This window comes from Echeneis naucrates, chromosome 9, assembly GCF_900963305.1.
Source record: "Echeneis naucrates chromosome 9, fEcheNa1.1, whole genome shotgun sequence".
In the NCBI taxonomy this organism is placed as follows: domain Eukaryota; kingdom Metazoa; phylum Chordata; class Actinopteri; order Carangiformes; family Echeneidae; genus Echeneis; species Echeneis naucrates.
In genome coordinates this window covers 12173048-12290450 of record NC_042519.1, presented here as the reverse complement: position 1 = coordinate 12290450, position 117403 = coordinate 12173048, and the positions used below count along the sequence as shown (strand labels likewise).

Genomic DNA, 117403 nt, shown 5'->3' with positions numbered 1-117403 from the left:
TGTGTTAGTATTAAAGGAGAGCGTAGTCCTGATAATCGTACAATGTGCTACATGTTGACCATAATGATAGTCCTGCTTTTCAAAGTGATCATTCATCAAGATGTGAATTCATGCAAAACTTCATATCAGGTCTGGAAGGACCTCAAACTTAAGTCCCTGACAACTTTTTCTCAATAGCTGACTAACAGATGATGAAGAGATATCACATATTGTCAGAACTAAACCAGTTACTGCTTTAATTTGATAGCATCACCCTGAATCAAATCAAACTAGAATTTTTGTGTCACAGGAGATTTCTACATGACTTACTACTTATGTCAACACCCAATAATCACACAGGAAAAAGAGAAACGATTTACTTCCTCAAGTTGCACTGGACCTGCTTACACCCTACTAGATTATGCAATATTGGACTGTATACTTACTATGGGACTTGACATATGTAGGTATATGCAATGTATGTATGTGTATATGTATGATTCTTTCTTGGTTGAATTTATGCTGGTAATCTTGTTTTTGATGTGTTTGTACATTTAATTTATTGAAAACATATAAATATAATTCATTAAAAACAAGAATTTGTTACATACTTTTCTGTAATATGTGGAAACATGCAGTACCAGTCAAAAGTGTGTCCAAACTTTTGGTGGGTACTGTATATCTCTTAGATATAAAATACTGCCATTCACTTAAAGTCATCACTGAGGGTTTTATTTTGAAGACCATCTGGAAGTCATATTGATTATGTCTGACTTGACTTTGGTCTGAGGCTGTAACGGCCATTTGGCTCGTCGCACTGACAGTGCACTAACACAGCTTCCATTTAGGCCACAGTACCCCTGCCTTCACCACAACATCTCTTAGAGATGTGGGCATAGTCTACTGCAGTGCAAACAGGGCTACACTGGATTCTGGCAAATGTGAAATTGAAGAAAAACCAAAAGCTATGTGGACAATAATACTATCAGAAGTGCGGGCATGCATGCACACACAGTAGTTTTCACTTTTACCACCATGCTAATCTTGATCCCACTTATAATACTGCTTTGCTTTCACTATGTAGAGTAGGTATTTCCAAAGTATATAAAGCAAAGCGGGTGATTCTCCGGTTGTCACACAATCCCAGGTCCCACAAAGGTTCATAGTTGGGTGTTGGAATAATAAAAAGAAAAGGCTGGTTCCCCCATCCGTTGTAGGTGTGTCTTGTGAAAGAAAGAATTTTATTGTTTTGGTTTATATTGCGGTTGCATGAAGCAGCTCCTAAATGAAAATCTGTCTGATTATCATAAACAAGCTGCTGCATGGCAACCTCAGCGCCAAGTCCAAGATAGAAACACTGCTCAGGAGTACAGTACACAAACTGTACAGAGAGGAATGTGTTTTAACCCAGAGGCTCCTAATGGGACACTAGGTGACACATAAACCCTGACCAAATATTAAATGCCTTGACAATTTCAAACTTTCAAACAATTTCAACTAAAATTTCATTTTAGTTCAGAATTGACCACCTTCATGTTTGTGTGTGTCAGTGAGAAGGAAGAAGGAAAGAGAAAGTGTACCTCCACCAACGGATGTACTCTGCTTTCCCTCCCTCGGTCATCTTGCCTATTAAGGAAAGTGCTTCCTGTCGCGCGCGCACACACACACACACACAGAGGGACATTGCAGTGCACTTTGATTCTGCTTTTGATCACATTGCGGCAGAAAAAATCGTCCACAGAGAAGGTGCTGTCCGTGGTCCTGAACTCCTGCTTTTCATTCACCACACTGGTTTGCTCCCCCCCCCCTCTCTTTTTTTTCCATTGGTGGACGTCGATGCTGTGTGTGGGTGTGTTTACTTCTGTGTGTTGAGTCGTACACGGGTGGGGGTGAAGCGGGGATGGGGGTGTCCGTACCGCAGGGAGCGCGGTAGAATCACCGAGCGCGCCTCCGTCGGATCTACTCTGCCTGCCGTCACACCCACCGCTCGGTGTCGCGGGTCCGCTCCGTGGAGAGGGGGAGGTCCGACGGCTCACACGCAGCGGCAGACAGTGCTGCAGTGCGAGCGCAGTGGGGACACTCGGAAGCGGAGAGAAAAACACACACACACACACACACACAGACACAGACAGAGGCACAGGCGCGCACACACACACATATCAGCAGCCTTATTGCCGAGACTTGGGTCTATGGAGAGATCTGCAGCGGCACCGTAACGATGCAGGCCGACATGGAGGCGTATTTGCGGAGGCTCCAGGGAAGACTCGGGGTGAGTTAAGAGCCTTCTGCGTCGATCACACCAGGTTGCGGGTATAATGAATGAAAGGCTGCTACTGATCTGCCACAGGCTGCGTTCCTGTTGCTGGATAAAAAAAGGCGCATGGCATAAAGCCTCTCACGTCCCTTCGGTTCCCCAAGCACCTGTAGATCGACAATAATGACAGTGTAGGGGCCGGGAAGGCGTGCTTTTGTGTCCGGATAATAAACTCGTTGTGTTTTCGGGAACATCAGTGTGTGAATTTGAATGAGGAGCTGATTTCTAAAAAGGGAGAGGCCTGACATCAACAAGTTTAGCCAGAGGCTATCCTTCCCTGTTATCTGGCTGCTCTGCAGATAAGTGACTCATAATCTCCATGCGATCCAGAGCCGAATATCTGTCCTCACATTAAAAAAGAGATATCATGAAAATAATACACTGTAATTTTCACAGGCCAAATGACTGAGCAGCACCCGTGCCAGAGTATTTTGTATCTTTGGGCCACACATACTTGTATGTTGTTCCAGATTTGTGAATATACTGTTGTTGTTTTGTTTTTTTTTCCAGTCTGTTTGGACACATTTAGCCTGCCAGGAGTGCAACAGTTGCACAGATGTTCCCAGTAGGGAGCCTTTCATGCATCATGCACATACCTTAAGGCCATGGGGCCCCTAAATCTGCTCTTTATGCATGTGCTTGTTTAAATGGCATTGTTGTATCATCAGTCGGCCATAGTGCCTTTCAAAGGCTTAAGGAGCTGTGAACATGGATATTTTTCCGCCCATCCAAAGAGTATTTGTGATGACTCAGTTCCCAGTTGCACTTCATTGCAATGGTACTGGTATGCTGGCTGCATCTTGTTTTTCATTTAGTTTCCTTGCCAGTGCCAGACCACGGCTGCCTCTTTGTAGCAGTAGCCACCAAAGAGTTTCTTATAGTTATGATTCTGCACTTTTTCCTAACTGAATTAACTTGCTCATGTTTTTTATAGATTACGAAAATGGTGGGAACTCATAAACACAATCAGCGTGCAGCCACACACATGAACATATCCTCTGCTCTACAATCATACAAACTGATAAGTTATAATAAAATATGTTTTTAAAGTTATAACCTTTTCTAACAACCAATCATGAACTTAAAACATTTTAATTAAAATGGATGTGAGAAAAAACAATAAAAGCTTGTATCCTCATTTCTTAGGATACAAGCTTTTATTTGTTTTTATTCTCTTGGTTAATTATATTTTCAACGATACTACCACATTCAGTGGAATCACAGTGCCTTATCAGTACAACACAAACATGCCAATGATCAGCCCGAGTGGAATAACTTCTACCACACTTCACATAAACGCACAGAAACCTGAGGAAAAGGAACGCTCAAAGAAGCAAATCTGCAGATCAGAGCACTGTTAGCTGATGGGTATCGTGGAGGTCGTAGATAAAGTCTAACACATCATGATTGTCAACTATTTACCTCTTAAGCATCCACAAAGGCATGCAGACACTTTATCTCACTTTTCCAGCTCTCCCATATAAACTTTGATGACTTGCTCTTTTTCTGGCCACCCTCTACAGTCTGTCAACCCCTCATCCCCACCCTTTTGCTCCTTTTTTTTTTTTTTTGCCTTTCTCTCTCTCTACCACTCTCTGGATGGCTACCATCCAAAGCACCCATACTTCTAATTGGTCTGGCTCTGACTGCTTCCTGATCCTGTCTTTCTTTCTCACTCAGTTTTTCTCTACCTTCATAGCTCCCGATCCCTCACTCACTCATCATTTGGCATGGAGCTGAACAACGTGCTGAGTGGACTTCCTGCATCCGTACTTCTAAATCTACACACTACTACACAGATAGGTCATTTACACAGACGCTCACACACAAAATATGTTTTTAGGTCTACTTTGTGTTTCGCATCTTGCTTTGAACTAAGATTAAGTAATTGCAAAATCTAAGGCCATTTTTAAACTTGTGTCAGGGTGCTAGCGGTCATTACTTTTCCTCCCAGCCAAACTTTACAACATTGCCTAATTGTTGAGACATAATTTCTTTCTTGATGAAAAAAGGGTCTGGACTGGCTTCATTTTCAAGGTTTTGTGGGCTGTCATAATCTTAATAGAAAGGTTGGCTTGAAAGATGCAATAACTTAAGTGTTTATTAGCATGACTGAACCAAACGTTTTAAAAAGGAAGCTTGTTTGCCTCAGTAGGGTCTTCCAAAGAATACCTATCCCAGCTGTCCCATTTAGTTATAGGTTTGGTGTAATTACCATTGTTTGTGTTTCTTCAAAGTAGTTCATGTTAAATTCTCTTTTTTAGCTCATGAAGTTTTCTCTCAGCCCAGCTTCTTTCTGTGTGAATTTTTTTATCATCTTCCTTATGTAGAAATTCAGACTCTCAGAGTTCTGATTTTGCCTGTGAGATAGGCTGATTCAAAGTGTTTTTTTCCCCATCTTATACACTTAGGGAATAACCTCCCAGGGGAGTAATTACTGTAAGCTTGTAAATCTCTTCATTTTTTTCTGTAGCCTTTCAGGAAGTTACAGGTATTGAAAGAGGATTCATAAAATACTTCACACATGGAGATGAGATGGGGCTCAAAGGCAGGGTACTCAGCTCAAAAGATATCAGATGACCAATATGTGCTCTCACACACATACACTCACCCACCAGTGTTCTCCCTTTGCAGGAGAACAGATACTAAGTGGCATTTTCTCCTGCTAATGCATCACTTCCTTTTTTCTAGCCGTCTTGTATTGATTTATTCCCCCTCTCTCCATCCTTTGAAGGAACTGATTGCAGACCTCCCTGCTCACTCCCTCATATCTAGTCTCTTCATCCTTTTTTCTCTCATTGCACTATCACATTTTTTCACCTGTCTTCCTTCTTTTTGCCTGTTCCCCTCTCCCCAGGTTTTCAGCATGCCCGACTAATTATTCTGCTGTCCATATGCCATGCTATCTTGCCCCCTTTTTCATGAGAATCTAACTCATTGCCCTCCTTCCTCCTCACTCACCACATTTCACTTTTTCATCTTCAACTTAACCGTCAGCCTCCAGGATCTCTCCTCACTTCTCTCCCTATCCTACTTTTTCTTCCCCGTTTCATTCATCCATCCATCTGATCCAACATATGCAAGCAAGACATAACTCCATTTTGCTTCATTATTACAAATGATTAATCTCACCTTGGCATGGAGCTCACTTAGATAAACAGTCTCTCTTTGGTATTTGACAACAAATGCAGTAAAGCTTTAAAAGGCAGGATAAACAAATGAAATAAAATTGAAAGTCGTCCAGTCTACACTGGTCAGATGACCGTGGTTTAAATTATTCTGATATTTGCACTAATACTAACCATGATAGCTTTTTGATTTCCATTTTTCATGTAACAGTAACATTGCTTGAACATGAGCATAGCTTTGGTTGCTACTGGCACTGATTGTTGCACTGCCAGTCTTTGGCGCCTCTTTAATGCAGCTCCTGTTTTCCTCACAATAATAATTTGCTTTCACTGGCAAAAAGAAAACATTATTTTCAAGTATATTCCAGTATATCCTGTGTTATCTATAGAAAAGTTCAGGAAAATTTGGAGGTGAAAATAATGAACTTCTGACCTTATGTTTGCCACTCTGGGCTACCAGAAAGAATGTAGCCAGGAAACGTGAACAGTTAAGGCCTGTCATTGTTTCCGTATTTTTTTCTTCCTCCCCCACTGCTCCATCCTTGCCTTCTTCTTCCAAACCCATTAAGATCAGCCACAGATTAACATGAAATTCATTGTATCCACATTTTGGTTCTTGATTAACAGTGCAGGCTGCGGGGCAGGTTTGTACTAGTGGTGAGTCAGCTTATCTTTTAAAGATAAAACAAATAGACACAGAAGCTCACACAGACCAGGCTGAGGATGAATTTTTTGAGTTTGTTTCAAATTCCCCTAAATTACTTCTGTTTCCATCATAATATCCTGAATTTCTTGAACATTTTTTAGTTGCGTTGTTGAATCTCTCAGAGACAAAGGGTGGCTGTCCAGAGTCCAATACCTGTATTTAAAGACCAGTGCTGGAATCGGGCTATAAAATTCAGAAACTGTTTTGTAGAATGCCCGCCTCATTAAACTCTCAGCCAAAAGTCTCAGTCAACAAATGAAGGAGGAAATTTAATTTTCTGCCTTTTTTCCCTCATAGATCAATGTTTAACCTCAGTAATGGAGTTGTCATTAATGTCCACTTAGCATAAATGGTTAGTGTTTATCTGCATTGTTTAGTAGATTTAATGGAAGTCATAATTTTTCTAATAAAGATATATTACTCTGAGTTAACAGTGAAAATGTTCCTCTTACTAATGCTACACTTTTACGACTGATTGTGCTTACAGCACATTAGAAATAGAATATTCTTCTTGCAGCTGCACAAATATAAACAGGAACTAGAAAAAGAGATCGCATTTCTCCTGTGCAAGCTTCTCTTCAATGGGTCCCAGTAAAATTCTGAATAAAATTTTAAATCTTCTCCTAACGTGCAAAGCTCTGAATGCTCAAGCTCCATCGTATCTCATAGAGCTCAGAGTTCCTTATTGTCCCAGTAGATCACTTTGTTCTCTGGATGTAGGTTTACTTGTGGTTCCTAGAGTATCCAAGAGTAAATCAGGAGGCAGATCTTTCAATTCTTCTATGCAACCAACTCCCAGTATCAGTCCAGGAGTCAGACTCTCGCAGCTTAAAACCTGCTTTTCTGACAAGCCTATGGTTAAAAATGTTTTAACCATGTAATGTTTAATTATTTGTTTTCTTTAGTTGTGCTGCGATAGGGCTAGACTGCTTGGGGTTGCACTAAGCACCTCTCGCTCTCTTTCTCTCCCTCTGTGTCTCTGTGGCTCTCTCTCTCCCTCCCTGTCTCCCTCCCTCTGTATCTCTGTGGCTCTCTCTCTCCCTCCCTGTCTCCCTCCCTCTGTATCTCTGTGGCTCCCTCTCTCCCTCCCCATTTTCCTCAATCTGTCTCTCTGGCTCTCTCTCTCTCCACCATGCAAGTACATTGAGACGTTACATGTGTCTGAATTTGTTTCTTTCTGTAGTCTGTGTTTTGTCTTTCCTGTCCCCGTCCTACAGGTGCTGAATAATCTGCTCCATGTTCCTGCTCAGTACCTGCTGCTGCAGTAGTTACCTTTAGTTATCATTACACACTGATACTCACTTCCCGTTGTAACCTCTTCTTCTCACCTACTGCTAATATTTACTAGCGCACATTTAGAACTTCCAGGTTTCTGTCACTGTATGATTTCTGCATTTTGTTCGTATTTTCCATGGCCTCTTCTCTTTTCCTGTTCTTGTTCTCTCTCCATCCCTCTATTGACTCCCCCCCCCCCCCCCCCCCCCCGTCTATTTCACACTCCAACTGTGTCTCTCTCCTCTCTCTGCCCCTTCACCCCCTCATCTCTCCCTCTTTCAACCAACCAGTGGGGACAGATGGCTGTCCTCCCTGAGCCCGGTTCTGCCCGCACTTGCTCTTTGAGGGATGTGTTGGGTCCCTTTAACAACTCCATAAAGACTTTAGACCTGCTCTATGTATAAAGTGGCTTGATGTAACATTGTTATGATTTGGTGCTATTTAAATAAATTTGGTTTGATTTAATTTCTTCCAAGCATGAACGCAGGAATGACCCAGCAGCACCGTGACTGCTCTATGAATGTATAGCAGTGGTATACATCCTTTTTAAGTCAAAGATCCCTGATCTTGGCCTTGGTGAAAGCCAAGAGCTACCTATAGAACTGCTAATTGAAAAAGACAGCTAACACTGTATTTCCTTTTATTTGCCTGTATTTGAATTACACGCACTTTGGTGCAACAATTGAAACTGATGCAGCCACGAAAAGACTGTAATAAATCTACTTATCAATAATAATAAGTTGTTCGTACATACAGTCAAAGACACGGAAAGTTTTTAACAATGATCCAAAGCACTTTTCTAATGTTTCACTGTTATCGCCCCACCCGGTGTACATGCAGGGTTTGTGCATGTATATATATCTGAAGTGAACTCAGCCATTTTGAAGTAACTTTTAAAAACTAAATACTGTATTCATGTATGCCACACATACACTCTTTCACTGAGGTAAATAAAAAGCCCTCTTCCCATTCCGGGTGGAAATTATCTGCCTCCGCCATGCTAGCTAGCTAGCTAGCTAGCTCCTTCGCTTATCTGGATGGAGAGAGCCGCTTGCAAGACGGACCATTAATAACGCGGGCACTGGCTATCTGTGTGTTTCTTAAGATGTTTTACTATTCATTTGGAGTGCTACAGGGAAGGACTCAAAGATCGAGAAAGAAGAAGAAATCGAGTGTCACTGAATCGCGTGTTCCCAAGATCGTTTGTCGGCCTTACCGACCTTGTCTGTGTGTTTCCAGGCGGACGCATCCGAAGAGCCAATCCATGTTGTTCTAGGTGGACCCGAGCCGGATGTCGACACTGTGGCCGCCACACTGTGCTTAGCCCTACACCTCAGCCAGGTAACGTGATCTGCTTACAGCCAAACCACTGCGAAAACCAAAAGTTTTGACCGTGTTTAAAGGTGATGTCGAGCACCTTACACACACACACACACACACACACACACACACACACGCACGCACGCACGCACGCACGCACGCACGCACACACATTTACACGCTGATTATTTCGTCCTGAGGTTGTGTTGGAAGCAGAAAAAAAAAATGGAAAAAATGGAAAAGATGTGAGCAACTCTGACGAAGCCAAATTGTGATTGCTAAATAATCTGGGTCACGGTCTGATTTAAGTTTAAGATTTGGCCCTTATAAAATAATTGTCTGATCTCAGTTGTCACTAAAAAAGCTTGTACCAAGTTCCAAACCCAAACTATATAACAAAATAAAACAAAAAACATTATGAAATCTGTTTTTTTTACATTTGTTTCTCACCCTACAAAAACCAGAATTAGTTTTTTCCATCTGTGAGAAGCCCCTCTCCTTTGGTCATTGCACAGGAGAAGATGGCCAAATGGAAGCAGACTCAAACATGCACCTATATTGTCTATATTGAGTGTTTATTTGGTGATCAATTCTGTAGTTGAATAAGAAGATTTTTGAATACTCGAATAATCTTTCAATTATGAAGAATCAAAAGGCTTTTTTTGTTCTTGTTTATACCGGCGCCTCTCACAGTGGGGCGGTGCAGCATCTGCTCCAGGTGATACTGTACAAACACAACTGCAGACCACTGCGGAGGTCTCTGCACAGCTCCTCCACAAAAACCAAACCAAACCGAGGTGCAGCAAAAACTCTGTCACGCCACAGATCTATGGCAACTATCCGCCACCATTTTGGAGCCAAACTCCAGGCAGGAGGCGGGAATCTGTCCAAAGAGCAACTATCACCAGCTCCCTTAGTCAGCATTTAGGGTTGCCAGATTGGGCGGTTTTGCGGTCTACTTTGTGGGCAAAATGGGTTTGGGTGGGTGAATAAAAATTGGAGTGGTTTCGGATCAGTTCAGCGGGCAAATACTGCGACGCTGATTTACAGTTAGCAGAGTGGGCGAGTCCAGTAACCCTGGCAATGATCTTAAGAAAGGACCAGAACTGCGCATAGCAACGTACATTACGTGCCACATGGCCACTGGTGCTGTTGACGAATTATCTCATGGTCTCGCTGGCAAAACACCGCTGCCAGGCACAAAGACACCATGCACCAGGTGAAAACCCCCACCTTCCATCAACACACCAACATGGCTACTAGGCTGTGTGCTGTTTTTGCGCCTGGCAGCGGTGCTTTGCCAGAATATAGTACAGGTCACAGAATTAATTAGGAAAATTCTTGAGTACAAAATGCTTTTCCTCACTCATCTAACTGGAGAATACGGTGACTGACTCCATTTCATTTGGGACAGGAGTATCACTTTAAAGCTTGTTAATGATTTCAATGTGTTTAAATGAGAAACAAGACAAAGCAATTTCGGGCAGCTTTTTGTGCATTCTTGTGGTTTTTGATGAGATTTTGGGCTGGAAAACTTTGCTGGCATCTGGCAACACTGTCAACAGTCAGTCAGATGGGAGACCAGCCACGTCGATTCATATAAGAATCGCAATTCTCATTTACTACAATTCAGAATCGATTCAAAATGTCCCAAAATTAATTAAAAAAAAAAAAAAAAAAAAAAATTCTGCCTCAATTTTGTATAAGGGACATCCTGATGTCACCACAGAGCCGGTTCTGGAAAATACACATGCGTGGTAAACACCAAAACAAGGAGGAAACTGCAATAATGGAGGAAAGAGATTCAGTTGGCCCCGTTCTCGCTGAAGGCAAACATTTGGACTCATTTTGGTTTTTACCTAGAACCCTATAAAATCAGTTTTATTTTTTCCCAAATTCCATATAAATTTTTCCCATATTCTTTTTTTCCCTTCCCAGTTCCGCTGTTAGCATTTTACACAAATTTAACCCTGAGAGAGTGTTTTATGTAATGAAATATAGACAATTTCTTCAGTTATAGCTGAAACCTTTCATGCTTCCACACATTTAAGCAAAAACATAATAATAAAAAAATTAAACATACGTTTCACAACTGTGGTGGAAATATATACCACTGTAAACTTTTCCACCAAAAACTGACATCTCCATTGAAGCATGTGATAGTCAGCCTCTTTGTGTTGAGCTTTGTGAGTGACTCTCGTTTCACTTAGCACTTAATTACCCCTCAGAGAATTTTCCTGACAGATACGTTCCTTTTTATTCTGAAAAAAAGACCGGGATCCGGTCTCTGTGGGGGGATCCAGTCTCTTGTCTCATCTAGTCTGGTCTGGTCTAGTCTCTAGTCTGTGGAGGGGGGTCTGGTGTCTCATCTAGTCAGGTGTGATCTGGTCTAGTCTCTACTCTCTGCAGGGGTCCAGTCTCTGATCTGGTCTGGTCTGATCTAGTCTCTCAGGGGTCCGGTCTATGGAGGGGGGATCCGATCTCTCGTTTAGTCTGGTATGATCTGAACTTGTCTCTACTCTGTGCAGGGGTCTGTCCCTATTCTGGAGGGTTCTTGTCCTGGGGGGTCCATCTCTGGTCTCGATTGGTCTGGTCCTGTAGCTACAGCTACTTGCTGTAGCCCAGTTCATTACTTGTCACCAATTAACAAATTAACCTGGACATGTTCAGGTGCCCACAGCGGGAATTGAACTGCGCCCACTCCGCTCAAGTCACCACATTCATTCATCAGTTGGGGGGCATTATTAGTGACCCCTGCGGAGCATTTTCCTGACAGATACATGCCTTTTTATTCCGGAAAAAAAAAACAAAGAAACTTCTATGTAAAATTTCGGCCAGTTGTTATTCAATGTTCATAATGAATTCTGTTTTTAATGTCTAATTATGTGATTCCGTGATTGCAGACTTTATAGGTTCCTATTTAACGAATGCCCGGGAAGACCGAGCTTGACATCATTAGCTCTTTACTTTGATTTATTGCTACTTCTCTGACTTTAAATTCAAAGAATTCACATTTTTCAGTTGAGTTCAGTTCTATATCACTAAGTATGCCTTTTAAAAGAAAAAGGTAGACTTTCTTTAAACTTTTTTCCTTCAAACAAATTGTTGTTTGATTATCCAATAACCTCTCGTGCTTGAATTTCATTTAATGGTATAATTATATCACAGATAAAGTTTGTTTTTGACGACCCCCTTATGTGGTGAGGTGCTTTTGTTTGAAATGCCCATCCGTGGTGGAAACTACACAAAAAAACAGTGAGAAGTGAGCAACTAGTTTTATGGAAAACCACAAAAAAGTTCCTGTCATTCATTGTAGGCCCAGGTGTGGCACAATATCCTATAGGAAACATATAAACCCCAGTAGGTTTAAAATTTTCCCTATATTTCCGCTATAAAAATGTACTGATACATCCAGATGTTTCACCTCTTCTGTTCACAGTATTATTATTCTTGTTATTACACTTTGCAACTGGTGTCACGTACTTTGTGTGTTTGTGCACTCCAGAAGGAAACAGCAGGTGGAGTGTGTCTGCCACTGTTGTGCAGAAGGAGATGTGCTGCAGTGTTGCCTGAGGATACAGCGAGGTATCTGCAGAGGGTGAAAATCTGTGAGAGCTTGCTGCTGTGGAGGGAGGAAGTGGATCTCGTGAAGCTTCATCACACCAGAAAACTCTCACTCACACTGCTTAGAGATGGACTTCTGGAAAGGTAAACACACTCGCATATGTAAATCATGTCAACACACGCACACGCCAGATCAAGTTTGTTAAGAGTTGGAGCAAGTCTTTAGCTGCTTTACGGATGAGACACCAGGGAAGTTATTAAAATCTTACCTGGAAGTGAGTTTAGAGAATTTTGGATGTTTTACATTTCACTGGACCAACACAGGTGAATGTGTGGGCAGGTTATGTTAAAACATATGTGCATGCAAATTGGGAATGTATCCAGACGCAGTGGGTTCCGGCTGAAGAGACTGTGTTTGTTGATGCAAACAATGAGGTTGAGTGTTTTGGGTATGTGTTTCAGGCCTACATGTGTTCATCCCTCATGACCCAAAGGGGAGTTGTATTTATGCAAATTCCTCACAATCATCACTCCTTCCCCTGTAGCCATCCATATCTTCTTATCCCCCCTGTCTTTTCACCCTCCCAGCTCTGAGTACCACGCTTTGGAGTCCAGCATCCAGCGAGTAGTCCATCACGGCGGGCAGCAGGATGCAGGGGATGATGGGGCATCGTCCGCAGTGACGACAGTCACCAGGGAGATTCTTCAAGAGGCAGCAGAGCACATCAGAGCAACGCTGGGGGAGATTCTTGGAGGTGAGGGAAGCACAGGCGCCCCCCCAGGGGGAGTAATGGGGCGATGAAGGAGGACACACACAAATCCCTTGACATGACTCGCTTAACACCCACCAGGAGAGATGGGGAAAGAGAGAGATAAAGGCGAGTGAATGTGAGCAAGGCAGAGTGTAGAAAGACACACAGAGTCCCATAATGTGGTCCTTTTTCAATTGGAGTTGGTTTAGTCTGTTGAGTTGTTCCTGTTTTTTCAGGTGAAGTAGTTTAATTTTCCACGGAAATAAGAAATTCATTAAAAAATGAATCAGTAAGCACTTTAAAGGGAGAGAAGGAAAGCCAACAGCCTGCCGAACAAGTGCTCTAGATGTCAACGTTAAGCTGCTGGGCAAAAGCTGAGCGGAAGATGCGACTGCTTACATTTCAATGACGCGCTGATGCTTCTCACTGTGATATACAGACAGACAGCCAGAGAACAGCCTGATAGAGAAGCAGTGAATTAATGTGGATGAAGTTAAAGAGGGAAATTGGGTGCAGACTGACAGAAGTGAAGATGATTAGAAAAAGAGAAAGATGTACTTTGAGGCCCATTGACTCCTACAGAGGTTAATAATTAGACCATAATATTGTGAAATCTTTCTCCTGTCCCAAGAAAATGATTGCCAAATGAGATAAAAAACACTTTTTATGGGTTTTTAAACTTATCTGAAGCAAAGATAAAGCCTTCACAATACTCTGTACCATGTACTCTGTTGTAAAATGATGGCTCTCATTCAGAGACTTTGCTGTCACTTCCCCATCAAATGTTCCTTCAGAATAGATTTATTTTATATCTAAGTATTATACAGTTTGTTTACTGTAAACTATTTCCTTTTTCTTTTGGGGAAAATAATAATTGAAATAAATGCTTGAAATGTTGAAGTAGGTAAAAACATCAAACACATTCCTTCTCTTCTTCCTTTGACCGATTTAATGATTTGCTTTCCACTGTGGTGCCTTGTTATCGTGCTGTATATAAACTATTTGAAGTATAGCCTTTGCTTCACAAAGAGATTGCAGTTTCTGTGTTTTGCCTGGTTCCTGTTGGAGACGTCTTGGTCAATAATTGTGTAATAACATATGGCAGAATTTGTTTCTGTTCAGCTCAATTTACATTGTTAGATCTGTGAAACAGTTTGGAGTGGTCATAAATGTAGAGGTCACATTTCATTGTAAAACTTAGATAAAGCAGGGACTCGAGAATGTGCATATAAAATGTAATGTAGGAATACACTTACAATACAATACAAGTGATCCTTGCCTTCTACCAGAAGTTCAGGCTTCTCAACTTGTCATTGACAGTCAAGAGGTTATCAGCAACACCGTTAAAACTGTCATGTTGCGTTTATGAAATATTTGAACTTACACTGCATTCACTTTGTTTGTGTGTTTATATTTTCAGAGGCTTTGCGGCTGCAAAGTGGAGCACTGTGGATAAAACATGGCCATCGGTCAGCAAAACTGGAGGAGCTCATAAGAACCTTGGAGCAATGGACAGACAGCACTGCAGGTGATGAGGCAAAGTTATGGCATGTGCATGTCCAGCAGGTGGGCTTTCTATTGATCACAGAGAGTTTGTACTAGGGAGAGAGAGAGACAGGATAAGCTGTGAAATAAAACTTTTGTGTCCTCTCTTGAAAGTTGATGATATTTTTCAATTTAGTCAGTGTTGGTGATGCTCTGAATTGTGATGTAAAGTTAAGTTGTTGTTTGTTTTTTTCTGATATTTTGAGTTGTGATCGCTGTAGCCTGAATGCCTATCACTAGTGTGATAACAAACTGGGTGGGGAATGTGTTTCTCCGATAGGCTTCACCCACATAGTCCCATTCATATAAATTCTGCTGCTGAATGACAGTTAACTGACATTTAAGATTGCCTGAATGACAACTAATACTTTTAAATGAAGACATGACTTTGTTTAATTTATCTATCCATCTGTACTGTACAGATTTGAATCAGTTGGAATTACCTAATTACTTTTAAGTGTAATATGGTAGATTGTGAAAGGTAGGGCATTCACATTTGTGTTTCTTCTTATCTGTTGTGTATATATATATATATACACACACACATACATACACATATATTTTTTATTATTATTTTTTTTGTGTGTGTTTTACATAACTGCTAGTCTGTTTGTGTATTTTGCCTGGATGTAGACTTGGAGCAGCTGCTTACAATGACGCTGAGGGAGTTTTCAGATGGAGAGATGACCATAGCACTGACTTCAGTGACCACCGATAAGGAGGTATGTTTGTATCATTAAAAACCAAATTCCTTTTATTTTCTGTGAAGTCGGGGAAAACAGTATTACAGGAACATGTTTGTTTGTTTGTTTGTTTTAATAAGAAAAGACCTCTCTCTTGTTTAAACAGTCTTGTTTAATTAAGTCTAAATTGGGCCCATGCTGTGTGGGACCAGAAACCCAACAACGATCAAGTTCATTTATCCGAAACTCAGCGGCTGAATCAGGTTGAATGAACTGAAAGAGCTTCAGGTTTAAAGAATACTTTGTGTAAATCAAATCTAAATACAGTTTTGACAAATTTTTGTATAGAAAATTATGTCAATGTATGTGTTTGTCAGCACATTTTATCTTCACATCACACGTGCAGGATTCAAAGAAATAATGGCCATTTCATACACTTACTACCTCAATTAAAGTTCGTGGGTCCGATGTTTCTTTTAATGTATCATGGGTGTGACATTGATGTGTAATTCCATGTGCTTGTTGTTCTAAAAAGAAGTGCATGACAACTTGTATATGCTTATGAGAGAAAACAAAAACTTTGATAACTAAAGAAAACTGTGCTTCTCTTTAAAAAGTTACTTATGATGGCTTTCATGTTTTGGGTACATCACACCTTCGCTCTATCATTTGGTGGTGGTGTTCTTATGCAAGTGTAGGAGCCCCTCTGATGTTGTGATGTTCTGCATTTGGATGAGATGTAGATTGAGGCCTGAGAGTCTCACACATAAACAGGAATCACCTTCCTCCCCACTGATATCCTAAAAATTCAACACACGCACTCAAACATACACAAATGTTATCGCACATTTGTGTTCGCTATCTATCACAGTTTTTTCTTCTTCACATTTGCAATCACACTCACACTCTTTCTCACACACACACACACACACACACACACAGGGTGCTTTAAGCCTTAAAGCCTACCCCTAGCTTTTCTCCCTGCTGCAACTTCTAATGTGTTCACCCCCACACCCCCCCTCAAAAAAATCATTCATTATTTCTTTTATATCTCCTTCTCACTTCCAAAGCCCATTTTTCTCAGCGGCTGCCTAGCGTGCAGTATTAGGCTATGTGTAAAATAAATGATGTCTGTAGCCGTAGGGGTATGGCTCTGCCTCCCCCAGAAAACTACCTAACGTCCAAGGAACATTAAACACCCAGATCCTCGTTTAGCGAATAAATAACCATTCATTTGAATGGCTTTGTCTGTGTGCACACACTGGACTTTCTGTGCATATTTTACCAGCACTGTGCCTACATGCTGCGTGTCAGGAGCGAGAGAGAGAGAGAGAGAGGGGGCCCATTAGAGACTTAATATAGAATAAATGGCCAGGGGCCTGTGTGTTGCCAGAGGACCCTCCAACTCCGCAGCATCATGGTGGGTTACTAATGACCTGAGATCAGGCTCCAAAATGAACTCCTCATATGCATGTCATTTGCAGTGTGTATATATTTATATATTATTTTTTAATTGTGTTTGAAAAGAGAGTAAAACGGAATCAGAGTGTCATTTATTGAGGGGGCTTAAGGAAGTTCTTTCCAGAAAACTAAATAAATTAGATTCAATTAGTCTTTAATGGTTTATGTGTTTGTCAAAGTGTGGGTTTTTTGTCTGTGTGTGTGTGTGTCTGTGTGTATATATGTTTGATAGCAGTTATGGGAAACAGAGTTAGATTGTGAGGTAAAACAAATCTGGCCCCAACTGCCTTGTTAGCGGAAGAAAAAGCTACTGTGTGTGCGGTATAATGATATGGACACATCGTATGTAGACTGACTAATGCACTTTTGTATACTGTACAAACACACATTAGTCAGTCTGTATGCTCTCCTATTATGCAAGAGAATAGTGCATCTGAAGCTGTGAAAACAAAAATGTCTCAGCTCCTCAAACAATAATTTCCTGTTAGTCTACAGTGACACAAAGCACTTCTCGAAAATTACCACAAAAAAGTTTTCCATGATGTTTGGCATGAGTAACAGTATGAGTAACAAGATTTTCTGAGTCTATGTGAAGCAACCAGATGGTTTAAAAGAAGGCTTCTATGCTAGCAAGCTATTTTCTTTATTCTAGCAAAATTTGTCCGATAATCAATATCCGAAGTTGCTGAATCTCAGTGAGAGAGAATCTTTTATTTCTACATTCAAAACACAAGCTATTTATTATCATTTGTTTTCTTTTCTGAATAATTGAAGTCTGTGCTGAAACTTTTATTGCCCTCACAAAGAGCTTCACTTTCTGTTACAGTCATTTAGTGACTAATCAAAGTAATAATATGAGCAATTATTTGAAAGACGTCCTATTAGTTGGAGGAGTCCTCCACCAAGCGTGCGTGTTCTGTATAGAGGGGGAACTTTATGAAAGAATAAAGGCAAATACGTCTTCCTTCCTTCCTTCTGTCAGTCTATATTGTTATTATTCTTAATACGTGGTAGGAAAGTAGTTGTATCTTGGTATGAGATTGCTGATACGTTTGCTATTTGTCATCTTAGATCTCTTTAGACCACTTCTAAAGCATTTCGAGTAGAATAAAAAAGTACTTGGTACATTTTTAAATATCAAACTACCAATAGACATATCATTTTTGGCAGTAGTGATATGTATTGATTTCACCACGGCTGTTTTAGTTTAGTATCTCGGTTTAGAAAAGTATTCAGCTCATACTTCCCATTATGTTGTTTTCATGTGGTCAAGCTAACTGGCATTACATTTTTTTATAAGTGACTGGTACCACAGGAGCAAAGGGGGATTGCCTGCCTTAGAGGTGCGGAGTCATTGAACAGCATCACCTGTTATGAGCCTTTTCCTAATGATCTGAAAGTTTTTGTGTCACGCAAAACATCATGATGCTCAAATTCACAAACACACAAACAATAATAAAAACACATTATCCTCATTTTCATACCAATGAGCGTGTGTGTTTCATGGTTGAGTAATTAGTGCTGGCAGATGAAGCTTTGGTCGGATGAAGAGTTGTCATGCTGTGGGGTTGATGAACTGTGGGAAGGACAGGAGCCTGCAGCCACACACACACACACACAGCCATCAATATGTGAATAATGTGTGTGACTCCCTTGTTAATATGGACTTCTATTAAACAATGTTTTAATCATCTTTCCTCTATTGTCTTCCACTCTTGAGACAGTAAAGAGAGCCACAGTGGAAAAGCATTTTGGTTTACCTGAAATGAACCCTAACCCTTTTTATGTTGGTGACGATGATTGTCTCTAATGTGTTGTTTATTCACAGTCCTCTGGCCCTTCTGTTTGTTTATGCAGGGCCAGTGTTGCCCTACGCCACTTGCACAAATAATTATGCTCACTAATGAAGGGGCCCGCAGCCACAGCACTTGCTAAATGCCTTTCTGATGAGAGGCACTAGGAGACAGCAGGTGCAGGGTGGGCCTCCCAGGGACTAAGATTGAAGACCAGGAAGCCACGCTGCCCAATCCATCCATCCCTCCATGTTTCCCTTCCTCTCTGACTTCCTGTCTTTCTTTCATGCACTGCAGCGATCTTCTTTGTGAAGGTATTCAGATTGTGGTTGCCAACTCAATTCAGAAGTGGATTAAAATGTTGCACTTCTGGAAAAAACAAAACAAAAAAATCTATAAAGGATTTACTCTTATCAGTGTGGGTGTTGTTGCAGCTCTATAGTATACAAACAAATAAGCAGAGTGGAACAATCCTTTTTGCACTCCATATGAAATACTTTGCAATAAATTTGTTTGGCTGCAACACCCATAATAGCATTTGTAGCATAAACACCAATGTAAGATTTAAATAAGTTTGGCAAACCGCTGCACAGGAAACGCATCATACTGTGTTTTTACTAACTTTCCATCATCTCCTCTCCCACCTGAAACACTCATTCTCTTCTTTCCCTTACCCCATTTCAGTCCTCCCCCAGTGGCTTCCTCGGGCTTTGAGGGCAAACAAATAAACAAAACAAAACATGTATACACTCAGTGCTTGGCCCCCAAATCCCGAGTGAATGAACTGATCGAACGAAGCATGTGGAGAAGGCCCATATGAGAGAGACGGAAACGCATTTGAGCTTCTTCCTCTGCAAACTTTTACACACACACACACACACACACCCCTTCCTCCTCCACTGGTCCTCCTTATGCAAAGGAACTTCATGAGCAAGTATGTGCGGGTGCGTGTGAGTGCGAACAATCGGGTACGGCTGTTCCGCGAGTGCGTGCATGCGCGAGCGCGGTAAACGGTACACACGCCGCACTGCCTGCGAACATTTGCGTGCGTGTGTTTGAGCAGGGTGGTGTCAGCTCGTTCCTTGCCACCCCATTTGCTGTAGCTGCACCGCTGTGATCACAGACAGATGTATAAATCAAAGCTCGCTTGATGGATTCATCAGGGTGGCGAAACGATCGCCTGAGAAGAACTCGCAACTCTCTTAGCGTTCAGTGTTCTGACGGAAAGGGTATGCAAAGAGCCTAAATGGATGAACGCTTGATTAATTCTTTGCCGGAGATGTTGGCGACAGCAGGAAATGTGTTTTTGCTTTGACTGTGTTTGCACGGGAATTTACGCACGCGGGGCATGAGTTATGAGGCCCGAGCTTTGCACCTAAGGCTATTGTACATAATGATGGCAGGTTGGGAGAACTGCAAGCAGCCGCTAAAGACTTGCTACCTGTGGAGCAGAGACAGGGTGGGTGGGTGAGCCGGTGAGGGCTGAAGCTGCAAGGGGCAACACAAGCAAATGCAAAGTGTGACAGACACAGAGGCACACAGGTGATGCAAGGGCAGGGTGCATCAAAAACAAAACTGAATATGAATTATTCAAAAAAAAAAAAGTGAGACTGAAGGGGAAGTGACTCAAACTTCTTCTTCTTCGAAAGCAACCTTTCAGTTTTCTATGCGATACCTCCATCTTACCAAAAACCCAACAAATGAGGTGCAGGTTAGGGTGTCCAGGTCCTTAGGTTCTTGGAGAAGGTTAGAAAGTGTTTTTTGTTTTTTTTTTTATAGCTAACATGTTGGTAATTTATAAGAGAAGGCAATCTGTGTATCTGGGGGTGGCAGAAAGAGGGAGGGAGCGGGGGCAATATGAGTAGTAATTTACTCAGTTAAAAGCCAAATGGCAGCCAGACTGTCGCCCTGCATGTTATCACAGAGATTTGCTCTTTTTCTGACTACATTTCCCTGCTCGCGTGTGTGTGTCCACGCACACCCATATACGAACACAGCTGGGTGGCAGCTTTAGAGTACCAGCATCATTTGAGCATTTCTGTTTATACTGTACTGTAAATCACAAAGACTTGATTGTGATAACAGAACTCGTGTATGTACTCGTGCATATTTGCTGTGCACACTAACGTCATGGTGGATTTATGTGTGTATCTTTATGGGTGAAAGTTACATGTGCCTCCACTTGTGCGTTTGTACTTAAGTGAGTGAATATGTGTGTTTTAACGAATCTTGGGAGGCTTCATTGCACTCATCAGGATATCAGTGTTGAAAAATGGCAGTGTCAGTGAAGTGACTGTATGGGCGTGTGTGTGTGTGAAGATTGATGGCCCTGTGGATGACAGCAGCCATATTGTGGAGAGGGAAAAGGATGGTAGGAGGGAGGATGTGGGGGGGGCTGCGCAGGGGGAGGGGTATTGTAACCCCCTCATCCACACAGGTTAATATTGACACAGCCTGGGCGGATACAGTGCCTGAAGTGCTCATCAATCATATTCAGTGGACCCACGCAAAAACACACATTCACAAGCAGGCTCAAGCAGAGACAAGGACCACACAGCTCATAAAAAAAAGGGGAACTGGTCGAGCCAAGTACATCATTGGACTATGTGAAGTATAGAGAAATCTGTTTTCATGAATGGCAGGCACACACATCAAACTTCCTCTGTTAGTTTTACTTCAACTACTTCTTTTGTTTGAAAGTTTGTCTTAAATAAGCACAACAACAATTTTAAGAACTTTACAAAACAAACAGTTGTACAACAAATTTAGATTAATCAAGCAAATATGTTTTCAAAATTGTCACGTTGCAGACTTTATGTGCAGCCCTGCATTGCAAATTATGGCTGCAATAACATTAACGTTAATCATTTCAGAGAAAAAGAAAAAAAAAAACAAGTTCCCTTGACAAACAAAACAATTAATTAATGCAACTTTCCATCCATCAATCATAGTGTGTGTCACTGAATTACCATAATCTGTGCATGGTGGCTGTTTTAAGAGCAAACAGTTAATTTCCAAACAATAAATCACAAAGTGTCTCTCTACCCCTCTGTGCACTTTGACAGCTTCGTCTCTCATTGCTACAGATGAAGGCTTACTTCAGTCCCCCCTCCCAAAAAAGAAAAAAATCATATGTACAATAAAAGGCAGGGGGGTAACAAAGTTTCCCACACAGCTGTAAGCAAAATAATCATTTTAGGATATTATGATATAATGTAATAGGCTCATTGTTTTCTTTAGCATTTTTTTATTCATTAATAACACAAGTTCAAAAAAAGTTGAAACTTTTCAATATCTGACAGCATGCTGTACACATCCGATGTTGATTTGTCCCAGTTTCTCTTTCTCTCCCTCAGGACTGGCATGGTAACGTGGATGGGCTAAAGGCATTCAGTCACCGTCACGGCCTTGACGGTCTGGTGGTTCTCTTGTCAATCAGTGACACAGTTCATCATCCCCGCCAGCAAGTTCTTGTCTATTCAAACAACACAGACATCTTAAGTAAGGTAATCAGCGTCAAGGCTACTACCAGCCATCTATTCTACGGATGGCACACAGTTGGAGAGCTGTTGGTTTAGCGGTTTAGAGTTTGTGCCATGTGATCGCAGTGTTGTTGGTTCAAATCCCTCTCTCCCTGTTTCCTATTAGCCTCTCTGCTAATTCAAAGGGTTGTCATTAATCGTTTGCAAATGTGTTTGATTCACTGTATTACCAAGAGTAGCAAGAACTTCACAGGAGGTTTCCTGAATGATGTGGTAGGTTAAATGGGATAAAGCCCGTAATTATCCTGCTCAGGCGATGATGGCCGTAAGCCCAAATTCTTGCTTTTGTCATTTCAGAAATATCATTTTATATAGATAAAAGTAGGATGCTAAGATGAAGTGGCTGTTTTTTCAGATCTGCTATGAGTTGGAAGAGTCTTCCAGCTGGTCTCTTTCTGGAGAACTGGACGCAAAAGCAAATTTCCAGGTTTACCACATCCCATTAAACACTCCCTCATCTTCTGGTACCCCATCTCTGCTGGAAGAAGAAATCCAGGGCCTCCTTAAGGACTTTGTGGACCGACGGACCTCTGTTTTAGCCTGCCACCCTAGCAGTCGGACCTCTTCTACTGAGGGAGTAGCAGGCAGTGTGGAGTTCTCCCAGGGATCATCTGGTATCAATGACATGGATGGTTCTGACATAGAGAGGGCAGAGGGAGGCAATGGAGATGTGGCAGCAATAGGAAGGTACTAAAGACATTTCTGAGTTTTTTCATAGAATGAGTGTTGTCATATAAAGATAATATATGTTAAATATATATGCATAATTTTGGGTGCTGAAAAAAATTCTATGAAAATGTTCTTTTATCTCTGCAAATAGGGTGATGGCAGATGGTGAAGAAGACACAGGAGGGGTAGGAGTCAATGCTGGCGGGGAGTTAGTGAGCCCTGACAGCGGCATGACCACCATTCGCAGCAGCCGATCCTCCAAGGAGAGTTCAGTGTTCCTGAGTGATGACAGTCCAATTGGTGAAGTTACAGCAGGAGTAGGTCCAGTAGCTGGACCAGGAGGGCTCTTCCTTAGAAACCCCTCTCCTCTGGGCTTGTTATCCCTCTCCTCTCCTGTCCCACCTGAGAGGAGGAAGCAACGCTCCAGCAGAAATAGGAGTGATAACTTTGACCTGTTCAGTTTTGACCCACTACATAGTAGTGACCATTCCTTGCACACAGGAGAACGGGCAAATTCTGAAGGAAGAGGAGATGAGGGTGGAAGAAGGAGCTCCAACTTATCAGAGCTTGAAGAACTGAGCTTACTGGATTTCTCTGCTCCAGATTCAATGGATGGGTTTGGAAGAAGAGATTCTTCAGCTCACCACCATGGTCAAACCCATGGATGTGAAAGTGTTGACACTGTAGTTCCTCCAACCCCAGTCAACAGCCTGGTAGGTAGCCGCCCACCAAGCAGTTGCGGGGTCAGGTTCTTCCCAGAAGATGTAGCTGAAAGAATCAGTGGCCTACAGCACAAGGCCAGTGTGTCTTCATCCTTGTCAGAGACCTGGGATGAACTTGGTTTTGACACCCAAGGAGCAATGTCTTCAAGTGACAGTAATCTTTGGAGTAGAACCAAAGAATCTGAGAGCCCACAAAATATTGTAGAGGATCTTGCAAGCAAACAGTTAGGCAGTGATATGACAGAAAAAGAAAGCTGGGAGATTTCTAAGTCAGTAAGTACCCGGAAGAGAGGAAAGAACCTTGAACCTCAGCTTAGTCTGGTCACTGAGCAGACTGAATCATATGGAGACTGGGTCCCAGATGCTGTATTGAAGGATCAGTGGAACCCTGTCACTTTGGCTGATCTTCAATTGGCACCACCCAAGGAAGTAACTGGAAAAGGCAAAGCTGGTTTAATCGGAGTGACAGAAAAAACACAGGGTTTTTTAAGAAAGAAAGGAGTTCTAAACCCTTTAACACCAGACACATCAAAAGAAGAGGAGGAAGGGGCCCAAGGAAAAAAAGGAGTGCAACAGGTGGAGCTCCTTGACTTCTGGACGTATTCTGCTCAAAAGGGATTTCTCAATAAATCAAAATCTGAAAGCGGAACCACCACATCTTACCCCGAATCGCTAGATATGTGGAATATGACAATCCGAGATGACAGTCTATCACCACTAACAACCCCTGATAATTTGTCTGAAAACTCAGGTTCTTTCTGTGGGGTGAACCCAAATGTAGGTGCCACATCTGTGGAGAGTCCATTAGGCTACACTGACGGGGGAATGGAGATGTGGAACACCACCATACAGGAAGACAGCTCTTCCACTGTAACAAGCCCAGAAGGGCCTGAAAATGTAAAGGACTTCAGTCAACCGGGATCACTGGATGCTGGTGATTCTCTGGGGACATATGTAATGAACCAAACAGCAGAAGAACATTGTATAGAGGAGGAGAGAGATGTGACCGCAGTAAGTAGCCACACACCTGAGGTTAGTTGGATGGGGACTGAACACAATGTGAAGATAGTCATAGAGGCTCCAGAAGGTAGATTACCAGAAGAAACATGGGAGGGTGATATGCAGACTGTTCATAGACAACAGTCTGGTGTAGAGAACTTGAAATCTGAACATTCAGAAGATGAGCTATCCCAGTACCAAGGCGCTAATATGTGTGACTTACCTGTACCTGGCATGGTCACCTCCACCTCTGAATATGACAATGTAGGAGTTGGTGGGTGGAGCGTGCCATCTTCCCCTGAGACCCATGCCAGCCCTGTGGTGGACATGATACAGCTGGAGGAGCAGTCTAGCCCTTTTATAACTATGACCAAACCCATTCAGATGAATCAGGGGCACGATAAGTACCAATTGGATACTTCTTTGCCAGTCAATCAGTCAGCCAATCAGGTGTTCCTCTTTGAAGGAACTACTGAGTTGGGTCAGATGACCAGGAGCAGTGGAAGTTCACCAGACAGCAAGTATGACAACAAAAGCCCAGATGTATCAGAAGAGGCTGACTGGACAGAACATCCCAGTGAATATTCTCCATTTGTTATGGTGGGCTGTTCCTCTGTCATTCAGCAAAGTTTAGAAAATGATCTCTCAAGTCCAGCAGAAGCTACTGAGACTCAAATCCAGACTGACCAATCATTATCCCAAAGCCATGTGAACTGGGAAAGATTGGAATCAGGTATATTATCACATGATAGTCCAAACAAAATGGCCTGCAATGAAGACAGGACTGCCACTGAAACCCAGCAGGAGGGTAAGAAAGAGAGCAATGGAAATACAGAGGGAAAAATAACTGAAACAATGCCCCTGGGCTCCAGCTCTGGGGGTGTGAGAGACACACTGAAATGCAGCCCTGACGGTCTACAACCACAGAGTCGAGATGAACTCAGGTCCAATTCTGATGGAGATTCATCTTCGGGCCTTGAAATGGAATACATAGTAGTGTCTGGAACAGTAAAGGAAGCTGAGAGAGAGAGACATGGTAGGCAATCAAAAGAAAAAAGAAAGTCCATGGAAACATTTAGCACGCTTTTCTATGCTGCCTCGGTGCTTCAAAGCCAGGCCCAAGCTGCACATGGGGGACACCAGGAGAATACAGAAAAAAGTTGGCAAAGTCCTATCAAGGAGGATTCCAACTGTCAGTTTAGAGTAGATGATGAGCAAAGTCAAGCTTCTTTAATCTCTCATTATCAGACAAACCTAGATAATGCCCCTGAGTGTCAGATGATGCAAGAAATCACCAGTCCAAACCAATCAAAAAACACTTCGGAAGCTTTTCATCAGTCAGTAGAAGAAGAAAACCATGATGATAAATCAACTGTTGGTACCAGAAGTGTTTCTCCATCACTAAGATATCCATCCGATCACTTCCTGAAAACCAGACAGGAAATATATGTCCATTCGCAGATCTCAATGGAAGATTCAGATGAGGGTGGGCAGTCACCGTCTGCACCTCCACCATGCCCTGCTTCTTTGGGTGACATTCAGGACTGGGGAGATCAGTTAGTCAGACAGGACACACCTCAAACTACATCGGATATACAATCCCCTGTGCTGACCAACAGTTCAGTCTCCCACACCTGCTCTTCAGCTGGCACCCCTATTAGCGATTTGGGTGTTTCTACTGACAGAGCACTTGGATTACCATTTTCTGGAGATTTAATGGAAGAGCAGAGCGAAAACGAAGAGCAGGAGGAAGAAGCTCATACAAAACACACTGCCCCAACAAAATGGACCACAGAAATACAAAGCGAAAGGGAAGGAAGACAAAAGCTAGAGTCTTCTGATCTGCTAAGTAATGTGGAGCAAAGTGTTCAACAACCGCCACATCATGAGCAGCATTACTTTGATGGACATCTAATAAGGACAGTTGATCATGATAAATGGTCATCTGACCAACCAATTGGAAACCACAACGCTTCTCAAGACAGCTATTCTTTTGTTTTAAGGTAAGATATGCCCCTCAAATTATATTCTTAATCTTGAGCTTTCTTTGTCACATTTACTTCATCAAAAATAGACTACAGATACAGAAACTCAAAATGCTAATTGATTAGCTTTTTGTAGAATGAGACAGTATGATGTTATCAGACTACTTATCTTGGTTGTGTTACCTACAGTTGTAAACTCTTTGTAATGTAGGCTACATCTAGTTTTTAGTAAATCTTACCATGCAGGAAATTTTATATTGGATTCATTAATATTTTAATTGAGATCCCCCTGTTTTATAATCCAGGTTAGATTAGGATAGTATGGCACAGCTAATTGTTAGGGCTAAGCATTTATTTGTGATGGTTAATGTCAATGTTAGTAGTAGTGTTAGGATAAGGCCAAGTGAATGCCTCGTATCAATGAGTGGTCTATAAGTAATAAACAAACACTGCTTGTGTATGTAAGTCTCTTTCCTGTGATCAGCAGCCTGCTATCATCTGCTGCTCTGTTTCAGAGTGTGTGTGTGCTTATAAATCTGTTTATGCCTCATTAAATATGTATTACCTGCCTCATTACAGCTGGAGCCCCACCACAGCTAATGGGAACAGATCCCCTAGCTCTCTTACAAGGTGTTGGGTGTGTGTGCATGGATGCAGGCCCATGTGTGAGTGTGTGTCTAGGTAATGCCCAGTGCATCAGATTATAAAAGTTTGTCCGTGCAGCTTCAACGTTACCTGAACAAAGAGAATGTAGTATACTTATGTTTGTTGTTTGCCCTTGTGTAATTACTTTAATATACTGGCTACTCCTACGACAGATAATCTACTACCGCAGACAAACATTACAAAGTATGTTTTTTGTGAATGAATCGTTTCTATTGAGTTGTAAAGCAGTATCTTATTTAAAGGACCCTTTTAGGCTTTCTTATACCTAAACAGACTTGTTGTTTCCATTACTCAGAGTTATTTGGTTTGGATCCTTCAAGCCTAACAAGTGTGATTAATAAATGTCCTTATTCAGTTATAACAGATACATTTTCAGCTTTTGAAAGTTGCTTTGTCCAGGTCTTCCTTGGTAACAGTCTTCTCTGCCTTTACCAGCAAATTGTGGGTATAGTGGGTGTTTCAAAGGGTTTGGATGTTTATTCTGATTTAAGCTTAACCAAAGTTCTGTGATGCAAAAAAATGTATAGCTCAGGTACAGATGTATACAGTTTGCTTTATTCTACCCTCAAGTATTACTGAACTTCTTGTGCTCTTGGCTCTGACCCCTGATCCCTTGTTCTTTGGAAACAGACATGATGATGAGACATCCCAGATACCATCATTGCCAATGAATGAGGATAACGCATATCAGTGGACAGAGATGGAGAATGTAACTCAGGGTCAAACTCAGTATGGCTACAACTACCACCACATCGACCAAAGGACTGAACACCAGAGCACGCACTTGGCCTGCATAGACACAAAATCCAACAGCCAAGTAAACACCGCAGATGTCTATGCTGAGTTTACTACCAATGCCACAGCCACTCAGTCCAGGTCCGACCAGGCTGACAGCTACTATGACGCCGGCGTTCATGCTGAGTGTGGCTTTCGTGATCCAGATTCCAAGTTGCAGTACATTGCAGACTATGGAGAGGACTCCAACCTCGTGTGTGCAGCTGAACCTCAGTACTCTCAATATCAAGCTGAAGCTCAGTCTAACCATGAAATAGAACATGCACATTACCAGTGTGATGGACAGCCATGCTACCAATCAGACATCCACACTGAGAGGGAAGATCATGCGCGTTATGTTCCTGAGGGATATGTTCACTTTCTCCTCTCCAGGTGAACAAACTCAGCTCTGTCTTTGAGTCATTTCAAAGGGTTCAGCCCTTTTTCTTAGCTCTGATACATCTAATGTCAGCCAAAGGGCAATTTGCATGCTTGCATCAGGAAAGCTATTTTATATTGGAAAGGTTTCTTTTAATTGGTCTTTCTAAACAGTTTAATTGGACCTCATTAGCAGTTTCAGCATTGTACTGGCTTTTTTCCACTTTGTAATTCCCTCTTTGGGACAGACAACTCTTCTGTCTTTTTCTTTGTGTGAGTACACACATATGCACAATCAATTTCCATAATGAAATAGTCATGATTTGATTGTGAACAGACTGGTTGGTGGTCTTGTGGGATAAAGCATGGCCAGGGAAAAGTATGTCTGCAGACGTGTTTTTTTTTTTTTTATGAAAGCTTGTACACGCATATGTACTGGTTTCTCTACTGGCTTTCTTTATTGTTAACCGGCATTATGCTAATCAGAGTCTTTTAGAGGGGCTTTGGTTGGGGGGAGGTAGCAACACTGCTCAGTATTGTTTCCTCAGCCTACACATGCAGCCTGGGAATGAGGCAGTGAGTTGCTTTCTGTCTATCTGCTCTGTCACTTCTGGAATCTTTCATGTTTGGAGTCAAATGAAATGATTTTGAGTTTTTGTCCATGTCATGGGAAAAGTTAGATTCTTCTCTGTAGATGATAATCTTTGGCTTATTTGGCCCCATACTATGTGTAGCTGTGCCTATGGTGGCTGTAGTGCTGGCAATGGTTATTTATGTAGTGGCTCATTATTGTCTTTCTGTGCCTCTGAGCAGACAGTCCCAACAGAGAAATGGCACAACAGGAATGATGATAACAATGGTCCCCAGTGAGGAAGCAGACAAGGAAGTGGATAAACCAGGTAAATAAAACAAAAGGAACTGAACTTATAATTTTCTTGTAACTTGAAAATTATGTGATATTTTAAGATGAATTTCAAGATTTCCGTTTTAATGTGTAAAAGGCATGTTTTTAGCAGTTTTTCTTATCAAAGGCTCTCTACTCTCTTACTATAAACTCATGTTTATATATATATAGAATATATACGCCAACTTTTTTTTAATGAATTAACTTCTGTCATCATCTTTTTTTTTTTCTTTTTCGTTCCTTGGATCAGTTAGCCTCCATAGACAAATATAAGAATAAGACATAAATGCAGCCTAATCTTTGGCAACGGCATTAAGACATTTTAGATCAGCAACCGATGCCTACAAAAAGAAGAAAGAAAAAAAAGTAGCCATCTCTCGCTGCAGATTTATCCGGCGGCTCCAATCAGAGAAAGAAGTTGGTGGCTCCGCCGCTGAATGTGTCCCTGGAGCGCGGTGAGGGGTCTCTGCTCTCGGACACCGAGGACGAGGCGCTGGACACCGGAGACGACCTGGATGTGAACATTGATGGCCTGGACACATCCGATGAGGCCGACTCTCTGGACTTTAACAAACACGGTGAGGCGAATACCTGCAGCTGTAATCTAAACGTTCCCAGGAGGTGACACACACCGTGTCATGCATATGTGATATGAAAGTGTCCACCTGCAACGTCAGTGTGGAGCGCTAAAGTCCTCCATTATTTTCTTATCACACTGTTAAGAGTGGACTTTGATTAGCGCGCATGACTCACGAGATCGGCACTCCAGCTGATCTCCGGCTGCCTTATCGGAAACGGGAGAGAAAGGTGTGTCAACCGAGTCGGTTCCACCCAACTTCCTGTTCGCCTTTACGCCGATTTACTGCTGATTCGTGCGTAGGTGCTATGTTACCGTGCGTACTTAAGGAAGAAACAAAAATAGAAACACAGCTGGGTGATACACACCAGGTAATAATATGACCAAGTATGATGTAGAATGAGCCGCTCCTTATGGAGAAATAATCCAGGTAGGGTGAGTATTATACATCGTGGCCATGTCTGTACGTGTTCCAGTTAAGAATATGGCCACGATGTATAATCCTCATCCCACCTGCCAGAGTTTGGATGTCTTCTGTGGACATCACTGACAACACGGTCCAACTCCTCATCTCAGAATACAGGTCTGTCTGCCTGCACACTTACACACAAAACATTAACGAGTAATGTCCCGGTCCTTGTGTGTTGTTGTGTCTGAAGCGGTGGAGTACTTCTTCTAAATTTGCGGTCAATATCTTTGTGCGGAAATAAAGCCAACATGTTAAATAAATTCCTCTGCCCCCCATGTCACTTTCTCTGTTACCTGACTGCAGCTACAGCCCTCTCCTCTCTGTCTCTTCTTTCTGATGGAGCTGCCAAACTCAGCTGTTTCTGTCAAAGACAATGTTTTGTGTCGGGCTTTAATACAAGCTAGGCTAATGGACGTTAGCATTAGAGCTGTCCAGTTAGCTTACGTTACAAGCTAACGGCCCTGTTTCTTACCTTTACGTTTCTCGTACATAAGTAAGAAGCTTATGTAGCTCAAATATTACATAATCTTTCACTAAAGTAGTTGTGTATTTTTACATTTCCCTTTTTCCCCCTTCCATAAAGAAATCATCTCAGTGGGTGATTCCTTCGCTGTTTTACTGGTCTAGTCTGTGGACGTGTCTGGTCTCCGTCCGTTCCTGGAGGGGTGCCGTCTCTGCATCAGCCCAGTCCATTAACCAAGTAACTCCGTGGACATGTTCAGGTGCCCACACCGGGAATTGAACCGCGACCTGTACATTACATTACATACATTTACACTTACACATACAGATATTTACATCCCTTAACCCCGGGGTTACATTACATCATACATTCACATACCCTACCCTAGCTGGGAATCGAACACTTCCCGCCTTCCCACCATTTCACCTTGACATTTACGGCACCTGATCTAACCTTGGCTGGGCTGGGATTGGCTCCAGCACCTCACGTGACATCTTCTTAAGAGTCTTGTATTGTAGCATATTGTTGTGTATATGCTACAGTTTAACTGGTTGATCATCACAATGACAATATGTAGACCTATGACCTACATAGGCTTTCAGGAAAAAATGTTTTAAGTGTTCAGTGAATGGATCATTGACTTAAAAATTGTAAAAATCATGCACTTACTTGGAACTAACCCAGGGCATAAACGTTGTAGGTCAAAAATAATGTCATCAATTCGTCAGTCCAGCATGCTAACCAGTTAGCTAGCAGTCCATTTTGAAGCGACTAACTAGTTTAAGTGATCCGGCAGTGAGGTTTACTTAACGTAGGCTACTATCGCACAGCTATGCTAGCTGGCATCCATTTACACAAAGATTGACAATGAATGGCCGAATAAATGCATTCTCGATTAATTTTTTTCTATAATAAATAACATACCAGTCACCTACGCATTGACTTGTTCCATCTCGCTTTCCGTACACCCAGCTGTGTTTCTATTTGTGTTTCTTCTTTAAATATGCACGATAACTTAGCAACTACGCAAGACTCAGCAGTAAATCAGTGTAAAGGGGAACAAGAACTTGGGGGGAACCGAATGGGTTAACACACCGGTGCCCTTTCTGCATATACTTCGCGCATGAGTGTTGCCAGATACCATGGCATTTCCTTGGGGAAATCTTCTGTTCCTGCCTGTGTGTGTGTTGCTCTCCTGTTGGTACATGTTGTTTTCTGCACTGTGGTGTTCAGGTTAAAATGGTACTCTTGATTGATATATTTATTTATTTAAACGCTTTTTTGTTTTTTCAGAATGGCATTGCTTCACCTCTGGTTTTGCTGCTGTTTATCAATCAACAAATGAACTGTGAACTAGGTTATTTTGAACTAATAACTGGAGCTTCACTTTAAAATGTGTGAATTGAACTTTGAGCTTTAGATCTGCACTTTCCTAACACTACATATTTGGGTCTGGATTTGTCAGTAGCTCTTCCAACTGCCAAGAAATAAAAAACTAAATGCTAAGTTTAATTCTGCCTTTTAAAATTTGAACTTGTGTCAACACAGGAGATTCAGAAGAGTCTGCCCCGGCTGCAGGTGCACCTGAAAGTGACACTAAAACAGGATACAAATCACCTGATGAAGGCAGGCTGTGGCGGGGCGTGGTGATTGGAGAGCAGGAGCATCGCATTGATATGAAGTGCATTGAGCCATACAAAAGAGTAATTTCTCACGGAGGTACACAAACAGCACCATGCAGTATCATGTTCCTGAATACATCTGTTTTGAATATCCTCCTCTCATTCTCACCCACTCTCTCTATGTGTATGTGTCAACCTAAGACTATGTCTTCTATTTCTATCAAGGAAAAGTTATTTCGCCATAATTATCGTTATAATTTTATCGCCATAGTTTCGCTTTATATCTGCCAGTGCCTTCCCTTAAGTTTCAAAATGTTTTATTAATGCAACTATATTCCAAGTAATTCTGATCATTGCTGTACAAAGGCTGCCAGGATCTACCTTTGTCTTTCAAAATTCATATTTGGCTGGTGGAATTTGAAGAGCCTGCATGTCCACAATAGCAGTAAGAACACTATTGAAGGGGGAAGAGGTATGCCAGAGCAGTTCTCATCTAAACAAGCATTTGAATAACTGAATGTTGGCAAAAATCCATTCCAGCTAAATGTTACAACCAACATGAATAAGACATTCAGTGTTTTATACCAAAAGTGGTGATATTTGGCTCAGTAGATTCTGTTCAGTGTGTTGTTGTGACTTCATGCGTTGCATGCTGTGGACTGGTACTAGCCTTATATTGGTGGGTTAAACTTTCAATGAGATAAATAAGAAATATTGAAAAAAAAGTATTTAAATACATTTTCATACTGGGAGCTCAGGTTGTCACATATGTGCTGCAAGTGGGAGCTGCTGACAGTGTCCTTGTGTTTTATGCTCTCAGGTTACTATGCTGAACAGAACGCCATCATCGTGTTTGCAGCATGTTTCCTACCGGACAGTGACTGCGACAATTACAATTATGTGATGGAAAACCTTTTTCTGTGAGTCGTGGTTCACTACCATACCATATGGGTATGAAAACAAAGTATTTGAACTATCTGACGTTACAACTGTATGTGATTGTTAAACATCTCATCCCAAAACCAGCTGCATCAACAGTTTCCACTCTTCCAAATAGGCTTTCCACAATACCTAGAGCCTAAAAACTATGAAGATGCATTAGTATGAAACAATTTGTCTGTAATTTTCGTTGCGAGGCAACAGGTGTAATAGTAACAGGTTCCTGTTACATGTGTTTGCAGGTATGTCATAAGTACCTTGGAACTTATGGTTGCAGAAGATTATATGATTGTTTATCTAAATGGTGCCACACCTCGCAGGAGGATGCCTGGTTTCAACTGGATGAAAAAGTGTTACCAAATGATAGACAGAAGGTAATATTTACAGAAACACATGCATGTAAAATAACGTGCCTTAGTCTTCTACCACAGTGAACTCACTGACCAATACTTCCACAATCACATGCTGCACATGATTAAATAACACATAGATATGTTGTTCTTGTTTTGTTTTTTTTCTAAATCTTCTTTTATCTCTCCTCTTGGCCCACAGACTGAAGAAAAACCTTAAGATGTTCATCATTGCCCATCCATCCTGGTTCATAAGGACCTTGCTGGGAATCACCAGACCTTTTATAAGGTCTCACTGTTGTACAATTTAGACATTTACCACAGGATATACATCACTACACCAACAATGCACACACTTCACTCTTTATCCCAACAGCTATATCTGTAATACAGTCCAGTTTTTGAAATAAAAAGAAGAACATTATTGCATTTCATTTCACTTTGTCCATCCAAGGGCCTACTTGTTGCAAGTTAAAATGAGGCTCTGATTATTTCTATTTAGACTGATTACACTGGAAAGCCATGAGCAAACTTAAACCATCACAATATTTGAATGAGTTCATCTGCTGGTGAAACAAACCTTTGTGATTTTTGTATTCACCTGAACCCTACAGCTCCAAGTTCAGCAGTAAGATCAAGTATGTAAATACTCTGCAGGAGCTTGGAGAAATCATCCCAATGGACTATGTGCACATTCCACCCAGCATCATCAAGTGAGTCAACATGTATCATTATTTAATGCATGAATCGGCACCTCAATTTTGGTAGCCAAACAAGGTTGTAACACTATCTGCTCTGTGATATTTTCCCCTTATGCAAACAGTTAATTGTATTTACTGTTTTTCATGTATTAATTGAAATACTTGGTTACATAGAGTAAAATATAAACCATCTTCCAAGAATGAACACAATTTATCCGGTCATCATACTTTTTTTTAGCAGGCCAACTCAAGAACTACAGACTAACCTATTCTATAGAAAAAGGAAACAAACACAGTTCCAGTTTTTATTTGAAGCGCTAAAATTAGGCATGCTTATCCGTCTCTGCCCAAAGGTTTGACGAGGAGAGGTCTATGCACAGATTTGCATGCATCAGGTAAATCACCTAACCTGCCTGTACTTATCAGTTGGATATGTGAAAGCCCCCCTGTAAAATCCTTTAAAGCTGCTGTGAATTTCCTCATTCTGGGACTAACCTGACTGACCTCTGGCTGTTTCCTTCTACACCATAAAGCAAACCCAGTATTGACTTTCTAATTTATTCATGTATGTGGTTGGCTTTCCATGTAAAGTGGTTCGTTTTACTTCCCTGTGACAGCAACAGCACCTTTGTTTGCATAGCACCGTAGTTACAACCCGGGCCTCAGGAGAAAGGGAAGTAACACAAAGAACCCAGCTGTTAGTGGGTATGATGTTGTTTATTGTGATTCAAATGGGAAACTGGACAAACAAAAATAAACCAAGGAATGGGCCAATGGGTGCTGCTTTAAATCAAAAACAGAATATAACCAAAAGAGGACTCTACCGTACCATTTGGACTAGTTTCAACATAAAAGGAAAATAAAGACTGGCTAAAACTAGCTACAAACCAAAATACACAAAAACAGCACCCCTAAACCTAAAGTGCAGAATAAGCCCAATGGCTACAATGGAGACAAATAACAGAACAGATAGTCAATATCTAAACTAGATCTGGCCTCTACTTCCAAGGTTCAATCAAATATAAATCTTTGCACCATCCACACCAGCTATTTCAAGGTCTTCTAAATAGTTTTTTTAAGAACCGCAAATGCCACAACCAAAGGGGCAAGCTGTCACACATTCAGCCCGCGTCCAGGTGGTGATGAAGGTGGAGCCATCTGAGCAGGCAACTTTGCAACTGAAAAACATTCTCACACACACAAATGGGCAGAGCGGTGTCTAACAATCATTAAATACAGGGTTTAAACTTGTTTAAAATTGATTCCTCAGCTCCAAATCCAAAACTGAAAAAGGAACAACCCCGTGCCAGAGAGCCCAGAAAGATAAACCACGCCATAGCCCACAGGCATAGCTCTTAGTGTTTGCCACAAATAACAGTGAGATTAATATATATATATATATATGTAAAAACTTTTATATTTGTTTGTTTTTTTGTTTTTTTTTTTTTACTATCTTGTCCTTCAATTCATCTCACTGTGGCAAACACTAAGAGCTATGCGTCTAACACAGCAGGCCTGTGGGCTATGGGCTCATTTCACCCTTCAGGGGGAAATGAAAGCAACAACTGACCAGCCAAGATGAACCTCAAAATGTCGACATCCACCCCTGCTGCTGTCCATACTACCCTGTAACAGTGTCAGTCGTATCGCAGTATTTTGCATTTTCTAAAGCTATGCAGTGTGGGAGAGAAAACACTTTAGAGTGAAGACTCACATGAAGTCTGGTCCTTTAGTAGAAATAGTGGAATTAAACAAATTAAAGTGATTTTATCTTAAGTTTAATCCAGGAGCCATATCTCACATATGTATGTCTTGCCTTGCTTGAACATGCTTAGCTATGAATACTCCCAGCATCCATACCCAATGTTAAGCTGCTTTTGTGTAGGAGTAACATTTTAACTCAGGTTACAGTGTTAATTGTTACACCCTGTTACTCAGTGCAACTTTGCCTCTTTTTTTCTTGAACTCTGCCTTTTCTGAGAACTGATGCTTGTTTTCCTTCCTGTCATTTAAATACCAGTGGCACTATGGAAGTACTCTCTTAAATGCATGTACACTGACATTATGGTCACATTTATTAATAGGTTGATACCTTCTTTAATAATTTTTCTTTATTCTCAAACCAATTGCAAAGCCAGACTGGATACAGATTTGCAGAACACAGCAGCTAAGTAAGTAGTACACTTTTGACACAAAGGTAGAAACAACTTTTTTTATGTTGAGTCAATATTAGTTTAACTTTAACCTGCCCAACCTTATCTTATCTGGTTACTACGCTGTTTCTAAACCTGAAACCAGCTTCTTTAGTGACGTACAGCTAATGCAAGATATGGATACATCAATGCTGTTTCACTGTGTATTATAAATTACAACCCTGAAAGTGCATCACTTCACTTAAAATATTTTTAATTTTACTTAGATCAGAGATGACACCCAATGCTGAATAACAGTAACTCTGGTAAGAAGTAAATCGGTTAGTTTTGCATTGTATTATCAATAGATGATTAGGGTAGATTGTGCCACAGAAAACGTTCCCAACGAATTAGGAGCAGGAAAGCAGGAAAGGTAACCACTGAACAGTTGCTGATTCTGCAGTATTACAGTGAACGGGGAAAAAAGTGTAATACAGTACAGAGTTGTTATAGGTAGAATGTCAAAAGGTATTTATCATGTCCCATCTCAGTTAGTCATATAAATACATCCATGTGGAATTGTCATTTGAGTATTGCAAACAGATTCATTGGCATGGTAGCATGGTTCTTGTTTTTTGGGTTGTGCCAAATCCTTTGGTTTAAACATTTGGTTCTAATGTCGCAATGACAGAAGTGTAATACAATTGTCTCCCTGTCATCCTCTCTCTTACTCAGAGCTGACAAGAAGGGGAACTCGGCTGTTTGAAGATTACGAGCTGCCTCACTCCTGCCACAGCATATCTGAAAATGGAAGCCTGCAAATCCTGCAAATAAAAAATCAGAAAGGATTGTGTCGCTGTACAAAGTTGCTTGTTCCGTTCAGTTAGAGTAGCCTGAGGGTGGTAACTCACTGAGAATGCCAACAGTACAATGCTGCTCTACCAGTTGCAACTTGATTGTGTTCCCATTTGATAGCTTTAGTTTTCTTTGATTTTATTTTTGAACAAGGATTCCTATTTTTTCCTCTTTGGAGGAATTACTAACAAGCTTAATTCATCTTAGCTATGAGTTGCTAGCTTTAACTTTTGTGATACGTAATGTATTCAGATTCTCTGAAGCCACAGTAAAGCCTTACATACAAACACATTTTATAACTGCCCAACTGTTCATAAATATATTTCCTTGACTGCAGCTTTGCCAACAGACTCTTACATTAAGACATACTCGATCTAGACTCCGGTGTTAGATAGAGAAAGTTTACAAAATTGTGATCCACATGTGAAAGAAATATTTCACAGCTGAACATACAGCACTTAGCTGAACTGGTTTTTGAATCAGTCACAGCAGTGGAGGTGCCTGTTGTCATACACACCTTATGTCTCCATCTCACCCAGAGTATCATTCACTCTTGAAAAAGGCTACAAGTAGGCAATTCTACTAACGTTGTAAATGATACTGCAAATACTTGAGATGTAGCAAAGTAGCACCTATCAGTAGCTGCAGTAATGTGTTGCATGCTGTGAGTTGCAACTATTTCAGATTTTTCTGGTCGGATTATTCACCCAAAGTGATCAGTTGTGTACCAATGTTATTTTAGTTTTTCCGATTGCTGCACGTGCTTTATTCAGAGAGAAAACTGCTGGGGGGGAATGAGGAATTACACTATGTTCACTGATGTTAGATAGGTACAGTACAAAGACTACCCATTTCATTTGTCTCATTTTAATATATTTACATACATTTGTTTGTTGCAGTATTGTTCAGTATGTAAAGTGTTTTACATCATTAAATATGTGTTCCTCGTCACCATCGTTTTGCAGAAAAAATGCACACCACAGTGTACACGCACTGTAATAAAGTCACACAACCAATGAAAGGAGCATATTGTTGGATCTATATCAATCTGCACTGTCACAACCAGTTGTTTTGTATGGAATTTTATTTTTTTTTATTTTTTTATTTTTTATTTAGTTTTTCTAACCACACTAGAAATATAAATTATTTAAAATAAGATATCGCTGCAGATCATTTTATTATCTATCTGTTAACTAATTTCTTTTCTGCAGATAATTTCCTCCTTCATTTCCAACCCTCTGAAATGTCTAGAGCAACCCTGCCAGCACCTTTTGTCGCAGATACTTTTCCAAGCAGTACACAGCAATGGGATCTGTGTCTGTGTCAAACTTGTTGGCAAAGAGGTGATGCTGCTGAAGCATCCAGTTTAAGTCTCCGGCACCATATACACATATGGACCTGACGTGTTGTCCTTGACACTTGGGGTACACGGCATCCTGAATCCCCTCCGAGCCCTCATGCCATTCCCATTTCACCAGCCGAGCAATAGCATTCATGTCTGACATGTCAAATTTGGTGTTGGGCCAACTTGAGCCAGGAACTCCTGGAATTCGCTGAATGGTTGCCCAGAGAAATTCATCAGGACTGTAGGTGTCTTTGGCCCAATCAATCAGCGCCAGTACTCGCTTGTCCTCCAGTACGCTGCGGATGTAGCCCCGAGAAACCACCATGTAGGCATTTCCTGACAAAATGGGCAGGTTGAAAGGAGGTGGGTCCTTTGCCTTCCCTGTCCCCTGGGACAGATAAAATACTTAGGTTATGTTAATTATGGTCTGAATTTTGAAAATTTGAAGTTATTTTTTAAATAATTTGTGAGTAAAAATTCTAAAGAAATACCTGAATTCTTCCATCAACTATCTTGTGAGAATTTGTCACTCGCCATTTCTTTGCATCAGGCATTTTTTCTGATTCTAAACTGTTCATTCCTTTCAATGAGCGCAGCACTCTCACAATTTCCAAGTTTGTTTTCAGAGGAAAATCTTGGCCACAAAGGTTGAGGAAATATTTCCATTTTGTGCTCGCATTGTAGAGGTCAGCCATACAGTTCAGGTCAGCCTGGACGCGTGGCCAGGCAGCATAGACCACACTCACAGGATGGCTGGCCATGAAGACATTTGGGAAACAGGAAGTAATGGCCATGATAGAAGAGAAGACTGTGGGCTCAGACTTTTTGTCCACATGGACACAATAAATGTTGTGAGGTGCATAGATAGCCCGGAGCAGTCGCTCAAAATTCTGTACCTAGAGTATGGAAAAACAAATAATCCTCTTGTTTGTACCTTCTACACGATTATCATGTATCTGAAATTATATTCAGGCTTCAGAATTTGCTTACCTTATGATGCACAACTATAGAGTAAGCTAGAGGGAAGTCCTCCTCCTCTTGACTTAACGGGATGGTTAAGTATTTTCTTTTAAACCTGAATTCACTGTAAATACATAATACTAAGTAAATAACACTGGAAATTGATATAATTTAAATTCAAACATGGTGAGGTGACAGTTTGGGTTAAATGTCATGTGGTCGTGCAAGTTAGTTAAGCGTAGTCGGGGTATTACCTGCCCTCAATTTGGATCAACATACTTCCCGAGCTACGTGCTGCTGTGTGACAGGCCAGCAGGACAAACCTGCTCACCGAAAACAATCCTACAGCTGTTTAAATGCGCTCTTCATTTCAAATTGTTCGAGCACCCAGGATAGAGTCTAGACTTATCCGTCTGATCCAAACCTTCAGCACGCACAACCCCATGACACCTAACTGAACACAAAGTGAACTATCACTTTGTGTTCAGTTCAGTTCAGTTAGTCAAATAAAAGTTACTCGAATGTGTAGTACAAAGTAACATACCTGCAGTCCATGGTTGCATTAATGTAATATTCATCAGGGATGTGAATACTTTTGCGGAAGTCTCTAGTGACACTCAGTAATTTGGCTTGCTCCAATGCCTCCCTTTCTCCCTGCAGGATTGCTGAACAGTTGCACACTGTCTCTGGGATGCTGTCTGAATCTGTGTACGCCAACCAGCTGTAGCTGATAATATAGGTGGGGTCCCATTTTTCCTTTTGGAAACTAAGTAGGGAAAGCATCCCTAGTGATCCCAGTGCAAGACTGAGCTTCAGCAAGGATCTCCAGCTCCTTTTCAGGAAACCCATTATTTGACAGGAGGATCTTGACTATAAAAATTGTCCTGTTCACCTGCACTTTTCTTTAGTATTTCTCTGAAACAGGCAGTGATTTACGCCTGCTAATAAATGTAACCTGATGTGTCAGAATTTATGAAGGTGTGTGAATCATTGCTATATTCATGCACTTTCTATGGCATAATGGTTAACAGTGCATATATAAGGGCCTTTTGTTCCAGATCCAGGCAGGTTTTTTTATTGCTCCTGGAAAACAACAAAATAACAAAGGAGGTAAAATAAATTTATTTGAGATTAACTTTCAACCCTGAAAGTCAAATTTCATATTTCCTTATAAATAATGTTTGACGAAAGATGGTGATGAAAGTTTGGATGCAAATACATTTTTATATGGTTATTTTTCAAAGTTAAAGTGATCTATTCTTTTCTAAGAATGTCATCAGAGGGAGAGAACTGTATTTTTGGCGTGATGTGGAGACTGGCACAATGTTGGCATATATCGTTTACAGAAAGATTTTTGCTTGTATGCTACATAAAATAATAACATTTTCCATTAAATATCAGAATATTGTCCCTACCATACCACGAGGCGTGAACGGATCACTCAGTACAGAAAAAATACTATCACTGTGCCTTATGCAGCCTTATGTTACTTAACTTTCTGTGAAGCCATCTTAAAATCCGTCAAGATCCGTCATACTATGCAAACAGTGAGCCAAGGACAATCGACAGTGAATAGAATGCTAAAACATTTGCCACACCTTTAAAAAATATGTTCACTGGGGAATCATGGATTTGTTTACCTTTAAGATTTTCTGAGCCAAAAAGACAGCCCAAACATGATGTGCCAGTTTATGATTGAGAAAAAAGTGCAAATTAAAATTGGAATACTTAAAATATTCCCTACCCCACATGATATTACCCCCAATTCCCATAAACTAAAGTCACAAAAGAGATTGAGTAGAATTCAGATGTTATTTTTCTGTATTCTATCGCCTACCAGAAACATATCCATCCGTTTGACTAATAAAAAGGCAGGAGTTAAACCAACAGGTAAGTCACCACTGTAACCAGTGGGATCATATTTATTCTTATTCTGATTTTATATATGAACAACGAACGAAGCTCCTGAGATGTATGTGCATTTTACACACTGCACTGCTTGAACATGATTTACAGATCACACATACATTTACCTAAGTACAATCATGAAATACATATTTTTTAAGAATCTGCACTTTACACGAGTGTTGTTTTTCTGGAAGCGCGCTGTTTTTCAGCTGCACTAAAAATGCAAACATACTTTTATAATAGTGGCTCCAAGAAAAATTTTTATCTGAAAGATTTTAGCCTTCATTAATAAACATTTCTTTCTCGACTGAATTATTCACAGAACAAAATCAATCCCAGTTACCTCCTTCCCCCTCTGTCAGTCAGGTGGGGATTTGAAAACATGAAATCTGTGAATTATTTTGGTTAATCCACAGTCAATAAGTTCTGTCAATACACCTTAGGGCAATACAATAATTAGTAGAAATACTTACTTTTGAATATCTGAGCTTTGACCAAAGTCACCTGTTTGGTTTTTTTTCCACCTTTGTACATGTAGAAAATAAAATTCCTCTTATTTTAATCAAACATGACTCTGTAATTTGCAGGATGAAATAAAAGCCTTCCAATAACTGTAACATTATTTAAGTATAAACTGTGTCATTTACAGATTTCTTTTTCACCTAAACAGAAAAATAAAATTCCTACCTGCGAATTTACAAGGAGCAGACCAAGCTCAAGTCTTTTAGCCTGGTTTCTTTGTCTGTATGTATCCTTTTTGCCGTCTGTGCCTGCTGGGAGTGCTTTTCCTGGAATATCAAGCAGTGATACATTAGGCAAGATTTCCTGTAAGACTGCTTCAAAGTAAAGTCATTGAGCAATCATAAAGAAATTTCAAGGGCTTCATATCACATCTGCACATGTGGACATTTGGAACTTGCTCTGAAGTATCATGATACTGTGTTCATTAAATGTATTTGTATCAAATGAAATGAAATGTATTTATATATATATATATCAAGTCACTGTACACATAGAGCAACATTTGTATATGCAAATGTAGACAGGAGGAAAAAATAATCCTGACAGGAGTGTTACAAATTTTATTCTTTTTATTCTTTTATTCTGAATAGCCTTACAAAAAAGTAATAGCAATTAAAATAATAAGTAAAAGAAATATAGATTTGCATATTCCTATGAACCATACATTTATTAAGAGCTGTATTTAATGTTGTACATTTACTTGAATACTATACACAAGTATATCCAAGAATACGTAGTGTGTAATTTCTTTTGTTTTTCTACAAATAATTCAGTGCATTCATTTGGATCCAAATTTAGATTACAATAAATTTAATTTAAATGAAATATTTAAACAACAGTATTTTCACTGTGAGGGAAGTAATGGAGCTGTATATTTTATTCCTCTCTCTGCATACTTGAAAATAGGACAGATCTGAAGCCCTCAATCTGAATTGAATTGGATTGAAAGTGAATTTTCAAGCGGCAGATCAGATTCACATCGCCTTCTTTTCACTTGATCTCTTTCTCTGCATCAAGAGTTGATGCAGAGAAAGAGATTATATAAGACAAAATTCTCTTTCTATTTTATTGGTTTTACCTGGGATTGATTTTCATTCGAACCTTTATTTATTTACTTCTCAATCTGACCTCATTTTTATCTAATTGTCTCTTCTGCCGCGCTTCTGACGCCTCCTGCGGTATGGTTTGGTCCTTTTGGAAAGGAAGGTGTCACCCTCTTGTGGTTTGAGTCAAACACAAGCCGATACCCGCCACCCTTGCAGAGAAACCGTCAGACAACCAACCATCTATTCATCCATTCATCCGAAAAGACAAACGTACACAAACAACCATCCATTAAGAGACACACAGAACTCAGTGCATGGGTATGGGCGACATGTGTTTGGCATGTGTATGTGTATTTACGCTATATCGATTTATTTTTAATGGATAATTTGGATTATTAAGTTTCGACAAAAAAAGTTTATATATCTATCTATACACACACACACACACACATATATATATATATATATATATATATAAAGCTGCGTTATTATTCTGGAAACTTCTTTTTCTCGATTACACGTTTGTATTTAATTTAATTTCTATATAATTTGTACAAAATAGAAAATTATACTATTATGATATTGAATCTATAAAAGCTTTTTATCTGAAAGATTTTAGCTTTAACTGAAATTTTTGTGCGGAGTCTGCATGCTCTCTCCGTGCCTGTGTGGCTTTCCTCCCACCGTCCAAAGACATCATGTCACATCATTGACATCATTGGTGACTCTTAAATTCTCTCTCACCTGTCGATGATACCGGTCAGGTAGGTAAACTGAAGGGGGTCCATGAGTGTCCTGACCACAGGCCTGATTTCAATCAGAACAGGTGTCTGCAGGGACTTCACATTGTGCGATGGCATCGCTGCAGGGCTGTATTCCTGGGAGTCACTGGGGCACTGGATGATGGATGAATGGCAGCTAAAGTGGATGCTACCTACAGTTTCTTAGGTAAAGTTATGTCACCCTCTGGTGGTTAGTGTCAAACATCAATGGCTGCTGCCAACAAACCACTAAAATAACGGATGACGGGCTAAAAAAAGACAATATGTAGACTGATAAAGAATTCACCCATTTAATTAAAAAATAAATGTAATGAAATAATATTGTGTGGGGCAATAGGTAGGCTATATAGTAAGTGTAACTTTCCTGACCTAAAATTCAGTCAATCATGAGTTGGCACACGAGCTATTCTAATCTATCCAATTTATTAGCCACCGCTGATCTGACCACAGTGAGGTCACAAATTGCACATTGCATTTTCACCCTCTGCATAGCTTTATTTATATCTCAAAATTACAATATTTCTGGCAGCTGTATATGTTGTACAGTGTAGATTTTTTTATTTTTGAATTCCTACATTTAATTAATTTTGTACTTTGTTTTTGCTCTTCTTTTTTTTAAAGCTTTTGTAGTAGTTGTTTTTCTTCTTCTTCTATATTCTCCACTTTATTTACTTTTTTTGTTTTATGTTAAGGACAAAGGACAAAAGAGCAGGACGTAATTTCTATTCTTCTGTGCATCTTCTATGTACAGAGGAATTGACAATAAAGTTGACTTTTAAACTACGCGCCACCCTTCCTTTTGTCCGTGCGGAAATGCGTCATTCTTTATTCGCTGTATTCCCTACAGCCCCTGAAGGCGATATTTGACTGCCGCTGTGTTAACCAATTCGGTTCCCCCCAACTCCCTGTTCCCCTTTACGCTGATTTACTGCTGAGTCGTGCGTAGCTGCTAAATTACGGTACGTATTTAAAGAAGAAACGCAAATAGAAACACAGCTGGGTGTACGGAAAGCGAGATGGAACAAGCCAATGTGTAGGTTACTGGTATGCTATTTTTTATACAACAAAATAAATTGAGAATGCATTTGTTCGGCCATTCTTTGTCAATCTTTGTGTAAATGGATGCCAGCTAGCATATCTGTGCGATAGTAGCCTACGTTAAGTAAACCTCACTGCCGGATCACTTACACTAGTTAGTCGTTTCGAAATGGACTGCTAGCTAACTGGTTAGCATGCTGGACTGACGAATTGATGACATTATTTTTGACCTACAACGTTACTATTGCTTACCATTCATTTGGAAACGGACAAAGCGCCTGTGAATGACATATTTCTGCTCCTCAGAAACACCCACCGGATAGTGTCCATATTTTTCATAATTCACGAACTGTTGAACACAAGTTTGTCCCTTTTACCACAATGAACATACACTCACATGACAGACGCTCATCCTGGCCGCCCTTTGGGAAACTGGGTTGGAATTAGATTATGTCCTGGGTCAGTTCCGAGTAAGTGCATGATTTATACGAAAGTCAATGATCCATTCACTGAACACTTAAAATATTTTTTCCTGAAAGCCTATGTAGGTCATAGGTCTACATATTGTCATTGTGATGATCAACCAGTTAAACTGTAGCATATACACAACAAAAATTCAGCAACGAAGCATGGTATTTATTTGTTCATAAAAAATTATAAACAAATCAACAGGCGTGAACTCAGAGCTAAAAAATCGCAAATTTGCAATTATAGCTTTTCCATTAAAAACATTGACTGGCAATACCGAATGAAATAACAGATGATCAAACCAACAGGGAAATCTCGTTTTCGCTGCAATCTCACGCAAATTGTCAATCATTTTGTACCACTTCGCTTTCCGTAAAACCAGTTGTTCCGGGTTGGTCCTGTGGGCGGCATCAGTTAACACGGCTTACGGTCCTTGTGTGTTGTTGTGTCTGAAGCGGTGGAGTACTTCTTCTAAATTTGCGGTCAATAAAGCCAACATGTTAAATAAATTCCTCTGCCCCCCATGTCACTTTCTCCGTAACCTGACTGCAGCTACAGCCCTCTCCTCTCTGTCTCTTCCTTTCTGATGGAGCTACCAAACTCAGCTGTTTCTGTCAAAGATAACCATTTGTGTTTTAATACAAGCTAGGCTAATGGAGGTTAGCATTAGAGCTGTCCAGTTAGCTTACGTTACAAGCTAACGGCCCTGTCTCTTACCTTGACGTTTCTCGTCTTTTTAAAAAATATTTGTATAGAAAATTTCTTCACCCTTTATTTTCTTATTCTTCTTTCTTTTCCTTTCCTTTCCGGGGGGGGCTCGGTGTGGGGAGGGTTACAATTAGGAAGAAAACAAGTAAGAAGCAGCTTATGTAACTCAAATGTTACATATTATATATGTATATATTATAATAATATTACAAATATTAAACAAATCATCTCAGCAGGTGATTCGTTGACTGTTTTACTGGTCTAGTCTGTGGACGCGTCCTGTCTCTGGTCTGGTCTCGGTCAGTTCCTGGAGGGGAGCCGTCACCGGCCTAGGTCCTGGGGGGGCGCCATATCTGCATTAGCATATCTCCATTTCTCGCAACCAATTAACTCCGTAGACACGTTCATTGCAGTTATATTACATACATACATCATGTACATCACTTAACCCCGTTACATTGCATCATATATTCACATACCCTACCCTAGTTGTTGTATACATTTGCGCCATTTCACCATCTCACATTTACGTCACCTGACCTATCTGTGATGACGTGCTCACCCAGAGTGGGCTGGGATTGGCTCCAGCACCCCACGTGACCCGGAAACGACTAACTCGTGTAGGTGATCGGCAGTGCGGTTTACTTAACAGCTAGCTGGCATCCATTTACACAAAGATTGACAATGAATGGCCCAACAAATGCATTCTCAATTTATTTTGTTATATAATAAATAGCATACCAGTAACCTAAAACATTGGCTTGTTCCATTTCGCTTTCCGTACACCCAGCTGTGTTTCTATTTGCGTTTCTTCCTTAAGTACGCACGGTAACTTAGCAACTACGCACGACTCAGCAGTAAATCGGCGTAAAGGGGAACAGGAACTTGGGGGAATCGGTTAACACACCGGCCGGCCTTCGTCACGCGGTCGATGACGTCAGCTGTGGCGTTTAGGACGCAGAGCAGAAACACATGTAACATCAGTGACTGTCGGCGACAACCAGCCTCCATTCACACCGTCACACCGAGACTTTGGACCCAGAAGACCCCGCGTCCAGAGTCCCCAAGTCCTGAACCACCAACCGATCCGGTCTGGATCTTTCCAGGGACGGGCTGCGTTTGAAGCTAATAGTCTTTTAGCCTAGCTAGCGCAGTCGGTTGAATTGTTACAAACGCAGTTTAAGTGATTCAAATTGAACTTTATTCAACTCGGACAAACTGCTCACACGACCGAAGCTCCGGATCAAAAACCAGGACGGACTTTGAGCTGCTTCAGTTCAGCCAGCTGTCACAAAGGTGCTAGCCGACGACACAGCGCTGCTCCCTTGGGTCGAGGTCACTCTGTCGGACGGCTGATCGTTACCGAAAAACTATGAGAAGTCTCCCTTTTTTCTGCCGGGGAGAGGTGATCAGAGGCTTCGGGAGAGGCAGCAAAGAGCTGGGGATCCCCACGGGTGAGCTCTCTCTCAGCCATTAATCTGTGTATATATCTATATGTCTATAGATATATAGAGGGTCTATCCAGCCTGACCTGATGTGAACAGGTACCTGTTCCCCGGTTGTACCCATCGGTTGGTTGTACCCCTTCTCATCAGGTCAGGAAGGGTAGAGCCGGTTAGTTTAATTCATCAGTTTCCGTTTTTACGCAACACAATGAACGTCACGGTTTTTGAGGAAGTTGTGTAATTGAACTTGACAGAGAAAGCGTTGATGTTTACAGATGATGTACGCAGATCTGCCCTCGGCACGACCGAAGCATGAACCTCCTGTTCTGATAAATAAGATCATAGTGGGTCGGGCATTAAGACATTTGGTGTTTGGGAGGTGGACGCTCAGCACAAGTGCCTGAAATTAGCAGTCCTTCATTAATCAGACTAGTTCTGACTGACACATAATTTACAACCGCTCTAGTTATCCATGTTAAACAGGTACAGATCAGCTGATTTACCCTACCTAAAGGTGAGCAGATGATTGAGAGTATGATTAAGAGTAAATCCAAACTTTTTTCGCCAAAAGTGTCAGTTTTTCAGAATGATTTGATTTTTCAGATGATTTTTCTAACCATGCATGGCTTCAGACAGTGAAGATGTTTTCCTTGTGAAGGGTGAGAACTTGGAGAAAGTTAATTTTTCACAATCCGTCATATGCTGATCATTTTCTTTCCATCGTCCTGTCTCTGTCCCATCCCCAGCCAACTTCCCTGACTCTGTGGTGGAAAATCTGCCTTCAGATATCAACACAGGAATCTACTATGGCTGGGCCTGCGTAGGTAATGGGGATGTCCACAAGATGGTGATGAGCATTGGCTGGAACCCTTACTACAAAAATACCAAGAAGTCCATGGTAAGGAGAAGAAATGTGCCACTGACTTCAATCTACTTGGTCATTAATTAAAAATAAATGCAGTGGTAAATCCATTTAAGAGAGTGGTATTGGACTGCTGCCATATTAATTGTTTATCTCAATTGATACTATATTTCACTGAAAAGAAAATGTTTCTGGATTCCCTATAATATGGTTTCTCAGTTTTCAAGAATAATAAGCAGGAAAAGAAGAGAAGAACATTGAGGTGGCATTGAGGATGACATTTGTTTAATTAGTTTAAAAAAAAAACTGTAAATATATAGATTTAGTTTTTTCTTCTAGGAGACCCATGTGATTCACAGTTTCAACGAGGACTTTTATGGGGAGATCCTCAGTGTTGTAATGGTCGGCTACATCCGACCAGAGAGGAGCTACACCTCACTTGGTATGACACTTCTCTCTCTCTCTTTCACACCCACCATTTGATCTCATTAAATTTCCTCCTTGTCCTGTTTCCTTTTTTCCTAAAACCTTTATATTCTTGATTCTAATTCTTCCACGTCCTCCCCTCTGTCTGAACAGAAGCCCTCATTGCTGCCATCAACAATGATATTGAGGAGGCCAAGGTCAAGCTGGAGCTGCCAGAGCATCTCAAACTGAGAGACAGTAACTTCTTCACCAGATTTTCTTCAGACCTGCCCTCCACCACAGCATCTTCGTCACAGACTATTATGAATGGTCACTGACAGCTGGCTGTGACTGCTTCATTTCAAGCAGACACATACACTATTCTGCATACACAAAGGTTTGCGTATTTGTACTCATTAAAATGCGCAGCTTCAATTTGAGATCTCTCAGCTGTCACCATGGCTGCCGATTGACATAAGCATAAAAATGCATCCTTTTTTTCTGTCAGCGTTACTGTCTTTAAAGAGTTTTTTTTTTTTGTTTGTATATTTTTTACTTTTACTTCTTCTATTGGTTCAGCTGCAGTCTGCTGTATGCAGCTCCTGAATATCACTGCTCCTGCTGTATGTTTTGTTAAGAGGAGAAGGTGATTACATTTACATATAGATCTCAGGATGAGGGTAACCAGAAAACACACCTTAAAACAGCTTTGTGTGAATATTAGAAATGGCACTAATGTAAACCATAAACTCAGCTCTGTGAGCGCTGTCTAGCCAGCTTTGTAAATATATCATCTCCACAATCCTTTTTCTGTTGGGATTTGTTTCTCCGTCAGATGGTTAGCGTGACAGTGTGGGCATTATTATCTGTAACAAAAACATGAGTTACACTGTTAGTTGACCATATGCAACAATGTGACTAAATGCAGGCATCAGGGTGAAAAACCTGGAATTAAATAATGAAATCTAAATATACTAATAAGTATCCCCTCTTTGTTCTTTTATTTTCTCTGGGAGAAAGTGTATTTCCAGTATGACCCTGTCTCGTTCTATTTGTCACTGCCCTGAAAATGAATGACTATTACATTGAACCAGATTCTGGATTTGGGCTTTGGGCATAAAGAAAAATCGAAATGCTTGTTAACTGGAATCACTGTATAAGAAGCAGGAGCTATTAAATTAATGAAATGCGTACAAAATGTTTTAGCAGTCCTTTTGTCCAGTAGTCTCCATGGGTTTGTTACAGATAGTAACCATACTGGGTGAGATAAAATGAACAGGAATGCTCTGTTATTTATAGATTTAGACTATACTAATGTGACAGAATAATTATGCAGAAGTCTGAACCGAAAGATCTACAAATGCTTACAATTCTTCATATCTATATAGGCATATAAAAATCACATTTATTTATTTGATTGGAAATATTAGGAATATATTATAAGGAATATATACGTTTTCACAAAAACTACTCCAAACATTTGACTGTTATTTGGATCCCTGTAAATAATTGTTTATTAATAATTACTAGTATGAGTCCAGCTTTGTTTTTGATTCAGTATTTTATTATTTAGTTTATTATAATTGGTATTTAGGAGTGGGAGATAAGAAATGAATGTCGACATTAATCATGCAACAGCTGCCGTGACCTTGTGTCAGTGTAGCTGTTGTACCAGACCCTCCTCCGCACTCAGTCTGATCATCTTGTACGTTTGATTTTTGAATCACTTTACTGTCGTCAAAAAGAACCTGTAACCTGTAAGCAATGTTTCACTGCATTATGCTGACTGATTCCCAGCTACATGAAGTTTTGTTGAAATTGTATTCTATACAGTATAAGTCATGATGTTCATCAGCTAAAGTACTTAGTCTAAAGAAATCTCACTCTATCTATGAGTTACACCGTGTTACATTGTCAGACTGATGAATGATTAATCTGTATGTAGGAAACTTTCAGGGTCAAATGTTTTCCAGGCTGTTGCAAGTACTTCTAGTTTACACACAGACCAGGGTTACTACATGTAGAGTCAGATATTCAAGAGTTATGTTTTTGTTCTTGTAATTTATATAATTTAATCAAATAAATAATATGATTACAATAAATTTCATGGTTCATACCTCACGTATAAGGTAATGGAAATGCAATTTATGTTCAAAAAGCATAATTTGTTATTGTCCTGTATCGGCTTCTGAAACTGCACGCAGATACAAATGTTACTATCAGATTAAAACAAAAAATGTATATGTTAATATCACAGTTAAAATTCTATTATTTACTCCTTAAAACAATTTTGTCATCAAATACTAACACAACAAATACAAATACACTAATACTAAAAATGAATAAAATCTCTCAGAGGGCTGAATTACTGACTCTTTTTTTTTTTTTTTTGCAATATAATATTAGTATGGAAATCGTGTTTACAGACATCAAGCCAATGTCTACCCAGCACGTGTGAAGGAAGGACACAGGCAGATGTATATTTGTTCAGTATAGCCTAAGATAAGAGACTGGACTGAACCAGTTCTGCCGGGGTTTCATTGTAAAGGTTAGTTTCAGAGGAGGAGGAGTGTCCTCATAGTCTGAGAGAATATTGATTATTAAATTGACCTGTGGATCACAAACAAGTTCAATTCAGAACAAATATGTCAAAAAACATTTCCAATTTGTCTACATTACTTATTAGTAGTCACAACAGCACGTCTGCAGATTAGTTCTTAACACATTAACAAATAGATCAGAATCCAATTTAACTGTGAAACAATGAGCTGGACGACAGATTCCAGAGAAAAATACCAAATAAACCAGCTCTTCACACTTGCTGCTATTATCTCTGTGAGAAGATACAAGCCAGTGAAGTCAAAACATTAAGGTGAACTAGAAGAAGATATTGTAAGGAAAGCGTCACTTCTCCCCCAGACTTCTGGCCTGTTGTCAGTGGGCATGAATTCTAACTACTACGCTTTTATCACTGCTTAAGACTGTCTTCAAGAAACATCATCAGATCCTGCACACTATGCATTTATTTTGAAAACATATAAAAACAAAATGTGTGCAACTCCCCCTGACGTTTGTGACTTAATTAATCCAGCTGTTCTTATCGTATATCTGTCACACAAACCCCATAAAAAATAAAAAATACAAACAAAAAAATGATGTAGAGAGAAAAAAATAGATTAATTTACTAAACCACCAGAATCTGTACAGGAATGTTATTAATTGCATATGTCCAATATATGTATGTATATATGTATAAGTCCAAATCAGTTTTTGGGAGCTTCTTCTGAGGCTCAGTGCTTTACAAACATCGGCATGTCATAATAATAATAATGAAAATATTGTGATGAAACCCTGGCAGGTGAGGGGGCTGGGCTGCTTTATATCATGATGAAATACAATCCTGACAAAAAAGAGGATATAATATTGTAAATATAAGAAACAGCCAGCACAAACATGATCAGAAATGTCAAACTACAGTCCCTGATCTGATCCTCCAGCCATTGTGTTTTAGACAAACAAAACCAAATCCCACATTCAGTATATATTCTTAAGGACGACGCTTCGTATTCACCTGTATGAGTAGCTCTCATCATCGTACTCTAACTCAATGTCATCCTCATCCAAGAGTCCATACTTAAACTTGTGATACATTGTCCCATCTTGTCCCATGATGATGACAACATCATCATCTTCATCTTCATCATCCTCTCCTCCAATGATCCGGTCACTGTACTCACTATATGAGGAGGTGTTGGGCTGTGAAGCGATGCTGCCATTGGTTTCCACTTTCTCGTAGCCCCCAGCTTTGATTTGAGGTGTGATGGCAAGGGTTTTAGGTCGGGCACTGAGGAAAACGAACACGCCTCCGCCCACAAAGAGAACAAGTAGAACGCAAGTAGTGACGAAGAGTCTGGCGGTGCGGCCTTGAGCCTCCAAATCCTTAGCTTCTCCCAACACAAAGTTTACACCCATGATGCATTCATCTGAGCAGATACAGCACAATTAGATCGGACCAACGCCATCTGTATACTGGGTTTGTTCCTGATTAATGTGCCTTTCACAGGATGCCACTTTGAATGAAACACGGTCTTGTCTGTGAGGACTGCAGGGTAAACGTCTCGGATACTTCCCAGTAAAAGGATTATTCTAAATCACTGAAAACTTTGTTTGGCAGGAGGAAAAAACTCATGTATACACAACAGGAACACTGTTAAGTAGCTCAATTCCGGACAGCCATTCTAAATGTCAGATGCCCTGAAGACTGTGCCTGATGAATCACACGCACGAACACTGATATTTAACTGAATTTACCTTCAGATGCATTGCAGTCACAGCACTCCCAGGGTATGGGCTTATTGCGGTGTGCCTCAATTCCACAGCAGCTCAGGCAGCGGCCATCATCGGACAGGATCCGGGTGGCCGGACACACGGTACAGTTCCACTGGCCGGGACCTCGGCAGTCCACGCAGGATGAGTCACATGGCCGGCAGTTTGGTTCATCACTCTTGGACTCAGAGGCCTGCAGCAACACAAGTGCCTCAACAGTACACAAGTGTCTTACACATGTACCTCAACATGACCGTAATGAACAGCAGCTGCAGCTTTGATTTGTTCTGGGCATGACATGTTTCTTTGTTTGTTTTTATTGTAAATGATGTAACACAGTGTCTGCGTGTCTGCATGTTACCTGTGAAGCAGCGTAGAAGCCGACATGACACTTAGATTCACAGAAACCGTTCATAAAAATGAAGCCTTCATAACAGGACCGACACAGCAGAGCGCCATTACCTGGAGGAGGAGACACAGAGACAGGAAGTGGCTGAGCCAACCAGTCAAATTTCATTACGCATCCTGTCTGTGTGAAGTGTGTGTTTGTGTTTATGAATTCGACAACAGTGAAATGAAAACTCTTTTCCAACAAAATTGAGTGACTTCATCCTGAAGTCTAACTGAACGTGTTTGATCCAAATGTAAAAGATTTCCTTTCCTGGCGACAGACAGATCACCGGCATATCAAAAGACAGCAGAATTATGTCTGCATGCGAAAGGCAAAAATGTACAAATAACATATTTTATTGGTGACACATCTGTGACTTGAGTTCAGCTCAGTTTGTATAGACCTCTGCAAAGTCATTTTGTTTTTTTCCCCCTTATCTCCTGTCAGCTTTCAACTGTACTCACTAATAAACATGTTAAACAAAAAAAACCTCCCAAAGAATGGACAAAAACAACAAACATAAAGAACAGCTAAATGAACAGAAGCCAAGATGCCATTACCACTGCATGTCTTGCACGTTGGATGACACATGTGACAGCTCTTGGACCAAGTGTCCTCATAGTAGTTTGGAGGACAACTCTGCAGACATTGTCCTCTTTGTCTCAAATACACATAGCCTCCCCGACAGCTCAGACAGTTTCTGTTGCCCTGGCCTGCACAGCGTCTGCAGGACGGGTCACAGTGCTCACAAACCATGGTGGCAGTGTTGCCGAAGTGACTGAAAAGAAGAGGGGGCATTGGTTTGGTCTATGGTGATGAAAAAAGGCAAGAACGATATATTTCTAAAAAAGTGTCTGTCTTCTCACCTCTCTGGACAGGTTTCCACACAGCTCTTGCCCTGTTTGAAGAATCCCGGCTGGCAGGTGAGGCACTGAACGCTGTGAGGGCCAACACACGACTGACAGCTGAAGTGACACTGCTCGCACACACGCTCATCCTTGCCTTCAGGATAGTAGCCCAAAGGACACTCCCGAACACACGTGCTGTCTGATGAACAGAGATAAAGTAAAAAAGCACACAAATAACGTGACATAAGAAGCACTGCATATGATAAAGCTTAGTCTGAAATATGTTCTATGAACTGTGGTTTGGTTTGATTATTTACTCAGCAGGAGAAGTGGCTCTTTGCAGCTGAGGCAGTCGTCTTTGGCCGGCCCAGAACACTGATCACAGAGTCTTTGACACTGTTGGCACTCCCCATTCTGGTCCACGTATGAGTGCAGAGAGCAGCGATTGATCCACTCACATTGTCCGTTTGCATTTCTACGCCTGCTGGGTTCACAGCTGATACAGGATGAAGGCTCTGGGCCCGAGCAGGTCAAACAGGACCTGGAACAATCTGGGAACATAAGAAGCGTTCGCACAGCCAAGTAGAACGGTGGGAAAAGTTGAAGATCAATCCTGTAATGGTTCCAACTTTTTATAGTAGTTCCACATCACTTCAGGTTTCCAACTCACTTACCTTTACATTCTTTGTTTGTCTTATCGTAGTAAGTTCGGACGGGACACTCAGCAAGACACTCGCCATTATGAAGGATAGCTTTGTGGCTGTGACAGCCTTCACAGTCATCAAAGTCGGGTCCATCACATGAGGCGCAATCGGCATGGCAACGCACACACTCCTGTTGCAACTCATTAGCAAAGTAGCCGTCAGGACAGTCATCCACACATTTATCCTGATGGAGGAAGTAGGAAGCGGCACACTCTGGGAGAGAGATACATGAACAGTAAAGCAAGATAAGAAAGGAAACACACTATTGTGTGTGTGCATCTTTTGCAGAAGAGCACATTTTGAAAGCAGGGAAATCTAGGTCAGTTAGAAAAAAAAACAAAGCTTTTCTAATTATTGCTATACTCTATGAAGCATAATTTTAAAATATAAAATTTTTATCAATTGACTTTAAAAATTAATTTGTATGAATATTTAAAGTCTTTTTTTATTAATAGTTTTTTTCTTGCTCTGGCTGTGACACTCTCATGATGAGTGAAATGAATGAATAAAAACTGGGGTTTCTCTTGGTCGGCACTAATTTCCTATTTCTCCTTTTATCCTCTTTTCACATTGACAGCAACATTAAGTTTAACACAAAAATTGTAAATTGTAAATCATGCAACGTCTAACAGTGCTCCACAGAGAGCTCTCACTTTCACAGAGGCCGTCCTGGTTGCATTTGCTGCAGTACGCTGGACATTGGCGGCATTCTGTCTCTGAGGTATGGTAACCGTCTGGACAGTGTGACCTGCAGGAGTGCTCCATCAGGAAGTAATGACTCTGACAGCTCAGACAGTGGGAGGCGTTTCCCTGGCAGGATGCACACTCTGAAAAACACGGCTGGCATTTGCCACCTTCAGGAAACCCTCTGGAAAAGAGGCAGCGAGAGGAGAGAACAAAGTGAATCCGATATGTTATGAAGATGTGTGGTCATGTGCCAGAAAAGAGGAAAGATGACCGCACCTCTGACACTCCACCACACACACTCCATCCTGCAGGTAAAGCCCCCTGCTACAGCTGTGGCACGTCTGGGCGTCCAGGCACAAGATACAGCCTTTGGAACAGTCGTCACACTGGCTCGATGACTTGTTGGCAAACGTACCAAATGGACAATGAGACACGCACGTCTGTTGAGCAGTCAAAAATCGACCTGAAGATGAACAGATACATCAAACCGCTGATTACAGAAACGGCTGAAGGACTCTAAGGTTATCAGAAGGAAATAGCACTTTGGATTAGATTCCTCGCACTGTGTAAACCAGCGAGGACCAGTTCTAACATTTCACAGTTTCAGAGCCTTTCAGGAGTAATTCTACTGCCGCACACAGACAGAATTTGTTCACCTGAGTGGCAGCTCGTGCAACCCTCCTTTCCTGCCACAGAGCAGGTTCTACAGGTGGAGTGGCACAGCTCACATTCACTATTACCTGACAGCAGAGAGAAAACAGAAAGGGGTGAGTGATATAAAAGAGCGGATTAAATTATCAAACAAACTCCAAGGAAGTAAGATGTGATGAAATACAATGTATTTCTGAGTAACTAACAATAGAAAAACATATCTCGCTGCAAACACACTTCACACTTCACAGGCAGACTTCCGCAGCACTACTGCTGCTTCATGATGTGTTAGCATTGTGCTAAAATGAGCATTTTTCATACTGTTTCTGAAGTGTTTTTCAGGGCAGAGAGTCATTTTTCTTCCCTCCAAACACTTCCCATGGTCCAGAAAGAATCCATCCTCACAAGAATCGCAATCATCATATTGTGGACCTCCGCAGGTACGACAGGCTCGGTTACATGGCTCACATTCCCGGCTCTCCTCATCCACAAAGAAACCTTCTTTACAGTGATCCACGCACTCTCCATCTGGACAGCATAACATCAAATATAACAGAAATGATTTGCCATCGTAGATGGAGGCTTGTGAGCATGAGGGGTGAAAATATTGTGTGCAGGCATTCAAAAATATGAGGGTAAGATGGAAGAATGTCCCACAGCACGGCCCAGTCCAGTGTGATGAAGGAATCAGGATTTACCAAAGACAAAGAATCCATCTTGACACCAATAGCACTGGGACTTGTCACAGATTCCACAATGTTTGTCTTCACACGGCGCACACACCATGGTGTCGTCTGAACTATAGGTCCGATCCGGACAGGACTGATGACAGTCTGAGCCCATCCTGCCAGACAAACAGAGGGATGGATAGTGTCAATATTTGGACCAGTGACTGAGAGGATGCCACTCAGGGAAACAGTCTCAACTGAGGAAACTTACTGGTAGAAACCGTCTTCACATTTGAGGCAGATGGTTTCGTGGTCCTGCTCTCCTGGATGCTCTGTAGGACAGAACAGGAGGCGAAAGAAATCTTGAGGTTGTAGCTTTCATGCTTTTTGTGAGCTACATACACATGATAATGGAACTGTTAGCAGAAGAGTTTATGCATGTTTAAAATCACATTTTACAGCATAACACTGTGTGCTCCCAAAGGCAGTAGATTTCAACTAACAGTTACTTTGAACACCAGCAGGAGGCACTCTGGCAACACACAACAACTGCGTCCAGGTCAGTGTGGGTCTGAATGGAGCCTTCAGATTACGCATATGAGTGTGACCAGCCAGGTAACAAACAAATCCAACAACACACCACCATCAAACAGATGGCAAAGTCAAAGACTCTGAGGAAGTTATTTCTGGCTGTTAGTTTGACTCATCTTAAAGACGTCAGAGGCCAGATGCTGCTGATGTTGTGGTGTCCTGTGTTGGTGTTGTGTATGCATGTGTGTGTTTGCGCTGCAGGTGTGATTTTGCTGAGTGAGCAAAAAACTAACAATGAGTGACACATTCTATGAAACCTAATTTATACCATATTTTCTGTTTACTTTTTTTTCTTCATAGATATTTTTTGTTGTTGGAAGCTGCAGAATATATGCATTGTATTAATAAGCAATTCAGATGTGTGTGAGAGAAAATTGTTGTAAACAGAGAAAAAGTCTTGTTTTTGATTTTTTGGCTAATTATTTCCTGCTGTCCATCCAACTGGTGACTGAGGAAGAGCCACGCTGTCATCCCCTGGTCCAACCATGTCAAAAGAGGACAGAGGGAGCAAGGAGAGAGAGGGGGTCAGACAGGAAGCAGAAAAAGAGGGAAAGAGAGGGAGAGAGAGAGGCGAAGAGGGAGGGAGGGGTGGTTGTAGCGGAGACACAGAGAGGAAAATAACTTCTAAAAAAGCCCCTTCTGCAGACTTTCCCCTGGGACATACATCCTCTCCAAAAAAGCCTCCATCGACCCCCACAACCCCATTCCTCCCTCCATCTCCTTCCAGCACCCACAACTTAACACTGCACTGGTTTGCACTTCAATGCTGTCGACAAGCCACTACCTGTGAAAGCAATTACTCATACAGAGCGAGACTGGGAGAAAGGGGAGGTGGGAGGGACAGAGGTATAGAACAAGACAGAGGGAGTGAGGAGCCGGAAATCATGCCCTGAGGCTGTGTCTATGTGAGGAGAGAAAATAGCGCCCGCATAAATATTAACTGTGAAAGAAGGGTGGGGGGGGGTTTCAACAGAATTTAAACTGGCATATGTATCCTGAAGTATGCACTTGTGGAATGTGCAAGCACACACACATTTACAGCCTACATGCACTCACAAGCTACAGATTACATATCAGACATGTGCATGTGTATGAAATCACGTAAAAGTATGATTAGCACTTAGCACTACAAAAAATACATCTGATATCTGGAAAAGAGTGAGTATGGATACATTTTTGCTATCAGATCAAACAATCACTTTAGGGAGAGACGGCTATATAGTGCATTTATCAAGATGGGTTTAGGAGCTGGATTGTAGAGCATAAAAACAGCTGAGCACTGAGGATAAGAGGAGCTTTAATGTGCCAAGAGTGTCTGAGCAGAAGGAGTCCAGGTCCACAGTGAAGGAGCTGTAGGATTACTGCTCTGCTGAAGCCTTGGATGGTTAATGAAAAGTTATCGTGGACAGAGATGGTAAAAAGAAAAAGACATTTAACAACCCTCTTCAATGAAACCAAAGCCAGAACTGGTGGCGTTCACAGAAAACCTTAAGGGAGATCTGAGATGTGACAGCAGCAGAGTCCAGTAATGGGACAGAGGAAGCCATGTGTCGAAGAGGGCATACATAATGAAGTTTTTCAGCTCAGCTAAAACTTCACTTCTGGTGATTTCATCAGTCTGAAAGAGCTACACAGGACATGTGTCAGCACCATCTCCAGGACCAAGACCAAAACATGATTCATACAAATATGAAATATTTTCAAACCCTGGTTCGTGAGGATAGTTTGAAATGTACAAACTTCCATTTAATGATTAATTGGCGCAGTTACAGGAAAGATGATTTTAAAAGAGAAAGAAGTAATTGAAAGGAGAAGACAGGACGATGCTGCTGTGTCTTATCACATACAGGCTGGTGAGCAAAGTGATCGAGCTCACACAAACATGCAAATACAGACAGACACACAGGCGCACTGTTAAATTCAGTCTTAAAGGTATAGTTTACCCAAAATGGAAATAAAATTCAAGACCTCAGAGGGATTGTTTGGCTCTCTCTTGAGTAACTTGTGTGTTTGTCATTTCCCTGTTAGTATTTTCATACACCTTATAAAAGATGACAGAATTTCGCTGTAAACTCTACTTATGTAAATCCTGATTCTGATTTAAGATCTACACCAAAAACAACCTCACAATGTTCTCATATTACTGTAAGTGTCTACAAAAGGCTTTTAATGGTGTTTGAAATGCATGACACACAATGTAAGCATGCAAACAAACATATCAGATGCCACTCGCAGACACCACATGCTATTTAAGCTTCGCTTTTGCCCGAAGTGTTGCGTCAAAGCGACAGTTGCCTGACTTGTTTAGGTTGGAGAATCGTGATCAGTGAGACCTAGCGGCTAACAGGGAGGCTGTGGTGAGAGTGAGAGTGAAGAAAGATATTCCACCCAGAATGCGTAATCACATAATAACAGCCCGTCTCCACCTCAGACGGGTTCAGTACAATAACATCTTACCATGGTGCCGGTAATCATCTCTGAGAGAGGGAAGTGCTTTTGTCTTTATGTGACTTGTACTGACAAGGTGAGCTGGAAGAGCACACGGAGTGAGTTTTAGACAGGACTTTTTTCACAGTTCTGATGAAAAAAAGTAACAAATACTGCTTAAAATGTCACTGAGAAGTTTGGAGGTTGGCAGCAGACATATAGTTACTGACAGAACTAACCCAGGAGAGGAACACCTCATCTGTAACCCTGCGAATTATGTCTGAGTCTGCCATCTCTGAAATTTCAGGCATTTTTTTCTGTGCAGAAGATCATAAACCTTCCTTCAGCAAAAGACAGAAGGATATTCTGAACGAAGTATCCACGGGTTACTTCTTCAAGATGTCCTAATTACTTAACAAACATGAAGATTATTGGAGAAAACATTGCAGTTGCATTTTAATAACTTTCATTTGTCTTCTACTGCTTATCCGTTTCCTGGTCACGGGCGGTGTTGGAGCCAATCCCAGCTCACACTGGGTGAGGGCAGGGTACTGGCTGGACTGGTCACCAGTCCATCAAAGGGCCAACAACCACTCACACTCAGACCTACAGACAATTTAGAGTCACCAGTTAACCCAAACATGATGTCTTTGGATGGTGGGAGGATCTACGAACTCACGAAGGCACAGGGAGAACATGCCAACTCCGCAGAGAAAGGCCCCAGGCCTGGGAACCGAACCCACGACCTTCTTATTGTGGGGCACTAACCACTGTGGCGCGTTGCTGCCTAGCAGATTGGATCCAGAGGCACCGCGCAGTGGTGGAATTCCAACCCATGCCTATAAAGAGACTGGAGCCTTAAGCCAGCGCCCTGGACCGCTCGGCCACACTACTAAACACACTTTCACTCAGTGGAACATGCTGACAGGAATCATGTGTCAGCTTCCCAAGAATCTGACTGTATATCTAAAACAATAAGCTATTGTGACAACAGTAAATGCCGCACCATGTATGTTTTACTTGTAGTATTAAGTGCCACAGAGCTTCAGTATATAGATGCTGCTGAAGCTATAATTGGCCTGCTTTTATTGTTGTAATCTGATCAGTGAGGGAGGTGAAAGAGGCAGGAGGAGAGAAAGAAAGAAAAGAGAAATAGATGTCCACTCACTGGGTTTGCACTGCTTGCATCCCTCATCACAGTGGAGACAGTCCTCGTGCTCTGCATCTGTCACAGGAAGTCTTAGTGTTAGAATTAAATGAACCAATTGAAAGTCATACAGAAACAAGACCTGCCTACCACATATGATAAAGATTTCATCTCATCCTCCCACACCGCAGTTTATATCCTCACATGCAAACTCTCTCATTCTATTCCTTACCTCTGTCTCACATTCAGCGTTGTGAAGGTGTAACTCCCCACCTCCACATCTCTCCATCCGATCTCAGCAAACATCTCAAGCCGAATATTCAAGCTTTTTTTCCCCTCAATTCCACTTTGATAAAGTCAAGCGTGTTTCTCGTTCATGTTCTCTCTGACGATAAACATTTATTTAGCAAATGTTCCTTTGTTGAGTTTAAGATCATTATCATGCAGTTGTGGATAGATGAAGCCAATTCATGCTCTGTATTTGCCAGTTTTTATGATGTTTTTGTATTCCTGTTTCCATGACTTTGCTTAAAATGCCATGTTTTGTATTCTTCATATAGCCTACAGATTAGCTGCAGATATATAGATTAGTCCGCATTGTCATTTCTTGAACTTTCAAAAAAGCAACTTGACAATCTTGCGGTTATCTCAGAAGCTTAAAATTCTTTTTTCACACCTGACATAGAAATCTAAATGCTTTAGGTACTGTGGTGTACAAACTAGAAGAAGCTGGTCCAAAGAACAGTTTACAACTCTTCGGTCTTTTGGCTGAGAGCCTTGTGTGTGGGTGTATTCCACTTCTAATATTTCAAATTTTTGCTTTAAATTGAGGTCAGTGTGCAACATGTATGTTCCCAAAGGTGACAATTCAGACTGGCTATGTTAGTCTGCTGCCACGAGTATAAAATCCTCCACAAAACAACGATTCTTTCAGAATTTCAGAAAAGGTCATATTATTTCTGTTTATGGATTTTCTATGGCAGAATAGTGTCCCTTCCCCTGAGAATATGCAGCTTCTCTGGAATCAACAGAGCTTTCCTTTGTGATATCAATGAAAAGAGCAAAGTCCAGCATACACACGTCCCCATCTCTCACCTGTGCTGCACTCCAGTGGGACACACTGGCCATTTCTCAGCTTATGTCCCCTGTTGCAGCGGAGACAGAGATTTGCTGCTGTACAGATAACACACTGTGCAGGACAGGGTTCGCACTGTCTGTCTGAGTGGAAAAACCCTTCCGGACACACATCCCGACACTGACCCTGGAACAGGTACCTGACCACACCAAGCGAGTCTGGAAGAGAGATGTTAAACAGCGTAGTTGGTTTGTCATTACATGGGGTTGTTGACTGGACACAAAACAATGATACTGCACACTCAGACTGACGGACTGACTCACTCACTCACTCACTGAGTGCACATTTCCAGCTTTGGTCAGGTTCTGGCTCAAACAGGCTCTAATACAGAGAGATTACAGCCTTCAGACTGGGCAATTTAGCACACTCACTAGATTTAGAGTTGTTTTTTTTTTTTTTTTTTAACCAGCCTGGGTAATAAACCCAACACATGGCTGGAGTGCACATGGATACCAAATGCTTAGGGCGGCATCTCTCGTTATAAGTGCAGCGTACGGAGTCTCTCTGGTTCCTTTGCTGCTCAGGAAATGAAGGGAGCCGGAGAAGAGTGCTTCCAATATATTCCAATATATACTCTCTAAACTTCAGTGCAGCCATAGACTACTTCATCACCATTACAAAAGGAGACTGAAGAATAAATAAACATAAAACATCCGGAGCAGAGAGCACAGGGAAGTGGGAGGAGAGAGAGGAGTCGTTGCTAGCTGGTCTGACAGAAAATAGCAACTAGAAAAAGGAAAATACAGTTTTGGCACCAAGAGTAAGAGAGTCTGTCTCATCAAACAGGGCTTTTAATTTGAAATGATTAGAGGAAGTTTGAGCATGTAAGAGTTTGTTTTGTTTTGTTTTGTGTGGAATTCGTTATGACTGATTAAACATATTACACAAAGGGAGTTAGAAATAAAGACCTGCCTTTATATGCTTCAGCTGAGGTGAAGGAAGGATAAATTAATGTGGATCCCAGACAAAAGCTGCATTGTATGAGATAAAACAAGATCTTTCAGTTTACAAGTAAATTCAGATGAAATCATAACAGTTGTTTTTGGTTTAGGTCTTTCGGGGAATTTTTTTCTCAATGCTGCAGTTACAAAATCTGGATTTGGCCAAAGACAGTCGAGCCATGCACTCAGTTCTAACATTATTTAGTTTGACTCAACTTGAACTTTGAGGTGGAGCTTGAATATGTTTTTTTCTGTTTGAAAGTCGATATTTGACAGTTTGAAATTCCTCATCGAAGAGGACATCAGAATAAAATGTTCAATACTTTTCATTTTGCACTATTTTATATTCTGCATTATTGTTTCACAGTGGTTACATTTACCAGTTAGGTATTCAGCTGCTTAAAAGCTCCAGCTCCTCACAGCCTCTTTACTTTCACAGATAACAAATCTTAGTGTCTGTGACTCCATGCACATCTGGACATGTGCGTATTAGTATTGTGAAATGGACACTTTCATAAGCTTTATTAACATTCGTCTCATCCTTTGTTCCCTGTTGTGCTCCTATCTACTTTTTTTTTTTTTTAACACCGATCTTCCCAAACTAGAAATGGCAAAGTCAGTATCAAGAACTGTCTGTTCAGTATGTACCAATATGCAAGTGTGTGTGTGTGTGTGACCAAGATAAGAGGTTGTTTTGAGAGATAAATGACAGAGGCAGAGACAGATGGAGGGTCTCTTCATGTTATTATTGTTATGTCTCATTGAGCCTCAGACAGACCTGCAATTAAATGGAACCACATTTGCAAACACAGTCTGACAAACTTGCGGGCTAATTGAGTGTGTGTGTGTGTGTGATGGGGAAATATGGTGTTAATCTTCTCCTTGGCTGTCTGGTGTGTAGTGTGTGTAGGTGGGTGTGTGTGTAACACAATCTCCCCAGTGTAAATACATTGGTTCTGACAGCCATAATACTGGCTGTGACACAGTGATAAACACAGTTATTACTCCCACCTTCACACTGATATTTCTTCAGCTGTGAGCCTCTAATGACATCGGGGTTCTATCATAACGACTGTTTTTACGCTGAAGAAAAAGTGTCCGGTTTCTTTTTCATGGACTTTGGATTGGCTGTGGATCCTAAGATCATAAAGCCTGCCCCAGTGGATTTTCTTCTTTCTCAATCACAAAATCCAGACACATTTTTTTCTTTAACTGAGGTAAAACCTGAGAGATTTGTGCTGATTTATACTTAAGGGTCCCTCAAACAGATGAATGATTTCCCCTTCTAGTGCATGTATCAGCAGACCATGGATGAATAACAGGTTTAGTGACTTTAAGAGTATTGTTTAGTGGAGTCTGAGCCTTAGCTTTATTCAAGGGATGTTACGAAAAAACATGATTTCACTTACTTTCCAGGCGCAGCTATAGAGAAGGGCTTCCAAGTGTATCTAAGTCAATCTACCTTATAGCTGCCTGTGTAAGTCCGACGGCTCAGAGCATTCAGGGTTTATATGGTGGAGAAAAGAGGTGATTGTTCAAACATGTTAGAGTCAAGAATGTTTTCACTCCTGCTGCTTTTCCTCTCAGTGAAAGTGACATAATGCGAATGATTTGGCTTGGTTATCTTTGTCTGAGTGTGCTGCCATAAGATTTTTCAAAGCCTAACCCAGGTTTGTGTACCTCTGTCACAGCTGGTGCAGTTGTCTGGTCCCCCATCAGTACACTGGTGGCAGGTGTAGTGGCAAGGACGGCACTGCCTCCCTGCTGTGTAGCTTCCTGTCTGGCATCGAATGACACAGCTTCCATCATCAAATAAACTGCAAAGCAGGTAAACAACCTTAGTCCTTAGTCTACTTATTAATAACATGCTATTGCCCCTTTAAAAAGAAAGCCATACAAAACGAATGTAAATTATCATTATTAATAATAAGCAAGACATCTCCGGAGATGCTTTTTAAAATGTAAATTCAGAGCTTCTGCTTAGTTTCTGTGTCTGAGCAGAAAGACTGACCTTGGCTCAGGACAGCTGGTGCAGTCTTCTCTTTCTGGACCTGTGCACTGCATGCAGGTCACATCACACAGGTGGCAGTTTCCATGTGTGCTCAGGTACTCTCCTGCAGACAGAGAGCAGGAGTGAGCAACACGACCTCACACCTGCTGCCTTACTTCTCTCTTAAAGTATTTCTCCTCTGTGGCTCTCTCCTCTGTTCACCATTTTTGCTTTGTGAGTGTTACCTACTTTTGTCTTTGCCATTGTGTCGTGAGTTGATATGATGTTCCTTTTACACCAATTATAACAACCTGCTGTTGCTGTTTCTTTCCAGTGAAGATCCAGCTCATTATCTTCTGATTTCTGACATCCCCACTCACAATAGCAATGCCTTCTTTTTTCTTTTTTTGGCGGGGGGTTCTCTTGTCTGTCCAGTTTTAATATTATGCTAAAATAGTATTGATAGGTTTAAAAACATGTTTGATAGGCATGCTTTCTACTTTCTAAGTGCTTTTACAAAAAACAGGGATATGAGAGTTTCATTTGGCTCCCTGGAAGCTTGAAGACATTGACATTGTATTCACAACAGACCTTTTAAACAGTGATTATAACTTTCACCTGCACAAAGCAAAGCTTACCATAAAAATTCAGTTACAAAATACATTTTTGGTCCCTTTGTGTGCACTGTTTGTCTGTTCTCTCCAGGTTTATGTGCCATCCTGCCAGTTATCCATAAATCCTTAAATTGCCTGGTTCACGCCTGGTGACTCAGTAAGTGACTGGAGCATTTTCAATCTCACATTAAATATATGTTGAGCTTTTTAGGAGTCCTTGAAGTATGTCTTAAGTATTAAATCCTTTCATTAAAACTTAGTACAAGGAGATTGGCATACCTTGGATAGGAGAATGTGGGGAAAGGTGGTGGATGAAAATACTTTAAAAGGAACATTGTTAAAGTGAATCCTTTTAATGGCCTGTATTAGTGACCAGGTGACGGAAACATCAGCAGATCTGTGGCTTAGTTACACGAAAAAGTGCTCTGTGATAATTTCAAGAAGTCATTGCCTAATTTTTCACTTTGAGATGAAATGCCTTCCTGCGACCTCATGGTCACATCCCCCACTGTTGAAAATGCTGACAATGTGCGTAGGTTTTGGCGGGTTGGAAAGTTTTTGTCACATACAGTCTGGAAAATCTCAACACCTGGCAATGTAGTTGTTGAGTTACTGGCAAAAACCAAAACTTTATCATACTCCAGGTAGATTTATGATTGTCATCAGACACTTGAATCCTTACAAAAACTCTTGTAATAGATAATTTTTTTTTCCACTAATTATATCTATCTTTCCACTTATCTGAGTCGGTGTTAGATAAACTTTGTTCACATTCACTCGGGACACTCATAGAATGTATGGAGGCTATTGTCTCCAGCCTTACTATAGGGCTGAGAACAAAATCCTTCAGCTTTGCACTTGGCACCGCTGAAAAGAGCCATAACAAAGGAGGCCTAAACATTGTCTCCTATCCTACCTTTGTATTAGACAAAGGTGACAGACACTGGCTCAGGCATGAGGATGGAGCTGTGTGTGTGCACGAGAGAGAGAGAGAGAGAGAGAGAGAGCAAGCATCCTTCAAGGCAGCGGCGAGGTTGTCTGTGCTCTCTGGCTTTCTGAAAAGCTCAATTGTTCCTTTCAAAACAAAAGAGCTTCTTTGTGTACAAACACAACAGGCGGTGGCTTCCCATTCAGCAGAGCTCTGCTGAAATCATTCAAACAGCCTTCTAATAAACGCCGTCACTCTCCTCCACACACATCCACACGCACGCACATGCTCACAAACTGTCTCCCTGTCTATCTGTTTGTCGTCGTCCTCACTCACTCACACAAACAAACATGGAGCCAAGTTCTCAAGGGATGGAAAGTCGCACAACTCCACTCAGCAAAAGCAGACACTCTGGACTCCCACTGCCAGATGGGAGAAGAATAGAGCCTGGAAGAAAGAGGGCTTGTCAGTCATGGAAGTAAAAGTTTTCCGCTGTTATGGACTCGGCTGACCTTGTGAGGACACTGACAGTCTACTCTGTCAGGAGAGCCAGCTCTGTTTACCGATATTACACTGACATCCACTGCCCCTAGCCCTGAATTTTAATGCCTCCTTCCCCCTGATACCTCCACACGCTTTGTCCCAGATAGTAGTTGAAACATATTCAGTCAACCGTGCTGTTTATTTAATATTGTGGAATTATTACCACAGGGAGGTGTTCCTTGACCTATTTTAAAGGTGGACATAATTCGCCTTCAGTATATCACTTGTTTATTATGTCAATGCCTTGGTGAAGGTCAGCAAGGTTTGTTACTTGACATGCGTGTTTTCCAGTTGTGGCGCCCCCAACGTCAAAACACATATTGACATCGCTGAAAAGATAATCATTGACCCAGTGATCTACACCCCAGTGACTCAGCAGGATGAACTTTGGTTTTATGTGTCTCCAGATATGCTCTGAGTGTAAGAATATAAAGATAAAACTAAATATTGGAGTCATTAGGCCAGAATCAGCACAGGAGCCCACTGAAGACAATAATCCAGAGTGAGAACTTTGGGAAAATTATGTGCTAACTTTAATTCCATCCTTCAAAAAAATCTTGCATTGTCTGATTTAATGAGACTTGGAGGAGCACACTGTCAGAATGGTATTAGGATTATTCATAGACAAACTATGTCTTACAGTGCTGCTGAGTACAGCTGAATGCTGGAACCCAACACCTGTGTGTGTGTTACTATATTTTTTGTATAGTTTGTGAAAGGTCCATCATGAAATGCTCAAAGAAACGGACATGAATGAGCTGATGAAAGGACGGATTCTGCTCTAGGACCATTGTCAACGTGATAGATGATACACCTGTTGTAAGCTGATATAAAATACCTGTTTCATTGTCTATAAGAGACACACAGGAGCATCACATCTAAGAGCTCAGTTAGAGACACGTTTCAACTAAGGTGGTTGACAAAACACTTGATATTACTGTTATCGATTAAAGTGAATATTGGGTAAATGCAAATAAGGTTTATTATGCGTCTGTCTTCCAACAGAAGAGATTTTCAAGTAGCATCGCCTACCATTGTCTGTCATCACTTAGTTGTTGAAAAGTCCTGAAAATGTGAAAGATACCAATCCCAAGTTCATCTTAGCTACCTTACCTAAGATAGTTTCAACTAAGCTTGTGCCTGTAATAGCGAAACCTTTCGTTCATGACCTGTTTTGAACTTGAGTCTAATTGTAATTGAGTGCACACGTCTCCCTTCAAGCGCTCTGCCTGCGGCATGTGGAACTTTCACTTAATCAATGTGATCAAGTGCTGAGAAGTAAAAGTTTCCGAAAGCAATGATCTGAATTTCAATTACCTTATTTTCTTTCATGGATTGGTAAAAACAAGAGGAGGGGGGGGGGAGAAAAAAAAAAAAAATCGACAACAGGAGGAAAACACAAAACCTAATGTTTCGGAAAGGGAGTGAGAAACCGGTCAATAAAAATACTGTGAAATAAAATAATATTGATTCATTTACTGTCAAATAACTGAGAACTGAAAAAACAAAAACAAAATCATGAACAGATTAAACATTTTAATAAGAACACTTATAAAAAAAAAAAAAAGATTTTCAAAACTAGAACTTTGAGTAACATTAATAATGCATTGTCACAGATATGTCACAGGTACACAATAAAAACAGCTTTTATATGAGGGGGGTGTGTGTTTGTCTACTGCCGCACAATCTAAAATCAATTCAAGTCATCTTAAACAATGACCAGGAATAAGTTTTTGTTAACCAAAACAGGGGATTCATCAAGCTTTATTACAAATCATCAAGAACCATAACCAGTCGACAGTACAATAATTCATCTAATACTGTAAATGCTCGAGCTGCAGGTACGAAGACCCACACAGAATAAGAATCTTAAACATTTTATGTTGCTGTTCTTTATTAGAAACCAGCACCACCAGAGTGACCTTTGACTTTCGTCAGGTAAGACTCAGACACAGACAGGAGGAGAAACCAGGCACCTGAAGTGAGCCGGCCTCAACACAAGTACAGTTTTGACTCAATATGAATGAACATTTCTGACAGACTTCTGGTTCTGCTGTGATGCTGCCCATTCACGTTTATTTTTAATGCGATGTACTTTAAAAAAAAAAAAAAAAAAAGTCTCAGTGTGTTTGTTTTCCAATTTTTCTTGGGTTGACGGAACACAAAGTTCTGCGATCTAAAGTGTTGCGACACAGACATTTTGGAGAAAATTTCCCTTTTCTGAAATAAGCGATGGTAAAAATGTCACAGCTCTGATTTGCACCACAACAATTTGAAGTCTGTCTGCCTGTCAGAGACCTCTACCTGCAGATGAAACAAGACAGAATATTTGCTGTGTCGATCATTGACCTTCTGTGTTGAAAGTGTAGAGCAATGCTTGAGTTGATATGCACTGCCATTGAAATGACGAGTTGAAACTTCTAAAATTCTATTTTATTTGAGCAGAGTACATGTAGGGATGCACCAACACAGATAAAACATGATTACATGATTACTTCATATGGCATGTTGAAAATCAAGCCTACATATGAAAAAATAGAGGATCCCTGTAATAAATCTTTTTTATATTTCAATTACTTAATCCACTGACAAAAAAAATAATACTGGAGCTTGAAATTGTTCAGTCACAGTAATGGATGGATTCAAAACTCAGTTTTGGGCAAAGGTTTACTATCGAGAATGTGCATCATGTATGAAAAATGAGCATCGGTGCATCCCTAGTACCACAAATTCATTTTAACTCACTGCAGCATTTCCTTCCCTGCAGAAAGCTCTGGAAGCAAAGGCTACCGACTCTTCTTGTTGCGCCTCTGGAATGAATCAATGCTGCCTGGGCTTACATCAAGAATTAATAGTATTCTTCTACACAAACCAATAAAGACAAACACAGACACACACACACACACACACACACACACACACACACACACACACACACACACACACAAACACGCGCATGCACACATACGCGCGCACACACACACACACACACACTATTTGGAGTGCAGGTTTGTGTTTTTAAATAAATGAAATGAGGTGATTTTGGTCAGTAACGTGCATCGGTCTTGGCCTATGGTGACACGCTGGTGTCTGCCACTTCAAGTGATGGCTGATTTATGTGTCTGAGTTCAAGTCTATGTGTGTGCTATATATGCATCTATGTACTGTGTGGGTGTGTGTGTGTGTGTGTGTGCGTGTGTCCTCATATAACTGTGTGTGAATTTGTCTTCTCCTCCCCTTAACAGCCAACGTTACCCCAGAGACATTATTTTCACATTACTGAGTGATCTTCTTTTTTTTTCCCCCTCTGACGTATATTTACAGGCAGAAAACCAGGGCCTTTCTTACTGTATATTAACTTTCCATCTGTTTATCATTAACACTGCAAAGAGAGGAGGAAGAGGAGCCAAAATAAAAATGCACACAGACGTATTCAGAGTTTCACAGGGTGAATAGCTCCTGTTTTTAGCTATGCTTCCTACACTGGCAACAAAAAAGAAGGTTCAATTATTTTGGCTTTGATGCTTTGGTCACAAAATACCGACACTTTTATTCTCGTTTGTTTTCGCTTTTGTTTTCATTTGCTCGTTTGTTCTTGAAATAAGTCCCAGTCATTTTACACCCTGACCACATGTGTGTGTCCCAGTACAGAAAAAAAGGTAGGTTTGTTGTAGTCCTGTCATCGCACCTCCGATGCAGTCCCTTTAAGAGGCACAGATTCTCTTATAAATTATGTGACTGTGAATGAGTGGGCAGGGGGGTTTGAGAAGGACGGGTGCCCCCTGTGCCCCCACATCCCCCCTGCGCTCCCTTTACGCCCAGTGAGTACATCCCGTCACCCCTTTTGCGAGCATGTTCTGCAGCAGAGTTGCTGCAGCACTTTTCTCTGGCAAAGATTGTTCTTTTTAACAAGCACGCAGAAACTGCCTTCTGCCCAAGATTCTTCATTTGCTTTCCACAGACCAGGAAGAAAAGATGCAGGGGGAGTTTGGAAGGAGGGGAGGGGGGAGAAACATGCACACGCACACACACACACACACACACACACACACACACACACACACACACACACACACACACAGAGTTGAACCATTATTAATGGTTGAATGGCAGGTAGAGCCATGTGATTGGTCAGGAGAGGATTCAGATAACACAAAGTGTTTTTGATCCAATCACAGGTGAAGTTCATCGATGAGGAAAGTGATTGTAGTCCCGTGGAGTGATTGGATCCATGTCAGGAGAGAGGGAAGACAGATTTGGGAGAAAAAACAGAGAGAGAGAAAACAAACATCACACAATTAGAAAATTGAATATTTTTTGAAATTCACAACTTTGTGCCATTTTGTATTACAGGAAACAAAGTGGACAACCAGTCTGTAAAACATATATTCCTTCCACATATCAACTGGAAGTAAGATGTACTGGACACTTTTGAGCTGCCAATCAAAGCATCAACAATAGAGAGCCACTTAGGAAGGTTGTAAACAGACTGAGTGAGCACTTTGATTAAAGTGTCCATCAATGGAAAGGTCACGCAGTCAAGACTTTTCCTCTCTTCTGAGTTTTATCGCTGAGAGACTTTTCAGCCACAGGTCATTTTTGAATAAAAATAAAGGTCAAGTCAAGATCAGCAAATTTTCATAATCAGACGTTCAGCCCATCCAGTTAGAGAAAACATCAGAAGATCCAGAAGCCAAGCTTACACAATTCAGAAAAGATGAGACGAAGCAAAGCAAAGAAACAACGGTGAGAACAAGTAACGACAGGAGAAATCTGAAAATTACTGTAGTAGATCACATAAAGTGAAACATTTGCTATTAAGAAAGGGAAAAAGTGAATTGATGCTTTAGGAACCTTTGAAGGCAATACATTGTGCAGTGAAAGACAAGAAAAGGATGAATTTATGTGTGAGTATGTAAGACCTCCTATTAGAATTATGCATAACATGGACGAGCACTTAAATAAAATATAAAGAACATAAATATAAAGAAAGATAAAGAACACAAAGGGCCAAAGCAAGGACAGACCACCTTTCCACTTTGATACTCTGAACAGTCTTGTTTAAAAAGTTAGTAGAAAGTTGAGAATATTAAAAAGAAAGCCACAGTTGAAACCTTAGCTTTTACTTAATAAAGTGAAGTTTTGCATCACATTAATTTATAGCTTGTGGCATACAACACAATTTAATTTAAATGGAGATGCAAAATTGGCTCACACTCACAGTGAGAGTTAAGATGTAAATCTGTACCTCTGAGGCTTTTGGTATTTTGATTAGCTGTGATTGTTTAGATCCCGATTTGTGGATTCTTAACATTATGAGGGAAAAAAAAACAAACAAAACAAAACAGAATACATTTTAATGTGTAACTTTCATTCTGTGACTATGTCCATTTGGGAATCCAAGTCTTTCTAGAAATTTCTCTGCAGACCATACGAGTATGTATTAACAAAATCCATTGCAATGCAGTGCAACAAGTATAAAAGAAAGGCATCAATGCATTATTGTAGATAAGAAAGCTGACAACTCACCATCTTTGCAGATGGTGCTGACCACACAGGCTCCTGCCTCCAGATTGTAACCACTGACACAGCTGCTGCAGTTCCTATCACTAGGCCCCAAGCATTCATAGCAGCTCTGGTCACACCTGTCAATGTTTGCAGGAAGAATTAGGTACACATCCCTAAAGTGCTGAGCTTTCTTCACATATCCTCTATCAAAGTTAGAATGGTACTTTAAGGATAATTCATCTTTCAGTGACAATGCATTATTGCTTTGGCTGGTTCAGCGTGTGTTGGTGATCACAAACGTCACAAGAAAAATGTGATGAGCAATTATCTAAACTTATCCTGGAGGCGCAAAGGACCAAAATTAGGCAACAAGAAAACCTGGTTTTCATCCATCCGTGGCAAAAAAATTAATCGTAACATTTGTTGGAAACGATCTGCCAGTTTCTGAGATGAGGGAGGTTCTGAAAGTGGATGAAGCAATCAAATAAGGTCAACTGAACAATAAAAAATTTGAAGGTAGGAAAATTGAAAAGTACAAGGAAGACAAGCCAAACAAGAATAGTGGCAAGATGTCTGAGTGTGTAGGAGTCTGTGTGCGATAGGCAAAGTAGAAGATAATAAAAATATTGGAATATGAGTAAGTTTACAAATCTCCCCTGTTCTAATAATGCTGGTTAACATTAGTGAAAGTTAGAGCAGAAAACTGTACACAACAATGAAATGGAAAAAATGACTGTATAAATGGACAATTCTTCATGATGTTGTCTAAATACTACTTTAACATACATTTATATAATAATAAAAGACATTAGTTGATATAGTGCTGTTCGTGATGTTATAGTAAAATTCAAATGGCACAAAAGTCTTTCTTGATCCAGCACTAAAATCACCTTCCTGAGCTCCATTATCAGATACGGATGTGGTGCTGCAAAATATGTTTCAGAGAAGATGTGTCTAAATCATCTGCAGGTCAGTACCTATGGTCTTCTTCAATGTTAAATGAGAATGCAGATAACTGGAAAATTCCTGTATTACACAGAACAAGTAGTAGTTCTAGGAAATGATAAACCAAGGCTATAGTTGGAACAATAATAAAAAGCTTCACTTTTGTGGTTTGAGGTGTTAGCAGATATGCTGACTAACTTACTTCTTACAAGACCTCTGCACTTGTCTGTTGTCTGAGGTCTGCTCTGACAGGTAGTAGCCAGTGCTGCAGGTTGACACACACCGCCAGTCTTCAAGTAGGTAGCCATCTGCACACTTAGTGCAAGCCTCTACACCTGTGCCTGAAAAAGACATCAACTTGTTGTTTAAATTTTCATTTTGGCTGTAATGCAAAAGTACACACCATCCCAAATAATAAATGAAATTCCAATAGAGTTGGTGCCTCTTCACAGTTAAATGGCTTACAACTTCCTACCTGCACAAGTGGCACAGGCCCGATGGCAGGGCTCACAATTCCTTCTGTGGCCATTGTAATACGTCCCTGCTGCACAAGTCATCTGACACTTGTTTCCTTGAAGACTATAAAGAGATGAAAAGGCACATAAACAAACGCAGAAGTATAGAGTTGCTTTAATTAACAACAAAAAACCAACGCAGAGTGGTTAAGAAAAGAATAGATAAAAAAGCACAGCAAACCAATTCTAGCAATTAAAAGCCAGCTCCTGGACCACTTGCAGCACCTTAATGTGTGGGTGCACACATTAACAGCTATAGTCCACTATTTGACTGATTTACAGGAATGTGGTCGCTTCAAAATTCAAGAGAAAACAAAGGGAATTGGTTGTTTTTGCCAAAATATGCTACTTATTTTGGAAGTACCAGATGTCGGGGTGGAGGACAGTTAAGACATATGTTTAGAGGTTATACAGTCGGGTTTGTGAGGACAGTGAGGACAGGTTGGTGAGCTTGCTGCTCTGAGCTGAAAAACAGCTGGTGTCTGTTAGCAAAAGTTTCCCAGAAACGATCTCACCGGGTCCTCTCTTCCTCCTCTGCTCATAACTAACCGTGAATGGTGAACTGAATGGGAGAAGGGAGAGCTGCGTGTGACTGTGTGTGTATGTGTGTAAGTACTGCGGTCCCACCAGCGTTCAGAGGAAATTATGGCTTACAAGTGTCCCTACCTCAACTTCTGGTTGTGCTGGAAACCAGGTTCAAGACCACAATGCATTTTAAATGCTTCACAAGTGTTTCCTTCATGACCTATTAGGAATTTCAGCACTTTGAAAGTCCCTCTCCTCAGTCAGGTGAAATGTAGTTGGGGTCACAGTTTAAAAAGGCTCCTGCACATATGGCCAGAAAATAACCTGGAACGCTGCATGGATATCTCAATGGTTTAGATAAGCAACAATCACAATACAAAATGGACAGCTCCACTTCCTGTGGCTGTGTGAGACATAAGTATATGTGGTCTTTAATAAACTTGGTTCACAGGATGAAACTCAGCTTTTACTCAATTTGGTTTGCCAAGTGGAAAACAGTTGGGAGCCCGAAGTTTCACTGGTTCATGCTGCAAACCCAAACCACAATTTAACATGATGTACTGGTCTACATTAGCTATAATATTCCTGCAGAGTTTATGTGCTGCTTTTATCCTGAAACCACAACAATGGTATTCAAGTAAAACTGACAGAGATGCAGCTGAACAGCTGATTGTAATGTTAAACCTACACAGCAAACTGTGATTTATACCAGCAGCATCTGACCAAGTGTATGTTAAAGGTTCAGATGTACACACACACACACACACACACACACACACACACAATATATTATTTACAAGTTTGACAAATAGTCGGTTGTCAAAATTTTGTGCTATTTCATGGTGAGCAGTGAGATGTTGACACTTTCGACCAATCTTCTCTCAAGGGCATTCAGATTGTGCTTGTTTGTACAGACAGAGTGTGACATTGTGTTAAAGCTTGACAGACCCAACTTCAACTTTCTGTCTCACCTCCACACACCAGGCAACTTTCCTGCATAGAGTGGCTGAAAATCTCTCACTAAGTTGCAAAATTATTGAAAATAGCAACTTCCATTTGTAAAGTAATAGAAGCCTGAGGGTTCCAGGCCTGAACAACCATATAGTACTTCCTTTTGAACTCACTGACATCTTTAGAAGTCAAGTGATTAAGCAACTGAAAAAGGGCCACCGTGAAACTTAAATGCAAAATTATGCTTGCGCAAATCCTTCATACCTATTTCCTAACAGTTAACAGGCTATGCAGAGTGATGCTTAGAGTTTTACTTGTCTTCTAAGTAAAATCTAATTGTGGCAACAAGTCAGTCAAAATCTAGTATGTTTCTGGATCGCTTATCCTCAATGTGCAAAATGGAGGACATGAAAACTGAAAACTAGAACCGTTGTAAAAGGCTGAGGTCATTGCATTATATTTGCATCCTGCATAGTGCGAGTCAGCACCTTTAAACCTTTTATCCGTTTATCTCTCTCCCACTCTGCACTAAAATATATGATATTACAATGATCAAATGTTTATGTTTTGGTTTTTTTTTTGGTTGTTTCTGTTGACAGATAATGGAACAAGTTTGAAATTGTAACTTAAACTTATTTCATTAAGACATACATATTGTCTGGTTTTATAACAAGGTTAGGGTGAGGGTTAGTTGTTTGGCAAATTAGAATTTATTAATTTAATTTAATTTAATAGAATAAAAGGCCCTGTATCTAGCAAAAAAAAAAAAAAAAAAAAGTTGGCAACACTCCAGCATGTAACCCCCTCACCAAACAGTTTGGACCAATTCATTGTGAAAGAATAAAGACCAATAGGGAGCCCCTCAGCTGTCCCCAAGATTGTTTGGGACAGACTCAGTTCCACCCAGTTGTGACTCAGTAAGTATGTAGTCACAAAAGATATTCTGAGAGTTACAGCAAGACTGAAATTAGATCAAGTTATGACGATAAAATCAGCAACATTTTTAAGTTATTAGATATTGTTGAGCTTAACTTGTAGTTTACCTCATTCCAGGTTTACACTCGGTGCAGAGATTGGAGGCTTTGCACCTCTTACAGTTCTCTGGGCATCTTCTGCAAATGTTGGAATCTGAAAGACAAAGGGTGAGTCAGTCATACACATTGGCTAATATGAACCATAAGTCTGTTTAAATTTGAAATGAAGACAGGGAGCAGAGGAGGCAGGCAATGATGAAGAGGATGAGGGTAAAAGTGAAAAGGAGAGGCCAGTGAGAGGAGGAAATGAGGGAAGGAAGAGAGGAAAAGATAAGTTGAATAAGGGGCAGATGAACAAAACAGGAGGACAAAAGGGAGGGGAAAAAGATGGCAGGAGAGAGGAGGGGGCAGAATGGAAATGTCAAAAGGCTAGAGCTACAGGGAAGAAAAAGAAGATTGTAGTGTTGTTGCGGGAGGATAGGAATGGAGATGAATATTTCAAAAGGCAGACTAAAGGCAATGACATGCTTTGACACAATGCACATGGAGACTTGTGACTTGTCTTAAGCGAGGATGCCAAAAGGATGCATAAATAAAATTTTATTATTCAGGGGCAAACAGACAACAATTTAAAAGTACACATGACTATTAATCAAAACTGTTATTTTTACAAAGCTGAAAAGCATTGTGCACAGATAATACAACTTTTATGGTCTTATTTGGAGAAGTCAAACGAATTAAGAGGACGAGACAGAGTTAGTGAGTGTTTGGGAATGAAAATCATTAGCAAGTGAATGCAAGATCTGGAAAGGTCATAGACAGTTTTACTGTTGCCTCCAAGGATTTACTTTCCTGTTTTAGCTAAAGTTCAAACATTGGCATTAGTGCAGAAATAATATATTTGGTTGAATTAGTTGATTGATGAGCAAGCAGAAATGCTATTCACTTGTTGCTTCCAGCTTCCCAAATACAAAAATATGCCACTTTATATCATCATATGTTATGTTTTAAATTATTGGTTTTACAAAACAGGCATGCTCATAATCAAGGACAGCACCTTTAGTTTTGCAAAACTGCGATGGAGAGGAAATTTGCTATTTTCAACACAAAGAGATGGCACAGTTATATAAAAAAAAGGATTAATCAATAAGGAAAATAGTAATTGCTCAGGGGTTAGAGTTGGAAAATCCTGGCCAAAATGTTGGAAACTCGCAACATTGTGCCATAAACTTGAAACAACAGTGAAATTGAACCCTTCAGTCAGTTGATACCACATGTAACAGACTTGTGCCCGTGTGTGGATGAAAGCAGAACTTCAATTCAACTTGCTGTCAGACTGACAAAGATAAAATAGACTCAATATAGCTGGTAAAATGTTATGACTGAACCCGGATCAGCTCACATTAGATCTGTTGCCAGAGACTCACAGCTGCCAGGGCTCATGCTGCCTTGGCTTAATCTATCTATCTATCTATCTATCTATCTATATATATATATATATATATATATATATATATATATATATATATATATATATCTCATACAAGGAAACTGGGAAAACCACTAAATATATACATTTACTCCTCTCCTGTAGTAACTAAGTTGAGGGCAGTCTGTTCAATATGAACCAGTGGTTGATGGAGGGAAAACAAGGTGAAATGTAATTCAAAATTAACCCTTATCAGAAAGATCTGTAGTAGTGGCCAGACATTATGGCTTCATTCTGTGGTGGCGAACTGAAGCTTCTGTTGGTTATTGTGCTTTTTTTGTGATACAAGTGAGAAAAAGAATTGAAACTGTCCTAATTTTTGAAAACTACATTCCACTATATTCTCATCTGAGGGCCTTCAGACCTTGAGAATCTGATCAATGGACAGCAAATAGGCAACTAATAATAGATAAAAATTAGAAACAGCCATTCATTTTAGAACCTCAAGATGGATCGGTCATCGGTCAGAAACAATGGTGGAAGAAATAGAAGAACAAGTATTGACTGCATGTTGTGCCGTCTTATGAATACTCTTTAGATAAAAGCCAGTTACTTTAGAAAGGAGTGAAACATACCATAGTCGAGGTAGAAGCCATCGGCACAGTTGGCAACACATGTGTTGGAGCCCTCATTGAGGTGGAAACCAGTCCTGCATGTGGTGCACTGGTCACTACGGCTACCGACGCAGGTCTCACACAATGAGGAGCACTTCTTACAACGCTTCCTATCATCACGGAAAAAACCACTGGGACACTCAGACACGCACATCCTGTGGGGTGGTAATTGAAGGGACAGAGGAGGGAGACACAGGGTACAAGAGAGTGTCACACAAGCCAGAAGCGGAAAACAAGAAAGGGACAATCTGTACTCATTTACAGACTGTCACCTGTAACATGATAATAAAGGCCACATCTACCCCATTGCATTTTGAGCTGTTAAAATTGTGTGATAGATGCTGTTAATTTTGGTCAATGTTAATTGAATGTTGTAAGTATAATATATATAATAAGTAAAATGTAACTATGAAGTGAAGTAAAATGTAGTTGTATAGACATGGGAACTTATTGGTAGCAGACACAAAAGACGAGGACAGTACTCCCCACCTTTTAAACTTTATTCACACCGTGCCATTTTCAGCCAAGAAACAGATATGGCACACACAATCCACATGTGCAGAGCACACTGCCATGCACATGAACTCCATGATTATTTAAAGAATAAATACAGCAAAAAGAAAGGAAACTAGAGTATATGAGGAAAAAGTTTAAACAGAGTTTCCTGACCAAACTATCAATGACTGAGTCCTTGAAATTATCTAGCCCTGAAATTGCAGTAAGAGCCTTTTCAAGCAAAATATAATTTTTCTTCCAAATTACTCTTATTTTTGTATTATTGGCCATAATTCCTATCAGTTATGATTATATTTTTGGCAGAAGAGAAAAGGTGATTTCACCCAGAGTGTCAATTATTCTCCTCTAATAATGTAAACAAGTTAAAATGTCACTGATTTCCACTTGCGTGCAATGTATACCCAACACCTGCATCCTTTACTCTACTGTTTAGTACAACTGGGGACAAATGTTTCCATTTAGAACATGTCACCCACAATGTTGGTTATATTTGACTTCACCAGTGTTTAAATTGTCAGTTTCTTGGAGAGGAAACTTTCACATACTTAATGTAAAAATTACATAATGCTTTTTAAGTAGAAGGTCAAAGAAGCGTGAAAAAAACGTTACTTCAAAAATCATCCTGCTCAGCCTTTGAGTTTAGACCATCAAACACATATGTAGGGATGTAATTATCCTAACATTAAACAGCACCACTACCACTCCTATTTCCTACCACTCCCTCAATCGTCATTCATCAATTGCTCCCTGTGGTGGCAGAAAAGGGCAGCACACCTCTTAAGTGGGCTAATGATAAGGCAGCACCTAAGCTCACACATTCTGATGCACCTGCATTGGTTTGCCTTTTATTAGTGCAGAGACCCGCTGACACAAAGGCAATTACAACAGACTTTGATCCTAATGGGATCCTAAGGGCACACAGAAATGTGCACATATACACAAATTCAGTGCAGCACGTGCGCGCACAAACACACACACACACACTTAACGGGGGAGCTTGACAGACTCAACATATTATGACTAACAGCAGGGTGAAATTAATCAGGTCACCATCCTGTACAGTTTCTTCACATTGTTCACATTATAAGCTCATCAAATGAAAAGAATGGGCAGTGACCTATGACTTCCTCTAGATTTCCTCAAGTTTTTAAAGTGAATTGTTTAGTTAGATCTCTTCCTTTTATTTTTCAGTTTTAAATTTTCTTTTTTTTGTTCATAGATCACAAACAAGAAGAGTAAATTCCTGCTGATGCGCGGATTCAGTCATGCAAAGTGTGCTGTAAAATCCTTTTTTTTGCAGCATGTAAAAGAGTTGACATCTTGCCTTCAGTTGATTAAATCCAGTTATTGGTGGGTCATTATGCATGAACCTGCCATCAACTAGTATTAATCTGTCTTATTTTGTGTGTCTCGAGATTTTCCGTGAACTCTACATATGCCAAAACAATCAGAACAGATGTTGTTCATAGAGCATACAATCCAGATGTATCGTCTATCTGAGGCGTTCTAGCGGCAATGCACCTTTTAAAGTAAAATAAATTCATTAACTGGCTCTAGTGGAGTCCACAGATCAAACTACTGTTTACATCTTCAGATAAACTGTCTATGTCCTAAATGCAGAAATTATTTCACCAATTTTCATTATACATGATCTGTAACAGATGAACAAAGTAAACGGCACAACAAGAACATTGATACGTTAAAAACATACAAAAAAAATAAAAAGTCTGACCTGGTGTTGTTCTTGAATTTGAGGAAGTAGTGGAGGCAGTTAATGCAGTGGTGGGGTCCAGGACCCTCACAGCCATTCTCATTGCACTCAGAGTCACAGGGGCCTGGAGAGACGTACAGATTTTGGACTTTGGGTGGTAAGGCCAAGAAGAAAAGGTACTGCAGTTTAAGAGCTTCACCCAATCAACTGACTTCATGGAAGCAATCATTTTCATTCATTATACTCTTTCATAGTACTATTAAACTATGTTCCAATACCCCGATTTGCCAACGTCACAGGGCAGTAAAAATGGCTTGTAAAAGAATGATGCTAATTTGCAACACATGACAACATGGCTACTGCTGTGGGTATATAGCCCTCAGGATTTTTCACTCACCATTGTATTCTTCTGTCTCATCATCGGCGGGCATCAGCGTGTCTGTAGAGCGAGGCTTATCATTGCGCAGAGATGAGTATGGGTGCACAGAGGTGCCATATAGCACCAGTGACCACTCTTTCAGCTTGCCTGATAAAACATTAACACCACGAGGGTCATCTTACTGACAGGGAAACAAAGATTAGCAACCTTTCCTGTGTCCTTGATAACTACGAGTATGATCCGGTCATATTATCATGCGGTTGAGCAGGTTTTCTTTTTTCACATTTTTATTTGGAATAGCATTTAAACCCGACTGAGATCCACCGAGGGAGCAGCAATTGAAAGGAAAGTTTTAAGTTCTATACTTTCAGGTTAGTGAAGCATGTACGTTCTACATTACATGACAACTCTAATCATAACCATTACAACTAGGCATAGAATACGTGGGACTGCAGTGGCTCACACAACAGCCTTTTAGAATCTGCTACTCTCAATTTGAGGCTTTATTATGTTGTTAAATTAGTGGGTCATTTCAGCAATTAAGTTCGCTGTGTAACACAGCAATGTGTGTACATGCTGGTCCTACACTCCTTAATAAAAAAAAACCCCAAAACAAAACAAAAAAATAAAAAAAAACCCCATCGCTTCTACCTCCGTTGTCTCTGTAAAGTACTAACGGCCTTGAAAAAGTAAAAATTGATTTTTATTTTATTTCTTATTATTTTTTTATTAAAGCAACTGTCATACCAGGTACTTTCTGGCTCCGGAGTTGAGAAGGTGAGTCGTAGATCTCTAGGACCCAGTCACCTGCTGCCTTCTCTCCCCAACAGTGGGTGGTCATAAACTCCCAGTTCTTAAAACCCTCCATAGAGTGATCAAACAACCTGCATATCAGCAATACATGACCATACACACACACACACACACACACACACACACACACACACACACACACACACACACACACACACACACACACACACACACACACACACACACACACACACACACACACACACACACACACACACACACACACACACACACACACACACACACACACACACACACACACACACAAACAGCAATCATACAATGATATCAGATGAGGAAACAACTTAGGTATCACAGATGCCAAATCAAACAATTCCAACCACTCAACCAAGTTCAATCACAGCCTCTAATGGACTGTGGGCAAGCATTGTAGAGGACTGGTTTACTTGAGGTAAATGTGGCCAGGGCACTTATAGTACTAAGACTATATCCAGTGTCTAATCCCCTGGAGGGGCCAAGCCAGCCCTCATTAAAATTATTATTGTTAACAAAAGAACCATAGAAAAGTGAATCCACATTTTAAAGGAGAATTACCTAAATTGATTTCAATGCAACACACACTTTTCTCATTTTATATATTAACAACATGCAAAGTAAGTAATTAACCCCAAAAGTCACATTTTACCTCATTGTAATTTAGAAGTGCATCAGCGCTTATTTGAAGTAACTGTAAATGATTTGACTCTCTTATTTGTCTTGTCCCATTTTCAACTTTTGTTTAGCGATTCATTTCCAAACATTAGCATTACAAATGTCCCCTCAAATATTCCCTTCACAAAAGAAAACTGTAAATATCTAATTCGTCATCTTGTGATGTGATATGACATAGCAGATAACGATAAGTCTTACCTGTTAGCAAGCAGCTGAGACTTGGTCCCTGAGGGTGAGGTCAGGTTGATTGACAGGTCACCACGACGAGGGTGTGTGATTGTAATACGTACAACTACATGCTCCAGGTAAATCACATGGTGGTTGGGGTTGTCAGTGCATCCTGTCGCCTTGTACACTGACCGGACCACATGCTCTGGACGAATAGTTCTAGTGGACAAGATAGGAACCAGTGGGGAAAAAAAAGGACATTAATAAAAAGTACAAGAGCTGGACCTAACCACAGTTAACTATTGATGGATGCATCAGTAAAGATAATAATAATCATATTTTAACAGTTAATTTACTAGATCTGCGAAAATGTCCAACTTAGTCCAACGTGTCTTTACCTTTAACACAAACCAATTCCTTAAAGACCACCAGTTCACTGATGGAAACAACAACATGCACTCACAGTCACCTTGACAGAGGTGGTAAAAATCAACCAAACCTGGTACTCCCATCAGCTAGGCTATCAAGAAAGCAGAAAACAGACAGATAAACTGATAATGGTGGGCATGTTGATGTTGCTTGTCAAATAAATAAATCCATCCAGTCCATTTGATAATATAAACAATGACCACATTCTGAAGCGAGCAGTGGTCAAACAACGCATTTGTTATATGCTATCCATCAATCGTTGCCACAGCAGCGCCAGCATTTATACCACTTTGCCAGTTGTAACTTTAAAGCTGGCCATCATCATCACAATTTAGGATTTAATAGCTGAATATCCTTGTGTCTTTAGCCATAATGTCAGTTTAGTCAGTTTGTTCTTCTGGGATGCTGGTGACCCCAGCTGTTTCTCCAGGATGGGACATTTTGCAGTAAATATTTGGCAAAAATACTGTGGGTCTCTAAAATAAGTCAATATCAAGTTTCAAAAATAGAGGCATGCATCAAGGCAATCATGTGATGTATTTTTGATTTAACCTACTCCAAAAATCATAGAGCTAGCAAAAAAAGTTCATATCAGGGTTTTCCATTAAACCTCAACCAGCCAAAGAAACCAAGAGGCATGAGAATGATAAGGCAAAGAACATTATTTGTTCTGTCTGCTATGCACAGCTCAGCAGCAGAAAGATCAGCCATCAAGGGCCAACACAAACATCTAATGACCCCTTGAATAACATCTGTGGTATGATCTAACATAATAATGATACAATACCAAAACAAGTAAAAACATTGACAGGTACAGTGTGGGGGAGTGAGGCTTTTGAGAAAGAGTCAAGCTTTGCTGCTACTCAGCAGTTGGAGTTGGAGCATCTGAGCTAACCCAGCACATTAATCCACTGAATTACATACAGAGTTTGTTACTGAAAACTAAAACAGAGCTGGTGAATTATACTTGCTGGCAAAATAACACGTAAAAGGCTTGTGATACTTTATTTTTTGCAGGGTGGAGAGGTGAAGGATAAATAGTGCCAGAGACGTGCAGATCCAGCATTGGAAACCGTTTTATTGGATTCCCTGTTTACAGGGTTGTTGCCACAGTGATGACATATTTAAAGATCAAGTAATACAACACAGAAGTTCATCATCCGAAAGACAATTACCAGGTGGTAAAGACAATCTTTTCCTGGAATTATTCCTCATAATTGGCACAACAATCTGTTTGTGAAAGAATTCAATTGGCCATCAAGATGAAAGTGGTGTTAAATAACCAACACTGGTACACGAGATCCACCCATCTCATATCAAGCAGAGCAGTGATCAACATGAAACTAGTTTGTATTTCAAAGTAGTTTTATGATTGTTATTTTTCCCCCAAAATAAAGACAGGTAAACAATCAATGCCAGCAATAACATTTTCTTTTGACTCAGTTTCTGATCATAATGGAGGCAAAGGGTTGACTTGCCAATTCTCAAGAGACCAATAGTCAATATAAACTACATGAAAAAAAGGGTGCATGAGATTGAGAAGACTTGATGGAATGAATACCAACGCAAAAACACTGATTATCTCTTTCGTAAGCAGTCAATGGCTGTTGGGAAAGTGGACAGGCGTAATGTCTAGGGAGTCAGGTTGATATCACAGCTCTGGCTTCTCTATGACACAATGCAGATGATTGATCCATACGCAGGGGATGGAGCAGAGCAGATGTGCAGCCGATTACCACCAGCCTGATTGCTCACAGATCAGGCAGTTTTCCTGGTGTGTGCTCCAAGTGGAGTGAGGCGAGCGATTTCAGACAGACATTACCGAACGCAGGCAGAGGGGCCAGCCAGAGGGTGTGTGGGAACACAGCAATGAGGTGACGGCTGCACTTATATAGCAAGTTACAGTAGAAGTGTTAAACACACGCCCATGGCGATGTACCAACAAAGGAGAGGAGACACACGTGGGCTTGCTTCCAAGATACACTCAGACCATTTATGTAAAAGCACAGGCACGCTTCTTGGCTTTCGCCTTCCCACCCACCATCTTATAGACAGAAGCATGTTCAAGACGCAAGTAAACTCAGGTGCAATTATACATAAATGAATGCTCTACTAAGTGGTTAGTTTAAGGAAAATGTTTTAGAGCAGCCTGGAAATATGTTTGCAAACAAAAAAATATCATTACCTTTGGCATTTTCCCCAAAACCAAACCAAAGCCAAGCATTTACTTTCATAGGTGTTGCTAACTTTCACTTCTTAGGAAGCGTCTCCTATGGGTGGATGGATGACGGTTAGATTTTCTTTATGAACCAAGTTTACGCTCATCGTTACTTAACAAATGTGCAGCTAAACATTCCAATAATCTCAAACATAGCCCAAATGAAAATAGAAGGCTAATATGACAGAATTGCTTTTATTTTGTTCAGGAAACAACATTGGGACTCTCTCCATAATCCGGCAAACATTACATGAGTATGGAGGCTTGAGCATAACTACCCCTGCCACTACCTCGACTTTACATAAGCCTCATATGGGCTGACTAGTGCAGTGGAGCTGAACAGACAGAATGACACTGATAATGTTGCAGTCGATGGACACCAAGCCTTCGAATGAAAGCAAACCAGTTGAGGGCCCGAGTTTAGCCAGCCAGCCTAACACAGAACAGTGCTCAGGCTTCCAGCTGCATCAAGAATAACAAGCTGTGAAGCCCTGGCGCTCTCTCTCTGCTCTTGTGTGTGTGTGTGTGTGTGTGTGTGTGTGGTAAAGGTCTTATGTGAGAACCACCCTGCCAGAACTAATGCTTGGCCCCTATCAAGGTACAGCTTGCACAACCGCACTCTCAAACACATGCCGCTGCATAAGACACAAGGGAGAAGGGGGGAAAAAATGAGAAAGAAAAGTACAATCGAGAGAGAGAGAGTACAGCCGACTGAGACAGAAACGTGGGCTCTAGGTTGTGAGAAGCACACGAGAACCACTAAAATGCTTGGAATGTGTATGAACACTGGTATGAGATTCCTTTATGCGAAAGCAGCAAGTCTATTAGAAATTATATACTTCTTTAGCAAAAACTCCAACCAATCTTTCATCTAATTAATGGAAAGCTCAATATTTTCTGTTAATTATCATATTATTTACAACACAATACTTGCAATTTAGCATAATCGAGGACTGAAGAAATTATGTGCCTGACCTCATAACTTAACATCAGTGTTTGACTTCACTAATCACTGCAACTAGACCCAACTTGTTAAGAGAAATATGACTTTTTTGACAATATAGTGTTTTCAAGTAAGTGACAAATTTCTTGGTACAGGTCTTGTCACTGATAAAAGGTGGGTGTGATTTACCTGATCTGTCGGTCGGCGCTCTCCACACAGATATGCTGAGAAGGGACTTGCTTCCATCGCTCTGCCTCCTTCACCATTGCCTCAGCGTCCATCAGACCAAAGCCATACAAGTGACTGACTGTAGGAAACATTGAAAAGTCCTTCACTGACTCTACAGTCTTTCATACCTTTAATGGGAAATCCAAAAAGGAAAGTGCTTCTGTTTTTTTTTTTTTTTTGCCATTATTGTCTGATTGTTGTATAAAATGTTTTAAGAAAGTTTTGAAGCAACTGAGCTTATGGGAAGTATTAATCTAATATAAATTCCTTCCATATTTCTAACATCCCCCATCCCCCCTTCCCAGGACTGTTTCTCTTTAGTTCCTCTTTGAAAAACCCAGTCACTTGGAAATTCTCCAGGCACACTGGGCCTGCAGCCTGGCTGACCCTTAGTTCTCACTCTCTTGGTTTCTCTCCCTCGTACACACGCGCACACATATACAAACATGCAGGTATGCATACACACTTAAACACGCACTCACAACATTACCAAACAGCAACCACCACATGGACCCTGACAGATGGCAGCTGGCGCATTAGTTTAGCAAGAAGGAAAAATGTTTTTGGAAACTGCTTGGCTCCTGTCTTCTGATTGGAGAAAACAGGCCCAGGAATCAAAATGATGCCTCCTAATTTCTCCATGACTGTTTTGTATTTTTCTTTCAGATGCAGTCTACTCCAGGATGAATAGTAAACGCAGTTGTTGCTTAGCTGGTGTGTGTCAGCATCTACATTGTGGCTCTGCATTCAAACTAGTCTGGAGAGATTTCGCCTTTGTTTTACCAGCGGCCTGTGACAGTTACTATCAGCTCTGCCAATCATTAAAAAACACACAACTCAAAGCTAAGATATTTTGGGAAGCCATGATTGAAGCTCAAATATCAAACAAGACTGATGAAATTTCATCACTTAGCTGAAAATGATGATCAGAATAAATCTTATTTCTAACCTCTGTGCAAAACAATTGCTGAAAAGTAGTCTCTACCAATCAGATCCTTGATTGAGGAAAACACTGGAGTAAGTGGTCAGAATTGACTCGAAAAGCCTGAAAATATTTTCCTAAGTAGTACTGTGTGTGCATGCATGTGTACTGTGCTTGTACCATTATAACCAGCAGCATTGGTCTTCCAGTCAGGGGCACTGAGATGTCCTGCTCTAGAGGTCTTAACAATGATGTGCTGTACATCTCTCCATGTTAGAAGAGGACTATCAGAAAAAAAGCAAAGGCAAAAAGTATTTATTGTAATATCATGGAACATAACTGAACACACATCACACAAAGTAAATAAGCAGGTGATATGAAAATCAAAAATCTCTCATTGGAGTAAATATGGGATGGGAGCAAAATAGGTGGCAGAAAGGACAACATAAAAAGGTTAGGAATAAATGGGGAAGAGATTAAAAACAAAGCATGAGAAAGAGAAAAAGAGAAAGGGGATTAAATACACAACACAGCTAAATAAAACAGCAATGTAGAGAAGGTAGAAGATTAATTACTGAGAGAAAATTACAGAGAGGCATAGATGGGGAGCATGGATGCCCGTTCATCTGTCCCTAGTTCTTCAGATCTCATGTGAGATCCATTATGAGATGGCAGCCATGTGTCTCAACTCCTTTGATGTCCAAACGCTGCATTAAAAGGGAAAAACCAGGAAGAAGTGGGTCACCAAGTTTCCTGGGATTCCCTTCCATCTCATATGCAGGCCAGATGCTCCATTCCCTGCCCTCATGTCACTGCCTCACCATCTGAGACCTCTATAATCCACAACTACTCTGTAGCTGGCAGCCTAAAACTAACGTTTGAGGTTTGAAGCTCAACATTTAGATTTAAACATTTAAGATGATACCAAGAATGGTTTGAGAGCGAGTATCAGGCCCCAAATCAGTTTGATCTGAACCAACTATGCTTTGCCTCCGAAGCTGCCTGCATAAGACCAGGTTCTTCAGAGCTTCTTGTGATGTCTTGAACCAAGAAGATGTTTAATATGCTGATCATTTTAGGCTAGCAATATCAAGAGGTTTGGTGGGATTTTTTCAGATTCAGATTTGTCCTACACACACGTTTGTGGAAACAGTCCTGAAGTTCAGCACCTTGTAGGACATTGTGTGCTAGCTGCCCTTGTTGACCTACCCAGTTGTATTGAAAACCATCACTCTCTTATAGCAGTGAGTTGTTGGAAGAGCTGAACTTTTCACAATGATTTTCCATTATTCATTTGTTTTTAAAGGAGAGTAATCAATTGGCCAACAGAGCTTTACACTTATCAGAGTTGTATTCTATGCAAAAGAGGAAAAATTTAGATGGAAGGACTTAATCTTTTTATAGGAAATCCTGTGTGTGCTGCACCCAAAATATCACAAGCCCATAATGAAATACAATGGTAGCTAAGGTATTGCTCTTACGCATGTTCTGAGCCCAGACTTTTTAAATCCAGCTGAAGAAAAATAAAAATATAAGGATAAAACATAATGACAGAGGCAAAAATAAAGAGGTATGAAAACTTAGAATAATTAATCTTCAGATCAATATTAATAGGCTCAGCTTTCACTCTGTAATTATGGTTCCATAAATGTTTTATGGTCATTAATTAAAAGTGACTTTGGCATCATTATCTAGGCCATGACAGCCTTCCCATAAACAAGCCAATGCTAATTAATGGAGTAGCTCACATACTGGGGAAAACCACCATCAAATCAGAGTGTCTAATATAGGTTTCTCACTGTTTCTCTCAAGTGTAATAATGATCAAAACATATAGGTAATCTGCAGGAGGAAAGCATAGTGAGGGAAGGATGGAAATAAAAAGAACATTTTATTTTTTTTATCCATGTTGAACTTTCCTTAATTGAGTGATGGAAAATTACTCAGAAATATAATCTTGCATTTTCGCATCAGAATCTACCATTCTAGTATTAATTTTAAACCATATGAATGGTGAAAAAAAAAATGTAATTCACTTGCTTGTGCTTGCTTCGGTCTGTTAAAATCTGTCACTAGATGAGGTTCATGTGGTTGGTGATCCTTGCTCATTTCTTGCTTACCCCTCATAATTTCCTCACTGACTCCTCTTGTCTCCATGTTCACTCAATTTTCCATTTCTTCACTTCAATGAAAAAGGAGGGGAAAGAAAAGTTTGTAAAGCACTATAATGTTGCTCTCTGCCGCGCTAGACTCTGGCTCATAAAAGAGATAAATCATGTGCCGACTTAAAATTTGGCAAAATTTACAGCGAACAGAGCATGGGGCGCTTTTCTGTAGTAACATGTTCCAAACTACTCTCGTTTCAAGGGAAAAGACCTCACAGGTTAAGCGAAGCCTAGGGTAATGGCATCTTGACATGTTTATCACGGAAAGTTTGCTTGCTTTCATTCACCAGATAAGAGCAGATATTATCACCAATGCACAGTTTGTCTAAATTGTTTCCCTGCCCTTCTTTGATCCTTCCCTGTCTTTGCCTGCATGTGCATACATGCATGTTTATCCATGTAAGAAGCCGAATGAGAGGACAAAGAGAAATCAAGAGTGCTTTCCTTGGAGAAGGGAAAAAAGGCCCATCGTGACAGTAGTGGAGGCACAGCAAGCATGCCAGAGAGGAAGTTAGAGCCAGCAGAAGAGAAGAAAGAAGGCAGGGAAGAAGCAGTGTGTGATAATCTTGTTGAGGAAACAGGCTTATGTGCCCAGCACTGCCTGGAAACCGAGAATATTTTCTACTGGGTGGATTTGGATTGGATTATCCAGGTTAAATGAAGTGACCTCAGCTAACTGAGCTGCTCAACATGTGATGAGGAGGTAAAGCCCAATTCAGAGACTCTGCACCTCCACTGCACTGTTTCCACAGCATTAATTCATCACAAATTCAACATCTCAACAGGTTTCAAAGTGGAACAGGAAGGTATTTTGTAAGCCTTACACAGAAAGCCATCAGGATTTATAAAAGGCATAACGCCAAGAGAGGACACTGAAACTAAGTGAGAAAAACTTTTAGTATCTCTTTCCTACTTCTCTCATCTTCTCGACATATTGGCACTCCACTCCCTTCTATCGGGTTCAGGAAAGTCTGTATGTAATTTTGATTGGTGCAGAGGATTTAAGATCAAGTCATCCAACACACATCGTCCTACTGAGATCATCTTTAAACTCATATCTAAATGCTTGTACCTTAATAGTATAATAATCACTGAACTCATTCATATTCTACATGTTACTACATTATGAATTGCCTTCAGTTTTATGGACAGTTGAGCTGGAACACTGTACCGAAGTGCATGAAATATCCTTTTCTCAGCAACCTATGTGATCATTCAAATTTTAAAATAGCCAAAATGGACTGAAAGCTGAACTGCCACATAGTATGGGAGCTAAGAGGTCAAATGCCTGCAGTAAAGCAGATGAACCCTGCCTGAAGATTTAAACAAAATGTGATCATAATCTTTGTGCCTATATCTTCACAAGGAGCTGTCTCAGAATGTATTGTGATGTCAAAATTAGCTGGCACCATCTCAGGCAACATAGCTGATAATTTTCACACTTTGCAGCTAAACTTGGTTGGAGGAGTTTAAATCCTGGAAAACTTCACAGTTCACCTTTGAAGGAGTGTGATGATAATAGACAGGGAAGTACCTGGAAAGTCCTGACTACTGAAGTCTGCTCTACTGCAAAATGTATCCAACACATTTGAAACTCTCTTAAAAAAAACAAACAAACAAACAAAAAAAAAAAAAACACACCACACAACATAAACTCCACCTCTCCACCCTTGTACTGGGATCAAGGAAAATGTCAACTGTAATAGCACTCAAATCTGCTGCTGCTACTAAATATCACCACATTGAGGAAGGTTGATTGCATGAGTGTCAAAACTGAACTAAATGGATATTCTGTATTGTACCAAGATGATGTCTTGATTATTATCTTATCCAGCCCACGATCCAGAAAAGCTTCTATATTGTATACTGCCCCAACTGAGGTTGATCCGTGAACATCTGTCTTTCAGTAGTGTCTATATACTGTATACACCTCTCAGACTCTTTAAACCTAATGTACCTCTGTACATCAGCATCTCTCTGAGGAGACCTGGCAAGAGATTAACTAATTAAAACAAAAGAGCTTTTTCTAGTGGTTAAATGTATCACCACCAAACCCTTGTTGTCCTTATAGATCAATGAAGCCAGAGGACAAGACAGCATTAGAAGGTAAGCAAGGGGACAAAGGGAAGAGGTGGCGAGATGAGGTTAAATGGATCTTACTTTGCCTCAAGGGCCAGGGCAATGATGGCAGCAGCCATAGGAGCCGAAGCTGATGTCCCTGTGTGACTGTCTGTACACCGATGTCTCAGGTCTGTCGTGATCTGCAAATAGAAGAAAAGGGGAGAAAAATCAGACAAGGATGAGAGACTTGAGGAGGAAATAAAAAGAAATAAGTAAAATGAGGTTGGGGCAGGGGTCCAAAGTCAAATATGAGAGTGGAGAAATTTCATAAATAAGAAAGCCATAAGCAAATGGAAGTCAGTCATAGTAATGACAGGAGGAGAGACGGAAGGAGAAAGAGACAGGACAAAGAGAGACTGAAGTCATGAGGATCAGGAGTATTTAGACACACCTGAAACTCACATTCAAGCTTTGATACACTGCCTCACTACAGATAACATACACACATAAGTGCGCAAATCATCAGTTTCCCCAGCACTTCTTTCTTAGGGGGAATCAATGTGCAAGGAGAAAGGGAGGACAAAGTGTAAGAAGCAATTAGAGGTAGTAAAAGGTGTTTTAAAGAGCTCTATGTTTACTTTGATCATATGGACTTTAGTCAGCCAACTAGTCAGCCAGCCAACTGAAGCTTAGCTAAATTCCAGTCTGACCCCTCATTTAAGGACCTTTCCAGGACCAGAGACTATGAGGGATACACACACACACACACACACACACACACACACACACACACACACACACACACACACACACACACACACACACACACACACACACACACACACACACACACACACACACACACACACACACACACACACACACACACAGAAATGGTTCAGTAAGAAGTTAAAGTTGTCCAATAGCATTTGAGGAGACATGACAGTATGTCCTCATGTAGATTAGACTTACTTTCATATGTATGAGGTTCTACTGTGTGTATGAAGCCAGAGGGAAACTACAAAGAGAGAGAGTGTGTGTCTGTGTGTTAAAGTGTGTGAGACACATCATTACGAGGAATGTAGCAAAATACTGTCAGACAAGCCAGTGGACAGTGCCCAACTATCACTGTCCATGACAGTGGAACCTGAGAGAGCTTTGGCCATTCTGGGTCAATCCAGGTCAAACCACCGGGCCAACAAGTGTGCACGCATGCACACGCCCCAATTCATCTTTCATATAGAAATTCAATAAAGTACAAAGCACCACAGATATACCAGCAGCAAGGAACAAAAACATTCCGGCTCTGACATAAAAATCAGGCCATTGGTATTTTCATGGTCTAATGCACTTTCATGTGTTGAAAATGAGCAGGGTTTCTCACAACACACGCAAACACATCCTTCCTTACAATCTTTCGGTCGTAGTTTTCCCCACTGCTGTAGGTGGTGGTCAGTGTGGATGAGCATTCCTCCAAGTACCAGGGTTTTCGTCCACTCTCAGCTGTGCTGGAGATTGAGATGGTGTAGATGGAGTTGGTGTAGCCATCACAGGAGCAATGATCTCTGCTGCGTCCACCATTGCCTGAAGCCCACACAAAGATGGATCCGCGGCCCTTCCTCCCCTGCCAAGAGACGGTGGAAAGAGGATACAGTAACACATTTGTTTTAATACTTAGAGACAATTAATGCTCACCAATTTTTCTTTAGCCTCATTGTTAAAATCCACCAGAGGGGGGCTAAACAGGTTCTATGTTCAGTGTGCCAAAAATCACTGCAACGAGAATAACAGATCAATACCAGCAACGGCACAAGTGCCAAAAAAAAGATCCGTAGGCTGCAAGACAGTGCAGGTCTTGAGCAGTCCTGAGTGTGTCTGGCAACAGATCTGATGAGATCTGATCCAAGTATAGTAATCATGTTTTAGCTGGCCAAAACACAGCTAAGCACAGCTTTGAGATGTTGCCATTGGTGAGTGCCACGCTGTGTTATTGAGTTATTTTTCCACGTCAAACAGAGTGAGGTGAATTTCTGTCACTCCTCATACCACTGCAGCAAAGGAGCAGTTCATTTACTGATTACATACTGATTGACATCAGACTTAATCTATTACGGAAACAAATGCATGCTGTCATATCAAATAGAATTAAGTCAGCTGCAAGACATTAATTAACATAGAAAAAAATTCATTACTGCTTTTTCCTTAAACACATTTGAAAAAATCTCAACAGTACAAAGACTTCTTCAAATCAGGTTCCGACTCACTCACTACAGCAGATCACCTAAATATTTAATCTCATATAATATGATCGTAATCATGGATGACTATCTTAATTAACATTAATGTGTTTTGAGCTGCAGAATTTGTCTTAAACATTTGCAATTTATTCACTTTTACCATTATTCATTCAACATTTACACTGAGTTGTATCCTTGAGGTTGGTATTCTCAATTGCCTAAACTTTATTGTTTTTCATTATGTTTATTGAACAGTTTGGTACATGAATGTGAGGAATGAAATTAAAGCATCACAAGACCACAGACAGTCAGCTTTACTTAATTCTGCACATTCATGAAAGGAAGCAAAGTGTCTTAAGAAACCTTCATATACAGAAACTATAAATATGGACATTTCTTATAAGTGATGATTATTACATGTGTAGGCGGGCAGCTGCTTAATATTTTCATATGTAGGTCTTAAAGTTACGCAGTATATTGAAAAATTCTTTTTCCAGCTACATTAGGACCATTTTGTTTATGAAGACGCCAGGGCCGATTACAGGGGCTTCGCATTGACTCCGAGTATATAAAAAAAACTTGCTACTGCACTGTACTAAATCTCAATTAATTTTCATTGGCACCTGCAAGTCAAATTATGTGCTTATGTGCATACAAAAAATTCAGCTTGAATAGTTCACACATACAGCAACACAAGCCAGAGTGCAACCATCTCCACTGCTGTCAGTGGTATCTACAACACCTCAGGTGCTTGTGATAAACCGTCCCTTCAGAGTGTCACATAGATACACGTTACACTCACAGGCATGCTCTTTCCACTCAGCTTCACAAACACACAAACAACAGCACGTGGGCATGCAAGCACATACACAAGCCCAGCTCTTGCCACTTGGAGAGATATCTCCCTCACCTCTCATTTCAAAAGGCCACATTGTCAGGAGCAACAGGGACTCTCTTCTACTCACGCTACCTGTCACTCCCTCTCCCCCCTCTCTCTTTCCTCTTTTTGTAACATGCCACAGGCTCTCAGTCTCCCAGTCAAAGTGTTCTGTCTGAACTCTGAGACCCACATACGCCCCAACACTGACTCCTTTCCCTGTCTCTCTACCACCAGGTCTACATCTGCTGAAAACAAACAAAGGTAATCCAGTTGTAGCAAAATTTTACATCTTTTACATTCAATAACCTCAATGTGTAGATGTTTGTGGTATGTGGTTTGGTAGAGATAGCCAGAGAAGGATTTTGGGAATTGAATATGTGAGGATGAAACACGCACATCTACTTTGAATGTGTATTTGTGTTTACATCTGAAAACCAATGCTAATGTTCTGGCAAAACACTTGAGCACTTGTTTACGCATACATATTTCTGTATATAAATATGTTGCGATGCATAAATGTGCCCACCATGCGGATGCCATTTTCAAAAGCCTGCCTGGCCAGAGATGCTGGTCCATCCACAGTCTTTCCATCATCATCAGGTCCCCAACTGGCACTATAGATGTCAATGTGCTGCGGCTGGAGGCTCAGAGACTTGGCCTCGACCATGTCTGTTACATCTCCATCCAGCATTCTCACACCTGGTACAGAAATGAAAATTATACATAATTAATCCACCATTTAAAAGGGAGCCATAAAGAATAGACATAAAAGTCATGTTATGTTTGAATAACGTGTTGTTACTTTAATAAATCATTAAGACCAAGAACTGACAAATAAGTGGTAATTTTCTGTATCGTCTCAGGCTGCGTTGGTTTCCTTTCAAAAGACATACATTATTGGTCATCAAGCCATAGTCCTGCTGACATACACATAGTTATAATACAATCTGTGACTAAGCTGTGTAAAAATATTTTAAGAACTGTATAAATACTATCTCAAAAAGACAGACAATTATAACCAGTTACTCACCTCCTATTCTGGCATTGTAAGCAATTCCCACAATACAGTGGGAGTTGTTTGCAGCTGCAGCAACTTCACCTGCACAACGTGTCCCATGCCTGAGCAAAGAGCAAGAATGAAAAAGCTTATTGCACCAATCTTAACAAACACATGATCTCACAAATGCAAAAAGGCACAACATGTGGCCTTGGATGAGGATGTCATGGACAAGGTTAACACAAGCAGTGGAGCACACAACCTACCAGATAGATATACAGCTTTTTAAGTGGAAAGCAAAGGCACGTAAACACTCATTTCTACAGATAAATGTGAACACATCTGTTAAAATTATCTGAAACAAAACAGGTTAAGTGCTGAAAATGTTCCAAATGTTATGAACACACACAAACAGTAACACAAAAACAAGGAAAGCTGATCCATTGCCCAAAATCTGTGATAAACTAGACACACACACACACACACACACACACACACACACACACACACACACACACACACACACACACACACACACACACACACACAAGGGTAACATTCCACCAGTAACTGCAGTGGTGACAATCGGCCCAGGTCAGTGACCAGCGTAAACAAACATAAGTATGTTTGCGTCCTCCGCCTCCTCAAAAACACCACTTTCTGGATCTGCACAAACACACTCACACGCACACGCACCACCTGCAGAGGACATCTGCATCACAACACCCCCCGGAAACAGCTCTGACTGCTGCCATGGAAACCCAGCATCTAGCTATCGAAACCTCCTGGGGAAGACACAGGGAAGTTTTTAAGTCAAAGGAAGCACTCAGACAGAGGAAAATCCATTTCACAGTAACCTGATGATTTTTGGTCAACATTTATTTAACAGCACAATCAAAGGTCTAAAAGATAGAGGCACCAGCAGAGGTGTATACACAAACACTTGTGCTTTGAAACCCTGGTCAAAAAGCAGCATCCTTTGCATTTCTTTTTAATAAATTCACATTCAGTTTATGTTTTAGATGTGTAGACACCAACGGTATAGGTGTAGAAATTTCTTTTTATCTTCTCTGGAGTTGGAATGACCTCACAAGTTCACAGAAAAGCTAAAACTAACTGTGTACAGCACAAAATGCCTGCAAATCCATGATAGGATCCTTTATCACAGTTAATGAGCCAAACTGCTGACTCCCATCCTTTAAAATGCTTCAACAGTCTTAACTCACTTCACTTCACGCCACTAATCCATAAAATTGTCTGTCCGGCCGTCTTTCCATTCTTTGTGTTTGCCTGGATTTTCCATTTTCTACACATCTGTGTTACAGTCACTTTGTTTCAGCCATAGCCATACAATGTTTGTGCAATATATGAGCCAACAGGATCAATACTCAAACTTTACTAATTAATTAATTAATTAATTAATTAATTAATGCAAACACATACATTTAATTCTGCATCTGCAGCCACTTGAATTCAAATCTCACAGTTGAGCATGTTTTCTCTGTTTCAACAAGCAGTCTTGCGTTCCTTGGTTCTTTTTTTTTTTATTTTTTTTTTTTTTTATTGTCCTTAGTATAATTCTAGATTTTTTAAATCCAGTTTCAGTTCAGAGTGAGCCTGATAGTATGTTTTTGAAAAACGTTACATTTACAAAACAGGTTTTAATATGACGAGGCAGCTGTCCACTTTTTGGATTTATGCATTTAAAATTAATCAAAGTCACTCTGTAGTACATAGAGTTAATGGTGGCAATTAAGAGGATTATAGAAAACATCAATTTGCAGTCTTTCCTTGGAGAGAGGAGAGGATTTCCTCAAATCTTTTTACGAGCATAGAAACAAACAAGCACGCTCACACACCATCTATAGATAAAGACATTAAATACATTTGTTTCAAAAAGCAAAACCATGTAGAATATGTCCTAAAACTGTAAGATAAGATAATAATACTTTATTGATCCCCATTGGGTAAAAATGAAACCGCCATCTTTCACTTTTTCCTCATCTTTTTTTTTTTTTTTTTTTCGAACAAGTGCGCAACTGACTCAGACACTGGAGGAATTTTCACTCTTTCCTTTATCATAACATCCCTTTGAAGTGGGTAGGATGTATAATCAGCAGGCCCAAAGGTATAGCACTGGTCTCGCAATAGATGCTGATTCACCCAAATGTGTTACTTCAGAGAATTGTAAGGGAGGTTGATGCAGTGATAACATAATTGTTTCTCCCCTCTTGTTCAAATCAAAAGCACAGCTGTTTGGGCTGCTTGTACACACAGACAACACCAGCTTGAAATCCACAAGCACCGTGTCATTCTTGTTGCCATACAACACAACGTTTGTCAACAATCTGCAGTTTGCTAGATGATATAATTTAAATTTGTGTCATTCCACAGAGTGTGTACTTCTCACCTATCAGGCATGATGACCAGTTTCAACTTGCCAGCCACCTTACATAAACCTTTCACATTACTTCATCTCTGATGAGACATATGACCACCATATTTTCACTAAACTGATATGATCTCTAGTTTGAAAAACCTGAGAGCATTTGTTGTGAAATGTAGAGTGTATCATATAGGATATAAAAAGTAAAGAGGGCAAACCAGATTTTTGAAAAGTACAGAATAGTAGGAAAACATTAAAACTGACTAAAAAACCAACCAACTGCATCTGTAAGCCTCATGTCTCTTTAAGACAATGCATTTCCAGCAGGGACCGAGCTACTGCCAAGTCACTTGCGCTGCTGCATCCAAACACACACCAATAATCACTCAGTAAGCCAAACTGGCACAGGATAGGTGCCTGGACAAGTGAGCCTCTTTTTCCCTCTTTTGAATGAAAGAAAGAAAGAAAGACAGACAGACACAGATTCTTCCGAACAGAAATACTACAACCCACATACAAATGTCACAATCAAATGCACTAATGTCACTCATCACATCCACAAAAGTACAATAATACAAATATATCAATGTCCTTTGCTTCTAGTAAAAATCAATTAGACACATACTGAAAAAAGTATTTGGCTGGTTCTAATGCCTAAACACAGATGCCGCATGCCGTATTTTACTTTAACACCACTGTACCCTTTAAAATGAAGTTTCTCTCTTGTACTAAATTTTTTTTTTCTTACTTGTTCTCATTGGTTGCATCATATCGAGGCATAGGATCCATATCGTTGCCGTTGACATCAAAGCTTGCTTGAGGATCCTGGAGGAAACATGGAGGTCCAACAGATATATCAAAAACCAAAATGTTCAGAAGAAAACATCAGGTAAACAAGAAACTCCAAACGTAGGTCCAATAATATCTGCAATAATAATGTGTGTGTGTGTGTGTGTGTGTGCGCGCGTGTGTAATAGACTTGTAGAAGGCAAAGGAGCTTCTCTAACCCAATCAAACAGTTCACATTAGCATCACTCACAACAGTTTTGTAAATCGAATGCAATCAGAACTAACTCAATCTGCCACACTGCTCACCCTTCGGCATAAACAAATCCAGGCATTAAGAGTAGCTAATAACAGCAGCACAGGCGCTGCCAAACAGGGTGTGAATCGTTTTATCTGCACGGATGATTGATGGTCTTACCTGGGTCCCGAGGCCATGAAGATACTCTATTTTTCTGTGGCTGTATACTTCTTGCCATACTCATCTACCTCAAACCAAGGCCAGATAGATAACCATGTACACACAACATACCAACACACCAACAGCTTTCAGTAAGCTCCCTTCAAAATGCAATGGGGATTGGTTGAGCTATTAAACTGAGATCGTTTGACTTCTGTATTTCTGTAAACAAAATATATTTTTTATCTAATCATTGATTTAAATATGCCTTCTCTTCCAATCTAAGTACATTTTCCCACAAAAACTACCATTGTTGATATATTTAAAATCAGACTGATCTTGTCACATCCAAATTGTTAATCCTGAATCAATCGCACTTACAGACACACACACAAATCCACAGATACTAACTTAATCAAGAAGGCTACATATAAATTGCTAAATTTCCTGAGACATTACAAGGAGATGAGCTAGAACAATCAGTCCATTCGTCAGGTATTATCAGTGAAAATCTTTCTGAAATTATTCTCTTCCTCATGAAATATGTTCGGTATTTTAGTCAAACAGAAGACATTTAATGAGACCACAAGGAACTGCAGCAGCCTATGATTGACATTTTTCGCTCTTTTCTGGTGCTTCATAGACATAAAAATTGACTAAACGGATCAAATGATCAGTAGATTTTTAACTGTAGAAAATATTTGAAAGTCGCAGCTGTGACACGTAGTAACATTTCAACACATTAACATTTCATTAACAAGTGAATAATCAAGGGTCAGCATGGTGGCATAGTGGTTAGCACTGTTCTCCCTGTGCCTTCGTGGGTTTCCTCCCACCGTCCAAAGACATCATGTTTAGGTTAATCGGTGACTCTAAAGTGTGTAAGTGGTTGTCTGTCTCTGTGTGTTGGCCCTGTGATGGACTGGTGTCCTGTCCAGGGTGACCCTGCCCTCGCCCAGTGTGAGCTGGGATTGGCTCCATCAGACCCCACGACCCGGAAACAGATAAGCAGTTGAAGATGACTGAATGAATAAATGAATAAATCGAGCACACAACATGCACTCCCACCTTCTAGCACACAACAACACACACACACTCACTCAACAGGCTCATACATACACACTCACGTAGTTCTGAGAGAGGTCTGGGTGGTTCCTCTCGATGCCGTCATCTAGTATGGTCACCACCACGTCTTTTCCTGTGTAGCCCCTCTTCCAAGCCCCCATGATGTTCATATCCGACTGGCAGTTATGAACATCATCGTTACAGTGCTGGAGGAAGTGATATAGGAGAAGGTGAGAAGGAAGGGAAAGAGCCAAAAGCAATTTCAATCTTGTAGATGTGCAAGATGTACGAGTGTAACCACATGATAGAAAAATTTCACCTAATCTACACATGAAAAAGCATTCCCAGCTCGCATACAGAGGCACAATCTCACACAAACAAGTCCAAACAAGTTTAAGGACTGTTTTTGAAGAAATTCTATCTGAATCTAAGATAGCGTGATTCAACAATAACACTCTTATCGCTAGGGGAAAAAGCCTCAAACTAAAGACTTTATGTCTTATTTCACTCTTCAAATAAAATATTTGTGCAAAACGAGAAATTGTTGAATGCATCAAAACACTGAAAGGCAGAAAGTAGATAAGATCAGACAGAGGATAGCTGCTCCTCCTCATTGGAGTTAGTCAAAGCAGTTGGAAAGATTTCTTGCAATAATGGAATTATTGTCCTCCAGCCAAATTGTCAAGCTGTAGTATCTGACATCTGATTACGTGTAATGGTGACAATACAGGATTTACTTGTAGTGTTCAAGGACGGTATATGTGTATAAGCTGTTATTAGATTGAAATGCCAACGTGAAATTAGATATGCACAAACTAAATCACTTCTCTCACTTAAGTTATATTACAGAGGGTTAAGTATTGCAAAGAGTCAGTGTTCCTGGCAAAGTCTCAATATTAAATCAGAAACAGAACAGAATATACAGCTGGATTAATAACAAAAATCTATAAATGTCAGGTAACTTTTAGAAAGAGCCAGTAATTATTTTCCTGATTAAACCCAAACACACACACACACACACCAAGTTCAAAGAGTTCTTTTCTAAAGCAACAAAAACATGTTAAACCATAATACTTTGACCACCGTTATCTGTTAACAAGTTAACAATTAACAGAGAAGAGGACTTCCACATACCACATACACATAAATGCATAAGTAAAAGAGCAATGATCTGAGGGTGTTTGCAAAAACTTTGATAAGCCTGCAAATCTCTGCAAAGTGAATTTGAAAGTGAGTGTTTGTGTGTGTGTGTGTGTGTGTGTGTGTGAGAAAGAGAGAGAGGGAGGGAATGTGGTCACCACCAATATCTGACACAGTTTTGAAATGCAGAAGCAGAAACTTAGATTTTACCTGTGGGCCACTACAAAAAAGATACCTTGGCCCCAAATGGTCTGTTTTCAAATGGAGAATTGGCACAAGCATTTCAAACTACGCTTTTTAACTGTTTCACTCAGTAAAATCCAGCTGCACTGATACTGAAGCTATCAGGACCATGGCAAGCCCTCAGCTGACTTTTGCCCCACAAATTGGACAAATGTGGGCAAATAACAAATAACAGCATGTGATCCTCTACAACCAATAGACGAGCACATCATAGACTCAACCAAATTATACTGGGCTCCACTTGTTTTGGAAGTTTGGGTGGTGCAAACACACAAAGGGAGTTGTGTACTCACAATGTACCACATGCTGCTCCACTTGGCATCATTATAGAATATGCTGTTCTGGGCCAGGCTGCTGTGGGCGGGGCTTGACAGAGAAAGGGGTGGGGATGGTTTGTAATCCCTCTTGATCCTCCTCTTCACCACCTGCTGCTGTATCCACTCCACCTGAAACATAGAAACACGTGTCACAAGTGTGACATGGGAGAGTTTGAAAAGTTATCAAATAAGAACACAAAGTGGTAAAATTGCAGTCAGTAAACACAAGGAATTTAATTTCTATGAAAAGACAAGTTTGAAATAATCTTCTAAAAAAAAAAAAAAAAAAAAAAAAAAAAAACTTGAAAAGTGGCTTCTGCATCTTTGATAAGTGAAAACAGAGAGGCTTTATTCATGCTTCTTTTCCATTTGTCACGAGCTCAAACAAAGATTCAGACAACTATTTTCAAGAGACAGTGTTCAATGCCAATTTCAGATTTGCAGATCTGTAAATAACTGAAAAGCATTTTACATGTGGTTTCTCAATGAGGACTTCTTTTTAATCCACTGGGACAGATTAGAACCTATAAAATATCTTGAAGCAACATGTTGAAGTGTACATTTAATATCACCAGGAACAGGATATACTTCTAAGAGGCAATCATTTTAGCCATCTGAATGTTTCACTTTTGGTGCTTTTCTTGTAGAGAGGGAAAAAAAAAAAAGAAAAAAAGGTAATTTTTCCTGGATATTATCACACACACACACACACACACACACACACACACAAAGCAAAGACATAAATGTCTCTCAGGTAACATAAGTCTCTCAAATGTTATGTGCTTGCTTCAAGACACATGGTATTCCTTGGCAGGAATCTTGCTACACTTTCAGGCAGAATTTTCCGATTTCAAAATCAGCATTGTTGGAACTGAACAAGATGGCTGGACGCACATGTTGGCCCTGGTCAACTCTTTAAACCCTGAAATCTTGTGTTTAGTCTAGCTGAAGTCCTGCAGACTTCATCTTTCAAAAAAAAACTTCACAAGACATTTACATGTGCCAGCAATGAGAGCAACACAAGCACTAAAATTTTAGCCGGCATAAGACTGGCACAGCAAACGATTGTGTGACTACATTAGGATTTTATTCATCTATTTTAGGAATAGTGACTGTTTAGTTGAGGAGTTTCTGCTTATTGATACAAGATTTCCAAAGTGTGCGCCGACTGCTGCAACATCCACTGTGAACATAAAATAGTACATGATGTACAGACAAATAAACTCGACTTATAACTTATAATCAATGGAAAAAGTGCATTTGTTTTGCTGCTGTTTGTCAGAAATCTGAAGCTTTAGTGAACAATGTCCAACTGCAAAGACACAGCATCAATACAGCTCCAGCAGACAGAGGATAGAATAGCTGATATAATGACTGCAGAGTGATTATCTGGTCTCATGCACTGAAACAATCTGCCAGGCTCTCCAGAGAGTTGGAGAGCGAGGCAACGAGGCAAGATAAGACGAAAGAAGGAGAGACGATAAAGAGCCGAAGAGAATGAGTCCCTGGAGAGTCAATAAAAAAGACTGATCTGGGAGAGAAGGCAAATGAAAACAAATAGAAAAGAACTGAAAGGCTATGTGTGACGGAAGGATAATTGATTTTATACTTAACACTGATTTCATAACTGAAGTATGAAGCTCCTTATAGATCATGAATTAAAAAAAATCTGGAGCCCACATCATTAAATAAGCTGTGTGTGGACCTCCCCTTTAAAAGCAAAAGAGGCCATGGGAGAGGAGAAATTCTAAATGGCAAAGCAGAGCAGAAAGAGATACACAATAAAAAATTAGATAGAAAAACTGTGAGATATTCTTTTTTGGCCTGATGCTCCTCCATCTGCTGAGGTCTCACCTCATTTCACTCCAAGTTTTGTCAGGACCATCAGCTTCAAAGCAGCCCTTTACACACACCATTAGCTTCAAAACACCACTGTCATCAGGAATTGTGCATGAAAGTATCTGCACAAAACCACTGGTGTATCATTACAATTTGCATACATTATTATAGAATCATCCACAATCTTTGATGTGCTGAGTAACTCTTCACCGCTCTTGTCCATAACTTGGTGGTTCCAGGGAGGTCGAACAATAAATGCATCACTGTCTGTGATGTCATGTCACCATTCTTCCCCAACTGGTACAAGACACGGCAGGGATTTCAATGGATCCCAGTTAGTGTCTTTGTAATATTAGATGTCTCTGATAAAATGTTCTCAGAAACTGGCTTCTGCCCAATCTCAGTTAGGCAGGACTTATCAGCCAATCTATTAAGACACACCTGAAATGATAAGAGCCGGGGTCAGATTTGCTCAGCCTCTCCTTTGCTGCAGCAATTTAGGCAGATACCAGCTGAAGTTGTTTCCTGTCGACCGTGAATCAGGAGTAAGTTAATGATATTCTGTTAGTTACTGCTACTTTATTTGTTTAGATTAACTATGTTGTTTTTCAATAGTTAATAAGTAGCCTTGAGTAGATTGATTACAGCGGTTTACTGAAAATGTATTTTATTGCTTTTAAGCCATTGAATTTACATTCAAACCACCTGCCTATGTAGAAATTCTTTGTCAGGAAGAATGAACTAGTGGAACCTCCTTCACTGGTCTTCATTCTAGGATCATTGCAGAAGCTTTTTGGACAAGCCTACAACCACAAGCCAATTTTTTACATGACCAAAGAATGTCAGGCATCTCCAAACATCTGACCGAAGTGGCCTAATACATGTTCGTGCTGGCAAGTGTTTTTGAGCAAGGCACTAAATGCTTACCACCTCAACTTGGTGCTGCTCTGTGGCAGACTTAAAGTACTAACCTTCTTGAGGAAGCGGCAAGTGGGGAGATATTGGGTGGTTGAAGTATCAGGCATTAGATTTTCAAACTCTATTTAGTGATTTCCACAGCTTAAAAAAAATAAGTGAACTCTGAATATTTTCATCAGCAGTTTGATCTGACTAGATTGTTACGTGAACTTTGCTCAACCATGGTTAAACAACTCTGGGCTGAAAAATATTCCATTACAAAAGGGAAATGTGAAATGTTGATATTTGCTTTGTTTGTTGGCAGAGGTGCTGTGTGCGATTATCAGTCTCAACAGTACATTAGCAATAGTTTGACATTGTATGTGTGCAGCAGTAGCATCAACAGAAGTACAGGCAGAGTAAAAAGTAAATAAACCCAGAGGAAATGTGGGGATTGTTAACATTAATATCATAACTAAGCCATTTTTCTGGTGAGTATATACATAAATAACTCCTGCTTCACTGTCAGGAGGATTGGGAATTTACTTATATTGCTTCTTCTGGCATCAAACAGCATATGCCCCATCGTCAATGAATATGTATGAAATATACAGATACATGCTTTAACTTTCTGCTAACTGAGGACGACTTTAAAAAACTAAATTAATATAGTGGGTACAGTGTGCTTTATCATTTAGCATCCCTATAATGTTAAATACTTTATCTTTGTCTCTATAAAAGGGTAGAAGATCAATTTCTTGTTGTCTTACGAGGTTCACTATCTTTTATCTTCATGTTGCTACTGTGTTCACCAACATGGAACACATGGATTCATTTTTGAAAACATACTTTTGTCCTCCAGTTGCAGGATGACTTGAGACAGATAGGTGGTATTCAAGTGTTTTTCAAATCTCTCAATTCAATGCCTTTCTTCATTGTTGCTGCTAAATAAAAAAGAAAAAGAAAAAAAATAATCACTCACTGATAACAGTTGCCAACATCCATTGTGATACGTTTGCCAATCTCTATCCAAACAAAGACAATATTGCCTTCTCTTATTGTTCCTAAAACTTGCCTATGTATCGCGTTGTTCCAGTGCCAATACACCGACAGGCTCTGAGGCGTGACAATGGAATTGCTCCATCCATTTAACTCCAGCTTGATGGAGCAGAGGAATTTTCTAGCGCCTGTACCTACATCTTCGTGATCCTCCTCTCTCCTCTTACTCCTTCACTATTCTTGTCTCACTCCTTCATCTGCCTCGTTCTCAGCAGGTGCCAATTTTTTTTCTAAAATTGCTTGTCTTTCTCTCCTGTTCCCACTCCAACCTCTCTCTCTCTCCCTCCCTCCCTCCCTCCCTCTCTCCCATTTGCTCTCTGTGTAAGGGTTTGCAGGTGGCTCTTGCTGGCTGGGTCAGTAACCAGGGAAAAGTGGGGAAGAGTTCACTTCAATAGAACAAATGGAAACAAATTGATCCCCTTTAACTGCTGTTTTTGAGACCCTTTTTGAGTCACAGGCAAAAGAAGAGATTTTAAAAAAGGGTCAAAGGCTGGTGTAGCAGAACTCCCATAAAGACCTTCAGACTGACAAATACAGCCAGTTCCTCTACTCTCTAAAGAGCAATTCACAGACTCAGCCCAAACACAGCACACAGTCTTGCAGACGGCTTGAGCCCTGGGGTGCTGTGCTGACCAGCTGTAGGTGCTCGCCTCAGGGCGTCAACTCCTAACAGTTCATATAATAACTGATTTAAGGCAAAATATTATTGAGGAATCTATAGTGAAATTTCACACACATTCAGTCTTCATGGAAATTTGTACCTGAAACTAACAAGGGTTTCATAATATCAGTGCTTGTGCGTATTACCCCAAAGTTCCTGACAGGTGCATAAGCTCCATTGGTACTGTTTCTACTTCAATGTTTTGGGGGTCCTTGTATCCACCTCATGGATAAAGCTGAGTCATGTAAACAATTCTGAGTTACCATGGAAAATAGTGAGCAGGCTTTCCCTTTTTTGTTAAGTAATTTAATACAAGCTCATCTTATCATTACATAAAATATCAATGTTAGCAAATCTTACTAATTCATCTCATTACTATTATTTAACTGATTCAGTATTTACATAATTAATTATGAGCCTTCATTTCTAAAAGCCTGAAACTCAAATATCAAAACACTGAAACAGAACCTTCCTTTTGTAATCACAACCATTTTTCATTTCAGGCTATCCCAGTGAGGACTCACTCACTTGGCTATGGCCAACCCCTGGCTCGCAGTTTTCTTGCACATGTGTGGATAAATGACTTCAAGTAAACATGAGTCTTGCTAAGTGCGAGTGACTGGAAGCCACCCTCCTGCAACAGAACGGCATGGATATGCAGCCACAAAAGGACTTCAGCAGTCTTCTCTCTCCACTAATCTTTGCCCAGGCTTCAAACGGGCACTCCAAAAAGGAGAAACAACCTCTGTAATTGTTGTTTACAGTAAACTTGAAATTACTCAAAATAGATTTCAGGCAAAGCAGGCTGTGGATACTAGAACTTTGGTTACACAAAAATCTAATAACAGTGCAGAGCTACAAAAAAAAAGAAAAAAAAAGGCTGCGGCTGTTCATGCTGTTTGGAACTCCCAGTATGAATAAGTCACAGTTTGACGTCAGCATAGCTGTGCAAGGTGCAAGCTGAGTGCTGTTTCAGACAGAGAGGAGATCTGCTCACTAACAGATCTGTCTATGCCACAGGATATTTTATTACTTTGTCTATCTCATTGATTGATTAACAGGATTTTTATGGAGATATTTTCTGATCTGTTACAGTTACAATATTGTACAAACAACAATATGTGAAAAGTACAAAGATTTTCCTATATCTTCTTGATGTTTAAACGTGAAGCCGTGAGGACTTCAAACAACTTCATTATTGGGTCTATGCAACTTCTTACTATTAGGTTAGTTAGCCCTCATTGTTTGATCAAGGGAATAAGAAATACTGGTCAATAATAAGCCCATTACAGGATAATCATTTGTAATTTAATGTATGAAAGTCTTTTAAAAGAGCAGTTTCATGAAGGAATCAATGGCCTTCACTTTAGTCCTTTACCAGCGTTGAAAAAACATCTTTGACCTAAGTAGCAAGTGACGTTGTGGTTCGGAGGATGCCATAAAGCAGTAATCTGTGCTGTGCTCCATCACCATGGTAACAGGTGTGCCAATGAGTACTGTGGATGGCAGGATGCATCTTTCGTGGCACCGCTACACCCATCTGACTCATTCGCACTCTCAATCGCACGCACACATACACACGCGGTTGTCATTATTAAAAAAAACTGATTGCAAAACATCATTAGCAGAATGCCAGACCGCCAAAGTGGCAGGCCAGCCGTCATGTTGCTTACCGACCCACAGAAAGGTCCGCAGATTGCACTGACAAGATAAAAACTAAGGTTGTGAAACACTGACAGCTCCATTCCTTTCCACTCTGTTTTCTCTCTGTATGGTTTCTCTAATCCATCTTTTCCCTCTTCCATTCTCTCTTCCCCTCCTCTTCACTCCCCTTCAGTTTTAATAGCTCCCTTTCTCCTTTCTCTCATTTAACCTCTCCCCTCTGATCTAGTCTTCTAAAATCTCAGTCTCTCAGCCAGCTGGCATCATGACACAAACCTTCCACCACCATGGCACAGTGTCAGGCCTGAGAGAGCAAGAGAAGCAAAGACAGAGGGAGGGGGATGAGTAGTAAAGCAATACTAAAAAGAAGAAGATAGGAGAGCAAGTCCAAGGAGGAGAAAAGAAATGGGATGGCAGGTAAGGACAACAGACGGACAAAAAAGCTGAGCGTAGCAAAAAAAAAAAGCACAAAGAAAGACAGGCAGAAAAGGAAGAAAATTGAAAAGAACAATGAGCTAGAGGACAACAAGATAAGTGCATAACAGAAGGTGACAGGCACTGTCTTATCTATCTTTATTTTGCTCACTTGTCTTTCCATTCCTTCACCATATAATCACTTTGATACATCATTATCATTCCTCAGCAGTCAGCATGCATTCATGTGCATGCACAGATACAAACAGACTGACATGTGCTTAAATCCATTCTTCAGTCCTCATACACATACACCAGTGATGCTGGTGTATGTGTATGAGGACAGAGAGAAGGGGAATGAAATGCAGGAAAGAGTCCAACCAGCCAGGTGTCAAACCGGGGAATTGCATCCTCTGAATGTTCTACTCACTCAGCCATAGGGTCAGTCCAAGACTTTGTTTTTTAAAACTGACATTAATTGGATATGTTAAGTTCCACTGTAAAGGAAAGGAGAGTTATGTCTTGTTTTGTGTTTCATATAATGACCAACCTGTCCACTTCAGTATTCCACACACAAAAGGCACAAGTTTGATTTAGCAAGCCATCCTCTGTATTTTGATGTTTGTTGTGTTCAGGCTTCGTCAGCCATGGGTTTCATAATCTGGTACACTGGTAGCGGAAAAGCCATTTCATGCAAACCAAAAAGAAAACATAGCTCAGCTGACTAAGATACTTTCCAAGCTTAGAGCCTATATTTCAGAAGCCATTTCCTGACCCTCCTGAAAAAGAGACAATAGCTTAAGTTCTAACAAATAAATCATTTTCTTATTTAGTCCTTGGCCTTGATGCAATAAGGCAAAACTTGACAAGAAAATACAATTTTTTGGGTCTAATTAAAGTCTGAAACCAGACAGATAGCTAGTTAGGATCCAATTAACCTGCCACGCAAGTTAGTTTCGGGATATCAGCTACTGTTGTAACAGAAATGGGTTTCTATAAACTTCTGTTTGGGGAACATGTCTTTTCTCTGAACATTTATCAGATCCAATTAACTGGTCAGACCTTTTTTTGCAACACTACCCATCCAGCTTGTGTATCATGCACATTTCTGATAATAGAAGGTAGTCTGAAGATCTGCTCAAGCTCTGTCAGATAGGATGGGGATCATCAGTTGACAGTCATTTTCCGGTTTCTCAAAAGATGTTTTATTTGTTTCAAGTCAATGCTCTGCCTTCCCTCGGTCACTCATGTTTTCTCTTGGCTGTGTTCATTGGGCCATTGTCCTATCGGGAGGCGAACCCTAGGCCCTGTCCCTCAGCACTCTGGATCAGATTTTCATTAAGTGTTTCTCTGCCGTAAAGCTTTCCCCTTTAACCCTGACCAGGCTCTATGTCCTTGTCCCGCAGAATCACCCTAGCTCTTGGATCTCTGAAACTCAGCCAGGGTGACCCTTGTAGTCTTGTTCACCTCACTTACCAAGGCCTTTCTTGTCAATTGTTGCGTTTGGCCACACAGTAAATTCTAGGAGGAGTCCTGAAGTTAGTCCAAACTTCTTACACTTGTGAATTATTGAGGCCTTTGTGCTCTTGGGAACTATCAGAGCAACAGATTGTTTTTGTATACTTCCACCAGATCTGTGCCTCAACACAAGCCTGTGTCTGAGCGGTCATGGCTTGGCCTTTTTGCTCTAATGTGCACAAACTGTGAGGCCTTATAAACACATTCATGGGTCTGTCCTAATCATGTTGTAATTGAGTTGACCGCATCATACAGATAAAATAAGTGAACATTCCTTTACTAAGTTTCCAAAAAAAAAAATGGTAGCAAAAACACATTCAACACTATAGTTATTATGTGCCTGATTTTAATTTTGACAGGTTCAATTCCTTTCCCAAATTTTTTGCCTGTATCTCAGGATATTCATCAACTGGTTTTGTTTCCTTGTGGCCCAATAACAGCATGTAATTACCCAACTTCCACACTTAAGTCCCATGATGACAGCTGAGTCATATCCATAACATTAAAGCAAATCACTGATTGCCTTGTCAAAGCATTTAAAGTGTCCATATACAAAACATCTTTGATTTTAAACGCACAATTCATAAAACAGTACAACAAGCTTACCTTGGGCTCCATAGAAATGAAACTATGGCGTCCACGGCTGGACAAAGTCGACCGCTTGATGGTTCGACTGTGGAAGAAGTGATAGTGGTCTTTCAGGTCCCCAATCTGCAAAACACAGACACAGACTTAGGAAATATGTAGCTACTCATTTCAAAACCCATTCGTCTTGCCTCACTATACATCATTTGTGTAGTTAAGGAATTAAGTATTTTTTTCCTCTGCAATAAGCATTACAAAAACACAGATGTGATACTACAGTAATTATTGTGCAGGGTATACTGTTGTGGACAACAACCGTCGCAGCCAAACTGTTTTGTTTGATGCTGGCATACATGCTCTTTCTAAAGTAAAAGATAAAATTTTGTTGTGCTCTTAAAAACTGTCAGAGAAAAGAAAAACAAACATGACCTAAAACAACAAAACAAGTCAAACAAAAGCCTTTGAATTACATAGCTGAGAAAGCGAGTGGATTGACAAACAGATAGTGATAGACAGACGGCAAGCTGCTGGACGGTGATTACCTTTAATAATTGATAAAGACCATACAATCCCTCAGATGATCAAACTGTCATGGCTGCCAAGGGTCCTGTGGTGTGTCACTGATCCGTGGCTACAGTGTCCATTACATCAGCTTTCAACTCAGTGTGTATGCAAATGCACACACATTTAGAAACTGATGAAAATTGATGTATGTAACAAAGCACCAACAAGCCTAGCTGGATCCTCAAACTTTAGGACGATGTCATCTATCATCTGCTACGTTTGTCGTAGCAGATGATAGAGGTCTTCGGTAATCAAATTATAAAGAATGCAACATATCAGTGAAATGTTCTTTTATAATAAGCAGCACTATAGATGCTTCTCATAGTGTAAACAGGTCTCAACATATCATGCCGCCATTGTCTATTTAATCTACCGAACATCTGCACTACCATTAGCAGCCACCCTTCCCTCTAGGAGTGTCTGTAAATAAAGAAGCTCTACACAGAGGTAAAAACCTAATCAGGGTTTTCACTACAGCACTTCTCTGAACTTACCCATTTAGACAAATTAAACTGAAACACTTTACAACCTTTATCATAGATTCAACACTTCTTCAGGTTGTACCACGTATATACAGTTGCTATGCATCTCCTCCACCTATTTTTCTCCTCAACAGAAGTCTACAAATAGGACTTCAGATGTTACTCTTGTAGTTATGACAACATGTGTTTTGATGGTCATGCAGGGTTCAGTCAACTGAAATTTAATACTGACGCAAAAAACCCACGCAATGAATCATAGATGCAACGTAATCTTCAGTTGCTGGAAATTATGTTGTAACAAATTTGTGAGATGAAACCACTTGCACTTCAGTGATTCACACGGTTCTTTATCAAAAGCAGTAAACTTCAGATTCACTTGACAGTCACTTATAAAGTTTTCTTTGTGGAAATTATTCTCTATGCGAAGTAAGACAAGCGAGTTACAGGTGACTGAACAAGCTTGGTTTAGCCTAGTCCTGCATGTACACATTTAACTACTGGACAAAGACAAGCATGACACGAGCGATTGTGCATGAAGAGATCACACACACAGCAGGATTCTGCCATTGCACAGTCAAAAGAGTGCATGTCTTCAAAAATGTGAATAAAATGTAAAAACCCTTGTTGACAAACTTATTGTTAGATGTTACACAGCCTGCAGTCTTATTACAATGGTATGGTTGCAGTGACATCAAGGGCAATACTGATAAAATATTTAGTGCCCTTATTTGGAGTCGTATACAAATGTGGGCAGATCAAGGCAAGCTGTTGATAAGATTGTCTTTATTTTATTTGACAGTGTCACAGCCAAGAATAATCTTCACTAACTTTTTTACTCCATCGCTCTAACCCCAATAACCATCACCCCAAATGACACAGGACAAGAAGTTAATTAATGTCGACAAAGCAAAACGTCACGAAATGCCATGAACTACAGATTGTGAGTCAGAGACATTTGGAAAATTTTCTTGGATAAAGATGGTCAGCATGTATGAGGCATTTGTTGAAACCCAGATAAATATTAATCTTGACGCTGTACTTTGCATGGCAGTCTCCAACAACAACACCCTGTTGGCCTGATGCCTGCAAGAACTGTCCAACCTGTACAAAAGAATCTCATAACTTCTTACTGATGCAACCACTTCCTGTCCATGTCTGGCTTCAGAGTACTGCGTTCCCTTCCAACGCATCAAAGTCTTCCCCCATCTCTCCAAAACAACAGTATGATCTCCACATCCGAGGCCTTGTCAGCTGATTTAGACTCAATTTGGGCCGGTATCTTAGGCTGGAAAGGGGGCTCCATGGTTAAGAGGATTACCCAGAATTCTCCAACAAGGTGCTCTCTCACTCCATGCCAAGTCTTTTCATCCATCCGTCCATCTATCGCCCCTTCTTTCACTCCCTCCTCCCTCCATCTCTCACTGTGTGCTTATCTTTGTCCGTTCTCCTCTTTCCATCCCTGTCAGGAAGACTATATTTTCCCTCTGTCTCATTTTCTCCACCCATTTTCTCTCCTCATCTACTTTGCTTCCCTTCACATCTTAAAACCGCTTCTTATGTAGAAGTCATATCAACAACAGTTTTTTACAATTCAATCCTGATATAAAATTGGAAAGCCCTCTTACTATGTGCTATCACTGTTTGCAATACAACCTAACTGCAAAGAAAAGTGCAGCCATTCATCTCCCTTTATGAGTTTAATATCCTATTATATACACCAGTGCTGACTGATATGAATGGCAGGGGTGGTGATGTCAAAGTTCACATTAGGAAACCAGAGTGTGCTGTTATCGCTCCCACGGGAGCAGCTTTGAGCTGACCCCAAAACCAGGAAGTGAAGTAAAAAAATCGTGTCTATGAGGTGTCAAAGTCCAATGAACGCCCCATATTGAGATGGAAATTAGGGCGAATGGTGGGGGTTGGGGGCGACACTACACTCCACAGGGGAATTCCTATGGAAAGGGGGGAGGACTCCACACATTAGTTCCTGTCAAAGAGAGGGGATAAACGAGGCCATTAAGGCCTGCTCTCTGGGGAGTATAGTGGGTGGGCGGGCTGGATGAGGCGAGGAAGGAGGGGGGTTCAATAGCTGTTGACTAGGCTACCCCACAACAACCTGTCAGAATGCCCTGCTCTGTTCCATGCTGTCTTCGTATCGAGCACTGGCAAGTGCAGGCTTGAACTATCCACATATTTTGGTGGCGATACTCTGGAGCATGTGTGAGGTCCACGTTTGTGGATCCACAAAGAGCACAGGACTTGCCTCTAAACTCATTTCCCCATGTGACCAGATGAGCTGCTCTTTCTCAATCAGTGTAGACTTGTGCTGTTTACTTAAATGGCATCAGATCAAGAGAGACTGTATGACAGATCACATCTCACATTGCTGCATATTTGTTACAGCTGTGGCTTTGATTCATTTTAAGCTCTGCTAAGGACCAGCCCATGCATTTGGCCTTATACCTGTCAGACGCGGTGAATATTGAGGGGTCTTATGCACCAAGGAAACGCAAATACTTCATGAATATTTAAAATGAAAGCTGTAAAACATAAACCCAGCTTGTTATAGTGAAATATAACTTATGTACTTTAATATTTTATCTTGTGATACTCCACCTTTACTGGGGAAAGCCAGAAGGACAACACCTTAAAGCCATCAACTGGTGAATGCTGACAAAAACTATGGCAGCATCTACTGAAGATTTAAGCCACTGTGTAAAAAGAGCTGACCCAGCAGACCTGGTTATGGACCAAGACAAGATTACACTCACAGGGAGAAAACTGTGGAATATGAACAGAAAAGCGTAAAATGAAAACCTCAATTTGACTTGCTTGTGTAAATAAACAAACAAATAACTGAATAAAAAAATAAAAAAAAAAACATTGCCAAGTTCTCAATTAAATAATAGGAGCAGTCCGGTAGGTGGTGGGGGGGTCAAATCATTACAGGATATGGCACAAACACGGTACTACAAAATTGAGAGAGAAGAAAACTAGTATCACTTTGGACTGTGGACTTCTTGGGAGTAATTTCCAACAACATGAAGCAAACAGCGCGAAGTCTCTGAGTGCGTCAACGCCGCCGAGCACATGAGCTCCCTGCCCGGCGGAAACACGGCGAGCAGGCACCTGTTGTGCCATCCTGCTCCGGTCTCCTCCCTTTGTTCCCCGACACATGAGCTCCACGGCCCGGGTCTGGACCTCAGACCTTTGGCGTTTGACCCCCGCCCCGTCTGGCTTGCCCGTCGGGTCAGCGAAGACAACAACAAAATAAAATAACTCGGTTTGACCCGCTTCCACCAGCTGACGCCGGCGATAAATCACAGTGACACACAATCAAGAGGCAACTTTAGATGGAGCGGGAGGAAACCTACCTGTCCCATATTCCTATAGCCATATTTTTCCGCTATCCGCTCGGCCACCTCGGGTCCCCCGGCTATCCTCACCGCCCAGTGGTTGGTGTAAATCCGAGCTTTGCACGGCGGGGACGCAAAGCCGAGACTGAGCACCAGGACGCACAACAAGCTCCTTCTCCAGGCGGCGGTGCGGACCATCTTCCCCTTACTTTGTTCACCCGACTCTTCTCCTCCTCCTCAGCCGACCAGCCAAACAACCAAACTTCTCTTCTCACCCGAGCCGGACTCTCATAGAAATACAACTCTGCGGGCAAGAAAAAAAAAACCCAAACAAACCAAAAAACACCAGCACACACACACTCACACACACACGCACGCACACACGCACACACACGGGGAGAGGGAGGGAGAGAGGGGGTGGGAGCGTGGCCCCGAGAAGGAAAAATGTCCCTTATCCTCAAACCGCTGCTTTCCACATGGGAGAGTTGGAAGTTTGCGTTTCGTGTGCCCGCTCTCTCTCTCTCTCTCTCTCTCTCTCTGTCTCTCTCTCTTTTCCAGGAGGAGGAGGAAGTGCTCGTGTCTGTGCGCCGCGCGTCTTAGCGCGCGACTTCGCATGGACGTGCGTGTGCGTGTGTGTGTTCGTTCTCGCTCGCACGCGCGCGCGCGGGAGGGGGAGCTCCTCCAGGCGGGTTCCTCGTCTCCGTGTAAAACTCGGATGTTGGTTGTTCAGCTCATCGGGCTTTCATGTGGCGAAATGGCTACAGCGCCTCCCCGCAAATAACTAGCTGACACCGTGAGGAGTAGAAACAACTAAAGCCGCGGGGTTTCCGCGCCGAGCTCCGCTGGGTCTTAAAGACACTCCGCCCGCCCGGCAGGCCCCTCTCTCCTTTGGGGGGGGGTTCAAGGGTGTCCTCCATTAAATGATATCATATTAACGCCCGCATTCCCCCGTTTGTGTCACTATTTCCGACATTTCTACGACGCAACCGGGACCCCAAAGTGTATTAAAGAAACGCACCCCGTTTAATCCACCTTATTCACGTGGATAAATATTCATGATAAAGTTTACGTCCCACAAACGATATATTTGAATTATCTTTAAACAGTTTTTTTCTTTTTTTGGCCTCAGTGTTAATGAGACACGGTGTCCAGAAAACAAGTAGGTATGCTAAATATTTAGAAAGACACACTGAAGTGGATTAAGTTGTAGTTTTATTATGTGTTACACATTTAAGAAAGCATATACCGGATTAAAAAAAAATGAGTGAATGTTTTTCCATAGAAACAACAAACCAGTGAATTCAAGGTAAATGGAATTTGAATCCTTGTAGGAATGGTAGAGGAGATTTTCCCCTCAAATTCCCTTTAAATAGTCCACCGCTTAACAAGTGGATGGATGTCATTTTGGATACTACTCCCCCTTTCCACACCTTGAAATCTGCTGTTGAATGCGAGCCTTGTAAGACTCTTGGGCAATATTGACATAAACATACCAATGTAAAGTTGTGCAAACTATGACCTCTACTTAAGTTATCATACAGTGAGAAACTTCCCCGGATATGAAAACAATATATAAAACGCAGAAATCTCTTCCAGCTTTATCCGTTTTATTATTTTGTCATTGAGACTGTTGTGATTTAAACTTTAACAGGGTAGCTTACATTTCTTCTTCTTACAGTTTTTTCTTCACTGCGCATTTTTGTCTTCATGTCTTTTAGTTTATTGTGCGACTGATATACGTATGTGAGCAACATATTGTTGAATTTCTCCCTGGATAAATAAAGTATTTACCTATCTTTCTATCAATTTATGTGCTTTAAATAGAT

At 40.6% G+C, this 117403-nt stretch overlaps 4 protein-coding genes across 6 annotated transcripts; 2 read left to right on the top strand and 2 right to left on the bottom strand.

Moving 5' to 3' along the window:
* The first annotated feature begins 12372 nt into the window (after nucleotides 1–12372).
* Nucleotides 12373–38414, top strand: LOC115048462 (uncharacterized). Its single transcript, XM_029509926.1, has 18 exons — nucleotides 12373–12430; nucleotides 12875–13041; nucleotides 14459–14566; nucleotides 15217–15305; nucleotides 21877–22026; nucleotides 22418–22749; nucleotides 22883–26455; nucleotides 27734–28270; nucleotides 29069–29154; nucleotides 29546–29737; nucleotides 32217–32387; nucleotides 33111–33210; nucleotides 33472–33603; nucleotides 33782–33868; nucleotides 34194–34292; nucleotides 34634–34675; nucleotides 36419–36451; nucleotides 37148–38414. The coding sequence occupies exons 4-18, from the start codon at nucleotides 15237–15239 to the stop codon at nucleotides 37176–37178; spliced, it is 5634 nt and encodes a 1877-aa protein (XP_029365786.1). The 5' UTR covers nucleotides 12373–12430; nucleotides 12875–13041; nucleotides 14459–14566; nucleotides 15217–15236; the 3' UTR covers nucleotides 37179–38414.
* Nucleotides 35810–42283, bottom strand: LOC115048463 (beta-1,3-galactosyl-O-glycosyl-glycoprotein beta-1,6-N-acetylglucosaminyltransferase). 3 transcript variants are annotated; one of them, XM_029509927.1, is made up of 6 exons: nucleotides 42168–42240; nucleotides 41954–42004; nucleotides 40117–40655; nucleotides 39603–39696; nucleotides 39104–39508; nucleotides 35810–39000 (listed from the first exon to the last, which is right to left on the bottom strand). In XM_029509927.1, exons 3-6 carry the CDS (start codon nucleotides 40419–40421, stop codon nucleotides 38515–38517), a joined length of 1290 nt encoding a protein of 429 aa, XP_029365787.1. In that variant the 5' UTR covers nucleotides 40422–40655; nucleotides 41954–42004; nucleotides 42168–42240; the 3' UTR covers nucleotides 35810–38514. The 3 variants fall into 3 exon arrangements, with proteins under 3 accessions (XP_029365787.1, XP_029365788.1, XP_029365789.1); XM_029509928.1 differs by lacking the exon at nucleotides 41954–42004 and having other exon boundaries at nucleotides 42168–42283; XM_029509929.1 differs by having other exon boundaries at nucleotides 41954–42233.
* A 4673-nt stretch (nucleotides 42284–46956) lies between these two features.
* On the top strand, nucleotides 46957–51088 carry rfk (riboflavin kinase). The gene is made up of 4 exons (XM_029510957.1): nucleotides 46957–47498; nucleotides 48236–48387; nucleotides 48691–48793; nucleotides 48931–51088. Exons 1-4 carry the CDS (start codon nucleotides 47417–47419, stop codon nucleotides 49092–49094), a joined length of 501 nt encoding a protein of 166 aa, XP_029366817.1. The 5' UTR covers nucleotides 46957–47416; the 3' UTR covers nucleotides 49095–51088.
* Nucleotides 51089–51251: 163 nt separating this feature from the next.
* Nucleotides 51252–116330, bottom strand: LOC115048437 (proprotein convertase subtilisin/kexin type 5-like). Its single transcript, XM_029509885.1, has 37 exons — nucleotides 115596–116330; nucleotides 111197–111301; nucleotides 102517–102669; nucleotides 100903–101046; nucleotides 99341–99417; nucleotides 96240–96328; nucleotides 95736–95908; nucleotides 93504–93716; nucleotides 92192–92292; nucleotides 88048–88151; nucleotides 86907–87024; nucleotides 83158–83346; nucleotides 82222–82358; nucleotides 81493–81621; nucleotides 81117–81219; nucleotides 78830–79023; nucleotides 76835–76919; nucleotides 74276–74379; nucleotides 74003–74141; nucleotides 72877–72992; nucleotides 65284–65386; nucleotides 64953–65089; nucleotides 62292–62489; nucleotides 61218–61274; nucleotides 57303–57363; nucleotides 57062–57207; nucleotides 56685–56891; nucleotides 56369–56452; nucleotides 55989–56175; nucleotides 55679–55893; nucleotides 54996–55238; nucleotides 54639–54872; nucleotides 54340–54520; nucleotides 54034–54251; nucleotides 53444–53544; nucleotides 53068–53275; nucleotides 51252–52739 (listed from the first exon to the last, which is right to left on the bottom strand). Exons 1-37 carry the CDS (start codon nucleotides 115773–115775, stop codon nucleotides 52324–52326), a joined length of 5649 nt encoding a protein of 1882 aa, XP_029365745.1. The 5' UTR covers nucleotides 115776–116330; the 3' UTR covers nucleotides 51252–52323.
* Between the last annotated feature and the right edge of the window lie 1073 nt (nucleotides 116331–117403).

Coding starts and splice junctions, on each gene's coding strand:
- LOC115048462 (XM_029509926.1), top strand. CDS start 15,237: ATGACGCTGAGGGAGTTTTCAGATGGAGAGATGACCATAGCACTGACT. Junction 32,388..33,110: donor AAGAGTAATTTCTCACGGAG/GTACACAAACAG, acceptor TTATGCTCTCAG/GTTACTATGCTGAACAGAAC. Junction 34,676..36,418: donor CACAGATTTGCATGCATCAG/GTAAATCACCTA, acceptor TTGCAAAGCCAG/ACTGGATACAGATTTGCAGA.
- LOC115048463 (XM_029509928.1), bottom strand. CDS start 40,421: ATGGGTTTCCTGAAAAGGAGCTGGAGATCCTTGCTGAAGCTCAGTCTT. Junction 39,697..40,116: donor AATGCAACCATGGACTGCAG/GTATGTTACTTT, acceptor ATGTATTTACAG/TGAATTCAGGTTTAAAAGAA. Junction 39,001..39,103: donor TAGTTGATGGAAGAATTCAG/GTATTTCTTTAG, acceptor TATCTGTCCCAG/GGGACAGGGAAGGCAAAGGA.
- rfk (XM_029510957.1), top strand. CDS start 47,417: ATGAGAAGTCTCCCTTTTTTCTGCCGGGGAGAGGTGATCAGAGGCTTC. Junction 47,499..48,235: donor AGAGCTGGGGATCCCCACGG/GTGAGCTCTCTC, acceptor TCCCATCCCCAG/CCAACTTCCCTGACTCTGTG. Junction 48,794..48,930: donor GAGGAGCTACACCTCACTTG/GTATGACACTTC, acceptor CTGTCTGAACAG/AAGCCCTCATTGCTGCCATC.
- LOC115048437 (XM_029509885.1), bottom strand. CDS start 115,775: ATGGTCCGCACCGCCGCCTGGAGAAGGAGCTTGTTGTGCGTCCTGGTG. Junction 95,909..96,239: donor TTACAATGCCAGAATAGGAG/GTGAGTAACTGG, acceptor TTTCTGTACCAG/GTGTGAGAATGCTGGATGGA. Junction 61,275..62,291: donor CCCACTGGAGTGCAGCACAG/GTGAGAGATGGG, acceptor TTCCTGTGACAG/ATGCAGAGCACGAGGACTGT.